Here is a 139,456-nt window from a genome sequence, read left to right as displayed (position 1 = left end):
CCCTAAATATGACAAATGAGCCCGGAAAAATGTCAAATTTGAACACGTTGCATTTGAGGCGGTATGTTGATCGTTGAAAAAAAACTGAATGACAAACTAGGACGGAAATTAGGATTCCCCATCAATCTTGGGGATTTTCCCTCTCGAAAGCATGGAACTTCCTCGGTGATGGTTCGATTTATGAAGAGCGTGCATAACGACATAAGCCAAACCTTCTCAAATTTTTACCAGGGCATGGTGAGGTTATACCATGGCACCATGCCAGGCGTCATGTTTTTAAGCATTTATTTCATTTTTCTATAGTTGAAAACCCAACAAACAAACATTTGTGGTTGACTATTGCCACACATTTCATCGAAATATCTGTCCATTCCTTGTAAAAGGCATGATAATTTACTAAATGGCACGAGCATGGTTTTCGAGGCCATTCTTGTGGACCTTTTCATGCATCGATTGTTTGAACTTGAATTATGTGCATTAATGCCTAGGAAATGCACATAATCCCCTAAATATGGCAAATGAACCGGGAAAAGTGCCAAAGTTGAACACGGTGATTTGCAGGTTGTATGCTCATCATAGAAAAAAAACTCGTGGACAAAGGACAAAGGACAAAGGAAATTTGGATCCCCCTTCAATCTTGGTGATTTCCCCCTCGAAACCATGAAACTTCCTCGGATGATGGTTCGTTTTATGAAAGGCGCGCATGACGACATTTTTACCAGGGCACGGTGAGGTCATACCTGAAGGAAATATGCCCTAGAGGCAATAATAAAGTTATTATTTATTTCCTTATATCATGATAAATGTTTATTATTCATGCTAGAATTGTATTAACTGGAAACTTGATACATGTGTGAATACATAGACAAACAGAGTGTCACTAGTATGCCTCTACTTGACTAGCTCGTTGATCAAAGATGGTTATGTTTCCTAGCCATAGACATGAGTTGTCATTTGATTAACGGGATCACATCATTAGGAGAATGATGTGATTGACTTGACCCATTCCGATTAGCTTAGCACTCGATCGTTTAGTATGTTACTATTGCTTTCTTCATGACTTATACATGTTCCTATGACTATGAGATTATGCAACTCCCGTTTACCGGAGGAACACTTTGTGTGCTACCAAACGTCACAACGTAACTGGGTGATTATAAAGGTGCTCTACAGGTGTCTCCAAAGGTACTTGTTGGGTTGGCGTATTTCAAGATTAGGATTTTTCACTCCGATTGTCGGAGAGGTATCTCTGGGCCCATCAGTAATACACATCACTATAAGCCTTGCAAGCATTGTAACTAATGAGTTAGTTGCGGGATGATGTATTACAGAACGAGTAAGGAGACTTGCCGGTAACGAGATTGAACTAGGTATCGAGATACCAACGATCGAATCTCGGGCAAGTAACATACCGATGACAAAGGAAACAACGTATGTTGTTATGTGGTCTGACCTATAAAGATCTTCGTAGAATATGTGGGAGCCCATATGAGCATCCAAGTTCCGCTATTGGTTATTGACCGGAGAGGTGTCTCGGTCATGTCTACATAGTTCTCGAACCCGAAGGGTCCGCACGCTTAACGTTACGATGACGATTATATTATGAGTTTATGTGTTTTGATGTACCGAAGGATTTCGGAGTCCCGGATGAGATCGGGGACATGACGAGGAGTCTCGAAATGGCCGAGACGTAAAGATCGATATATTGGACGACTATATTCGGAATTCGGAAAGGTTCCGATTGATTCGGGTATTTTTCGGAGTACCGGAGAGTTACGGAATTCGTATTGGGCCTTAATGGGCCATACGGGAAAGGAGAGAAAGGCCCCAAAGGGTGGCCGCACCCCTCCCCATGGACTAGTCCGAATTGGACTAGGGAGGGGGGGCGCCCCCTTCCTTCTTTCTCCTTCTCCCTTCCCTTTTCCTACTCCAACAAGGAAAAGAGGAGTCCTACTCCCGGTGGGAGTAGGACTCCCCCCTTGGCGCGCCCTCCTCCTAGGCCGGCCGCCTTCCCCCTTGCTCCTTTATATACGGGGGCCAGGGGGCACCCCATGGACACACAATTGATCATTGATCTCTTAGCCGTGTGCGGTGCCCCCCTCCATCATATTACACCTCGATAATATCGTAGCGGTGCTTAGGCGAAGCCCTGCGTCGGTAGAACATCAACATTGTCACCACGCCGTCGTGCTGACGAAACTCTCCCTCAACACTCGGCTGGATCGGAGTTCGAGGGACGTCATCGAGCTGAACGTGTGCTGAACTCGGAGGTGCCGTACGTTCGGTACTTGATCGGTCGGATCGTGAAGACGTACGACTACATCAACCGCGTTGTGTTAACGCTTCCGCTTTCGGTCTACGAGGGTACGTGGACAACACTCTCCCCTCTCGTTGCTATGCATCACCATGATCTTGCGTGTGCGTAGGAATTTTTTTGAAATTACTACGTTCCCCAACAGTGGTATCAGAGCCTGGTTTTATGCGTTGATGTTATACACGAGTAGAACACAAGTGAGTTGTGGGCGATATAAGTCATACTGCTTACCAGCATGTCATACTTTGGTTCAGCGGTATTGTGAGATGAAGCGGCCCGGACCAACATTACGCGTACGCTTACGCGAGACCGGTTTCACCGTTGCGAGCACTCGTTGCTTAAAGGTGACTGGCGGGTGTCTGTCTCTCTCACTTTAGTTGAATCGAGTGTGGCTACGCCCGGTCCTTGCGAAGGTTAAAACAACACCAACTTGACAAACTATCGTTGTGGTTTTGATGCGTAGGTAAGAACGGTTCTTGCTAAGCCCGTAGCAGCCACGTAAAACTTGCAACAACAAAGTAGAGGACGTCTAACTTGTTTTTGCAGGGCATGTTGTGATGTGATATGGTCAAGACATGATGCTATATTTTATTGTATGAGATGATCATGTTTTGTAACCGAGTTATTGGCAACTGGCAGGAGCCATATGGTTGTCGCTTTATTGTATGAAATGCAATCGCCATGTAATTGTTTTACTTTATCACTAAGCGGTAGAGATAGTCGTAAAAGCAATAGTTGGCGAGACGACAACGATGCTACGATGGAGATCAAGGTGTCGCGCCGGTGACGATGGTTATCATGACGGTGCTTCGGAGATGGAGATCACAAGCACAAGATGATGATGGCCATATCATATCACTTATATTGATTGCATGTGATGTTTATCTTTTATGCATCTTATCTTGCTTTGATTGACGGTAGCATTATAAGATGATCTCTCACTAAAATTTCAAGATAAAAGTGTTCTCCCTGAGTATGCACCGTTGCGAAAGTTCTTCATGCTGAGACACCACGTGATGATCGGGTGTGATAGGCTCTACATTCAAATACAACGGGTGCAAAATAGTTGCACACGCGGAATACTCAGGTTAAACTTGACGAGCCTAGCATATGCAGATATGGCCTCGGAACACGGAGACCGAAAGGTCGAGCGTGAATCATATAGTAGATATGATCAACATAGTGATGTTCACCATTGAAACTACTCCATCTCACGTGATGATCGGACATGGTTTAGTTGATATGGATCACGTAATCACTTAGAGGATTAGAGGGATGTCTATCTAAGTGGGAGTTCTTAAGTAATATGATTAATTGAGCTTAAATATATCATGAACTTAGTCCTGATAGTATTCTGCAAATTATGTTGTAGATCAATAGCTCGCGTTGTTGCTTCCCTATGTTTATTTTGATATGTTCCTAGAGAAAAATTATGTTGAACGATGTTAGTAGCAATGATGTGGATTGGATCCGTAATCTGAGGATTATCCTCATTGCTGCATAGAAGAATTATGTCCTTGATGCACCGCTAGGTGACAGACCTATTGCAGGAGCAGATGCAGACGTTATGAACGTTTGGCTAGCTCAATATGATGACTACTTGATAGTTTAGTGCACCATGCTTAACGGCTTAGAATCGGGACTTCAAAGACGTTTTGAACGTCATGGACCATATGAGATGTTCCAGGAGTTGAAGTTAATATTTCAAGCAAATACCCGAGTTGAGAGATATGAAGTCTCCAACAAGTTCTATAGCTAAAAGATGGAGGAGAATAGCTCAAGCAGTGAGCATGTGCTCAGATTGTCTGGGTACTACAATCGCTTGAATCAAGTGGGAGTTAATCTTCCAGATAAAATAGTGATTGACAGAATTCTCTAGTCACCATCACCAAGTTAGTAGAACTTCGTGATGAACTATAGTATGTAAGGGATGACGAAAGTAATTCCCGAGCTCTTCGCGATGCTGAAATCGACGAAGGTAGAAATCAAGAAAAAGCATCAAGTGTTGATGGTTAACAAGACCACTAGTTTCAAGAAAAGGGCAAAGGGATAGAAGGGGAACTTCAAAAAGAACGGCAAGCAAGTTGCTACTCAAGTGAAGAAGCCCAAGTCTGTACCTAAGCCTGAGACTAAGTGCTTCTACTGCAAAGGGACTGGTCACTGGAAGCGGAACTGCCCCAAGTATTTGGTGGATAAGAAGGATGGCAAAGTGAACAAAGGTATATTGGATATACATGTTATTGATGTGTACTTACTAGTGTTTATAGCAACCCCTCAGTATTTGATACTGGTTCAGTTGCTAAAGAGTAGTAACTCGAAACGGGAGTTGCGTGAACATAAACTAGTTAAGGATGAAGTGACGATGTGTATTGGAAGTGGTTCCAAGATTGATATGATCATCATCGCACACTCCCTATACTTTCGGGGTTAGTGTTGAACCTAAATAAGTGTTATTTGGTGTTTGCGTTGAGCATGAATATGATTTGATCATGTTTGTTGCAATACGGTTATTCATTTAAGTTAGAGAATAATTGTTGTTCTGTTTACATGAATAAAACCTTATACGGTTACACACCCAACGAAAATGGTTTGTTGGATCTCGATCATAGTGATACACATATTCATAATATTGAAGCCAAAAGATGCAAAGTTAATAATAATAGTGCAACTTATGTATGGCACTGCCGTTTAGGTCATATTGGTGTAAAGCGCATGAAGAAACTCCATATTGATGGGATTTTGGAATCACTTGATTATGAATCACTTGATGCTTGCGAACCGTGCCTCATGGGCAAGATGACTAAAACGCCGTTCTCCGGAACTATGGAGAGAGCAACAGATTTGTTGGAAATCATACATACAGATGTATGTGGTCTGATGAATACTGAGGCTCGTAGCAGGCATCATTATTTTCTAACCTTCACAGATGATTTGAGCAGATATGGGTATATCTACTTAATGAAACAGAAGTCTGAAACATTTGAAAAGTTCATATAATTTCAGAGTGAAGCGGAAAATCATCGTAACAAGAAAATAAAGTTTCTACGATCTGATCGTGGAGAAGAGTATTTGAGTTACGAGTTTGGCCTTCAGTTAAAACAATGTGAAATAGTTTCACTACTCACGCCACCTGGAACACCACGGTGTAATGGTGTGTCCGAACATCGTAACCGTACTTTATTAGATATGGTGCGATATATGATGTCTCTTACCGATCTACCACTATCGTTTTGGGGTTATGCATTAGAGACAACTGCATTCACATTAAATAGGGTACCATCTAAATCTGTTGAGACGACATCTTATGAACTGTGGTTTGGCAAGAAACCAAAGTTGTCGTTTCTTAAAGTTTGGGGTTGCGATGCTTATGTGAAAAAGTTTCATCCTGATAAGCTCAAACCCAAATCGGAGAAATGTGTCTTCATAGGATACCCAAAGGAGACAGTTGGGTACACCTTCTATCACAGATCCGAAGGCAAGACATTCGTTGCTAAGTATGGATCCTTTCTAGAGCAGGAGTTTCTCTCGAAAGAAGTGAGTGGGAGGAAAGTAGAACTTGATGAGGTAACTGTACCTCATCGCTTATTGGAAAGTAGTTCATCACAGAAACCGGTTCCTGTGACACCTACACCAATTAGTGAGGAAGTTAATGATGATGATCATGAAACTTCAGATCAAGTTGTTACTGAACCTCGTAGGTCAACCAGAGTAAGATCCGCACCAGAGTGGTACGGTAATCCTGTTCTGGAGGTTATGTTACTAGACCATGACGAACCTACGAACTATGAAGAAGCGATGGTGAGCCCAGATTCCGCAAAATGGCTTGAGGCCATGAAATCTGAGATGAGATCCATGTATGAGAACAAAGTATGGAATTTGATTGACTTGCCCAATGATCGGCGAGCCATTGAGATTAAATGGATTTTCAAGAGGAAGACGGACGCTGATAGTAGTGTTACTATCTACAAAGCTAGAATTGTCGCAAAAAGGTTTTCGACAAGTTCAAAGTGTTGAATACGATGAGATTTTCTCACTCGCAGCGATGCTTAAGTCTGTCCGAATCATGTTAGCAATTGCCACATTTTATGAAATCTGGCAAATGGATAAACAAAACTGCATTCCTTAATGGATTCATTAAAGAAGAGTTGTATATGATGCAACCAGAAGGTTTTGTCAATCCTAAAGGTGCTAACAAAATATGCACAGTCCAGCGATCCATCTATGGACTGGTGCAAGCATCTCGGAGTTGGAATATACGCTTTGATAAGTTGATCAAAGCATATAGTTTTATACAGACTTGCGGTGAAGCCTGTATTTACAAGAAAGTGAGTGGGAGCACTACATCATTTCTAATAAGTATATGCGAATGACATATTGTTGATCGGAAATAATGTAGAATTATTCTGCAAAGCATAAAGGAGTGTTTGAAATGAGTTTTTCAAAGAAAGACCTCGGTGAAGCTGCTTACATATTGAGCATCAAGATCTATAGAGATAGATCAAGACGCTTGATAAGTTTTTTCAATGAGTACATACCTTAACAAGATTTTGAAGTGGTTTAAAATGGAACAGTCAAAGAAAGAGTTTCTTGCCTGTGTTACAAGGTGTGAAATTGAGTAAGACTCAAAAGCCGACCACGGCAGAAGATAGAAAGAGAATGAAAGTCATTCCCTATGCCTCCGCCATAGGTTCTATAAAGTACGCCATGCTGTGTACCAGATCTATTGTATACCCTACACTGATTTTGGCAAGGGAGTACAATAGTGATCTAGGAGTAGATCACTGGACAGCGGTCAAAATTATCCTTAGTGGAATAAGGATATGTTTGTCGATTATGGAAGTGACAAAAGGTTCGTCGTAAAGGGTTACGTCGATGCAAGTTTTGACACTAATCTAGATGACTCTAAGTCTCGGTCTAGATACATATTGAAAGTGGGAGCAATTAGCTAGAGTAGCGCTGTGTAGAGCATTGTAGACATAGAAATTTGCAAAATTCTTACGGATCTGAATGTGACAGACCCGTTGACTAAAATTATCTCACAAGCAAAACATGATCACACCTTAGTACTCTTTGGGTGTTAATCACATAGCGATGTGAACTAGATTACTGACTCTAGTAAACCCTTTGGGTGTTGGTCACATGACGATGTGAACTATGGGTGTTAATCACATGGTGATGTGAACTATTGATGTTAAATCACATGGCGATGTGAACTAGATTATTGACTCTAGTGCAAGTGGGAGACTGAAGGAAATATGCCCTAGAGGCAATAATAAAGTTATTATTTATTTCCTTATATCATGATAAATGTTTATTATTCAAGCTAGAATTGTATTAACTGGAAACTTGATACATGTGTGAATACATAGACAAACAGAGTGTCACTAGTATGCCTCTACTTGACTAGCTCGTTGATCAAAGATGGTTATGTTTCCTAGCCATAGACATGAGTTGTCATTTGATTAACGGGATCACATCATTAGGAGAATGATGTGATTGACTTGACCCATTCCGATTAGCTTAGCACTCGATCGTTTAGTATGTTGCTATTGCTTTCTTCATGACTTATACATGTTCCTATGACTATGAGATTATGCAACTCCCGTTTACCGGAGGAACACTTTGTGTGCTACCAAACGTCACAATGTAACTGGGTGATTATAAAAGTGCTCTACAGGTGTCTCCAAAGGTACTTGTTGGGTTGGCGTATTTCAAGATTAGGATTTGTCACTCCGATTGTCGGAGAGGTATCTCTGGCCCACTCAGTAATACACATCACTATAAGCCTTGCAAGCATTGTAACTAATGAGTTAGTTGCGGGATGATGTATTACGGAACGAGTAAGGAGACTTGCCGGTAACGAGATTGAACTAGGTATCGAGATACCAACGATCGAATCTCGGGCAAGTAACATACCGATGACAAAGGGAACAACGTATGTTGTTATGCGGTCTGACCGATAAAGATCTTCGTAGAATATGTGGGAGCCAATATGAGCATCCAGGTTTCGCTATTGGTTATTGACCGGAGAGGTGTCTCGGTCATGTCTACATAGTTCTCGAACCCGTAGGGTCCGCACGCTTAACGTTACGATGACGATTATATTATGAGTTTATGTGTTTTGATGTACCGAAGGAGTTCGGAGTCCCGGATGAGATCGGGGACATGACGAGGAGTCTCGAAATGGCCGAGACATAAAGATCGATATATTGGACGACTATATTCGGACTTCGGAAAGGTTCCGAGTGATTCGGGTATTTTTCGGAGTACCGGAGAGTTACGGGAATTCGTATTGGGCCTTAATGGGCCATACGGGAAAGGAGAGAAAGGCCCCAAAGGGTGGCCGCACTCCTCCCCATGGACTAGTCCGAATTGGACTAGGGAGGGGGTGCCCCCTTCCTTCTTTCTCCTTCTCCCTTCCCTTTTCCTACTCCAACAAGGAAAGGAGGAGTCCTACTCCCGGTGGGAGTAGGACTCCCCCCTTGGCGCGCCCTCCTCCTAGGCCGGCCGCCTTCCCCCTTGCTCCTTTATATACGGGGGCAGGGGGCACCCCATGGACACACAATTGATCATTAATCTCTTAGCCGTGTGCGGTGCCCTCCTCCACCATATTACACCTCGATAATATTGTAGCGGTGCTTAGGCGAAGCCCTGCGTCGGTAGAACATCAACATTGTCACCACACCGTCGTGCTAACGTAACTCTCCCTCAATACTCGGCTGGATTGGAGTTCGAGGGACGTCATCGAGCTGAACGTGTGCTGAACTCGGAGGTGCCGTATGTTCGGTACTTGATCGGTCGGATCATGAAGACGTACGACTACATCAACCGCGTTGTGTTACTGCTTCCGCTTTCGGTCTACGAGGGTACGTGGACAACACTCTCCCCTCTCGTTGCTATGCATCACCATGATCTTGCGTGTGCGTAGGAATTTTTTTGAAATTACTACGTTCCCCAACAATACCATGGCACCACAGCAGGCATCATGTTTTTCCAAGCATGTATTTCATTTTTGTATAGTTGTTAACCCAGTAAACGACACGTTTATGGTTGACTATTGCTACACATTTCCTTGAAATATCTGCCCATTCCTTGGAAAAGGCATGAGAATGAACTAAATAGCACGAGCATGGATTTCCAGACCGTTCTTGTGCACCTTTTCATGCACCGATTGTTCGAATTTGAATTATGTGCATAATTAATGCCTAGAAAATGCACACAATCCCCTAAATATGGTAAATGAGTTTGGAAAAATTGTCAAATTTGAACACTTTTCATTTGAGGCGGTATGTTGATCGTTGGAAAAAAACTGAATGACAAACTATGACGGAAATTTGGATTCCCCTTCAATCTTGGTGATTTCCCTCTCGAAAGCATTGAACTTCCTCGGTGATGGTTCGATTTATGAAGGGCGTGCATGACGACATCAATCAAACCTTCTCAGCTTTTAACCAGGGCATGGTGAGTCCATACCATGGCACCATGCCAGGCGTCATGTTTTTCAAGCACATATTTCATTGTTCTATAGTTGATAACCCAGTAAATGACGCGTTTGTGGTTGACCATCGCCACGCATTCCATTGAAATCTCTGCCCATTCCTTGTAAAAGGTTTGAGAAATTACTAAATACCACGAGTATGGTTTTTCTAGACCGTTCTTGTGCACCCTTTCATGCACCAATTGTTTGAATTTGAATTACGTGCATTAATGCCTACAAAATGCACATAATCCCCTAAATATTGTAAATGAACCCGGAAAAGTGTCAAATTTGAACACGGTGATTAGCAGGGTTTATGTTCATCGTAGAAAAAAACTCATGGATGAAGGGCAAAGGAAATTTGGATTCCCATTCAATCTCGGTGATTTACTATTGCACATGATTCATCTCCGTCGCCTCTGCGAACCGTGTGTGTTCACTCACACATGCAAAAGGAAAAGAAAACCCTCGCCCACTTCGTCCCCACTCACTCGCCGCAGACTCCTCCACAACTCTGCACCCTAAGCTCGACAGCTGTTGGCGGCGGGCGTAGGTCGCGCTCCAAACGACACCGGATTTCGCCTCCACCGCTTTCCGCCGCCTATCTGCACCGACATTCTCGACTCTGGTCAACCGGGCTTTTCTGCGGGATTGGGCCGGGGATTTTTCTCATGGAGAAGGTAATCAACTTAATTGGTGAAATATTCACTCATCTATTATCGCAGTCCGTCCGTCGTTGTTAATCAACCGGCGGAAATTGCCGTGGAATCATTTTTGTTCTAGCTGATTCGTGGGTGTTCATTCATGTGTGCATAATGCGAGCACAAATCGGACAACTGTGGTCGTGGCCAGTCGGAAACGAAGTTCTATCTCACCATTCCGGATGACTTCAAGGAGCGCTCGGTATGTTCAATCTCAACCTACCACGGTCGGCATGGCCTAAATTTGTGAACATATACCGTCTGTTGCTACATTATCTATATATTTGCATCAAATCTTTGTTACATTATCTATTTTTAATTCTATATGTTTGTACTTTGCTTGCATCTATATATGGATATGTTCTATCAGTTACTCCCATATTTGCATCTTGATCGGTTATTTCAATATATCTAATTTACGATCTTAATTTTCATTTCAAGCAGACATCCCTTGCTTTGCAAGAACAGGAGTAGAAGGAAATCTTGGGCTTTACTTTGCTGATGACTCCCAGGATGTTGTATTGACAATGCAACATGGATTTACAATGATGGTTAGCGTAAAACTTGATAAAGATGGTCACTCCTATTTTAATGCGGACCTTTGGAGAAAAATGTCTAAGTGTTATGAACTGAAAGCTGGCAATAAAATTCTAGTGCGTGCACCACAGCCTGGTCTAATTAACATGGATGTTTACTTCCCCAACGTTATCAGCCGATCAAAGTCTGATCGAGGTTAGTGTCCTTTGAACTTTCTCCATGCTGTCATATTACTATTTAAGCAACCAAATGATCACTATTTAAGCAACCAATTGTGATATCATATTCTGACTCCGTTCCTAGGCAGTAACAAATTTTGTTTACCAATTTATGCGCACTATATATTCTTCTGCCATGTTCTGAATAAATAATACCTTTCCACCTTTTAAGCAGGATATGTTGGATGCATGGTGAACGATCTATATGTTACTAAGCGTACCAAATTTCACTGGAAGGACTTGAAGCATGTCATAAACTTTGTTGATAATCTGACAGAGATAGCACAGCGTATGAACGGTGGATTTTGGATGGGATTAATTAGACCTATGGTGCACACACTGAATAAGACCAATTGTGTGCACAAAGCGCTGGTAAAAAGTCTTATTTTAATGTTGATGCTCATAAACTATATATATCTTCAACGATATGTTACAATTGTTTTTTATTCTACATGTCAACAGAAATTGCCCCCTGTAGCAGTTGCTGGATTGATTTCCCGGCGTGGTCGAATTACACTTGTGCCTGCTAATAACGCTAAAGTGATTGTAAGGTACTGCATTTCCCGCAAAAAATGGAACCATTCAAATTAACAAGTTCTCGCTTCTCGTGGCAATGCATCCATATTGGAAAATTGGAGACACTGTTCTACTCCTGCTCTACCAAGGCATAGGAGGGCTCTTCCTTTTCATTGGCGAGATGTCGAGTCGCCGTGATCAAGCTGCTTCCAGTGGATAGTTGTGGTTGTTGGCCCTCAGCCTCTTAAAATGTGCTAGCTGTTACTATATATGTTAAGTATGTAGATATGGACCATATGGTTGTTGGCCCTTAGCCTCTTAAAATGTGATAGTTGTCACTATGTTAAGTATGTAGATATGGACCATATGGTTGTCAAAACCGTGTTACGAAGATGCTCCTTTTGTCGAATAGTGTAACCACTATATATATGTTACTCAAATGCTGTTACCCAAGTTCATAAATTTTCATGGAAAGTATTAGTATCATACACAGTTCATTGAGCTTAAGCGTGTGCCATATTGCATATTAACTGTCCAAATTGCAAATTCACACACATGTTCACATAAGGAAACGTATGTGTAACATACTAATCATCGCACACGAGTACTTGCAGACGCATCGTGTGCGATACTCCTAGCCACCGCAAGCAACTAGTTTGCATTTTCAAAGTTTTTTGTACACACAGAATCACACATGAAGTAACTGTATTGACCGTCTGTGTTGTAATTTCTCATCGCAAACAGTTCATCCGAGTCGATTGTTTGCCACGTATCACACATATCTTTTTTACACGACTCATATGTGTTCTTTTGGCTCATCGCAAACACTTCATCCATGTGAAATGTATGCTGCATATCACACACATCTTATTAAGTTGAACCGTTTCTGTTGTGTTCCCTAATCGAAAACAGTTCGTCCGAGTTAACCGTATGCCGTATATCGCACATACATTGGTATGGCTGCCCGTTTTTGTTGTTCTACCTCATCGCAAACAGTTCGAATGGATTAACTATGTGTCCTGCATCGCACACACATTGTTATGGCTGCCCGCTTCTGTTGTTCTGCCTCATCGCACATAGTTTGAATGGATTAACCGTATGCCCTGCATCGCACACGCAACTAAAATCTTAACCGTGTTTGATGCATCCATCATGGCAAACGTTTTGCACCTTTTTTGACGGATTTTTTACACCACCATTTGCGATTATTGCATCGCACACAGTTTCGGCAAAGGGTCTCTGATCGTAATGTCGCGTTAGCAGTATCCTGCAGTAGTGTCCCCCAAGCTAGAGCGATACTTTCTCCTTCACGAGGCCAAAAATTATATATATAATTCCGATCACGATGAACTAGATGCATAGGATAATTTTTTGGTGGAACTCCAATTTCAAACGATTCCAATTCCATGATCCAATATCATCGCATAGCCTATACCATGCCAATGCTTTTCCCTTCAAAGATAAAGGGAAAAACTTTTTCATAACTTCATCCCCGGGTAAACCTGCAAGCTTAAACAATCCACAAATTTGTTCTACATATATCAGGTGCATATCAGGATGTTCGGTTCCATCTCCTGCATAAGGATTAGCTAGCAGTTGTTCTATCATACCCGAAGGAATTTCATATTCAATATTTTCAGTAGGTGTAGTAGGTTGAGGGGTAGCTAATTGTGGTTTCGGATGAGGTGAAGATACCCCGAACAAACCCCTCAAAGGATTGTTTTCCATAGTAACAAGTGACAGTAAATTTCAGCATACTATATAAACGTTTCCTTACCAAATTCCACTTACCAAAGGCGCTTCACTCCCCGGCAACACCGCCAAAAAATAGCTTTGATGACCCACAAGTATAGGGGATCAGTTGTAGCTCTTTTCGATAAGTAAGAGTGTCGAACCCAACGAGGAGCAGAAGGAAATGACAAGTAGTTTTCAGTAAGGTAATGTCTGCAAGTGCTGAAATTGTAAGTAGCGTAGTAGTTTGATAGCAAGATAATTTGTAACGAGCAAGTAACGATAGTAGTAACAAAAGTGCAGCAAGGTAGCCCAATCCTTTTGAGGCAAAGGACAGGCCAAAACGGTCTCTTATGATAAGCAAAGCTTTCTTGAGGGTACATGGGAATTTCATCTAGTCACTTTCATCATGTTGGTTTGATTCGTGTTTACTACTTTGATAATTTGATATGTGGGTGGACTGGTGCTTAGGTGCTGTTCTTACTTGAACAAACCTCCTACTTATGATTAACCCTCCCGCAAGCATCCGCAACTACGAGAAAAGTATTAAGAATAAATTCTAACCATAGCATTAAACTTTTGGATCCAATCGGTCCCTTACGGAATAGCGCATAAACTGGGGTTTAAGCTTCTGTCACTCTCGCAACCCATCATCTAATTGCTACTCCACAATGCATTCCCTTAGGCCCAAATATGGTGAAGTTTCATGTAGTCGACTTTCACATGACACCACTAAGGGAATCACAACATATATACTATCAAAATATCGAACACATATCAAGTTCACATGAGTACTTGCAACATGATTTCTCCCGTGACCTCAAGAACAAAAGTAACTACTCACAAATGATAAACATGCTCATGATCAGAGGAGTATTAAATAGCATATTGGATCTGAACATATAATCTTCCATCGAATAAACCATATAGTAATCAACTACAAGATGTAATCAACACTACTAGTCACCCACAAGCACCAATCTGTAGTTCCAGTAACAAGATTGAACACAAGAGATGAACTAGGGTTTGAGATGAGATGGTGCTGTTGAAGATGTTGATGGAGATTGCCCTCCCCAACATGCGAGAGTTGTTGGTGAAGATGAGGACGATGATTTTGAAGGAAATATGCCCTAGAGGCAATAATAAAGTTGTTATTTATATTTCCTTATATCATGATAAATGTTTATTATTCATGCTAGAATTGTATTAACCGGAAACTTAGTACATGTGTGAATACATAGACAAACAAAGTGTCCCTAGTATGCCTCTACTTGACTAGCTCATTAATCAAAGATGGTTAAGTTTCCTAGCCATAGACATGAGTTGTCATTTGATGAACGGGATCACATCATTAGAGAATGATGTGATGGACAAGACCCATCCGTTAGCTTAGCACTATGATCGTTTAGTTTATTGCTATTGCTTTCTTCATGACTTATACATGTTCCTATGACTATGAGATTATGAAACTCCCAAATACCGGAGGAACACTTAGTGTGCTATCAAACGTCACAATGTAACTGGGTGATTATAAAGATGCTCTACAAGTGTCTCCGATGGTGTTTGTTGGGTTGGCATAGATCGAGATTAGGATTTGTCACTCCGATTGTCGGAGAGGTATCTCTGGGCCCTCTCGGTAATGCACATCACTATAAGCCTTGCAATACATGTGACTAATGAGTTAGTTGTGGGATGATTCATTATGGAACGAGTAAAGAGACTTGCCGGTAACGAGATTGAACTAGGTATGGTGATACCGACGATCGAATCTCGGGCAAGTAACATACCGATGACAAAGGGAATAACATATGTTGTTATGCGTTTTGATCGATAAAGATCTTCGTAGAATATGTAGGAGCCAATATGAGAATCCATGTTCCGCTATTGGTTATTGATCGAAGATGTGTCTCGGTCATGTCTACATAGTTCTTGAACCCGTAGGGTCCGCACGCTTAACGTTCGATGACGATTTGTATTATGAGTTATGTGATTTGATGTACCGAAGGTTGTTCGGAGTCTCGGATGAGATCACGGACATGACGAGGAGTCTCGAAATGGTCGAGACATAAAAATTGATATATTGGACCATGTTATTCGGACACCGCAAGTGTTCCAGATAGTTTCGGGTAAAACCGAAGTGCCGGAGGGGTTACCGGAACCCCCCGGGGGAACTAATGGGCCACCATGGGCCCTATTGGATAGAGAGGAGGGCAGCCAGGGCAGGCCGCGCGCCCCCCTTTCCTACTCCCTCTCCCTCTCCTTCCTTCCCCATCTCTCCCTCTTGGTGGAATCCTACTAGGACTTGGAGCCCTAGTAGGACTCCCCTCCTTGGGCGCGCCCCCTAGGGCCGGCCGGCCTCCCCCTCCCTCCTTTATATACGTGGGGAGGGGGGCACCCTAGAACACACAAGTTGATCTTTTATCCGTGTGCGGTGCCCCCTCCACAGTTACACACCTCGGTCATATCGTCATAGTGCTTAGGCGAAGCCCTGCGTCGGTAACTTCATCATCACCGTCGCCATGTCGTCGTGCTGACAAAACTCTCTCTCGGCCTCAACTGGATCAAGAGTACGAGGGACGTCATCGAGATGAACGTGTGCTGAACACGGAGGTGCCGTACATTCGGTGCTACGATTGGTCGGATCGTGAAGACGTACGACTACATCAACCGCGTTGATAAAACGCTTCCGCTTTTGGTCTACGAGGGTACATGGACACACTCTCCCCGCTCGTTGCTATGCTTCTCCTAGATAGATCTTGCGTGATCGTAGGATTTTTTTTTGAAATTACTGCGCTCCCCAACAGTGGCATCCGGGCGAGGTCTATGCGTAGATGTTATATGCACGAGTAGAACACAAAGAGTTGTGGGCGATAATAGTCATACTGCTTACCAGCATGTCATACTTTGATTGAGCAATATTGTTGGATGAAGCGGCTCAGACCGACATTACATGACCGCGTTCATGAGACTGGTTCTATCGACGTGCTTCGCACACAGGTGGCTAGTGGGTGTCTGTTTCTCCAACTTTAGTTGAATCGAGTTTGACTACGCCCGGTCCTTGTTGAAGGTTAAAACAACACACTTGATGAAAACTCATTGTGGTTTTGATGCGTAGGGAAGAACGGTTCTTGCTAAAGCCCGTAGCAGCTACGTAAAACTTGCAACAACAAAGTAGAGGACGTCTAACTTTTTTTGCAGGGCTTGCTGTGATGTGATATGGTCAAGACGTGATGATATATAAATTGTTGTATGAGATGATCATGTTTTGTAAAAGTTATCGGCAACTGGCAGGAGCCTTATGGTTGTCACTTTATTGTATGAAATGCAATCGCCATGTAATTGCTTTACTTTATCACTAAGCGGTAGCGATAGTCGTAGAAGCAATAGTTGGCGAGATGACAACGATGCTACGATGGAGATCAAGGTGTCAAGCCGGTGACGATGGTGATCATGATGGTGCTTTGGAGATGGAGATCAAAGGCACAAGATGATGATGGCCATATCATATCACTTATATTGATTGCATGTGATGTTTATCCTTTATGCATCTTATTTTGCTTAGTTCGACGGTAGCATTATAAGATGGTCTGTCACTAAATTTAAATGTATAAGTGTTCTCCCTGAGTATGCACCGTTGCTACAGCTCGTCGTGCCGAGACACCACGTGATGATCGGCTGTGATAAGCTCTACATTCACAAACAACGGGTGCAAGCCAGTTTTGCACAAGCAGAATACTCGGGTTAAACTAGACGAGCCTGGCATATGCAGATATGGCCTCGGAACACTCACCGAAAGGTCGAGCGTGAATCATATAGTAGATATGATCAACATAGTGATGTTCACCATTGAAAACTACTCCATCTCACGTGATGATCGGACATGGTTTAGTTGATTTAGATCACGTGATCACTTAGATGATTAGAGGGATGTCTATCTAAGTGGGAGTTCTTAAGTAATATGATTAATTCAACTTTAATTTATCATGAACTTAGTACCTGATAGTATTTTGCATGTCTATGTTGTTGTAGATCAATGGCCCATGCTACTGTTCCTTTGAATTTTAACGCATTCCTAGAGAAAGCTAAGTTGAAAGATGATGGTAGCAACTAAACGAACTGGGTCCGTAACTTGAGGATTATCCTCATTGCTGCACAGAAGAATTACGTCCTGGAAGCACCGCTAGGTGCAAGACCCGCTGCAGGAGCAACACTGGACGTAGTGAACGTCTGGCAGAGCAAAGCTGATGACTACTCGATAGTTTAGTGTGCCATGCTTTACGGCTTAGAACCGGGACTTCAACGACGTTTTGAACGTCATGGAGCATATGAGATGTTCCAGAAGTTGAAGTTAATATTTCAAGCAAATGCCCGGATTGAGAGATATGAAGTCTCCAATAAGTTCTACAACTGCAAAATGGAGGAGAATAGTTCTGTCAGTGAACATATACTCAGAATGTCTGGGTACCACAACCACTTGACTCGACTGGGAGTTAATCTTCCTGATGATAGTGTCATTGACAGAGTTCTTCAATCACTGCCACCAAGCTACAAAAGCTTCGTGATGAGCTATAATATGCAAGGGATGAACAAGACAATTCTCGAGCTCTTCGCAATGCTAAAGGCTGCGGAGGTAGAAATCAAGAAGGAGCATCAAGTGTTGATGGTCAACAAGACCACTAGTTTCAAGAAAAAGGGTAAAGGGAAGAAAGGGAACTTCAAGAAGAACGGCAAGCAAGTTGCTTCTCAAGTGAAGAAGCCCAAGTCTGGACCTAAGCCTGAGACTGAGTGCTTCTACTGCAAAGGGACTGGTCACTGGAAGCGGAACTGCCCCAAGTATTTGGCGGATAAGAAGGATGGCAAAGTGAAAGGTATATTTGATATACATGTTATTGATGTGTACCTTACTAATGCTCGTAGTAACGCCTGGGTATTCGATACTGGTTCTGTTGCTCATATTTGCACCTCGAAACATGGGCCACGGATTAAGCGAAGATTGGCTAAGGACGAGGTGACGATGCGCATGGGAAATGGTTCCAAAGTCGATGTGATCGCCGTCGGTACTTGTTCTTGATGGTCACTTCATTCAGTCCTCGATAATCAACAACCATCCTTAACGATCTATCCTTCTTCTCCACTAGAAGCACTGGCGATCCCCAAGGTGAAGAACTTGGGCGAATATAGCCTTTATCCAGTAACTCCTTAATCTGCTTCTTAATCTCCTCCAAATCTTTTGCGGGCATTCTGTACGGTCTCTTAGATATTGGCCCTGTGCCTGGCAAAAGCTCAATCAAAAACTCAATGTCTCTATCCGGTGGCATGCCTGGCAACTCTTCTGGAAATACGTCAGGAAAATCCTTCACCACTGGTACTTCCTCCTGTACAACTCCTGATAAGGAATTCACCTGAGTCCTCTTCGGCATATGCCGGGATACATACTTAATCCTTCTTCCTTCTGGGGTGGTAAGCAAAATCGACTTACTGGCGCACTCAATGTTCCCTCCATACTTCGATAACCAATCCATGCCTAATATCACATCCAATCCTTGCGATTCCAGTACTATTAGGTCCGAGGGAAACACGTAGTTACCAATCCTTAATGGTAACCGATCACACCATAAACTAGCCATATACTCTGCTCCTGGCGAGGTTACTAACATGGGTGACCTAAGGGCTTGGGTTGGCAGTTTATACTAATCCACAAATCCCCTTGATATGTATGAATGTGATGCACCAGTATCAAAAAGAACGAGTGCAGTAAATGACTTAACCAAAAACTTACCTATTACTGCATCTGGCTGAGCTTCAACCTCCTCCACGCTAACATGGTTCACATGTCCTTTGTTGAAAGGGTTCGGCTTCTTCCCAGAGCTTCCATTGCCATTTCCATTCTGGGCTTCAGGACAGTCATTGGCATAATGTCCAGTCTTCTGACACTTAAAGCAAGTGACTTGGCTCAGGTCTCTCTTAGCTGGGGTTGAAGGGTTGGTACGGTTCTGGCCGTTGCTTCCTCCATTCCCATTACCATTCTTGGGGCCATTATGGTTGTGCGAACCTCCTCCATGGGTATGCTGAAATGGTCCTCCCGATTTCGGGGTAAAACGTGGCTTCTGCTGAGCTCCGGAATTGTACTTCCCTTGTCCATACTTCCTCTTACGGTTTTCAATCTGCTGCTGCTTCCCTTCAATCATGAGAGCTCTATCTACCAACTCCTGGTAGTTGTTGAAGGTTGCTACCATCAACTGCATGCTCAGCTCATCATTCATTCCTTCCAGAAACTTCTCCTGCTTGGCTGCATCTGTAGCAACGTCATCTGGGGCATAACGTGCTAGTTTACTAAAGTCCTCCACATACTGGCCTACAATGCGTCCTCCCTGGCGTAAGTTGCTAAACTCACGCTTTTTCATGGCCATAGCTCCTGCTGAAACATGGGCGGTACGAAAAGCTTGCTGAAACTGGTCCCATGTGACAGTGTCAATAGGGTGTGTGGCTGTGTAATTCTCCCACCATGATGCTGCGGGTCCATCAAGCTGATGTGCGGCAAAACGCACTCTTTCCGCATATGTGCATCCTGCAGTGGTCAACTCCCTTCCAACTTTGCGGAGCCAATCATCTGAAACAATCGGCTCGGTGCTACTGGAATACACCGGCGGATTCAGTCTAAGGAAACGGGTTAAGTGATCAACAGGTGGTGGAGGTGGTGGGTTGTTATTGTTGTTCCCCTGATTCTGATTCTGTACTAGGAACTGCATCAACGCATTCTGCTGCTGGATCAACTGGGTGAGCTCCGGCGGGAAAGCAAATCTGGTGTCACGTCTCGGAGGCATCTGAGGGTTTTAGAAAAGATGACAAGTCAGAATAGAATGAGGTCTAGAGAGAAAACACTACCCATATGCACATGAGACAAAAGCAAACAATATCACTCAATCAATACAAACAAGGGCATACAATCGATCTAACTATCGTTACAAAGTGCTCGGACTATACTATATACATGGGGTATACTACTACTGATATGGTGGTCTACTAGAAATTTTGATCGGTCGAAGACTCCATGATATCTGCTCCAGCTTCATCAACAAAGTCATCTTCACTGGGGTCTGAGTCGGTGTTGTCGATGATGATGTAGTTATCCGGGCAAGTGCAATCATCGTCTTCTCCTCCTGGTGCTGGGTCTCCCATGAATACTCCGATCTTCTTCACCAGGTCGTCATTCTTCTCCAATAACGTGGCTATCTCCTCCTCATATCCATCACGTGTAGACTTGAGTTCTTCCTCCAGCTCCGTGATCTTGGTCAATGCCTTCTTCAGACCCGTCATGCCTGCACACATCTGGTTCTCCTGGCGACGAATGTGCTGGTTTAACTCCTGGATGAAAGCTGCAATTGATCTATCCTTCTTGGTGCTGATCATCTCCCATTGCTCATCTCGGCGCCCACAAATCTGGTAGATAGTATCCTTAAGCTCCTTGTGGTAAACTTCTCCAATGCGTCCCATGGTAATGTGGGCTGCCATGCTCCTTCCTAGACTCCAGGTTGGTGCATCAAAGGAAAACTCTATGGGCTCAGTGACGGGCATGAACGTCCTTCCTGGTACTTGAACTTGAATCAACCAACACTCCTCTTCTGGTAGTGTGGCGTTGTAGGTTCTGGTGAAGCTTGGAATTCCGATGTTCAGGTATCTAGTGACTTCCTTCAAGTGGCGTCCAAAGGGTGTATCCTCATCTGGTTGCATGAACTTGTTCCTTGCATCCGCCATCCTAAAAGAGTAGAAAATGGAGAGGAGTCAGAAATGAGAAGAGAGTAGTGATCTATGGTTTAAGCTTAGTGGTCGTGTCCTATAGTCAGCGTGTGCTCTGATACCATCTTGTAGCGACCAGACCTCAGACGGTCAAGTCTCTGTGCATCAGTGTCATCCCTGGATCAGTAATGCTGACACGCACAGTACTCGAAGGATTTATAACAGAGTAGCAATCACACACTTATTACATCGAATGTCTCCAAAAGAGAACTTATTACAATAAATATGGCTTAAGGCCATCTAATAACAATAACAGCGGAAGGCTTGGAAGATAAGTGAGTCCATCAACTCCAACGGCATCACTGAGTATAGAACCACGACCTAAGGCACCTTACTCATCGTCTGAAAAGTCTGCAACATGAAACGTTGCAGCCCGAAAACGGGTCAGCACATGGAATATGTTGGCAATGTAACACATAGAGAGTAATGAACAGAATAATGCTATACTACATGCATATATGGCTGGTAGAAGGCTCTATGGTTACAGTTTTGTGAAAAGCCAATTTTTCCCTACTGCAAAGGAATAAATTTTATTTAACTATCATGGTGGTTGTTAAACATTGAGAATGGTTGACAGCATTCTCAATCCCAATTAAGTATCATCATCAAAACCCAACAAAATTAATTAAAGTAACATGATGAGATTCACATGAAAATCCAGATACTAGATACTCAAGTTGTCCATAACCGGGGACACGGCTAACCATGATTAGATTGTACACTCTGCAGAGGTTTGCGCACTTTTCCCCACAAGACTCGATCTCCTCCGTTGGGATTCTCGCACTTCATGGTGTTTGAGAAACGGATGACCGAGACACAGTCTTTCAGAAGCGTTAACTCTCTACTCCGGGTAGACAGTACCACCTACATCCCCTACATCTGCTAGTCTACCTCTTCAAGAGCTCACACAACCTACTCAACTATGCTAGAGCCCATAATAGCTTGTGGCTGCACACGGAAGTTTCTAGCATGAATAATCTCATGATCCCTTTGAGCCTGGGTGGCGGTCCAAAAGAAAAACAGGCAATCCTGGAATACCTAGGTACCTCAATCCACCCAGATGTGTGCTTTAGTTGCCACCTTAAGTTTAACCATTAATTAACAATCTCACATCTGTCATGGTAACACTCAAACCCAATCCACGTCTACTAGCATAGCATAACAATATAAGCAAACGTAGAAGTAACTCTCAAGGGTTTGATAATAAACAGGGCAATAGGTACTACCTCATCTACTTCCCAGAACCCACAATTTAATTAGATCCTAATCATGCAATGTTTGAGGGTTGATCTAATGCAATAAAACTGGGTAGTAAAAGAGGTATGATCAAAGTGTTACTTGCCTTGCTGATGATCCGGGAAACCTAGCGATTCGAAGTAGCAAGCGGCACACTCCGGGTACTCTATCGCAAACAAACAAGCATACAATAAGTACTCATCTAATGCACAGGTAAAACTCAAATAAGAGATTTAACCAGAAAGTTCAACTTAAGAACTCCGGCAAAAAGAATCAAATCAAACAAAGCAACAAAAATCAAACGGCGAAAGAAACAAGCTTCGTTTACTAATCTGGACCTAAGTCAAATTTTACCGAAGCAAAAACTTGTTTGAGTTGGTTAAACGGAAAGAGGGCTTCGAGACGAAACTCTAGGCGCTTGAATCGCCTGATTCCGATAAACGAGCGAAAAGAAAAACGAAAACGAAAAACAGATCGGAAATCGCGATCTGGAATAATCGCGAAAAATCCGAGAAAAAGAAAACTGACGAACAGTTTAACAAACGGACGTTCGTTAACTGTAACTAAACGAAGCACGCGTTCGTTAAAACAAACGAACGAGCGAACGCTCGCTAAATAAGAAAACCGAAACAAAACGAATCTGATTTAAAAAAACCTAGGGTTTACAAAAAAACCAAACCGGTTTTTAAAAAAAACGGACCGGGCGGCGGGCGGCGGTGTACCTCCGGCGAGGCGCTCCGGCGGGGTGGCGAGGGGCGGCGGGGCTCCGGCGGCGGCGGCGGGGCTGCGGGGGAGGCGGGGCGAGTCGAGGTGGCGGGTTGAGGGGGGAGGGGCGGCGGCGCTATTTAAGAGGGGGGGTGGCGGCTTGGAGGAGGGGGCAAGGCGGCGGGGAGGAGTCACGGCCGGACTCGGCGTGCGGCGGCGGGGCGGCTGCGGTCTCCGCGCGGGAGACGGCGGCGCGGGAGCTGGGCCGGCTCGGCTGGGCTTCGGCCTAGTCGGGCGCGCGGGTTTTTTTTAAACAATTCCGCCGAAACTAAAAAAATTCTAGAAAATAGAATAGAATTCTAAAAATGCCAAAATAAATTTTCACCGTCTAAATAAACTATTTAGAACGAGATGAACATTTTCTTGGTCCTAAATGCAATTTTGAAAAACGTGCAATTTTTCTAAATTCAAATAAAAAAGCCAAAACACCAAATAAAATAAAATATGTTTTTTTATTAAATCCTCAACATTTCTTATTTTTGGGAAAGTCATTTTATTCCCTCTCTCTTATTTTTATAAATGAAATAATTGAAGATAAAATAAATAAAATCAAATGATCCTATTTTCAAAATTCAAGAAAACTCAAATATGAAAATAACGAAATCCCCAACTCTCTCCGTGGGTCCTTGAGTTGCGTAGAATTTCTAGGATCAACCAAAATGCAAATAAAATATGATATGCAATGATGCTCTAATGTATAACATTCCAAATTGAAAATTTGGGATGTTACAGAGACGGCTGCATTCATGTTAAATAGGGCACCATCTAAATCCGTTGAGACGACACCATATGAACTGTGGTTTGGCAAGAAACCAAAGTTGTCGTTTCATAAAAGTTTGGGGCTGCGATGCTTATGTGAAAAAGCTTCAACCTGATAAGCTCGAACCCAAATCGGAGAAATGTGTCTTTATAGGATACCCAAAGGAGACTGTTGGGTACACCTTCTATCACAGATCCGAAGGCAAGATATTCGTTGCTAAGAATGGATCCTTTCTAGAGAAGGAGTTTCTCTCGAAAGAAGTGAGTGGGAGGAAAGTAGAACTTGATGAGGTAATTGTACCTGCTCCCTTATTGGAAAGTAGTTCATCACAGAAATCAGTTGCAGTGATTCCTACATCAATTAGTGAGGAAGCTAATGATGATGATCATGAAACTTCAGATCAAGTTACTACTGAACCTCGTAGGTCAACCAGAGTGAGATCCGCACCAGAGTGGTACGATAATACCGTTCTGGAGTTCATGTTACTTGACCATGACGAACCTACGAACCATGAGGAAGCGATGATGAGCCCAGATTCCGCGAAATGGCTTGAAGCCATGAAATCTAAGATGGGATCCATGTATGAGAACAAAGTATGGACTTTGGTTGACTTGCCCGATGATCAGCAAGCCATAGAGAATAAATAGATCTTCAAGAAGAAGACTGACGCTGACAGTAATGTTACTGTCTTCAAAGCTCGACTTGTGGCGAAAGGTTTTCGACAAGTTCAAGGAGTTGACTACGATGAGACTTTCTCACCCGTAGCAATGCTTAAGTCTGTCCGAATCATGTTAGCAATTGCCGCATTTTATGATTATGAAATTTGGCAAATGGATGTCAAAACTGCATTCCTGGATGGATTTCTGGAAGAAGAGTTGTATATGATGCAACCAAAAGGTTTTATCGATCCAAAGGATGCTAACAAAGTGTGCAAGCTCCAGCGATCCATTTATGGACTGGTGCAAGCCTCTCGGAGTTGGAATAAACGTTTTGATAGTGTGATCAAAGCATATGGTTTTATACAGACTTTTGGAGAAGCCTGTATTTACAAGAAAGTGAGTGGGAGCTCTGTAGCATTTCTAATCTTATATGTGGATGACATATTGTTGATTGGAAGTGATATAGAATTTCTGGATAGCATAAAGGGATACTTGAATAAGAGTTTTTCTACGAAAGACCTCGGTGAAGCTGCTTACATATTGGGCATCAAGATCTATAGAGATAGATCAAGACGCTTAATTGGACTTTCACAAAGCTCATACCTTGACAAAGTTTTGAAGAAGTTCAAAATGGATCAAGCAAAGAAAGAGTTCTTGCCTGTGTTACAAGGTGTGAAGTTGAGTCAGACTCAATGCCCGACCACTGCAGAAGATAGAGAGAAAATGGAAGTCATTCGCTATGCTTCAGCCATAGGTTCTATCATGTATGCAATGCTGTGTATCAGACCTGATGTGTGCCTTGCTATTAGTCTAGCAGGGAGGTACCAAAGTAATCCAGGAGTGGGTCACTGCACAGCGGTCAAGAACATCCTGAAATACCTGAAAAGGACTAAGGATATGTTTCTCGTTTATGGAGGTGACAAAGAGCTCGTCGTCAATGGTTACGTCGATACAAGCTTTGACACTGATCCGGATGACTCTAAGTCACAAACCGGATACATGTTTATATTGAATGGTGGAGCTGTCAGTTGGTGCAGTTCTAAGCAAAGCGTCGTGGCGGGATCTACGTGTGAAGCGGAGTACATGGCTGCTTCAGAAGCAGCAAATGAAGGAGTCTGGATGAAGGAGTTCATATCCGATCTAGGTCTCATACCTAGTGCATCGGGTCCAATGAAAATCTTTTGTGACAATACTAGGGCAATAGCCTTGGCGAAGGAATCCAGATTTCACAAGAGAACCAAGCACATCAAGAGATGCTTCAATTCCATCCGTCATCAAGTGTCGGAAGGGGACATAGAGATTTGCAACATACATACGGATCTGAATATTGCAGACCCGTTGACTAAGCCTCTCTCACGAGCAAAACATGATCAACACCAAGACTCCATGGGTGTTAGAATCATTACTACGTAATCCAGATTATTGACTCTAGTGCAAGTGGGAGACAGAAGGAAATATGCCCTAGAGGAAATAATAAAGTTGTTATTTATGTTTCCTTATATCATGATAAATGTTTATTATTCATGCTAGAATTGTATTAACCGGAAACTTAGTACATGTGTGAATACATAGACAAACAGAGTGTCCCTAGTATGCTTCTACTTGACTAGCTTGTTAATCAAAGATGGTTAAGTTTCCTAGCCATAGACATGAGTTGTCATTTGATGAACGGGATCACATCATTAGAGAATGATGTGATGGATAAGACCCATCCATTAGCTTAGCACTATGATCGTTTAGTTTATTGCTATTACTTTCTTCATGACTCATACATGTTCCTATGTCTATGAGATTATGCAACTCCCGAATACCGGAGGAACAATTAGTGTGCTATCAAATGTCACAACGTAACTGGGTGATTATAAAGATGCTCTACAGGTGTCTCCGATGGTGTTTGTTGGGTTGGCATAGATCGAGATTAGGATTTGTCACTCCTATTGTCGGAGAGGTATCTCTGGGCCCTCTCGGTAATGCACATCACTATAAGCCTTGCAAGCAATGTGACTAATGAGTTAGTTGCGGGATGATGCATTACGGAACGAGTAAAGAGACTTGCCGATAACAAGATTGAACTAGGTATGGTGATACCGACGATCGAATCTCGGGCAAGTAACATACCGATGACAAAGGGAACAACGTATGTTGTTATGCGGTTTGACCGATAAAGATCTTCGTAGAATATGTAGGAGCCAATATGAGCATACAGGTTCCACTATTGGTTATTGACCGGAGATGTGTCTCGGTCATGTCTACATAGTTCTCGAACCCGTAGGGTCCGCACGCTTAACGTTCGATGACGATTTGTATTATGAGTTATGTGATTTGATGTACCGAAGGTTGTTCGGAGTCCCGGATGAGATCACAGACATGACGAGGAGTCTCGAAATGGTCGAGACATAAAGATTGATATATTGGACCATGTTATCCGGACACCAGAAGTGTTCCGGATAGTTTCGGGAAAAACCAGAGTGCCGGAGGGGTTACCGGAACCCCCCTGGGGAACTAATGGGCCACCATGGGCCCTATTGGAGAGAGAGGAGGGCAGCCAGGGCAGGCCGCGCCCCCCCTTGGAGTCCGAATAGGACAAGGGAAGGGGGGCGCCCCCCCCCTTTCCTACTCCCTCTCCCTCTCCTTCCTTCCCCCTCTCTCCCTCTTGGTGGAATCCTACTAGGGCCGCCCCTCCTTGGGCGCGCCCCCTAGGGCCGGCCGCCCTCCCCTCCCTCCTTTATATACGTGGGTAGGGGGGCACCCTAGAACACACAAGTTGATCTTTTAGCCGTGTGCGGTGCCCCCCTCCACAGTTACACACCTCGGTCATATCGTCGTTGTGCTTAGGGGAAGCCCTGCGCCGGTAACTTCAGCATCACCGTCGCCACGCCATCGTGCTGACGAAACTCTCCCTCAGCCTCAACTGGATCAAGAGTACGAGGGACGTCATCGAGCTGAACGTGTGCTGAACACGGAGGTGCCGTACGTTCGGTGCTAGGATCGGTCGGATCGTGAAGACGTATGACTACATCAACCGCGTTGATAAAACGCTTCCACTTTCGGTCTACGAGGGTATGTGGACACACTCTCCCCGCTCGTTGTTATGCTTCTCCTAGATAGATCTTTCGTGATCGTAGGATTTTTTTTGAAATTACTGCGTTCCCCAACAGATTTCCCCCTCCGGGAGGGAAGTTCCCCCGGCGGAATCGCTCCGCCGGAGGGCAAAAGTGCTCCTGACCAAGTTCCGCCTCGAGACGGCGGCGCTCCATCCCGAAAGTCCTCCCCTTATTTTTCTAGGTCTAAATGACCTATATACCAGAAGGTGGGTACCGGAGGTGGGCCTGGGTGAGCACAACCCACCTGGGCGCGCTAGGGCTCCCTAGCGCGCCCAGGTGGGTTGTGCCCACCTGGTGGGCCCCCTCTGGTAGTTATTTGCTCCAATATTCCTCAAATATCCCATAAAAAATCTCCGTGAAGTTTCAGCTTGTTTGGAGTTGTGCAGAATAGGTAGCGTGACGTAGCTTTTTCAGGTCGAGATTTCCAGCTACCGGAATTCTCCCTCTTGGTGTGTACCTTGCAAATTATGAGAGAAAAGGCATTAGAATTACTCCAAGAAGCATTATTATGGATAAAAACATCATAAATAACAGTAAGAAAACATGATGCAAAATGGACGTATCAGCAGCCTAGGAAAGAAGACTTCTATACCCTGATTGTAAAATCCATTCAATCCTCGCCAGTTGGAAAGCTGACATGCTCGCTCATTGGTGGTTCGTTAGTTTCGGTCATGTTAGTCCTCCCATCGTTCTCCTTTACCAGATTATGGGGTGGGTGGGTTGCGACCGTCACGTCGGACCCGACAGTCTGACCCCACCACAAATTGCACCAAACCCATCGCCCTCCTCCCGCATCACTCCACCAATTCCCGTGTCCGAGCCCTCGCCGCCGACTCCCATCTGCTGCCCTAGATGTCGCCCAGTCCGTCCCCCACCGCTGTGACTGAGGCTGCGTTGCCGTCGTCCATTGGTGTCCCGTCCTCGACTACATCGTGCAAGTCGAAGAACATCTCCCGGAGGGACCGGCGACAGAGGTAGTGGGTGAAGGAAATATGCCCTAGAGGCAATAATAAAGTTGTTATTTTATATTTCCTTATATCATGATAAATGTTTATTATCCATTCTAGAATTGTATTAACCGGAAACTTGATACATGCGTGGATACATAGACAAAGTACCGTGTCCCTAGTAAGCCTCTACTAGACTAGCTTGTTAATCAAAGATGGTTAAGTTTCCTAACCATAGACATGTCTTGTCATTTGATGAACGGGGTCACATCATTAGGAGAATGATGTGATGGACATGACCAATTCGTTAGCTTAGCATAATGATTGTCAAGTTTTATTGCTATTGCTTTCTTCATGTCATATACATATTCCTTCGACTATGAGATTATGCAACTCCCGGATACCAGAGGAATACCTTGTGTGCAATCAAACGTCACAACGTAACTGGGTGATTATAAAGATGCTCTACATGTATCTCCGAAGGTGTTTGTTGGGTTTGCATAGATCGAGATTAGGATTTGTCACTCCGAGTATCGGGGAGGTATATCTGGGCCCTCTCGGTAATACACATCATAAGAAGCCTTGCAAGCAATGTGACTAATGAGTTAGTTGCGGGATGATGTATTACGGAATGAGTAAAGAGACTTGCCGGCAACGAGATTAAAGTAGGTATGAAGATACCGACGATCGAATCTCGGGCAAGTAACATACCGATGACAAAGGGAATACCGTATGTTGTCATTACGGTACGACCGATAAAGATCTTCGTAGAATATGTAGGAGCCAATATGAGCATCCAGGTTCCACTATTGGTTATTGACCGGAGAGGTGTCTCGGTCATGTCTACATAGTTCTCGAACCCGTAGGGTCCGCACGCTTAACGTTCGATGACGATTTCTTATTATATGAGTTATGTGATTTGGTGACTGAATGTTGTTTGGAGCCCCGGATGAGATCACGGACATGACGAGGAGTCTCGAAATGGTCGAGAGGTAAAGATTGATATATAGGACGATGGTATTTGGACACCGGAAGTGTTCCAGGAAGCACCGGGTACTTATCGGGTCACCGGAAGGGGTTCCGGGCACCCCCGGCAAAAGATATGGGCCTTATGGGCCAAGAGGGGAAACACACCAGCCACAAAGGGGCTGGTGCGCCCCCCATATGGGCTGGCCAAATTGGAGAAGGAAAGGGGAAGGAGGAAAGGAAAAAGGGAATAGGATTCCCCCTTCCCCCTCTTCCCTTCCTACTCCGAATAGGAATAGGAAAGGGGGGAGGCCGAATTGGGAGGTGCCCAAGTAGGATTCCTCCTACTTGGGGCGCCCCCTTGGCTGCCTCTCCTCCCCTCCAACCTATATATATGAGGGGGGGGCACCGCTGGAACACACATCAACAGTTGTTAGCCGTGTGCGGCGCCCCCTCCACAGTTTACGCCTCCGGTCATATTCACGTAGTGCTTAGGCGAAGCCCTGCGCGGATCACTTCACCATCACTGTCACCATGCCGTCATGCTGACGAAACTCTGCCTCGACACTTTGCTGGATCAAGAGTTCGAGGGACATCATCGAGCTGAACGTGTGCAGAACTCGGAGGTGCCGTACGTTCGATGCTTGATCGGTCGGAACGAGAAGAAGTTCGACTACATCAACCGCGTTGTCAAACGCTTCTGCTTTTGGTCTACGAGGGTGCGTGGACACACTCTCCCCCTCTCGTTGCTATGCATCTCCTAGATAGATCTTGCGTGAGCGTAGGAAATTTTTGAAATTGCATGCTACGTTCCCAAACAATGGCATCAGAGCCAGGTCTATGCGTAGATGATATGCACGAGTAGAACACAAGGAGTTGTTGGCGGTGATAGTCATACTGCTTACCACCAATGTCTTATTTTGATTCGGCGGTATTGTTGGATGAAGCGGCCCGGACCAACCTCACATGACCACGTTCATGATACCGGTTCCACCGACAGACATGCAACTAGTTTTGCATAAAGGTGGCTGGCGGGTGTCTGTTTCTCCAACTTGACTGCGACCGGTCCTTGTTGAAGATTAAAATAGCAAACTTGATAAATTACCGTTGTGGTTTTGATGCGTAGGTAAGAACGGTTCTTGCTAGAAGCCCATAGCAGCCACGTAAAACTTGCAACAACAAAGTAGAGGACGTCTAACTTGTTTTTGCAGGGCATGTTGTGATGTGATATGGTCAAGACATGATGTGATATACGTTATTGTATGTGATGATCATGTTTTGTAAAAGTTATACGCAACTGGCAGGAGCCTTATGGTTGTCGCTTTATTGTATGAAATGCAAACGCCATGTAATTGCTTTACTTTATCACTATGCGTTAGCGATAGTTGTAGAAGCAATAGTTGGCGAGACGACCACGATGCTACGATGAAGATCAAGGTGTCAAGCCGGTGACGATGGAGATCATGACCGTGCTTTGGAGATGGAGATCAAAGGCACAAGATGATGATGGCCATATCATGTCACATATTTTGATTACATGTGATGTTTATCTTTTATGCATCTTATTTTTCTTAGTACGACGGTAGCATATAAGATGACCCCTTACTAAAAATTTCAAGGTATAAGTGTTCTCCCTGAGTATGCACCGTTGCGACAGTTCGTCGTGCTGAGACACCACATGATGATCGGGTGTGATAAGCTCTACGTTCACATACAACGGGTGCAAGACAATTTTGCACATGCGGAATACTCGGGTTAAACTTGACGAGCCTAGCATGTACAGACATGGCCTCGGAACACTGAAGACCGAAAGGTCGAACATGAATCATATAGTAGATATGATCAACATAGAGATGTTCACCATTGATGACTACTCCATCTCACGTGATGATCGGACATGGTTTAGTTGATTTGGATCACGTAATCATTTAGATGATTCGAGGGATGTCTATCTAAGTGGTAGTTCTTAAGTAATATGATTAATTGAACTTAATTTATCATGAACTTAGTCCTATTAGTATTTGCATATCTATGTTGTAGATCAATAGCTCGCATATAGCTCCCCTATTTTATTTTTGATATGTTCCTAGAGAAAACTAAGTTGAAATATGATAGTAGCAATGATGTGGACTGGGTCCGTGATCTGAGGATTATCCTCATTGCTGCACAGAAGAATTATGTCCTTGATGCACCGCTAGGTGACAGACCTGTTGCAGGAGCTGATGCAGACGTTATGAACGTTTGACAAGCTCGGTATGATGACTACTTGATAGTTTAGTGCGCCATGCTTTACAGCTTAGAACCGGGACTAAAACGTTTTGAACGCCACAGAGCATGCATATGAGATGTTCCAAGAGTTGAAATTGGTATTTCAGACTCATGCCCGTGTTGAGAGGTATGAGACCTCTGACAAGTACTTTGCCTACAAGATGGAGGAGAATAGCTCAGCCAGTGAGCATGTGCTCAGAATGCCTGGGTACTACAGTCGCTTGAATCAAGTGGGAGTTAATCTTCCAGATAAAATAGTGATTGACAGATCTAGTCACTATCACCAAGCTACTAGAACTTCGTGATGAACTATAATATGCAAGGGATAACGAAAATGATTCCCGAGCTCTTCGCGATGAAATCGATGAAGGTAGAAATCAAGAAAGAACAGTGTTGATGGTTAACAAGACCACTAGTTTCAAGAAAAAGGGCAAAGGGAAAGAAAGGAAACTTCAAGAAGAATGGCAAGCAAGTTGTCACTCCCAGGAAGAAGCCCAAAGCTGGACCAAAGCCTGAAACTGAGTGCTTCTACTGCAAAGGGACTGGTCACTGGAAGCGGAACTGCCCCAAGTATTTGGCGGATAAGAAGGATGGTAAAGTGAACAAAGTATATTTGATATACATGTTATTAATATGTACTTTACTAGTGTTCATAGTAGCCACAGGGTATTTGATACCGGTTCAGTTGCTAAGATTAGTAACTCGAAACAGGAGTTACAAAAATGAACAGAGACTAGTTGAGGGCAAGGTAACGATGTGTGTTGGAAGTGATTCCAAGGTTGATAAGATCATCATCGCATACTCCCTCTACCTTCGGGATTAGTGTTGAACCTAAATAAATGTTATTTGGTGTTTGCGTTGAGCATGAATATGATTGGATCATGTTTATTGCAATACGGTTATTCATTTAAGTCAGAGAATAATTATTGTTCTGTTTACATGAATAAAACCTTCAATGGTCATACACCCAATGCGAATGGTTTGTTGAATCTAGATCGTGGTTATACACATATTCATAATATTGATGCCAAAAGATGCAAAGTTGATAATGATAGTGCAACATATTTGTGGCACTGCCGTTTAGGTCATATTGGTGTAAAGCGCATGAAGAAACTCCATGTAGATGGGCTTTTGGAATCACTTGATTATGAATCATTTGATACTTGCGAACCATGCCTCATGATGACTAAAACTCCATTCTCCGGAACAATGGAGCGAGCTAAAGCCCCGGTGGGTATCGTTATTTTCTGACCTTCACAGATGATTTGAGCAGATATGGGTATATCTACTTAATGAAACACAAGTATGAAACATTTGAAAAGTTCAAAGAATTTCAGAGTGAAGTGGAGAATCATCGTAACAAGAAAATAAAGTTTCTACGATCTGATCGCGGAGGCAAATATTTGAGTTACGAGTTTGGCCTTCATTTAAAACAATGTGGAATAGTTTCACAACTCACGCCACCTGGAACACGATAGTGTAATGATGTGTCCGAACGTCGTAACCGTACTCTATTGGATATGGTGCGTTATATGATGTCTCTTACCGATTTGCCTTTATCATTTTGGGGTTATGCATTAGAGACAACTGCATTCACGTCAAATAGGGCACCATCTAAATCCGTTGACACGACACCGTATGAACTGTGGTTTGGCAAGAAACCTAAGCTGTCGTTTCTTAAAGTTTGGGGTTGCGATGCTTATGTAAAAAAACTTCAGCCTGATAAGCTCGAACCCAAATCGGAGAAGTGCGTCTTCATAGGATACCCAAAAGAAACTATTGGGTACACCTTCTATCACAGATCCAAAGGCAAGATATTTGTTGCTAAGAATGGATCCTTTCTAGAGAAGGAGTTTCTCTCGAAAGAAGTGAGTGGGAGGAAAGTAGAACTTGATAAGGTAATTGTACCTTCTCTTGAATTGAATAGTAGCTCATCACAGAAAACCGTTCCCATGATGCCTACACCAACTAGAGAGGAAGCTAATGATAATGATCACGAAACTTCAGATCAAGTTACTACCGAACCTCGTAGGTCAACTAGAGCACGTTCCGCACCAGAGTGGTACGGTAATCCTGTTCTGGAAGTCATGTTACTAGACCATGACGAACCAACGAACTATGAGGAAGCGACGATGAGCCCAGATTCCGATAAATGGCTTGAGGCCATGAAATCTGAGATAGGATCCATGTATGAGAACAAAGTGTGGACTTGCCCGATGATTGGCAAGCCATTGAGAATAAATGGATCTTCAAGAGGAAGACGGGCGCTGATGGTAGTGTTACTATCTACAAAGCTCGACTTGTCGCAAAAGTTTTTCGACAAGTTCAAGGTGTTGACTACGATGAGATTTTCTCACTCGTAGCGATGCTTAAGTCTGTCTGAATCATGTTACCAATTGCGACATTTTAGAAATCTGGCAAATAGATGTCAAAACTGCATTCCTCAATGGATTTCTTAAAGAAAAGTTGTATATGATGCAACTAGAAGGTTTTGTCGATCCTAAAGGTGCTAACAAAGTATGCAAACTCTAGCGATCCATCTATGGACTGGTGCAAGCATCTCGGAGTTGGAATATACGCTTTGATAAGGTGATCAAAGCATATGGTTTTATACAGAGTTATGGTGAAGCCTGTATTTACAAGAAAGTGACTGGGAGCTCTATAGCATTTCTGTTATTATATGTGGATGGCATATTGCTGATTAGAAATGATATATAATTTCTGGATAGCATAAAAGGATACTTGAATAAGAATTTTTCAATGAAAGACCACGGTGAAGCTACTTATATGTTGGGAATCAAGATCTATAGGGATAGATCAAGACGCTTAATAGGACTTTCACAAAGCACATACCCTGACAAAGATCTTGAAGAAGTTCAAAATGGATCGGTCAAAGAAAGGGTTCTTGCCTGTGTTGCAAGGTGTGAAGTTGAGTAAGACTCAAAGCCCGACCACGCCAGAAGATAGAGAGAGAATGAAAGTCATTCCCTATGCCTTAGCCATAGGTTCTGTAAAGTATGCCATGCTGTGTACCAGACCTATTGTATACCTTACCATGAGTTTGGCAAGGGGGTACAATAGTGATCCCGGATTAGATCACTGGACAGCTGTCAAAATTATCCTTACCATGAGGACTAATGAAATATTTCTCGGTTATGGAGGTGATAAAGAGTTCGTCGTAAAGAGTTACGTCGATGCAAGCTTTGACACTGATCTAGATGACTCTAAGTCTCAATCTAGATACGTATTGAACGTGGGAGCAATTAGCTAGAGTAGCTCCATACAGAGCATTGTAGACATAGAAATTTGCAAAATACATACGGATCTAAATGTGGCAGACCCGTTGACTAAACTTCTCTCACAAGCAAAACATGATCACACCTTAGTACTGTTTGGGTGTTAATCACATGGCGATGTGAACTAGATTATTGACTCTAGTAAACCCTTTGGGTATTGGTCACATGGCAATGTGAACTATAGGGTGCTAATCACATGACGATGTGAACTATTGGTGTTAAATCACATGGCGATGTAAACTGCATTATTGACTCTAGTGCAAGTGGGAGACTGAAAGAAATATGCCCTAGAGGCGATAATGAAGTTGTTATTTTATATTTCCTTATATCATGATAAATGTTTATTATCCATGCTAGAATTGTATTAACCGAAAAATTGATACATGTGTGGATACATAGACAAAACACCGTGTCCCTAGTAGGCCTCTACTAGACTAGCTCGTTAATCAAAGATGGTTAAGTTTCCTAACCATAGACATGTGTTGTCATTTGATGAATGGGGTCACATCATTAGGAGAATGATGTGATGGACATGACCCATTCGTTAGCTTAGCATAATGATCGTTAAGTTTTATTGCTATTGCTTTCTTCATGTCATATACATATTCCTTCGACTATGAGATTATGCAACTGCCGGATACCGGAGGAATACCTTGTGTGCTATCAAACGCCACAACGTAACTGGGTGATTATAAAGATGCTCTATAGGTATCTCCGAAGGTGTTTGTTGGGTTGGCATAGATCGAGATTAGGATTTGTCACTCCGAGTATCGGGGAGGTATCTCTGGGCCCTCTCGGTAATACACATCATAAGAAGCCTTGCAAGCAATGTGACTAATGATTTAGTTGCGGGATGATGTATTACGGAACGAGTAAAGAGACTTGCCGGTAATGAGATTAAAATAGGTATGAAGATACCGACGACCGAATCTCGGGCAAGTAACATACCGATGACAAAGGGAATAACGTATATTGTCTTTACGATACGACCGATAAAGATCTTCGTAGAATATGTAGGAGACAATATGAGCATCCAGGTTCCGCTATTGCTATCGACCGGAGAGGTGCCTCGGTCATGTCTACATTGTTCTCGAACCCGTAGGGTCCGCATGTTTAACGTTCGATGACGATTTCTTATTATATGAGTTATGTGATTTGGTGACCGAATATTGTTCGGAGTCCTGGATGAGATCACGGACATGATGAGGAGTCTCTAAATGGTCGAGAGGTAAAGATTGATATATAGGACGATGGTATGCCATGATTAATGTTTTGCATAAACCGTTACTTCATTTTGGACACGATCAATGCTTTGAAACCATGATAATTTTAGTAGTTTATCATGTCGGGGCATGATCAATGATAAGAATTGACTCAAATGGACTACGAGTTGGGGGATCCAACTTGCCCTTCATTTGAAGTTGGGGCAACATCAAATCACAATCCGAGCAAGAGAAAGAAGCCAAAGACGTCAAAGGCAAGAGGTCTGGCGTTCTCAAGTTTTGAGGATATTTTATTAGTTAAATCTTGGTTGGCCACAACAATGGATCCCATGCGGCACATAGAAAAAGGGGAATAAGTATTGGGAGAAGATTTGGAAGCACTATCATGAACAAAAGTAATATGTGGAGCCACATCCTATCGTCACCAGCCACAATGTGTCATCTCTCCAACATCAAAGGGGAATCATTCAAGGGAAGTGAACAAGTATGTCGGCTACTATTCATAAGTGCTTGGCTGCCCTCAAAGTGGGATGGGAGTGGCAACTCACGTAAGCTAAATTACTTCAACTTGTCATCATTTTGCATATGCTTGTTTTTTGTTGCATTCTCATTGTCATACAAATTTTGTTTGCTAGATAGTGGTGGCGACCACTATGTATCAAGAAACGGAGAAGAAGTCATTTGGTTTTAGCCATTGTTGGGTGATATTTAATGGCAAACCAAAGTGGGCACAACTTGTGGCCGATCCCAAGGCAGGCAAGACGAGGAATGATGGCTCAAGCTCCCACCAGTTAATTGGGTTAGACGAAGAAGAGGAAGATGTTATAGGGGAGAATGGAAGAGCAACCGTGCCAAAGGATAACCAACAAGTGATGGGAAACAAGTGGGAGAAGGCGAGGGCCTCCCGTGATGCCGTGGCTACAAAAGTGTCCTCCATATGGATGGGCATTTTTTACTGTTAGGGAGAACAAGAAAGAGGAGAGGTACAAGCTCATATTGGATGTGCAAAAGGAGAGGATGGATCGGGACCAGGAGAGGGCGAACAAAATGCTGCAAATTGAGAGGGAGAATATCGAGTTAGAGAAGAAAGAAGCGACGATCAAATGGGAGCTCAAGAAGACCAATACATTTGGAGAGATTGAGCTTGAGAAGGAGGGATTACAAAGACGCGGAGGATGCCAAGATAATGTCGACAGACGAAAGCCTCTTGAACGAGCATGCAAAGAATTGTCTTGTGAGGATAAAGAAGAAGATCAACGAACATAGAGAGTACGAGGCAGCGAGGGCGGCTATGGCAACAGCAGAAGAGGAGGCAAGGATGGTCGCGGAGCAAACAACATGGATGGCCTCCGGCGAATGATCCAGCCAGCGAGTGATCCGTCACGCTCGGACTTTGATTTCATTTTGGCATGTCCATGTTGAGCTATGATTTGTTTTGCTTTCTCGTATTTTTTCGGACCGTTGAATCATGATGAATTTGTGTTGTAGGACCGACGTGCATGACTCGCATGAATTTGAGAATCCACATATGAGATGTATGACTATACTACAGACGAGGGGCCATCAGACGCTGTCTGTAGACGCGCCCGGACGTGTGGATTTACCGAGTCCGGGTGTAGATGCGCATTGCTTTCCGCCACGTGCAAATCGTTAGGGTGTCGGCGTACTCTCGTGCTCGTAGCCGTCAGAAGGTAAAGAAAGACACGACAGCACCACGTTTGGCGTGTCTGTGTCCTCCAGCCCCACTGGCACGTGCAAGTGCACGGTCGCTGCCGCATCGACATCACTGCCTCACCGGTAACAGCGAGGCAAACTTCATTGCCGGCCCGCAGTGCCTATACAAGTTGGCCCGTGTGAGTGTGATCGAGCACTCGGTCGCCTTCTCTCGTCTCCGCGCAGCTTCCACTCGATTACCACTTGCAAGTGCAAACATAGCGCACGCTAGCTAGGTACGAGCGGTAAGGCATGGCCAGCCACTTCGTCCTCAGCACCGGCGCCAAGATCCCGTCGGTCGGGCTCGGCACCTGGCAGTCCGAGCCCGGCGTCGTCGGCGACGCCGTCTACGCCGCCGTCAAGGTGCGTGCGTACGTCGTCGCTGCAAACCAATTGACAACGAACTCGAATCATGTCGAAAATGCGTGTGGATTTGGCATCCGCTGGTGCCTCGCGATGTCTGAATCTTTAGTGTGTGCGTGATTATGCAGGCTGGGTATCGGCACATCGACTGTGCTCAAGTCTACGGCAACGAGAAAGAGGTAATCAGATCGTCCCTCTCTCATATTAACGATGGTTGCATCAAAAGGCAGGACACTACACAACCTCTACGCCTCTGCAGATCGGATTCGCCCTCAAGAAGGTGTTCGACGAGGGCATAACCAGCCGGCAAGATCTGTTCATCACCTCCAAGCTATGGTGAGCCTTGCAGTGTTTGTTTTCCCATTCTTCCATCTGAACATTGTCCACTCACACACTGCAAGTGCATATTTTGAGAAGTTTACGAGAAAATTCCAATCTGAACTTCCTATAGGTGCACTAACCACGCGCCGGAGGACGTCCCGGTGGCGCTGGACGGCACGCTCCAGGACCTGCAGACGGACTACGTGGATCTCTACCTCGTGAGCCCGCGCGCCATCTGACCGACTGCATTGCTGCCGTTTCTTCCACCCGGTATCTTTGATTCTTGAGATGCATTCTTCGTTCGTCAGGTACACTGGCCGATCCGGATGAAGAAGGGCGCCGGCTTCAGCCCGGAGAACGTCATCCCGGCCGACATACCGGCGACGTGGGCAGCGATGGAGGGCCTCTACGACTCCGGCAAGGCCCGCGCCATCGGCGTCAGCAACTTCTCGTGCAAGAAGCTGGAGGAGCTGCTCGCCGCCGCGCGCGTGCCGCCTGCGGCCAACCAGGTGGAGTGCCACCCCGTCTGGCAGCAGGCCAAGCTCCGGGACCTCTGCGCGTCCAAAGGGATACACTTCTCCGTACGTTCATGTCTCTCTTATAGAAGGATGCCATTGTTACTGTAGCTTTCCCAGTGTGTTCAACAGTTTATGCGTATGCAGGCCTACTCGCCGCTGGGCTCGCCGGGGACGTTCAAAGCGTTCAGCGTGCTGGAGCACCCGGTGGTGGTGTCGGCGGCGGAGAAGCTGGGGAAGACGCCGGCGCAGGTGGCGCTGCGGTGGGGGATCCAGGCGGGGCACAGCGTGCTCCCCAAGAGCACCCACGAGGAGAGGATCAGGGCCAACTTCGACGTCTTCGACTGGTCCATTCCGAGCGACCTGTTCGCCAGCTTCTCTGAAATCGAACAAACGAGGCTGATCCGCGGGAAATTCTGGACTCACCCGGAAGGCGTGTTCAAGTCCGAAGAAGAGATCTGGGATGGTGAAATATAGTCTGAAGTCTGAACAGTTGCTGCTCCTAACGCGGAGGCTGCCATGGCATGATGGCAACGGAATAACGTGGTAGTGATAATCAGCAGTCGAATGAGCTCGAGCTTGGCTGCTGTTGGTGTGTAATTTGCATGAGTGATTTGAGTCCAGAATCGTCCCTGGAAGTTGCAAAGAAAAATAGATTTGTCGTCCTCCGTCATTTATGTTTTGATCCATTAGTCAATCCAAGGTCATTGTGAAAAAAAAGCAGATATGACAGTCCAGTGATGACATGTTGACACAACGCGTTGCAAGTTCTGTGTAACGTTTGCAGATAGGGGGAAATCCAAATTTAAGTCAGAACTCTGTTACAGAGACAGAAACCGGATTAAACCAGCACTCAGGGTCAGTTTGGTTGGAACCCTGGCTATCTTGTGCCTGGCCAAAACCTTGCCTGGAACCTGCCTGGCATGCGTTTGGTTTGTGTCCTGAACGATTGAACAAGTGTCTAGCCGGTGCAAGCCTGGATTCATAATTAGCCTGGGCAAATTGTGGCATCGTCGTTAGCCTGGGCCAGGCTATCTGTTCGGGACGCCTGGGGCATAACTGGTTGTAAATTACTAGTAAAATATCTGGCTGGGCTGATGGGCTCCACACCGGTACATACTTTTGGCATTAAAAAACTCTCTCTAATACTTTTCCAGGCCAGGCTGCGAAACAAACGGCCCTCTCCCAGGCGAGCCTGCCCAGGCATAAAACACAAAATTTCCAGGCCCAACTCAGGCACTGATTTTCTCCAGGCACGGTGACGAGGACAGAAACCAAACACGCCCTCAGTGACAGCCCGCAAAGACCATCTCGGCAGCTGCAGTTCATTGCAGTGTCACCGCCAACAAAGCCTTCCAATTTACTGCAATGCCTCCTCACTGTGCTAGCTACTGCCTGCAAAGGCCACCGCAGCACTTGCCGAGATGCTGCTCCTCTCGCCGCTTCCGGCACCAGCGCCACCAACATATTAGAAATAGAAAACCAGGCCGCCGACGAATGCTAGCTACTACCTATAGTCGCCATGCCTTGTCATTGAGTTAACCACGTCATCATCTTTTAACTACACCAAGGCCAACCAAGGTCACCTTTATGATGTTGAGTACAATGACAACTGAAGCAAGAAATGGAGCATAGACATCTCCACTGCGATGGGGATTGGGTAAGAATTGTTAGAAAGGTAGTACACACACTTTATGCCAAATGAAGAACTTCGTTGGTGGTCTGGTTTACCTGAACAAAGGCCCCATAAGGCTTTGTTTGGCACAGGTGGTTTTCAAGCCCGTAAGGGGCTGGGGATTTTTGGGGATTTGGTGATTCCCTGCCCTCCACCAATCCCCTCAAATCCCCTTCCATTCATCAAAGCCCCTTCTAGCCCAAGCCCCTTCCTCTGAAATCATGTGTTTGGTACACAGATAGTCCCAGATCAAAACCCCAGGGAGGAGAGGGGAGGGAACGGGAACGGGAGGTGGTGTGGGGACGTACCTCCGGCGAGAGCAGCTTGCCGGAGAAGAAGAGGAAGCCGACGGCGATGGCGGCGGCGGCGGCGGTGGTGTTGACGGCGACGGCGGCGGCGGTGCGCTAATGGCGACGGCGACGGCGGCGGCTGCGGCGCTATGGCAACATCGGCGGCAGCTTCTATTGCGGTTGTTCTTGCGGCTGCTTTCTTCCGTCTCGTCACGTTCCAGGAAAGCCGCGAGCTCCCCCTCGATGCGCAGAAGCCCCGTGGATTGAGGGGGATTTTAGGGGATCTAGGGGGGCCGGCCCGGTCAAGCCCTGTACGCCAAACAAGAACTTAGGGAATTTTGGGGCTTTTAAGCCCAATAGGGATAAGCCCCCCAAAGCCCCTCAAAGCCCTGTCTACCAAACAAGGCCTAAGGAAATATACCAGCCCGGCGCTTATGTGCACCAGCTTCCTGCAAAGTTCCTGAAAATGCAGAGCAACAGACAGGCAGATTGCCAGATACCAACCAACTTCTCATTAATAATTTGCATGGAAACCTTCAGAATTTGTCCGCGCAAATCAAAACAATCATCAATCCGGAAGAGAAGAAAAACAAAAACAAAAACAAAAAAAAAGGTATTATTTAGATGGTGAGCAGAGCTTACTCGGTCCAAGAGGCCGCGGTGGCCGACCTCCTCCCAGAAGCCGAGCACCGCCATGCCGGCACCTACGGTGAGCACGGCAGCGCCGACGTCCCGGAGAAGCGGGCTCTCCGGCCACATGGATCCAGCAACGCTAGTTAACATCAAAGAGGCCAACTGGCCAACCAAGTTAAGAGGGGAGCTCTAAGCCAGCTCTTCTCTTTTTCCAGGAGAGCCCTCTATCCATCTAGCAAAAGAAAGCACGACGTGCTAGAAGATGAACCATTTCTTGCAGCCTGAATAGGTCGAGACACTGTGCAAGTGATGCCTACGTTGTGCAAAATAATCCTCTGCTACAGATTTGAAAGTTCACAGCAGGAACAGAGGACCCATCTTCCAGAAATGCGCAGCTGCCATGATCCCATTCACTAACAGTAAGTACGTGTCGTTCATTATGTATAAATTATTTCCCAAACCCTACCCCCAACCCCGCTGAACCTTCCACCCACCATCCTTACGTGTTTGAATTGGTAGTCTCTCTCTGTTATACTTATATATCATCCAGTCCTAGCTGGGTTTTCTTGACCAAAGAAGCAAAGATGGCTGGATCATTCGCCCTCAACACAGGCGCAAGCATCCCATCAGTTGGTCTCGGCACATGGCAGATAAAACCTGAGGTCGTCGGCGACACCATCTACGCCGCTGTCAAGGTCTTTTCTTGTTGCTCTAGCTCTGCCTCGATTCCTTCTCGATGGTTTTTCTGAATCTTGGACATGTATATCTGTATGGGCTGTTGCTTTAGCGTGTTCAGTTCAGATATACTATCAGACTACATCCCTCTTATGAGTTTCACGTTTCCCCGGCAGGCTGGATATCGCCATATTGATTGTGCTCCAGCATACAGCAATGAGACAGAGGTATGCTTTTCCTCACATGTTTGTCCCGAAAATGTGGCTTGCTTCTGCCTCTCTGATCAATACTCTTATGACAAAATGGTCAGCGTATGCTGTAGCACATGTTTGGTTCATATACTAAGTTTGCCACCATTTACCACACTTTTCTGTCACAAAATTGGCACCACACTTTTCTGACATGTTGCAGAGGCCGGGGGTAATCCTTCTTTTCGAGAAAAACACTTTTCTGACATGTGGGGTCTAGTTTGCATGAAAGGAATCTTGCCACAAATGTGGCTCCAAACCAAACTGGGGGCTAACTCAGTCAAACTTGCCTAACATGGGGGTGGTAAAGTGTGGAGACTTAGGGGCTGTTTGGTTCCCAGCCACACCTTGCCACACTTTGCCACACCTAACCTTAGGCAAGTTTGACCAAGTTAGGTAGGTGTTTGGTTCTAGCAATACCTGAGGCAAGGATTTTTTTTTATGAGTAGTGGACCCCACATGTCATAGACACAAAAAGTGTGGCAAGATTCCCTTAGGAAGCCAAAGTGTGGCTAACAATTTAAGCAACTCAAGTAGTATACCAACCAGACACACCCTAACTCCATAAGTGTCGTGTCGATGAATGTGTGATCCCACATGAATATTGTATTAGTCTAGATGTTTGGGTTTTTATCATATGGAAAGCATACCCTTTTAATTTCGACACGTTATAGGCATATCAGATAGGTCTGTAGTTTTTGTGCTGAAATTTAGTGCACATCTTTCTCAAAGTAATTTTGAAGGAAATATACCTTCATATGAGAAGGAAATACTTTAGTTCTGAAACATAGAATCAGGCACCAACTATAAGATGGCAAAAAGGGGTGTCCGTGTCCTGTGTGTGCTGACACAGTACATCAATGAAACTGGAAAACAAGAAAACACTTGAGAAAGTTTTCTAGTGTTGAGATATTATCATTTTGTAGGTTAGCAACTAAAGCGAATGCCCTTTCGCAGGTCGGCTTGGCTTTGAAGAAATTATTTGAAGATGGTGTGGCTAAGCGTGAAGAATTGTTTATCACCTCTAAGCTATGGTTAGGCTTCATTCCCAACCTCAGTTAAAGCAACGTGTGAAACGATTTCTGTCTTGTCAGGAATGTTTTTAATTTTGCAGGTCCGGTAATCATGCACCGGAAGATGTGCCAGAGGCAATTGACACTACTCTGAAAGACTTGCAGCTTGACTACTTAGATTTGTTCCTTGTAAATTCCCATGCTTCATAGCACATTCAGTTATTTGTTCCTTTGTATATTTGACCGTTTTGTACTGACATGTGTCTATTTGGTTGTTGAAATAAACTCACTTTACAGATCCATGGTCCAATCCGTACCAGGAAAGGAACCACGCACATCCCTGAAAATTTGATCCCAACTGACATCCCTGCTACATGGGGGGCCATGGAAAAGCTATACGACTCCGGCAAAGCTCGAGCAATTGGCGTGAGTAACTTTACTTGCAAGAAGATGGAGGACTTGCTCGCCGTTGCACGCGTGCCTCCAGCAGTCAACCAGGTTGAGTGCCACCTGATCTGGCAGCAAGCCAAGCTCCGTGAACTATGCCAGTCAAGGGGTGTTCATCTTTCTGTAAGCTCATTACAAACATTATACTCCCTCCGAATATTAGTTATCGCTCATATGGATGTATCTAGCAATGAAATATGTCTAGACACATCCATTTAAGCGACAAGTAATATGGGTCATAGGGAGTAGCATTCTTTCAGTTTCGGTAAGCTACTACCTTAGCTTGCTAATAAGAAGCAATGCACTGCTGCCATATGTTTCTTGCCATAAACTGCCACTTGTGTTGTTGCAGGCACATTCACCATTAGGTGAGGCTAGTGTCCTTCGCAACCCTATTGTCGCAGCTGTAGCCGAGAAGCTGCAGAAAACGCCTGCGCAGGTCGCGTTACGCTGGGATCTTCAGATGGGTCAGAGTGTGCTACCAAGAAGCGGCAACGAAGGAAGGATCAAGGAGAACTTTGACATATTGATTGTGCCCCAGTGTACCGCAATGAGAAACAGGTATTAGTAATCACTTGCAACCTTTTTCTTTTCTTTCGTGTAACGCGTTAAATACTTAAGTTGGACTGCTTTAGTACTCTCAGCAAAACAATATTAGTGTATGTTAACTAGTCCATGATTGGTTGAGCCCACATGAATATTACATTGGTTTAAATGTGAATTTTATGGTATGAAAAGCATTTAATTTTGATAGTTTCTGTGCCGAAATTCAATGCATATTTTCTCTCAAAATAATACTGGGAACATGTATTGATGATAACTGATAAGTGAGAAGGGAACACTTCAGTGCAGTTCTGAAATTTAGAATCAGACACAAACATGAGATGGCAAAAAGGGTGTGCAAAGTAGTAGATCAATGAAACTTGAAATAAAAGTACACATTTCAAGAAGCCTTCTAGAGTTGCAATAGTATTATTTTGATTTGGGAATATTTCTACTAGTATGAAATATTACTTGTGTAGGTTGGCTTGGCTTTGAAGAAATTATTTGAGGATGGTGTGGTTAAGCGTGAAGATTTGTTTATCACATCTAAGCTATGGTTAGGATTCATTCCCAACTTCAGTTAAGGGAACATGTGAAATAATTTCCATCTTGTCAGTATATTCTTAATTTTGCAGGTCTGGTGATCATGCACCTGAAGATGTGCCATAGGCAATTGGCACTACTCTTAAAGATTTGCAGCTTGACTTCTTAGATTTATTCCTCGTAAATTTCTATGCTTGGTAGTATATTCAGTTATTCGTTTGTTTACAGTTATGTACTGAGATATACCTATAACTAACTGAATAGCAAAAGGTAAGGAGCAAAAACCTCTTCTTGATACTATTTCTGCATGGCTTGGCAATATTCTTGTCCAGAGTTAATTATGTTTGCGTATGGTCCTTAGGTACTCCTTCCGATCCATATTAATTGTCGCAGCTTTAGTACAACTTTAGTAGTGATTTAAACGCTCTTATATTTCTTTACAGATGTACTCCCTCCGTCCCATAATGTAAGACGTTTCTAGTGTCAAAAAACGTCTTACATATGGGACGGAGGGAGTACTAAAGCTGCGACAATTAATTTAGATCGGAGGGAGTAATTTTTAGGGATGGTAGATTAGTTGCACACCAATAATGGAAAACACACTAGGATTCCATATAGAATTTCTTTGTCATAGCCCTTGCAAAGATTAGTGATAATTATAATTTCATGATAATAACTGGCACTAAACATATTTTCAAGGTTGTTCTGTATTTGAGGATATATGAAAGAAAATTGCAAATACAACTCTGGTGAACTGAGTAAATGAACAACAAAGCACCGATAAAACTGCTTTAATTGCACGCACTTATTACCTCGTTTGGTTGTTGAAATGACCTTATTTTACAGATTCACGGTCCAATCCGCATCAAGAAAGGAACAACGCCGAGCCTTGAAACCTTTCTCCCACCTGATATTCCTGCTACATGGGGAGCGATGGAGAAGCTATATGACTCTGGCAAGGCTCGAGCAATTGGTGTGAGTAACTTTTCTAGCAAGAAGATGGAGGATTTGCTTGCCGTCGCACGCGTGCCTCCAGCAGTCAACCAGGTTGAGTGCCATCTGATTTGGCAGCAAGACAAGCTCCGTAAACTATGCCATTCGAGGGGTGTTCATCTTTCTGTAAGTTCGATATGTCATCTCCAATGCTTTACCATTTTCTTTCAGTTTTGTAAGCTGCTGCTTGCCTCAGTTTGCTGATAATCGGTATTGCACCACTCCCATATGTTGTCATAAACTGCCACTTGTGTTGTTGCAGGCATATTCGCCATTAGGTTCACCTGGAACACCTCTACCTGGGATCATGGGGGCTAGTGTCCTTAGCAACCCTGTTGTCATCTCTGTTGCCGAGAAGTTGCAGAAAACGCCTGAGCAGGTCGCCTTGCGCTGGAGTCTTCAAATGGGTCAGAGTGTACTTCCAAAAAGCACCAATGAAGCAAGGATTAAGGAGAACTTTGACATATTTGATTGGTCCATTCCCAAAGATTTGATGGCGGAGCTCTCCGGTATCAAGCAGGCATGTCTCAAGTCTCAACACATGTGTTTCTTCTGGTATCGCATATCATTGACTTCTAGTCCATTTTTGTTGCTGGCGCTACATGGAAATCGGCAATCCTTGAGAGACCATCACCATTCTTTTCTCGGCAATATATCATTCGATAGCTCAAAGTGCTTACCCTTGCATTCTTCATATCTGATCTCTGGTTTGATCTGCAAAAAATGCAGGAAAGGTTGCTGAAAGCAGAATTCGCAGTTCACCCGCTAAGCATTTACAAAACCTTGGAGGACCTTTGGGATGGCGAAATTTAAAGCACATAAACTTCTCTGGAGTGAACAACGCACTGCATATCCGCAGTATACCTTGTGTGTTAAATAAAGTTAATTCTTTGCCTTGGCACGCTCAACAAGGATTGCAAGAATATCCGCCACAGTATTATGCAAAATGTCTACCTGTCGGAGGCCCTTCTTTGTCTAGAAGTAGTAATCAATGTCATCATTGACCTTGATGGCTACACTACCCCTTACCTTTAGGAGAGAAACCCCTCACTATGAGCGCTTGTTAAACAAAAAGGCCACTTAGCTCTGTCATATACCTTTTCAAAATTGACCTTGAATATGAAGTAAAATGTACTGGTGATCACTGTATTTGTCTCAGCAGGTTTTACTTTGGTAACTGTACTAAAGAATGCTGTCAATGAATACGATATTTGGTGATTATATGGCCACTGGCTCCCCGTATAGCTCGTATTTTATTTACATTGACCGGTCAAACGTGGCAAGTCAACTCACATTCTCTCTCCCTGCCTACGTGTCAGTGAATGGAAAAAACAAATAGAGGAAAAAGAAACATGCGTCGGTCGGTCAGTCACTCTTCACAATCTTATAGTATCATTGATAATGGAGTGTGCGCCGGTCACCGGGTCGCATACATTATATATGTAGTTGCTGCAGAACGAATAGATATACCCCCACAACCAACCCCAAGCCCACCGTACCCATCTTCTTCCATAGTCTTCCTCTTCTACCTTTGCTCCAAAGATGGCCGGGTCCTTCGTCCTGAACACCGGCGCAAGGATCCCATCGATCGGCCTCGGCACATGGCAGATAGAACCTGATGTTGTTGGCGACGCCATCTACGCTGCTGTCAAGGTCATTTGCTGTCGCTTTAATTCATCCTTGATGGTTTTGTGAATCATTGGATATTACCTGCTCACTTCAACAAACACGTGCTTGTGTTCTGAAGTTCTGAGATAAATATCAAACTATTTCCCTTGTTTTCCTTTCTGAAAGCTTCATGCTTTTCTGGCAGGCTGGATATCGGCATATTGATTGTGCTCCAGCATACCACAATCAGAAACAGGTATAGTAATTAGTTCTCTGAACAACAACAAAAACAGGTATTAGTAATTATACTTGCATGACAGTGATTCGTCGCATGTATGTATGTCCCTTCGATCGCTCAATGTGCATGCTGCAAGCAACCCGTTTCTTCTCTTTTTCGTGTTAAATACTTCAATTGGACCAATTAGTCAGCTGGACAATATTACGTTGGTCTAAATGTTTGGATTCTACGACATGAAGAGCATGCTTTAAAAAGGGACAAGTGAGAAGAAAATACTTCAGCTCTGAAATTTAGAATCAGGGACAAACAATGAGATGAAAAATAGGGTGCACAAAGTAGTAGGTCAATCAAAGCAGAACTGACGAGTACACGTTTCAAGAAGCCTTCTAGAGTTGCAATGTTATTATTTTAATTCGGAAATATTTCTAACTAAATCGAAGTATTACCCGTGTAGGTTGGTTTGGCTTTAAAGACATTGTTTGAGGATGGTGTGGTTAAGCGTGAAGATTTGTTTGTCACCTCTAAACTATGGTTAGGCTTCATTTCCCAGCCTCGGTTAAAGGAACATGTGAAATAATTCCTGTCTTGCCTCTGAATTTTCCAGGTTTGGTGATCATGCACCTGAAGATGTGCCGGAGGCAATTGACACTACTCTTAAAGATTTGCAGCTTGACTTCTTAGATTTGTTCCTCGTAAATTCCTATCCTTGGTATTAAACTCAATTATCCGTTTATTTAACTGGTATATATGTAGATGTGCCTATAATTAACTGAACACTGAAATGTAAGGAGCAAATAACATCATCAGTTCCCAATTATTTTCCATATGGCTTGAACTATTCTTATACCGTGCTTGTCTATAGTCAGTACATATTAGTTGCAATCCAAAAGAAGAAATCAAACTAGAATTGCCAGATTGGATATCTATGCCATAGTTCTTGCATAAATTGGCAACAGTTCTCATTCTATACTAATAGCCGATTTTTGTAACAGTGAGCACAACATAACTGTCCCTTGAGTGTACGCTACCTATTATCTGATTTGGTTGTTGAAATTACCTTACTTTACAGGTTCATGGTCCAGTCCGGATCAAGAAAGGAACTACGCTGAGCCCTGAAAATTTGCTTCCACCGGATATCACTGCTACATGGGGAGCGATGGAGAAACTATACGCCTCCGGCAAGGCCCGAGCAATCGGTGTCAGTAACTTTGCTTGCAAGAAGATGGATGACTTGCTTGCCGTCGCACGCGTGCCTCCAGCAGTCAACCAGGTTGAGTGTCATCCGATTTGGCAGCAAGACAAGCTCCGCAAACTATGCCAGTCGAGGGGTGTTCATCTTTCTGTAAGCTTGATATGTCATCTCTAACACTGTAGCATTTCTTTCAGTCTTGTAAAGCTGCCGCTACCTCGGTTTTTTGATAATCTGTACTGCTACTCCCATATGTTGACATAATCTGCCACTTGTGTTGTTGCAGGCATATTCACCATTAGGTTCACCTGGATCACCTCTATCTGTGGTCAGTGGTGCTAGTGTCCTTAACAATCCTATTGTCACCTCTGTTGCCGAGAAGTTGCAGAAAACGCCTGCACAGGTCGCCCTACGCTGGGGTCTTCAAATGGGCCAGAGTGTACTTCCAAAAAGCACCGATGAAGCAATGATTAAGGAGAACTTTGACATATTTGATTGGTCCATTCCCGAAGATTTGATGGCCAAGTTCTCCGAAATCAAACAGGCATGTTTGAAGCCTCAACACATGTTTCTTCCCATGTCTCATGGCATCGACTTCCTGTCCATTTTTGTTACTTCTGCTATCTAACTTGATATGGACATGGAGCCTTCAGAGATCATGACCATTATTTTCTCGGCAGTATAGCATTCGATAGCTCAGAGTGCTTACCCTTTCATTCTTCACATCTGACATCTGGTTTGATCTGAAAAATGCAGGAAAGGTTGCTGAAAGCGGAATTCGCAGTCCACCCTCTAAGCGTTTACAAAACCTTGGAGGATCTTTGGGATGGAGAAATTCAAAGCACATCAACTTCTCTAGAATGAACAGACTGAATGAGCAAGTGAAAGGCACTGCATATACGCAGTATGCCATGTGTGTTGTTGAATGAAGTTAATTAGTTACTTTACAGATATTTTTCATTTCTTTCTTGAACATCTGATAACCTAATAATCTGTGCCACTGATCCAAGAAGTTTCCGAAGGGAATCGATCTGCTGTTCATTTGAAGTCTTGTGCTGTTTGTCAAAGAAATCTGATTCCAGTTATGTCATGCTTCTATGGTGTGTGCCTTTAGTTATTCTTTCTCGAAAAGTATGGTGTGCTTTTTTATCACAAAGTTGAATAGCGCTAACCGTCTGTCCGTCCTAAGCACAACCGAAAGAGGCGTGTCCATTTCAGATAATGCTGTTAAATCACTCCGTGGATTTTTTGCACAACGTTTCCGTTCCTTCACAAGGAGTTGATGCTGCTCCCCGTGTTGTGCCGTGCTACATCCATCAAGTTCCTGTGATGTACGCAGTTGTGCTTATATGCTGCAGTCCCTAATTTGGCTAACGACCGTTTGTTCCGCGCCGATCCACTTTTGGTCAAATTCTTGTCCACAACAGCGAAGAGGTCCATAGGCTCTTTGCAATCTTGTCACTGATGACATACATTATGTGTGTGTCCTCTTTGCAATCTTGTCACTGATGACATACATTATGTGTGTGTCGCTCACTCTGTTACATTGATATGTCTAGTTTATTGCAGAGCGAATAGATAACCCCAGCAGCAACCCCAAGCCCACCGTGCCCATCTTCTTTGACAGTCTCTCTCTCTCGTCTATCTTGCCCCAAAGAGCAAAGATGGCCGGGTCCTTCGTCCTGAACACCGGCGCAAGGATGCCATCGGTCGGCCTCGGCACATGGCAGATAGATCCTGATGTAGTCGGCGACGCCATCTACGCTGCTGTCAAGGTCTTTTCCTGTCGCTTTAATTCCTTCTTGATGGTCTTGTGGCTCTTGGATATTAAGTGCTCACTTCATCAAGCTAGGTTCAGCTTTGTGTTACCTGGGGCCTGTAGAATCCGCCAGGATGAGTTTTAATTGTCGATCAAATTGGCGTCCTGTGTAGAAATCTCTGTTCATTCAGTTGACTTTTGACTCTGTGATATATCAAACTCTACCGCTTATTTTTGCCTTCTAAAAGTTCCATGCTTTTCCGGCAGGCTGGATATCGGCATATTGATTGTGCTCCAGTGTACCGCAATGAGAAACAGGTATTAGTAATTACATGCATGTTTTGTCCCTTCAATAGCTCAATCTGCATGCTGCAACCTTTTTTCTTTTCTTTTTTGTGTAATAACAGGTTAAATACTTAAATTGGAGTGCTCCGCAAAACAACGTTGGTGTATGTTTTACTAGTCCGTGATCGTTTGATCCCACATGAATATTGTGCTTGTCTAAATGTGTATGTTACGACATGAAAAGCTTTTAATTTTGATATATTATGTGCATACAGTTTTTATGCCAAAATTCAATGCATATTTTTTTTTCAAAACAACATTGCGGAAATGTATTGATGATAATTGATAAGTGAGAAGGAAATACTTCAGCTCTGAAAGTTAGAATCATGCACAACAATGCGATTACAAAAAGGGTGCGCAAGGTAGTATTTTTTTAGGGGTGTGTGCAAGTAGATCAATGAAACTGGCTGTAACAAGTACACATTCCAAGAATGAAATATTATTTTATTTGTGTAGGTTGGTTTCGCCTTGAAGAAACTATTTGAGGACGGTGTGGTTAAGCGTGAAGATTTGTTTATCACCTCTAAGCTGTGGTTAGGGTTCATTTCCCAACCTCAATTAAGGGAACATGTGAAATAATTTCCATTTTGTCAGGAATATTCTTAATTTTGCAGGTCTGGTGATCATGCACCTGAAGATGTTCCAGAGGCAATTGGCACAACTCTTAAAGATTTGCAGCTTGACTTCTTAGATCTGTTCCTCGTAAATTCCTATGCTTGATAGTACATTCAGTTATTCTTTTTCACACTTATGTACTAAGATATACCAATAGCTAATTGAATACCAGAAGGTAAGGAGCAAAAACCTCTTCTTGATGCAAATTCTTATTACCTCTGCATGGCTTGGCAATATTCTTGTCCAGGGCTAATTATGTTTGTGTACGGTCCTTCGGTATTTTTTTAGGGATGGTCGTTAGGTGTTAGTTGCACACCAAAAATGGAAAACGCACTAGGATTATCATATTGGGGTTCCAATTTGTGCAGTCATAGCTCTTGCATAGACAGTTCTAATTGCAAAATAAAAAAAATGTGAGAAGACAGTTCTATTTTCACGAGAATAACTGACACTAAATTATATAGTCAAGACTGATCTGTTTTTGAGAATATATGAAAGAAAATTGTAAATACAAATGTGTTAAACTGAGTACATTAATAACTGTGCACAACATAACTGCTTTAACTGCACACCACTTATTACCTCGTTTGGTTGTTGAAATGGCCTTATTTTGCAGATTCATGCTCCAATCCGTATAAAGAAAGGGACTACGCCGAGCCATGAAAACATTCTCCCACCTGATATTCCTGCTACATGGGAAGCGATGGAGAAGCTATACGACTCTGGCAAAGCTCGAGCAGTTGGTGTGAGTAGCTTCTCTTGCAAGAAGATTGAGGATTTGCTTGCCATTGCACGTGTGCCTCCAGCAGTCAACCAGGTTGAATGTCATCTGATTTGGCAGCAAGACAAGCTCCAAAAACTATGCCATTCGAGGGGTGTTCATATTTCTGTAAGCTTGATATGTCTAATGCTGTAGCATTTCTTTCAGTTTTGTAAGCTGCTATCTTGGTTTGTTGATAATCGGTACTGCGCCGCTTCCATGCGTTGTCATAAACTGTCACTTGCAGGCATTTTCGCCATTAGGTTCGCCTGGATCATCTCTACCTGGGGTCAGCGGGGCTATCGTCCTTAGCAATCCTATTGTCATCTCTGTTGCTGAGAAGTTGCAGAAGACGCCTGCTCAAGTTGCCTTACGCTGGTGTCTTCAAATGGGTCAGAGTGTACTTCCAAAAAGCACCAATGAAGCAAGGATTAAGGAGAACTTTGACATATTTGAGTGGTCCATTCCTGAAGATTTAATGGCAAAGTTCTCCGAAATCAAACAGGCATGTCTGAAGTCTTAACGCTTGTTTCTTCTGTTATCTAACGTAACTTAAAAATCGACAATACTTCAAAGATCAAAGACCATTCTTTTCTCGGCAATATATCATTGGATTGCTCCAGTCCTTACCCTTTCATTATTCACATCTGATATCTGGTTTGACTTGAAAAATGCAGGCAAGGTTGCTGAAAGGGGAATTTGCGGTTCACCCTCTAAGCGTTTACAAAACCTTGGAGGACCTTTGGGATGGCGAAATTTAAAGCAGATGAACTTCTTTAGAGTGAACAAACTGAATGAGCTAGTGAAGGCACTGCATATCCGCAGTATGCCTTGTGTGTTAAACAAAGTTAATTGTTTTGATGATATTTTTCATTTCTCTCTTGAACTTCTGGTAATGTAATAATATTTGCCATTGACCAGAGAAAAATCCGGAAGGAATCACTCTGCTGTTTATTTGAAGTATTGTATTGTTTCTCAAAGGAGTCTGCCTCAGGATGCATCATGCATGCTACTATAATGTCTGCCTTTAGTTTTTCTTTCTAGAAAAATATGGTGTGTCTTTATAGTTTTATTAAAAGGAATTTGTGCTTTTTACCACAAAGTTGAATAGTGCTACATATATGGATATAATGAAGTCAAGAAAGTCAAATCATATAGTGGGACATCGCTAACCGTCTGTCTGTCCTCTAACCGTATCATCCTCATGTCTTCCCTGTCCACGACCCTGCGCAGCAACTCTATGACTACGAGTAGGACGGCGATGTCTCTTGCGGGTATGGGATTGCGCTGGAGGTGGCATGACCAGAATGGCCTGTGTGGCCGGCGGTGGTGGAGTATCTGGTGAACCTGCAAAGAGCATGCGTATGAGCCATGCATGTTTCATAGGAAAATCATAGTTATAACATCACCATCACTAAAACATCAATTAGTGTACTAGCACCGACATATACCTGTTGTCATCATCACTGGGAGCTGTGCAGGGGGAGGGAGAGGCTGGTGCTACCAGGAGGAGCCACCGGACTGCGGAAGGTGGAGGCAGCAGCCGGACAGTTGGCTGCCGCCACGCCATCGGAGTCGGCTGGAACGCCGGCCTAGCACGGTGTGAGGGGCATGGGGGAGTGTGTGCTTCGCAACTAGGCAGGTTGTCTGATGGTATGCCTCAAAGTCTCCAAGATCCTCCGCGGCTTGCTCTCAATACACTGCCATGCTGCTAGATTCTCGGACGGAGTCATTTCGTTCCCCATGGTCAGTCGGTTAACTATCGCGGCAGTCTCTTCTTGAGCCTCCAGCGTCAACTGGGCCTGCAAATTCCCTAACAGTTAGAAATCGGTCACCACTTATGGTTCCGAAATATGAACTGAATAAATGATATAACCATATTGCTTACCGAGTGATCTATGACGCTAGTCACGGAAGAACTGTAGTGCGTCTCCGAAGCTGAAGTCTGAGCCGTCTCCATGTCCTCAGGGTCAGCTCTTGGTATGTAGCAGAATCTCATTTGTGACCACACCATAGGTAAGCCTCGTGTGCAGCTAGGTCAAAGAGCGCCTCCTCGTGCCAGTGAACCGAGCTTGCTGTTCTCCACTGCTCAACGAATGGTCTCAATTTTGTTTCCCAATCATGTGCCATCTTATTTCCACCCTTGCGGCTGTACCTACAATTGACGAGTTTTTTTAACATAAGTGAGAAAATATATGACAATAAGCTTAGCTTCCAACAAAAATATATACACGTAGTTCTGGATGTGAGGTTGAATAGGATCTGCTGGCAGGGCAAAATATATGATACTAGTAAATTTAGTTGCCAAAACAGATATGCACTTACTTGTGGACGTGAGGTTGAATTCTAAGTCTCCTAAGTACATCTTCCTGTTCCATTACCCTCTATGGACTCCATTTCCTCAGCTTAACCCACCGGACCCATACGAACTACTTTTATTCCCCACCCCTCATTGTCATCTTCCCCAGCTGATGATCATGTTAAGTTTGGCATCCAGAAGCAACCAACCCTTCTCCTTATGACACAAATTCCTTCTCAGTGGGTTGCACTAATGCAGCCTGAAGATTTTACCGAGCATTGCATGGTCGGGTCAAAACATCTGGTCTCTAGTGCTTCTGATGGCAACCAGCAGTTCCATTTGATATCGATTACTGCTTTATATTGACAACATATTTGTGAAGGATCATGTCGGCCAATCATTTGCTCACCAGATGTTCGGCCTCTCCCAATCGGTTAGAGGCAAGGCGACATGGCTGAATTCAGTGATATCGACCCCATTAAAATTTTAGGATTGAACAAACAAGCTAGGGCAACATGAAGGATCTGGTGATATGTTTCAATGTTTGGCCTCTCCGAACCAGATAGATGCAATGGAAAAATTCAGCACCCTTAGTGGTTAGATGCAAGGCAACATGGCTTAATTCAGCGAGGTCAACCCCATTAATTTTTTACAATATTAGCTCAGGTGCCGTGCATTAAGTTATAATAATACTTCAGTATTGCAATCGAATAAATAACTAAGCAAAAAATTAAACAGGTAACAGTACATTTTTCAGACACTACAAACTCCAACACAGCTAAAGAATCTCTAATAATAAGCATAATTTTTAGACAAATATCTACACAGGCTAGTGCGTATTGCTACTTAGATCTACACAAACTACTGACCAGAAATAAAACCATACATACCATGCGAGGAAGCGTTCCCCTCTTCTTCGAGCTCTTCTCGTCCGCTTGAGCGGTTCCCCTCGTCGTCGACCTCTTCTCCTGCGCTTGAGCGGTTCCTCTCCCCGTCTCCTCCCTCACCGAGCTCTCGCTCATGAGCAGCCCATCCCCCTCACTTCTCTCTGGATCTGTTTCGGCGCAGCAGCGACATAGGAGGAGACAGGTATAGTTTTTTTGTTTTTTGTTTTACCAAAAGAGACAGGCTAGCAAAACTGCAAAAGGCTGGGCGTCGGCTGGCTGGGTTTCCAGGCTTGGACGATAGCCTCGAAAGCCCGAAGACCCGACCCATGCGCCCACCATCGTTGTGGCCCGGCGACCCACGATGCTCGTTTGTCTTCTGGGTCAAAAAAAAATATTGTTTCATCGTACCCAAAAAGCAAGGCACATTTTACTGTGTTTGGACCGTAAAATGAATTTGACTATGATTTTTTTAAATACATCTATAAATTAGCCTAAATACTTAAAAGTGCAGCTGCACTTTTTCGGGCTCCCGAGCGCATGCTCATAGGGATCCGGCTTGCCTGCTCCCTCTCCATGCTCCCATCCGTGCTCCCACTTCATCCTACGGTTGTTCTTTTCCCTTTTTCTTTTCTAATCTAATCATCTCCCCCCTGATTTTCAGGGGGTGGGCCCGGGCCTTCTTTTCTTCCAATCAAATCAAGCCACGTATGCGGGAGCACGGATGGGAGCATGGGAAGGGAGCAGGCAAGTCTCGTCCTGCTCATAGACCGAACAATGCAAGAGACTGATTCTAGATTTGGTAAACTACCCACCCACTTATTCTATATATGGAAAGATTCTTCAACTACAGTGCGTTGATTTTTCTTCACCTCGTCCGACCAACCGTGTCAACCCAACGATGACGTAACGTGCATTAATTCTCGTACAAGAAAATTCAAAAAACTATAACTTTCACACCGCGTGTCGGAATGATGATCCGTTTTCATCGCTGGATTCCTTTTGACGAGCTCTTCAAAACTAGATCCCATGTGAATATGTTTTGATGATTTTTTTAAAAGCAACTTTGATGCTAGATGAGGCAATTTTAGTGCTAAACATGAGCAACTTCGATGCTAGAAGAATTGCACCATGTGTATAAGTGAATTCGCCTAGTAGTCTCCTACTTAGTTGTGTGCAATAGGTAATAGGTGGCTACATAGTTCATTGCCTACCATACTGTAAAGTTGCTCACCGTAAAGTGGGAAGTTGTCTAACATGGTTTCTTAGTTGTCTGCCTCAGAAATCAAGTTGCCTACATCGCTACGAAGCTTCCCACGGGTGATCCGCAATTGCGTAAAATACTATGAAAGTTGTCCATCAGGGGACCTAAGTCGCCAACGCTACTGAGCGCACAGTTGTTGGCTAGTCAGGTCGCGGTGTTAGATGAGAAGTTGCATAGGGGGTTATCAGAAGTTTCATAGCAGGGCGGATCATACAATTGCCTACAAAAATTCTTAATTTTTAGTCGAGTTGCCTACAAAAATCATTGAAATCTTCAGATATAATGACGGAAAACACACATGAGTTGGCTAGTAAGGTCGCGACGAGCTTTTCAAAACTAAACTCCACATGAATATGTTTCTTTAATATTTTTAAAAGCAACTTTGATGCTAGATAAGGCAATATTAGTGCTAAACAGAAGCAACCTCACTCCATTAAAAATAACTAATTAACAACAATAAGCATCTAACTAATGATACAAAACAACTTCGAAATAGAGGTAGATAACATCACAACTTTCCTTCTACAAGAGGCAACTTTAGTGCTAAAAGCAGGCAACTTCACTACATTATGTGTCCTAGTTAATTTTGTCTAATTTTCTCCTAACTTCCTCGCCAGTACCTCTAAGTTGCCTATTGTTCACGCTAGTATGTCGTTGTTTCTAAATTGCCTATAATACTATGAAGTCATCTACCGGTAATGCTCTTGTGTCTACTATTGCTAGTTATGGTAGGCAAGATGATGGTGAATCTTGGCTGCTTCAAAGTGTTTGTAGGCAACTTAGAAAACAATGATAAATAACTTCATAGTATTGTAAGCAACTATTTTGGAAAGTTAGGCAATTATGCAGCAATTGTAGGCAACTAATTACCAATAGCAAGCAACTATATATCAATCGTAGGCAATCTAGAGCATGTATAGGCAATTGAACATCAAGTATAGGAACTGACCATCAACAATAGGCAATTGAGCAGTCATGATACGCAAGTTGGGATAATGTTAGCAAAATTCACAGATACACACAGTGCAATGAATTGCTTTTGTATGTAGCACTAAAGTTGCCTTATGTTTTGTATGATTTTTCTCATTTTTTACGCAAACCAACCTAATAGTCAGTCCTACTAGGCCAAAAAGAAAAGTTGCTTCCCTATAGCACTAAAGTTGCCTCTATAGCACACAAAGTTGCTCGGAAAAAAAGTTCATCGAAACCTACTCATATAGGATCTAGTTTTGAAGAACTCGTCGCGAGAAACCTGACGGTGAAAACAGATTTGAATTTTGATATTCTAATCAAAAGTTACAGGTTTTAAATTTTTTGATCCCCTAATAAATGCAGGTGGGATAGTTATGCGCGCGCATTCGGCTTCCTTTTTTGGTTGTCCTGGCTGGCGCGCGGAGTGATCCTTCCTTATATAGGAGAGCGCTCGCTCCCGCGTACGAGCGCACGAGCGCCAGCGAGCCAGGTCCATAAATTACTATCAAAGCATGTGAATATTTTTCCCGAAAGGCCGAGGGCAAGATTCACGGGACCCAATTACAATCAAAGCCTTGGGTTCCGAAACCTTCTTCTACCGGCAGCATGTTGTGAGCATAGCTCGATGGTGCCTCTGGGCCTCCGCTTTAGCGGAGTAAACTTTTTAAAACCTAAGAACTTCTAATCCGAACTCAATTATATCCTCATGAATCGTAAAATCAAAAAAATATAGTTAAAAATGAATTTTATTTGCCCAAACATCATTGAATGTACATGCGTGTGATTTTGCATGAAGAAAAAACATTCCTAATGCTCTAGGCAAAAAATAGTCAATGGTCCAAAAAAGACTATTTTTGGAAGCAATTTGACGCACTGATTTGTTTTTTTTCAGAGAATTAGGAATGTTTTTCCTTCACGAGCATTTGCAAATATATAGAACATCCAACAATGTTTTTGCCAAAAAAACTGAATATTTTGATTTTTTTTTTTACTTTTTTACTACCTCCGTCCCAAAATAAGTGACTCAACTTTGTGAGTATTTTACTATTCCTGGCTGGTACATTCCTAATGCTGCACTGATTTGTTTTTTATTCAGAGAATTAGGAATGTTTTTCCTTCACGAACATTTGCAAATATATAGAACATCCAACAATGTTTTTTGCCAAAAAAATCTGAATATTTTTGATTTTTTTCTACTTTTTTACTCCCTCCTTCCCAAAATAAGTGACTCAACTTTGTGAGTATTTTACTATTACCGAAAAAGGCTTTCGCCCCGCTTTATATATAAAGCAAAGATCCACAGTGCCCGGTACAACCGCACTCGCCCACCACCAACACACACACACACATCCAAGGCAGGATACATAGGCGCTAAGCACAGCAACACACACCCTAGCACTACAAGAGCCGCCGGGGACTTCATCCGAAGAAGTGACGCCACATATGACGAACCGTGGGCTCCAAGCCGGTGCCTTCAGGAAGGATACGGCACCGGAGCGTCGCCACCGCCCGATCCGAGGATCAGAGTTTCCCCTGGAGCACCACGACAGGCAGTGCTAGCCGCGACGACACCTTCAAGAAGGGAGCGATCTGACCTCTCGGCGGCGCGGGCCGCGAAGGCTAGGGCTGCGGGCGGCGGCCTCCTGGCTGGTACATTCCTAATGCTCTAGGCAAAAAATAGTCAATGGTCCAAAAAAGACTATTTTTGGAAGCAATTTGACGCACTGATTTGTTTTTTCAGAGAATTAGGAATGTTTTTCCTTAACGAACATTTGCAAATATATAGAACATCCAACAATGTTTTTTGCCAAAAAAATCTGAATATTTTGATTTTTTTTTTCTACTTTTTTACTCCCTCCGTCCCAAAATAAGTGACTCAACTTTGTGAGTATTTTACTATTCCTGGCTGGTGCATTTGAGCTCGGGGGTAGAAGATTACTTTCGGGACAAAAAGTGTTTTGCAAGACAAATATAACTATACAATTTGTATATGTTGAATCCATGTGTTTTGTACATATTAGTGGTCAATGTCATATATCGAAGACAATAACATTTCATATATTAGACCATAAAAATTCAAATGCGCCTTGTGTTTTGGAACTAAGGAGCATTTACAAAACAAATTCTAGTTAACCCAGAGTCTACTCTCTGAAGCATTTCATCAAACAAGTTTTATAACTGGGTTATTGCCTCGTTGGCACAACCTGCTGAGTTATGAACTCTTCATGGGATACGGATGATGGCCGGTGTTGATGTCGGGATATGCTAAGAGGACTGGTAAGTGGTCGTGGCTCATTGGCGGCGCGATAAAAATGACGCCATCATCGCTCGCATTACACATGGCAATAATGCAATATAACTTGCACCAAAGAAGAAGAAAAGAACCCGACTATGGATACATTTCAAGACTCATAATGCTAGAAGTTTGAAATATAATCTTAGTTCTCCTCCACCTCATCCCTGGACAGAGAGATAGCTCTTGTTCGCCAAATACACAATCTCTCTGACAACTCTGGTGTTTCATGTACAATCATATCATCCCACTTATGGCCTTTGTGTAAGTTCCTATGGTCCAAGTAAAGTTTTAAATACTTGAAATTTAGTGCCTCATTTAACATGCAATATGTATCAACGCTAGATTTTACATGCACCAGTCCAGACTCCATCAGTCCATCGCACACATTATTACCAAGCACATATTTTGTATGACTTAATTTTGAGATAAAATACTCAATCCAAAGCAAAAGATCATGTATTGCTCTCACAACATGGCGGATATCGATTGTAGACTCGTCATCCAAAGTACATACATTGCAAAGATTAAACAATACCACAAACATTACACGTCAGATTAACACCAAAAGTGGAAATGCAAATTTGAACTTTGTTTCGAACATGACCAAATCCTGGCGAGAAATCTCTTACATCTAAATATGTGCATGTTGGCGGTTGCTATGTTTGTAACTTATCTAAGTTTCACCTAAATGTAGGTTTCATAGATGAATGTGAACTTATATACTATGGACTACATGTTGAGTTTGGATAAAATATAAGGTAAATTTTGTAATTATGATGACAATGTTCCACAAACGACAGACCATAGTTGGAAGTTCCACCACTAGCTGGAACTTCGATATGTTTGATTGCGGGTTGATTTTGACAAATATAGAGTTATGTTTGCAAAAGGAAATAGTGTGTGAAAAGTTGAATCTCAATGGTCTAGATTTTAGCATCATATGGGCCAGGTTTCAAAATTCCCTTTTATGGATGTCATTCTCTATTGCTAGATTCAGACCCTAGCTCTGCCACTAAAACATGCAAACAACTACAAAACTAATTAACCAAGGCAAAATCAACTGCAAAATCCAACAACATGGTTCATCATGACATGCAGTAATGATCATCTAAAAACCCTCTACGCCCTACATAATGAATGGAAACGACTAACCATAGTCCAAAAGGACGGTACCCAGTTCACATCCACGCCGCCTAGTCATGTGCTCTCGCAGGTGGTGAGCAGTTGCCATAGATGACCTCACGCCAGATTTGTCGAAGGAAGCGGGTAGATGCGGCACAAAAGAGCGACCAAGTTAGGAGAAAGACATGGCAATCATCTTTTCATCTCCCTTATGCCATAACTTGAGCGGGCACATTGCTTTACAGGTGTATTCGGCGCTAAAATCACACCGAAAGGTCATGTTTGGAATGCAGCCATGGGGCACCCTTACGCCCTACCAAAAATTTCCCCGTTGACTGCTATTATGGCCACCCATTTGGATTGGCACCAACATTTCGAATCGACGACAATTTTTCGATCACTCGGTTCGGCTTTCACACCCACGCGTTAGCGAGATTGCGGCGGCAAAATCTTTCGCCATTTTTTGGTGGGGACGGCTGAAGCATGATCCAAACGGACACAAATATACCGAAGAGAGACATGTCATTTGCCACGTGTGTGCATGTCCGACGTGCCATGTTGGGACGCCTACTTAATTTGGACTAAATTGTTCTGCAAGACACTCCTCCTGCTTGCAACCAGGTCTGCAGGTAGAGGGCCGGACGGATTACTACAAGGGCAACACAACCGAAACATCTTCCCGTCTCGGTCCATCCATATCCGTAGAGCAGATTCAAACGGAAACAACGTGAAGTTGAAAGTTGAAACAACCTCGGACCTCGGGTGATCGACCATGCCGACGAAATACTTGATCGCCGCCCTCCCCGTACAATCCGCCGGCGGGGACGCCGCCGCCGCCGAAAACTCCCTCTGGCGCAGCCTCGAGGACTCCCTCTCCCAGCACGCCATCGACACCCCCCTCTACCGCGTAAGCATATAAGAGCAAGCCTCTCCTCCGCGATCCTCCCTTCTAGCTACTTCAATTCAATCTCCCCGAGCTTGATCACTCCCTCCTGCAGTTCACGGTCCCCGCCCTCAAAGGCGGCACGCTCGACTCCCTCCTCGCCCTCAGCGACGACCTCATCAGGGTGCGCCCCCTCCTCCCCTACAAGCTATATATAATCTCGTTCGCTAGTGTTAGGGTGTATTCTGATCGTTGTCGGTCTCTGTGCTTCCGGCCGTGCAGTCGAACCTGTTCATCGAGGGGGCCTCGCATAGGATCAGGAGGCAGATCGAGGACCTGGAGCGCGCCGGAGGCGCCGGCGAGGGCGGATCCCTGATCACCGTCGACGGCGTCCCGGTCGACTCCTACCTCTCCAGGTCTGTGCATTCAGCTGTTGGCTTTCACGGCCGCGTCTGCTTAGCTTAACTGAAGCTTTGCCTTCGATTTCGTGCAGGTTTGTGTGGGATGAGCGGAAGTACCCAACAAAGTCGCCACTCAAGGACATCATCGCCAGCATCCTGTCGCGGATCACCAAGATTGAGGATGAGATCAAGGTGATAAGTAACTCTACTTCTTGTTTATCCGAATTCTGCTAAGATAGTGGAGCATTAACACTGGTTAGCCGTGTAGCTACATGCATTGTGGGAACTGTATATGTTGGATAGAGTCTACCAAGTAATTGTACTCTTCAGCTACACCAAGTTATTATTATACTAACGTTAATACAAAGTTGAGTCATTTATTTTGGGACGGATGGTGTCAATTAGTAGTGGTTTGGGGCTCGATCTTGAGTTTATGGATCTTCACCTCGTAAAAATGAAATCCCCCCCCCCCCCCCCCCCCCCCCCTCTGAAGTATTGGGTAGAATTTCGAATTTGAAGAAACTCAAGATTACCTTTTGCAGGTTCAAGCAGCAAAGTATAATTCTTGTAAGAACCACCTTAGAACAGTCTACAGAAAGCAAAGTGTAAGGTAAAATACCTAGATGTTGCTAGAATGTTGGCAACTACTCAGCCTCTAGAATGTTGCTGAGTTCTTGACCTCAAGTTTCCTTGCAAAATAAGAAAAACATGTTTCTCCTTCCATTCATTGTTTTTCCTACTCTAATTGGTCCGCCTTTCTTGTGTGACAGTTTAGTCGTGCGTGATCTGTCGAACCTGGTAAAACCAGAGGATATAATCACTTCGGAACATCTAGCAACACTTCTTGCTATTGTTCCAAAATGCTCCCAGAAGGACTGGTTGTCATGCTATGAGTCACTTGACACCTTTGTGGTAAGTTTGAAATTCTGGGTATGCACTTGAGTAGTGATAATATTGGTGGCAAACTGTCATCTCAACTATTTTAGCACTGTCATTCATTTCAATAACTGCCTATTCTACTTGAGTTTTTTTTCCTTTAGTGTCAATAATCATGAACTTGACATCATATATATCTTCCAAATTACAAGTACATTTGACTTGCAACTCTTTCACTCAAATGCTGTTTTATTTTCCCTTATGAAGAGCTTATCCTTAATTCTTGCCCCAAAAGTTGGAGTAAATCGCAAAAAACCACCACAATTGTGCAAAAGTCATCAAACACCCACCAAAATGCATGCTTTCTGGTTGGTTTTTTCTGAAGCATTGAAAACTTCGACCAAATTTTGGTGGTTTTTTGCAATTTACTCCGAAAATTTGTTCTATTTGCCATTATATTCAGTTGAGCTAGTTGTTGAATTATAGGTACCGAGATCATCTAAAAGGCTTTATGAGGATGATGAATATGCACTCTACACCGTCACATTATTTGCGAAGGTTGTTGGCAACTTTAAAGCACATGCTCAAGAGAAAGGTTTTCTGGTAAGTTTGTTGCCCATGCCTTCTTTGGAACCTTGTTTACACTTACCGTAGTTTCACAAGCTAACTTTAATCCAAGGATCATTCGGTATAACACTAAATGATCTTGATTGTTGCCCATGTCATTTTGTTAACTTCTTTAGTCAACCATTAATTTCTATTTCTTATTGGATTCCAGATCCGTGATTTTGTGTATAGTCCTGAAGCACAGGAAAGTAAGGACGACCTGGAAAAGCTGCTGCAAGATGAAGAAGCTATGAGAACGTCTCTTCTACAATTGTTATATGCCAGATATAGTGAGGTATATGCCTTTTGCAGCTTATTTACATGTTCCTGTCCAAAATGGCGCCATTTTTTTTAAAACAAAAGAGGGTTTTGACTCCACTGACTACGGTTTTCTGTGAGAACCATTATGTCATGGTGTCTGACATCTTAATTTTCTTCAGTTCTTGTTACGATTGATAGTATTATAGTTTCGACAACGAAGCCATTAGGTGACACCCATATTGACTGTCTGGACATGATGATCCTAGCATGTCCAAATCAGGTTGATTCTGACTTACTAATCTGATATAGTGGTTGTTCTGATTGTGAACAATACACGGTTATCACTTGGTGGGTTCCTCATGAGTCGCGAATCACGACAATCTATGTTCATGCATGGTTCCTCAATTATAACTGCTTTTACTGACTATGGTGCAGGTATTCAGTTCCTGGATGCACATATGTGCTGTATTTGTCTTTGCAGAGAGCATTCTTAGATATGGTTTGTCACCATCAATCCTGGTAATTCTTGATTTCCTCCACTGTTCTATCATAGTCGCTCTTATAATTTCGTTATCTGATCATTAAACCTGTTGTTGCTTTTGCTTCAATCAGTGTGTTATTCTAGCACCGTCTATGGAGAGTGAGAAAAAAGTAAGGGACATCTTAGAAGAGCATTGTGGCAATGCCAATAGGTAACTCATTGCTTGGGTTGCAGTCAGTTGCGTTGTTAGTTAGTTACAAGTCACTCGCATTGTTTTGCTAATTGAACGTTTGAATTGCAGCAATGATTTCTGGAAATCTGACGATGATGGTCTCGGAGGTGAAATCCACCCTTATGTATCCTCCACCATGAATGTCGTGTGAGTATGAGCATATAGTGCTAGTGTGCTCCTGATATCTCCATGGAGGCAATGTTCTGGAGCAACTATGCTTTCAGTAATCAACAGATTTTTCAATACACTGTTATTGACTCATAACGTCGCATTAAGGAGATACAAGCGTAACGGATTCACACCCGGCCTCTGCAATATGAACCAACAAATTGTCACAGCGCAAGTTTGGTCATATTTTTGGCTTATAGGTAGCTTATGTCCTAGAAATGAACTGACCCATTTGTAGCTTTGGGAATCTATATTTTTTGACACAAGACGGAATTCCCGTGTTGGTTTTACAAATGTAAATATATATTTCTGGCACGATACAGCTACTCGTCACAACGAGAGTTTGAATTGTGTTGTTGCAACTAGTTTGTCTTGGTAGCTGATACAACGTTGCATGCCATTTTTGCAAAAGTGATTAAGGGGACTAAAGATATTCACTAGGTATGTCAACATGCTTTAATCGCATGGAAATGAAGAAAAGGTTCTTAGAAACCCTAAGCAAAGAGGAGGAAGCAAGGCGACATTTATTTATGCATTTGTTCTCTATGTTTGAGTAATAGGGAAGATGTACTATTTAGGAGGTGTTCGATTAGAGTGGGATGAAAGCCTAGCCTCCAAACGCATTTATTCCAAGACATACGCCAATTAATATTTTAATAAACAAACTAAGTACATCGAGATGTGACAATTTTATTATCAATGAAGTGGTAACTTGGTCGATTACTTGGTGATAGCCTTTGATGAAAAAAGTTATAAAGATCCTACTAAGACAAAGTCGATTGAAAGAGTGTAAACTGAAGCTCACCATATGAGAGCCAAGACATTTCATTTTCAAATTCATAAAGAATTTTGATGATATCATATGCTTTGTCTCCTAGTATATGTTTTCTTGCAAGGTACCATTGATCATCTCTAGTCGAACCGTCAAAATCTATCCCCTCAAAAGACTCCTCAAATCTTAACTCCTCAAATATGTGGAGTTATCAAAAAAGTCGTCCCCGTTGAAGTGTAGATGTTGATTGCCTAACCCATTTTCATAAGTTTGGACTTTTGGTTGCGTTGGCTAGTGCATGAAACTTAACATAATACCAGTGCCTAAGGTCTTGAGTTCAAGTCCCGGCTTTCCCAATTTCCTTTGCCATATCTCTGAATCTAGGCCTTTCCATCAGTTATGACTTTTGCTTGCATTGGCTAGTGCATGAAACTTAACAGTCCCTAGCCGAACTTCTAAAACTTAGCTCACTAAAAAAACATTGACACAATTTCATTTCAAACACAAATTTAAACAACTTGATTACATAATTAAACAAAGGTAGCACATCATACATAACATAATTAGACGATTTATCACTACATATCATACTTAGACAACTGTAAACTACTACTCATCGTCGCTCGTCAGAGACCTCTCCCCAATTCACGTCGAAGAAAGGGATCACCACCCTCTCCCCCACCGGAGGGTCCGGCCTCATTGTCGTTGTTGCTACGACGAGTCGACGGCTTCACATCATCCTTTTTGGACTCAAACCACGCTTGTTCCTCGACGACGAGCTCCAGATTCTTTGAGGTGAGCTCGGCCATATAGGCATTGTCGATGCGCTCGACCTCGAGTTGGTTCATGGCCTCACGATTCTCCCTATCCTCGTGGTGAGAGACCATTTGTGGATCGACGAAGTTAGGGATGCGGCTGCCGAGGAGGAAGTTTACCTACATGTTGCGGTCGTAGTAGTGGACCATTGCCACTTTGTACGTGCGCGTCGCCTGCTCCGCGGACTGTGGAATGTGCCAAGCCACCGCTTCTCTCGCGTGTCCGAATTGCTCATCCCCGCCGCCAAGTGCCCCCACAATGGGGGGGTATGGATCTCGAGTAGGCGGCGGTGGGCGCTCGATGGCCGCACGGACCCATTCCAAACGAAACGTGGATATGGGGTGGCCCTCCTTGTCGACAAGCTCGCAGCGGTGGTTGTTAGATTCGTCGATTCAGGCGGCGGGCGGAGGTCAAATAGAAGTGGGGCGGTGAAGGTGGGGGCTATGCGGTGGCCGACGGGAGAAAGGAAAGTAACGGAGGCAAGGAGGGCAACATCGGTGTGGAGGCAGACGAGCAGAGGAGAGGGGCGGCCAAGCGGGGGAGGGGATCTTTTTCTTTTCTTTTCTTTTGCTAAGAACTCGCTTCGGCTGCTCAAATTTTAGAGGCAGCCGAGCACCGCCTAATCTTATTTAGTTAAACCGGTTGAGGGTTCTGAGGGTTCAGCTAGATATTTTGTAGGGCCAAGGCCGGGTTGTCGCTCCCTATTATTTTTACTCTTTTTCTTGACAAAAACATTGTTTTGAAGAATAATTAAATCTTGGGCAATGTTTAGGAATTAAGTTACTCTCACAATAAGTTCAAGGAGAAAAGATACTCTGCCAATTAATTTGGAGGACAGGAATTCATCGAGCAGGCTCATATTAGAGCGGCTTCTAGCATGGTATTTGGCGCAGCCTACCTCTTTGCGATGCTTCGTGGGTCGGGTTTTATGCTGAGTGACGATGAAACACTAGCCATGGCGATGGTGGCACCTCCTCTTGGCTATGTGGGTAGCGAGGGAAGGGGTGGCGGATGGCCCTGGCGTTATCGTGGCTTTGGTGGTGGCGGCTCCCTGGTATGGATCTGGAGGCCTCGAGCTGGCAGTGGCGGCCCTCTTCTCAGGGTGTGTCGGCAACCTTGGTACTACGGGTGGCACGGTAAGTCTCCGAGTGAAAGCTCAGTGCTTCGGCGTCGTGACGACGATGCTTGTGGATTTGGCTCCCTCTTGGGGGCGTCGATGTGGGTCCTCTCCCTATGTCCGGGCTTGAAAACCCTAGGCCGTCTTTTCAGGCTCGGCCGAGGCGACGCGTTGCCTCGTCACTCTCTTTGGGGCGTCGTCGTGGAGCTCTTGTCCCGTCCGATTAGTGTCTTCGGGCATGGTTTGATCCTGGCATTGGCATGTAGCTGCCTCAGTAAAGGGTGGTCTCAGGTGTCTCCTATCTTTTATAGGTGTCTTTGTTGTCACCGTTCTCGGTCCTCGTGATCTCCCGGCAAGATCAGTACTCCACAGCCCACGAGAGGGTAGGCCCGGGCCTATTCCGGGCCGATGGTTTTGATAGCTCGTTGTTAGGTGTTTTGTCTCCTCTTTTAGGGGTGTTTGGATAGCAAGTATTAGTAATGGATTTGTAGAAAACAAGTTTTTAGCCGGTTTTTTGCAAAATCTGTTTTACTTACTTTTTTACGAAGAATCAGTTTGTAGAAAAAGTTGTTTGGATTTGGAAAGTGTAAAACAGCTCTATGCAGTTCCTTGTTTGGAGGATTCCATTCTCCCCTCACGGACGAAGTCGTCTTTTTCCCCATATCTACGCGTTCAAAGCTGTATCTCCGATTGATCCTCTGGCCGCCTCCTAGATGCCGCTGCTCGTCTCCCAATGGGCTTCGACGACATTACGCGCGGACGCTGGCGGCGCATGCGAGGGCGGGGACGCCATGCTGCTCGTACGACCCCGTCCGGTACCAGCTGGCCGAGGGCACATGGACTCGCTGCCATTGATGGCAAGCTGGCTAGTTTTGTGCCGCCCATGACGAACTCCTCCAATGGTTGGGCGTTCGATTCGCGCAGCGGGTGTAGGTTCGCCGGAACGACGATGGTGTTTTGGCGCTCAGCAGGCACAACGACGATGTCGTCGGGGCGGACTGGCTGGCCGCTTGCCGTTCGTGGCCTGCCCCTCCGGTGTTGTGCCGTCCGTGACGGTGTTTCAGCGCTCGGTGCGCACAACGACGGTGTCTTCGTCGGGAACAACGACGGAGTTACCAGCGGCATGTCGACGGTCGATTCGGTGTGAATCGGCTGGTTGCGAAACATCCGTGGTGAGCTCCTCCGGTGTTTGTGCGTTCGCTGACGCGACGCGCGTGGCTTCGCCGGAAACGACGGCAGTGTCTTTCGGCGGGCATGTGACGATGAGTTCGGCCGGCGTATAAGCTAAACTCGTTTTTCCAAAAGCTCGCTTTTCTGGTTTTACGGGAACCAAGTTTTACTTATCCGGGAATTTGTTACGCTAACCAAACGTAGTTTTTGGTGGTTATTCCTCAAAACACGCTTTAGGAAAATGGGTTTAGTAAAAACCACGTATCCAAACAACCCCTTATTGTTCGGTTTTGAGTTTTGGCGTTGTTGCTTCCCTCTCATATGTTGTTTTCTTTTGATCTGCTTGCATATGTAGCTTTCACTGCCACATTATATCAGTTCGGCCGTAATGAAGGAAAGCCTGCTTTGAGAGTTGGAGGACATGAATTCGTTGAACAATCTCAAATTAAATCGGCTTCCAGCTGGGTTTTTGGCACAGCCAACCTCTTCCCGGAATCGCGGTGCTTCGTGGGCCGGGATATGCTAGGTGACGACGATCAGCAGGGCGACGGCAACGATGGGACAGCGTCATTTGTCCGGAGCACTCGGAGCACTCAGACGTGACGATAACGGGGCTCGCACCGGACAAACAACGGCCATGGCGGCAGTACTACCGTCCAAGCAATTTCCGCTAGTTAAATACTCCACGCCAGTCCACGGTCCACTTTGCGCACTGTACTCTGACTCTGAGCGGCGAGTCCCTCGCCCCCTTGGTCGCGTCGCCCCTCGTCCCTCTACTGCCAGTCCGTTCGCCCACCTCGATTTCGCCTCCTCCGGCGGCCGTCGAACGGCGCAAGGTTCGATCCCCCAAATCAAATCCGTCTCGGTGCGATTTCCTTGTTCTCACGACTACCTTTGTCTGCTTCGCTCTTCGATCTCTCGCAGGCTGTTGGGACTTGGGACCAGCCACATAATCTCAGATGGCTGAATCCTTTGTGCTCAACACCGGCGCAAGGATCCCATCAGTTGGCCTCGGCACGGCGACGGGGAAAGCCGAACCCGGCGTCGTACGGGAGGCCGTCTACGCCGCCGTCAAGGTCACCTTTAAGCAGTATCTCTACAGCTTTTCTGCTGATAGGTTTACCTTAGCTAAACTGCCGAATCACATCTACGGAGTAACTAAGATGAACGATCTGTTGAATTCAAAATTAGGTTTCTTCCGAAGTGCCCATGCGCTGCTCATTTTGTGTGGCTTAAAGTGCTACCGAAGCCTGTCGTGTCGTGGTTTCGATTTTGAAATACCGAAATGCGCTCCTCTGTTCAACACTGAAATTTTGATGTTTCGGCAACACTACAGGCTGGATATCGGCATATCGACTGTGCTCCAGCGTACCGCAATGAGAAGGAGGTAATTAGTAATTACTTGAGCAGTAGTATTCAATCAGATTTGATGGATGCCCCTATGATGTGCTTGTTGTGGAGATTGATTTTTTTACCAATTCAAATTAGCTGGTCTGTACTCACTGAAAACATGTGTCATGCTAAATTTTCTGTAACAAAAATTGTTTGTTTGCACAGTAATGTACATAATTCTGTGCACTATCTGTACTGCTGTGTTTTGTCCCTGACAAGGAACATGTTTCTTCTCTTTGTTTAAAAAATATGGATAATTACCAAATCAAATGAAGTGCCAAAATTTCTGAAAACATTCTCGCCTGTACATGTGGGAAGGAATTATGAACCTGTAAAATTGATGGAAAAATATTTAGATATGTGGTCTGCTTAAAGAGAAGCCCACACTGTGACTCTTGATATCGTTCCTGCATTCATATGTTGTCTGAACTCATGTAGTACTACAAAAGATATCCCTCCTCTACTGTTGTTGATTTTTCTCGAAATATATGGTATGTTATGTAGCTAACTGGATTGAAATATATGCCTTGTCGCCTTTTATAGATTGGTCTCGCTCTCAAGAAATTATTTGATGAAGGCGTGGTTAAGCGTGAAGATCTATTTATCACTTCTAAGTTGTGGTTAGTCTTCATGTTTTCAACCTCAGCTGCATCATTCGTAAAGAAGCAGCTTATGTAATTTGCAGTGCTGTGTTTTCAAAAGATATTTTAAATTTTGCAGGTCTGGTAATCAAGCCCCAGAAGATGTGCCAGAGGGCATTGACACCACTCTTCAAGATTTGCAGCTGGACTACTTAGACCTTTTCCTTGTAAATTTCTATGCATAATTATCCATCTATTTAATACTCCCTCTGGAAAGAAATATAAGAGCGTTTAGATTGCTAAAGTAGTGATTTAAACGCTCTTATATTTCTTTAGGGACGGAGTAGTGTATATATTGAAATTCCCTTCGCTCACATAATACTAAAAGTAGATATATTATGCTTATTATCAATCTGAGCAACATTTTCAGCATGAATGTTTTTTGTATTTGGTAGTGATAAATAAAACTATAAAAAATTTAAAAATCAAAACGGAGGTTGAAACCCCCAGCCTAGCTTTCACTGAACTAGGAAGTGTATTCTCAAGCTCATCGTTGGAGAAAATTGATTTTAACCGTGTGTGTATACATGCCCAAGTTGTTTTGTTGGTGATGTCCTATATTTTGCAGATCCATGCTCCACTTCGTTCGAAAAAAGGTGCCATCCCAACCCCTGAAAACTTTCTTCCTGTTGACATTCCTGCTACTTGGGGAGCAATGGAGAAGGTATATGCCTCTGGCAAGGCCCGTGCGATCGGTGTGAGTAACTTTTCTTGTAAGAGGATGGAGGATTTGCTTGCCATTGCAAGTGTACCTCCAGCAGTCAACCAGGTTGAGTGCCATCCAGGTTGGCAGCAAATGAAACTCAGGGAACTTTGCCAGTCAAAGGGTGTTCATCTTTCTGTAAGTTTTAAACATCGCCAGTATAGCGGCGATTTCCCCTCTTTTTTCAGTAACCATGGTAGCTACTTTCTTGAAAATTACTCCACTTCTCATGTTTGTTGTTCACAATTTTTTACTTCTGCTTTTGCAGGCATATTCACCCTTAGGAAAACATGGATCACCTGGATCCACGGGTCCAAGCTTTCTTAGCAATCCCATTGTCATCTCCGTTGCGGAGAAGTTAAACAAAACTCCTGCGCAGGTTGCCCTACGCTGGGGTCTTCAAATGGGCCAGAGTGTACTCCCGAAAAGCACGAATGAAACAAGAATAAAGGAGAACTTAAGCATATTTGACTGGTCTATCCCTGAAAATTTGATGGCGAATTTCTCTGAAATTCAGCAGGCATCTCTCAATTCCATCCTTGTTATTTTGCTCTGTTGAAACAGATTTTTATCCGCATTATGATGTCTAATAATTTGCACATTCTTCCATCAGGAAATGCAGTGCATGACAGCTTTACCTTCCTATATGTGTTATCTGATTATTATTATTTTTTGTCTTGCTAAATGCAGGTTAAGGTGCTAAGAGCTGAATTTGTGGTTCACCCCCAAGGTATTTTCAAAACCGTGGAGGATTTTTGGGATGGTGAAATCTGAAGCGTATGAAGTGCTGCACTGAAGGCATTGCATTCCAGCATGAAACCGTAGTCGTCGTCTGATTTTGTATTTGTATGTAGAGAAAAAACTGAAAGCATATTGGCTAGATCATCATCTGTCTTCCTCTGTATTTTTACTGGTGTTACTATGATTATCGGATCTCTTTATCCGGGAATATCTCATTTTCAAGTGTGAAAAATATGATTCATCTTATAGTCAATGCAGGCCACTTCGTGATACCTAAGCTCATAGAATCTATAGTTGAAGCCATGATGTCCCCTGTTTTACTCCATTTTCCTCGTTCTACAATACTAGTAAACAGATATAATATGAAAAATATATTTTATTGTATATTTAATAATACTAATTTGGTACTTTAGTTCCTGATGAAATATTCTACAAAGTTGGGTTAAACTTTACATTGATTGGCTTCAAGCAAAATTTATACCTTATTTCCAAAAACCGAGGGAGTAGAAAATAGTTCTGGTCTGATCGCTTTTTTTTTTGTTAGTGCTGTTAAGAATTGAGAACAATTGATATTCTGGCCGCCACAAGAAAATGGTCGTACATCTCTAAGGGCATCTCCAACGTGAATCCTCAAATCGGCCCCAAATATCCGGACTGGACGGTCACGAGACTTTTAGCACCCCAACATGGATCACCAAATCGGGCCAGACCAGTCCGGGCGTTCGAAATCCCACAGACGCAGCTGAAGTCCAGACGTCCGCCACGTCAGACCATGGTAAATTTAGGGAAAATATGTAGTGTTGAAATGAAATTAGGAAAAAATGTTTTCTCTCTAAGTCATGGGAGAAATTTTTGTGGTGTTCACATGGCAAAAGTAGGAATGCTGGTATAAAAAAAGCAATGGCAGTTATGGAGAGAAATGTAAAATGTTACATGGCAAAATTTAGAATTTTTTTGTGTTCTGAAGCATGGCAACAATTAAAGAATGTTGTAATGGTCAGATGGCAAATGTAGGGCTTTTTGTACTGCTCACATGGCATATTTTGGGAAATGTTTGTATTGCTCACATGGAAATTTATTGGGTATTGTTTATTCTGCACATACAAAGAAATTCATAATAATAACAAGTATGACAACTTACATAAAAAGGTAATCAATCCAGGAAAAAAAAAGGAACAACTCTCTCTCTCTCATGAGAAGATTTATAGTCATGCAAAAATAATAATAATATGAGTACACAAGCTGATCAACTCACATCAGACTGCACGTCAAATGTCGAATATGGGTTCTAGGCATGTTGCAAGCAACGTGTTATCCTTTTATAAACATATAAAAATCATCATAATCTGTTTCGCAAAAAACACATCATAATTTGGCCATGCTATCGGCAGTATTGCACTGTAGAATAGAGCGTGCGTGCGTGCGTGCGTATGGACGTCTGCGTCTATAGTGCGTTCAAAACAAAAAAAAAGACAGTATTGCACCCTAGAACTCATCAGACCCTACCATTTTTCTATTTTATCTTTTTGACGGGAATTCACCAGACCCTACTATGTGCTGTGTATATAATTCATGATCCGCTATTATCCTCGTTTCTTATTTCTCACGTGGGGCCGTATGACCATTACAGCTTCGCGCTAATAAAAAGTTGGCGCGGGGATATAAAAAAGCTAGGCCGGCAAGTCCGGCACAAAGAACTCCACCGGCCGCTTGTCGCCGTTCTCCGCCTTGTGGCATGCCCGCATTGCCTTCCGGCTTCCGGTCTTCCCCCCTTGGCCGCGTCTCTCCTCTTCTGGCGGCCGTCGTCGGCTTCCCTCCACTTCGCCTTCCCCGGAGACTCTCGACGGGCGACGCCGTAAACAGCTCAAGGATCGATCAGCTTCTATTCCAACCCAATCGCAAGTAACCACCCCATCATTCCTCTGCTTTTCCATCAGGATTAATTTCACTATGCAGTAGCGCAGTAGCATAATTCTTCTCAGCTTGAACTCTGAAGGACCGTCGTAATCCCTCATAAATCCAACAGACTGTTGTTATCTGATGTGCCAATGAATGGAGCAGCATCTTTATATACCTGCTTGTTCTTTGATCTCTGGCAGGCTTTTGGGGGCCATATAACCAGCAGAGATGGCCGAATCCTTTGTCCTCAACACCGGCGCAAGAATACCGTCGGTTGGCCTCGGCATGGCGAAAACAGAGCCCGGGACCGTCGGGGAGGCCGTCTACGCCGCCGTCAAGGTCCTTTCATGGAATCTGTAGAGATAAGCTTTGTAGATTGTAAGATTTGTTCAATTCAGATTGGACTTTCCTGCTGTTTGGCTAAAAAATCGCAAAAATGAAAATGATTTCCGACCTACCGGATTCGAACCAGTGACCTAAGGATTTATCTGCAACGACTACAGTCCTCCGCTCTACCAACTGAGCTAAGGTCGGTTTGTGCTAATCTGCGTGCACCTCACTTGATAAGCAAGCGCTTCACCGTCTGAACAACGTACATCCCATTCTTAAATTCGAGTCTTAGTTGCACTTGAAGTGCTCACACACTACAATGTGTGTGATTTAATCTGCAACAAGCAACAGAATTAGTTATAAGGTTATCTCTGTGATTCCAAAATTCCTCCAGTTTAGCCTACACTCACTTAGTTTTTGGCACTTTTTGCTTCTATTCTCGCTAAATTCTACTTGCATTCTCTTTGGCCCCCTCTTTTTCCGCTGAAGCTCCTCCACTGAATTTAAGCACTGGAAAATGCTACTGAAGCTTTTCGTAGTCTTAACTCTTAAGCTTGAATATGAAACTATACTATCTCATCCAAGTCTAAGAGTTTGATGCATTTATAATACAGGCTGGATATCGGCATATTGATTGTGCTCCAGCGTACCGCAATGAGAAGGAGGTAATACTTGAGCCATAGCATCCTATCAGATCAGGAAAATTATAGGTTCATGAAATGTTGGTGGTTAGTCATGAGAGTATGAGACTCATGTCATCATTATTATTTTTATCTGAAGTCATTTCTGCTACACAAAACTGTCCATCTGTAACCCTGTGCGTTTTGTCATATAACCAAGCAAGTTGAATCTGCACCCTTTTATAGATTGGTCTGGCTCTGAAGAAACTGTTTGAGGACTCTGTGGTTAAGCGTGAAGATTTGTTTATCTCTTCTAAGTTGTGGTTAGGATTCATGCCTTTTTACCCTAGTTTCATCATTTGTATGTAATTTGCAGGGCTGTGTTGTCAAAAGATGTTTTGGATTTTGCAGGTCTGGTAATCATGCCCCAGAAGATGTGCCAGAGGGCATTGACACTACTCTTGAAGATTTGCAACTGGAGTACTTAGACCTGTTCCTTGTAAATTTCTATGCTTGATTGTCTATCCATTTTAACAGTGAATGTACTGTGATATGCCTGTTCCCCCACGTAGTACTGAAAGTACAAATATGACTCGCCTCTAAGCAACTTCTATGGCGTAAAAGATTGAGAGGGTCAAACAAAACCTAATAGTATTATTACATTTACTGAACGATGAAGTGGTTTTTTTAACTGAATGAAGTGCATTCCTGAGCTTAGTGTGAAGTAAAAGTTGCTTTAACTGTATGAATGCCTTTTCGGAAAAATATATGAATGTACCTTAGTTGGTTTACTGATAATGTACTATATTGTGCAGATCCACGCTCCGGTCCGAACTAATAAAGGAGCTATCCGAACCGCTGAAAACTATATTCCTCTTGATGTCCCTGCTACATGGGGGGCGATGGAGAAGTTATACGACTCCGGCAAGGCTCGTGCAATCGGCGTGAGCAACTTTTCTTGCAAGAGGATGGAGGATTTGCTTGCCATTGCTAGAGTAACTCCTGCTGTTAACCAGGTTGAGTCCCATCCAGGTTGGCAGCAAATGAAACTCCGCGAACTTTGCCGGTCAAAGGGTGTTCATCTTTCTGTAAGTTTCGAATATCACTAATGTACCGGCAGTTTTCCCTTTTCTTCTTCTTTTTCAATAAGATACTGCCCAAGTTTCTTATTTTTTTTTTAGAAAAGGAGGATGACCCCCGGCCTCTGCATCTGGGAGATGCATACGGCCACTTTATTAATTATTCTCGAGGACCTTACAAAGTATTACAAACAATATACCTGAAACTACCATCTTAGCAACATATGCCGCTCCTCTTATCCATATGATGTAGGGATGCTAGCTGGGCCACTACCCAAACCACTCACCTAACCTAACATCAAAAGCCGGAAGCCCCAGCCGAGCCACATACCGGGTCTGTGGCACAATCCGGTCAGACGCACTCTTGTGTCGTCGCCGCCATCTTCCACAGGTCCGTCTTCAGATTATATTGAATCTTCTACCTTGTGAAGGCCACTACTGCCATCGACGTCACCATGACGCCAGACAACTACCTCCTCCTGCGCGAGTCCATCTCCGCACATCGGACGCCGAGCCTCCACGGCGCCATGCCGCCGATCTCCGCCGCCATCAATGAGTAAGATGAAGTACCGCTCCACCACGGCAAGTACAAGGTGAGAAAGGGCGAGGTCGCCATCGGAGACACGGCCAGACATGGGCCGCCACCAGGAACCAGACAGACTCGCCATGCACACCCAAGATCCCCATGCCCAAGTCGGCGCCTTCAAGAAGGTAACGACGCTGTGGCGCCGCCGCCGCTTAGCCACCGGGGCTAGGATTTTCACCCGGGCGCAGGGGGAGGGGGGGAGGCAGGGGAGGTTTAGCCTCGGCGCCGCCACCAAGGAGGGAATGGCGTCCGGGACGCCATCGACGCCGTGACCGTCACCGGCGGCCAAGGGTTTCCCCCGGCCAAGCACCCTGCCGCCACCTCCGAACCAGCCACAACATCAGCAGGCGCGTGCACGCCGGAGATCCAGACCGGCCGGAGGTCATGCATGACGAGCGGACCAGCTCGCCTCCGATCCGACGAGGGGAGACCGGGACCTCCCCGCGCCATGACCAGCGCCCACCGGGACCTCGCTGCCCACGCAGCCGAGGGGATCCGGCCTACCTCACCGACGAGCACTCCCTGCCGCCAGAGGAGCGCCGTCCGTACCAGCGAGGCCGCCGCCTCAGATCCGACACACCGGTCGCCGCGCTCCGCCGCCGCGCCCGAGGAAGCCGGACCCCATGGCGCCGTCCAGTCCTCGCCGCCCGTAGCCCGCGTCACGACACGGCTAGATCTGGCGGAGTTGCGTTGCCGCACCATCCGCCGCCACCGGCCGCCCCGCACGCTCCGCCACCACGACGCCCGTCGCGCAGCCAGAGAGGCCGTCGCCGCACAGCTCCGGCTCCCCGCCACGCCGCAGCGCCCGCCGCCAGCGCCGCACCCCAGCCCGGCCGCCCCGTCCCGCATCAGGGCCCCGCGCGAGAGGACGAGATCTCCCCGCCGCCGCCGGCGCCAGCCGCCGCCGGCGCCAGCCGCGCTTCGCCCGGCTGCGCCCCTGGCGGCGGCGAGGGAGGGAGGAGAGCAGGAGGGAGCGCCCCGGCGGCGGCGGCTAGGGTTCCCTCCTGGCCGCCCGCGGGGTGGGGGGCGCAGGAGGGTCGTGGGTCACAAAAATCTAGTGCAAAAGCCTTAAAAATGGGAGAGATTTTCAATTCCCGGCCTCTGCACCAACCAGGGATGCATACGGCCATTTTAGTATGAGTACCGATTTTTTTTAAATGAGTATCAAGATATTTCTTGATGAGAGGTTCCACCACACACCAAGTTTGATCCGCAATAAACGGGAAAAAACCCCTGTACATCACCTGTCAATTCTAGGAATTGAACTCGGGTCGCTAGGCTACACAACCACATGCCCAACCACTGAGCCAAGGCTCTCTTTGCACACTGCCCAAGTTTCTTGAAAAACACTTCCCTTGGTTACTTTACTTTAGGTTCTTTTCTTGAAAATCACTTCTCCCTTGGTTAGTTTACTTTAGGTTGTTCAATAAATTTTTAATTTCATTTTGGCAGGCATATTCACCCTTAGGTAGACCTGGATCACCTGCGTTCACGGGTCCAAGCTTTCTTAGCAACCCTATTGTCGTCTCTATTGCCGAGAAGTTGCAACGAAGTCCTGCACAGGTTGCTCTACGCTGGGGTCTTCAAGTGGGTCAGAGTGTCCTTCCAAAAAGCATCAATGAAACAAGGATAAAGGAGAACTTTAACATATTTGACTGGTCTATTCCTGAAGATTTGATGTCAAAGTTCTCTGAAATCCCGCAGGCATGCCTAACTTCCTCTATTTTCCTCCATGCAAAATTGAAAATGGTCCTTCCTATCTTTATTATGTTGGCTATATTGGCATAGCGCACCTTGATGGTAATATCCTTTCAAAAAAAATCTTAAAACATTATGGTTTTGTATCATTATTTTTAGAAACATGGTGCATGTCAATCCATAGAGTTATCCTACCTACAAAAATTTTTATAGAATTACTCTACCTACAAAAAATATCATAGAATTACCCACTGATTTGGCTAATGAGGTTGTTTTGGTCCTTTGTATGCAGATTAAGACTCTAAGAGCTGAATTTGTAGTTCACCCCCAAGGTATTTACAAAACCGTGGAGGATTTTTGGGATGGTGAAATCTGAAGTGTATGAAGTTCTGATGAAGGATGGCATTATATCATGCTAGCGTACTTCTTGTCATTGGTTGTAGGGCACCGCTAGGCATCAGACTACGGATGTTTGGCTCCCTGTCAGACCAGTCCTTGTCCGTTCGATCCAAAGCACGGTAGACGTCCGATGTAAGTACTAGTCAGGCCCTTGGGTTTAGCTAATTTGTTTCGTTAATTGAGTGCTTCGTCATAACTGTCCCCGCATCCATCACACTTCCTGCTTTTACGCAAGTAATACGTGCGCTTGAGGTAACGTGGGCCGGTAGTTAGCTTACATGCATGATGCATGGATCTCGGCTTTCGTCAATCACGTGTGATCTACCGTATTCTCCATCCTCTATCCATGCCCATGTTTCCTACTCCCTTCGTAAACTAATATAAGAGCGTTTAGAATACTAAAGTAGTGATCTAAATGCTCTTATATTAGTTTACAGAGGAAGTACTTCATTATTTTGCTTCTAGCACAACACAGTATGTTCCCGTGCATCCCTGAAAAAAACTATGCTTCCATAGATAGATTAATTTGCTTGCTTTGCAAAACTATGTTTTGTGGGCACATTTTATTTGGTTTACTATAATTTTATTTGCTTCATACACAATTTTATATGCTTCATGCACTTGCTTATATTCAACTTTGTTTTTTCTAGATACTGGAAATTTTGCTGCTAGTGCATAACGAGTTTCGTCGATCAAGGAAGCATAATGTATGACATTGAGCATCTTCCGCACACCAATATTTGCTTCCATCTTCGTTTGTAATATTTGCTCCATATAAAACTATCTCCTAGTATCAAATATTTTCTGTCAGAAGCATTGTTCCACGGACTAGAGATTTCATGAACCAAACAGTGATTTGCTTCCATCAAAAAGAAAAATTATTTAGACCAGTTTCAAAAGCATCAATCTCTTGTTTCCATCAACTATAAAATTGCTTCCAACCAAAGTAGTAACAAAATTGCAAACGAAACGATCTTTTCGTATACAGATTTTTTCTACTTCACAAACCATGTGGCAGCAGGACATGTATGATGATGCATTGAAACAGACTAATACTTTGTGAACACAAATTTACAAATTCATTTACAACAATAGTAAAATACTATTACAACAATAATTTCATTTTGTTGTAGTCGTCATAGCGGAGGGCGACAATCCGATCATGACAATGTCAGCGTTTGCCATGAGCTCTGCATCGCTCGTCGTAGAACCGACAACTTAGAGCCCGGTTGGTCTAGTAATCAACACACATTGCATCATTATTGGGAATCTGTACAACTGAAGCATTCAGTGAGAAAGAAGGAAGCACAAAATTTAGTAGCTTGTACAAAAATCCACTAAATAAAGCAATATGGTTGTATAATGAAATTCATGAACAAAAGCAAATGGTTGAAGCAGAGAGTAGTAGTGGTTGAAGAGACACTAGTATCGGATAATGGTTGAAGCAAAAAAATTGTACAGTCAAAGTAGCACACACTTACAATGGTGGAAGCAAAAATTCATCACCATAGAATCATATGCAATAATCTATGAAGCATGGTTGCTAGGATGCAATATCTTCATTTTCTCACAACATATATATAAAGGCCGGTGATAGGCGCCGGCGCACCGGCCGAAAATTTCGGCCGGTCCCATCCTGTGCGTCCGCTCCGCTGATTGCCAACCGTCAGATTAGGAGCGTTTGGTCCCCCACTCTCGCATTCGCGCATGAGAGAAAAAAGAAAAAAAAAAGGAGAGGATGCGGCCCAGATCGCCGAAATCCATTGCATCGCTGCCCCCACCCGCGCAGCTGCCGGAATCCCGCCTCTCCGGCAGCCCCTCCATGGCCGTTGCACCTAGCTCGTCCCACCCCACCACGGCCACCGCCATCATCGTGACTCGCAGCTCCCCGCTTCTCTCCGCTGCTTGAAAGTAGCAGTCGTCGTGCACCCTCCCCATCTCGTCGTTGTTCCAAGTCTTGCCAGATGCAGCTCTGAACAAAAGTCAACCCATCAAATCCCCAGTCATCATAGCAGCCTAAAAATACAGTTGAAGCAAAATCATAGAACGGTTCCAGCAAAAAATAACTCCGGTTCCAGCAAAACAACCCAAGCGCTGGAAATTCAGGGAAATTGTTTGAAGCAAAATTTTACCACGGTTCCAGCAAAACAACCAAAGCGCTGGAAATTCGGGGAAATTGTTTGAAGCAAAATTTTACCACGGTTCCAGCAAAAACAAACTCTGATTCCAGCAAAACCAAAACTGAGCATGTAGGAATCTCGCGTAAAAACATGTTTGAAGCAAAAATTTACCTGGTTCCAGCAAAAAATACCTCTAGTTCCAGCAAATAATCACACCTCAACATCCAACCTTGTAGCTCCCCCAAACGCCGGTTGCAGCTCCGACGTGCACGATTGCAACTCCGCTGTCGAGGGGTGCAGCTGATTGGAGTCCTCCTCGCCGTTGTATGCAGCTCCTGGGTTGCAGTCGCCGCCGCCCGGCGTCGTTGGATGCAGCTCGACCAGATAGACGATTGCAGCTCCGCCAAACGCCGGTTGCAGCCCGTGTGGCCCCTGATTTGTTGTTAGGTGTGGCACCTTGAGCTGGAAGTAAAGCATGGCAGCTCGGCCATGGCCATGGCGTTGGATGCTTTCAGGTGAGATGCATTTTTGGGAGGAGGAAGAAAGCACTGGAAGCGGACGGGATAAAGGAAAGAGGATAAAAAAATGAAGCGGTGCAGCAGGGCTCGACAAGTCAAGGACGTGTGGCCTGCGTGGCCCCGCCTGCTCGCGTTGCTAGCGAGGCGACCGGCCCAAGTTTCGGCCGGCGCCCCGGCTCTAAACACAGACACACTAGAGTAAAAACATGTTATGGGAACTCGGTTATGGCAAAAATTCATCACCATATAATTATATGCATGAAAATATGGGAACTCAACGTTAGGGAACTTGATATGGAGAAGTTGGTCGTGCTTCGTTGCGATTGTAATCGTGCTTCTATTTGATGTCGGACGTGCGTCCTGTCAATGCTGAAAGTGCATGGTAGGCGCGCTTCCTTTATCGCCATGGTTAGCGGCACTAAGAAGGATTGGCATGCATGGAGCGGCGCTGCAACAACGATGAACCATTAGCCGAGACCTCCTTTACTGCAAAGTAGGACAGCTGAATATCAAATTAAAATGAGGTCAACCGAGGACGTGAAGCCGATGTGCAACCGGCCGGGCGTGCTCTGGTCGCTGTCGAGAAGGGATGGCACTCCAGTAGAAGGGAGCATTATCCTGTCACTTGGGGATTGCCCGATGCCTATCCATCTTCCCTGCTGGGATGGGCATCACGGCCACCTGCTAATCAAGCACATATGAATCAAGCATAGGAGAATTAAATCAATGTGACGCAACCCGCAAAATCAGTGAGGAACACACATTGGAATCAACTCTTTGTGACGCTCACCATGCCAAAGGGAACGGCCATCAAACTTCTTGCCCACGATTGTTGGTGCCCGCTCACATCGGCCTTGGCGGATCACGGTCATGGTGTCGTGGAGAATTAGCACCTCGGCAGATCACGGCCACGATTGTCATTCAGAATTAGCAGCTCGGTAGATCAATGAACAGACGATGTGGTTGGGAGGAGTAGGGGAAGAGGACTGACCGATGAGGTGTCCACGATACACAACGACGATGGGCGATGGAGGCGGGTGGAAGGGATCTGGGCGAGGCGAGCTTGGGCCTGTGCGTGCTGTTGGCGGCGAATGGAATCGAGAAGCATGTGGGGCGAGAAATTAGGAAGAGGTTAGATGCAGGGGTTGCGGGAAGTTAATGCCCGGATGTTGGGATTTTCTTCTTCTTTTTTAACATATATGAAGAGCACGTTGTGACCGTCGGATTTAAATTGAATCGGCGGCCGTCGACTAGTCTGGCGCTCGTTTCCTATCAGACAATAGATAGGAAGGGTTTCCCTTGGTTGTATGCAGATGGAGATAGTTACTTTAAAACTGCTGAGAATAAATGCCTTTTTTTTTATGGATGTGTGCATCCATTGATGGGAAGGTTGAAAAAATGCCTTCTTTTATTGAAGAACTAAAATAATTGCTCGATCGTATATTTTCTCATGTGCTACCATTTTGATTGTTGTATCCCTCTATTCGTAAATATTGTATTCAAACTGTGAAAAATGTGTATCTTATTGTAGTTCTTAACCTAAGAGTATTACATCGATTTTTCAAGAAAAAGCAAACACTTTCCACCTTGGCATTGATAGAAAAATAATATTTTGCAACCTGGCTCACCAAATCTCTCCTAGATGTTCTACATGTTCGGACCTGACAGTCGAGGCATTTTTATACCTCCAATGTTTTATCCCTTATTTGTGCTCCAACTTTATCCCTTATTTATGCGTGAACTGATGTGGACGTCTGAAATCCCGTCCCTCCCAAGCAACCACTCCAACCACACCGCAAATTCACTTTTTTCTCTATTTTCCTTCTCTCTCCTCTTTTCATTGGACAAACAGGCGGATAATTGAGGGGTAGCGTTGGATGCCCGTAATTCGGCCGGCTGTCCGCTGACATTTGAGGATATCCGTCTCATAATTGTTGGTGGAGATGCCCTAAATCTCCCGCAACCATCCGAACCATGGAAGCCACCCAACACCGTTTTCAATCGGTCCGCGGGGCAGTCCGGACGCGATTTCTCCTGCAAAACGGAGACAAAAGTGGGGCAGGTTTGCGGGAGTCCGGACACGCGAAATGTACGAATCTGACACCACAGGCCCACCCAAAATCCTTCCCGACCCCGCGACTCCATCCTCCCCATTTTCTCTCCTAACTTCTTTCTCTCTTGCCGGCACCGCGCTCCACCACCCCGGCCACCACGCCACACCTGCGTCTCCTTCACCTCCGACGATCCAGCAGGGCTCCCCTATCCTCCGACCGCCCCGCCAGGTACCATGCCTGGCAACTGTTCGATGAATCGCCAGAGCTGAAAACAGTTGTCCCTTCCTGTTTGTAGCAATGGATTTCATTTGGAGTACATATACGAGCAGTATGTTGAGTCCTCCGACGGCTCCTCGGACGAGGAGGAGTACTCCGATGAGACGGCAATGATGCAGGCGGCTCTTGAAGACGCGAAGCGTGCGAAGGAGCATGTTCTCAATTTCAAGGGCTCGATCAAGGGTCATCGAGTGCTCAACCACAACAGGGCGTGCGGGCTACTTTCCCCCGGATGCACTATTCGCTGACCATTTTCACAGGTGTTTTCGGATACGCAAGACTGTCTTCGATCGTTTGTACCATGGCGTCCGGTCCTATGATGATTACTTCATCCTGAAGAAGAACGTTGTGAGAACGATTGTCTTCTCTGGTTACCAAAAATGCACGGCCACACTCCGGATGTTTGCATATGACACGGCCGCTGATTCGTGGGACAAGTACCTATGGATGTCGAAAGGGCATTTGGAGTTCTTCAGGCCTGTTTTTTAGTTGTTTGTGGGCCTGAAAAACAATGGGATCCGAGACCTTGTGGGAGGTGAGGACATGTTGTGTGATCATGCACAACACGATCGTCGACGATGAGGGTGATGATGTTGTCGCAGCTCTGGAATTTGAGAACATGGGTGATCCTATCCAACTTCCGGATCAGAATCCGGCCACATTTGAGGAGTTTATTCAAATGCGTCAACAAATTTGGCATCGACCAACTCACGAGCAGCTCAAGGAAGATCTAATTGAGCATCAGTTGGCGATGAAAGGGGACAATAATGTTGGCTGTAAATATTTGAACTTTTTTAAATTTGAACTAGTGTTGCATGCGGCTATTTGAACTTTTGTGTCCTTTGCATGTGGCTATTTGATCGTGCGGACTAGGAAAAAAACCGAAAGGCCGGATGTGTGCGGCTACGATTGGATAGTGTCCTCCCGCATCCGTGTCGCGGACTGGTCCCCCCCCCTCCCTCAGACGGATGCGGAAGGTTTTTTGCGGGTTGCTGTTGGAGATGTTGTTATATAATGCAAGGATGCTTAGGGTGGTGCTTAGAGAAATACATTATTTATTTTTCTTTATAATGCTTATTTGTACAAGGTAAATGCTTAATTATGCATCCCTCTCATATAGATAAGTTGGGTGCTTAAGGAAAAATCAATTTATTTTACTAAGCATCTCTCCGCTGACCTTGCATTGTATATACAAGGCCTAACAGCAACTCCAATGGGGCGATCCATTTCGTCCGCCCGCATCCGTTTGGGTCGGCGCGGACAAAAGTGAAGGCCCAACGCGCCGACCCAAACTCAAATCGTGTCCGCCTGGCGTCCGCGCCGACCCATTTCCGGCCCAAAATTGCGCCTGGAATGCGTCGGCGCGGACGCAAAGCAGACGCGCCGTGCGTCTCCTCGTCGTCCGCCGCGTCCCCACCTATAGGCCACCCAACCGCCACCGGTCATCTTATTTATGACGACCACCGACAGCGGGCCCACGCGTCAGCCAGTGGAAGCGTCCTTTTTTAACCACGCGTGCGGCGGGGTCGGCCTCATCCACTTCTCCGGTCCACATCTGGCCCCCCACCACTCTCTTTGCTTCCTCGCCGGCGACCGCAAACCCTAGCGCGCCCATGGGCCTCTTCGGCAGCAGCAATGGCAAGGGCAAGGGCAAGGGCACCCCCGGCGCCTCGTCCTCCCGTGCTCCCTTTCCCTCTCCTTCTCCGGCGGCGCCGCGTTTCTGCCCTGGTCGCCGGCGCCTGCACATCCCGGTGCACCAAGCGCGGTGGCACTGGGAGTACAGGCAGCCACTGTCGTACCCCGATGTCACGCTGCCGCACCATTGGCATCTGGATCCGCAGCGGATCCCGGTGTCGGCGGTTCTGCGGAGCCAGCGAGCGCACGACGACGAGGTGCGCAGGCGCCGCGCGCAGCTCACGCCGGAGCGGCGTCGGCTACCAGAGTACGCCGCCGACTCCCCCAACTGGGAGGCGTGGTTCGCCCTCGAACACGAGGAGCAACGACGCTCGGGTGTCGACGTCGTCCCGCTGCCGTTCCCACCGCCGCCCCCGCAGGTAGAGCCGGAGGACATGGAGGCGGAGGCGGAGTACCAAGCCGTCCTCGAGGAGGCCCTGCAGCACGCGCTGGAGGCTAGCCGCCTCGAGGAGGACGCGCACTGGGATGGGCTGGAGCAAGCCCTTGCCCTGTCGGCGGTGGGGGACTCCGTCCACACCCCGCTCTTTGTGCCGCCACCGCCACCGTCGCTGCCCGTCCAGCCCAAGCCGGAGCCGGAGCCGGCGTGGAAGCGCTCCCCGCCTCCACCCACTTGGCCGGAGGAGGCCTACTCGTGGACGGGCCAGTACCGCGAGTGGGTGAGCGCGCCTCCCATCCACTTCGCCGCGACATCGGAGCAGGAGGAGGCCCACCTCGAGCGCTGGAAGGAGCACTGGCTCCGCCAGGAGCAGGCCGACGGCGAGGAGCAAATGCACTACGAGGCCATGCTCCAACGTGACGCGGAGGCGCTCCGGCTCGAGGAGGAGGAGGAGGAGCGTGCGCGGCTGGCCGCAATGCCGCCGCCCCAGCAGACGCCGAAGGAGGCTGCCCTGGCAGCGTACCAGGCGGCGTTCGGGTGGGCTGGCCCTGCTCCGGTCTTCATCGACCTCACCGACGACGGCGGCGTCGACGGCAAGGGCAAGGGCAAGGGCAAGGCCGACGATGTCTAGGGCAGCGTGCGGGGCGGCAGCAGGCGGGCGCAAACTTTTTTAATGCTTTATTTAATGTTTATTAGATTTAGGTGGACTTTGGCCGGCCATTTTATGTTTAATTATGTTTTTTCGTGCAACTTGTTTTTTTCACGCCGGCACATTTGGTCGGCCTCCCCGTTGAGCGGTCAAGCCGACCCATTTTAAAATGCGGACGCGCACGTCCGCCTGACCGACCCAAACGGACAAAAAACGGACAAAGCATGAGTTCGTTTGGGTCGCTGCGTTGGAGTTGCTCTAAAAGGGCCAACCTCTAAAATTTTAATGGAACTTGTGGTTGGTTGGTTGAGAAAACAGCAGTATCCCCAAACCACCAGAGTTCAAGTTCTAAACATAACATTGATGATCGCATTTTTTTGAATTTATTTCAGGCCTTTGCGTTAAAGAGAGGAGACGTTGTCGTGTTAAAAAAATTAAACGAAGTGATAGGGCGTCATGAGAGGCGTCTCGAGGCCAAGGGGAGAAAAGAAAAGAAAACCGAACCCCCTAGAACCTTTCTGCAATGGCCATCGCATCCGCCCTACGCCGCGCCCCCAGGGCGGCGGCGGCCGCGCGCGCCCTCTTCGTCGCCCTGGGCAGCCCGCGCAGCGGACGCGTCGGCCCTCCCCACCCTCGCGCGGCGCCCGTCGCCCCACTCTCATCCCTCTCCGCCCCGCAGCCGAGCGCCGTCGCCGACGCCCAACTCCTCCGGGTCATAACCTACGAGATCTCCCGCGCCCAGCTCGACTGCAGGAACCGCAACTGGGTAACAGCCACGCCTCCTGCACAAGGCTCGCCATTTCTCTCCCCTTCACTGCAGATGATTCGGGGAATAACACTGGCTGATCTGAAGATGTAACAATGGATCATGGTCCTGCCAGGCGAAGGAACTAGGGGAAGGCTTCCCCTTCGAGATCAGAGACAAGGAGGGCACCAACAGGATAACGCTCACGAGGACCCATCAGGACGAGCAGATCGAGGTGGAGGTGCTCCTGCCCAGCCCCGTCGACGGAGCTGCGCAAGACGACGGCGAGCGGGAAGAGGATGACCAAGCTGAAGACGGCAAGAAACAGGGCCACGCCGGTGGCGATGTCCCAAATAGGTACTGCATCCCGCTCACTGTGAGGATTCGCAAAGGGGCGGCGGCTTCATGCTTGGAGATCAGCTGCCGCTCCTACCCCACGGGGTTCGTCGTCGAGAGGTTGGAGTTTGAATCTGCTGGTGGAACTGCTTTCAGGTTAGTGTAATGCCATTTGCTTTGTTGGCACTTGATTGTGTGATGGTTTGTCATGGCTGTTCTAGGTTTGCTTACACTGGGTTCACATCACATTGTTTGCAGTGACATTCCTGGGGAGCTTCCGAAGGCTTTGCATCTCTACTTGGGAAGTAGGGGCATCTCGACACATTTTACCGACTTCATGCATGCGTACATGATAACCAAGGAGTGCCATGAGTACTTGTCCTGGTTGAGAAAACTCAAAGGTCTGGTGAAGGGTTGAATGGAGTGGAAGTTCAGGTTTCTTTCTTTCAGTCTGGGTGGTAGTTTGGGCAAATGATACTAGGGATGCATTCCTATGGAACATGAATCCTACAAAAATGAGGGCTCCACGGGCCGCACCGGGGCGCCCCAGATCCGGCCACCTAAGGCACGCCCTCCTCCTCCTCTCCCCTCACCGCCGCCGGAGGGCGTCGCCGGGGCAAAGCCCGGGCGGCGTCGGCGGCGGTGGGGCCATTTCGCGGCGCAGTGGGGGCGGATCTGCCGCTCTTGGCGTCCGGCGGCGCTGGTGGTCCAGGGGCTGTGCGCGCCGGCGAGTTCAGGGCTGGCGGCCACGACGTGGCGGCCTTGGTGGGGTGCTGCGTGCGCCCGCCGGTTGCACGGCCATGGCGCAGGGGCTCGGCGGGCTGGGCGCGGATCTGCGCGTCGGGGCGTGGGCGTCTAGTGCGTGCAGAGGGTCCTGCGGCGACAGGGAGGCCGCGGCAGGGAAGCTCGGCAGGCGGGCGTGAGGGGCTGCGGCTCAGGCGAGGCCGGGCAGGGAGGCTCGGCGAATGTGCGCAGGAGGTCCGGGCAGCACGGATTTGCGGCTGGGTGGCCACATGCTCCGGTGTGGTGGAGGCCCGTCATGGTGCTGCTGCTCTGGCGGGGCGCGTGGTGGAGGGGCTCGGGCTGCCTGTTTGGCGCTCGGGCGGCGGCTTCGGCTGCGAGGATGATTGGTGGGCTTGTCAGTGCCGGTGCGGGATGATGTGCAACCGAGGTGGTGTGGGAGCTCGGGTGAAGACCCTGTCTCGGCCCTGTGCCGTGACCAGCGATGGCGGTGGTTGTGGCCGTCGTGACCTTCCTGGAGGCATCGCTGATTTGCTGCCGCACTCCTCTCGCACGGATCCGGCCATCTCGGCCTCTTCAGGGGAAACCCTAGATCTTATGATCGGACGATGACGGCTCCTTGGTGTCGTTTTCCCTCTTGGGGGCTTCGTCTTGGAGCTCGGCATCGGCAAGCGGGACCGGTGGTTGGTGGCGTCCAGGCTTCTGTGGCAACGATGATGGTGGGAGCCATGTCGGCGACGCGGCAATGGTTGCGGTAGTCGGCTCTTCTTCGGCGTGTCCATGGTATTGCCTCGGTTTGCTTGTTGCTATGGAGTCGAAGCTGCGGCGGCGAGGCCCTGTGGTATACGATGACTGGCTGCAGGTTGCCCGTTCGGCGATCTCCCGTGGCGCCAATCGTGCCTGGTTTTGTCCTACTGAGTTCTCCGTCAGAGTTGGAATTGCGCTGTCTGGCCGCAGGAGGCTGAGGTTTTGGCATCGATCTTCATGCAGATTCACGTGTCCGCTACAGTGTGGGTTGAGTCGACGATCGCCTACGGCGAAGTGGGAGTCGTTTCCTCAGAGTGTAGGGATGGCGATGACGCCTCTAGGGGAGGAGTGATGACGATGACGCCTGCGTGCGGCCTCGTCGAGGCCCTCTTTGGAGTGGTGTGCGTGGGGCTTTCTATGTGTGCTGCTCAGCGGTTGTGAGGGTTTTAGCCCGGTTCTCCATAATTAACTGGGCAATCTGGTTTTCGCTTGGTTTTCCCTAATTAACCAAGCAACTCTCTTCTGCTTAATTAATCGATGAGGTAAAACTTTTGCCTCCGTTTCAAAAAAAAAAAATCCTACAAAAATGATGTGAGATGGGGCCTGGCATTGTGTAACCTTTGTCGTGTGTCATGTTACCATGGAGGCAAATGCTACTACAGAACTTTGTTTTAGCTACTATAGTTGTACTGGGCCTTGGTCATGGATTGCATTTGGTTGTCAAGATTAAGGAGGAACTGACCACTGCAACCATCTCTTCCTATAATATTCCGCACTTTCACTGGTGCTACATTTGTGAGTACAAATCCTGGTGAAAAATGCTTACCACTCTGGGGGAAATACACTTGTGTTCCTGGTTGTATATACACCCTATATGGAGATTTCTTTTAAATATTTTAATAAAAAGTCAAAATAGGTAAGAACTATTTTGACAAAACACTTGACTTACTTTTGCACTAGTATATAAATTTTCACGAAAAAAAAACAAAAGTTGACCTTGCAGCAAAAAAGACAAAATTTATTTGCTATTATAGGTCACTATTCACGCTATTTTAGCCAAAAATTTGTCTTTTTTGAAAAGAAGTCAAAGGGAGATTTTCTTTTTGTGGTTTTTTTTCTCACGAGTACAATAGAAGGTCAAGTTTATTTCAAAAATATTTTCAGGAATTTTTGACTTTTTGTTGAATTACTAAAAAGAAATCCCATATAGGATGTAGATGTCCCCATAGACCACAAATCCGCCTCCACCACTCTAGCTGCTTGTTTGGTTTGAAGCTAAGTTGCTGCGAGTATGCGCAAGAATAAGCCTACAAAGTTTGTTACTCCCTCCGATCTGTACGAAAGTTGTACAAAAGCAGCGTCAATTAATATGGATCGAAGGGAGTACTATTAAACTTCTGGCAACCTTAGGTGTGACAAGCTTTGATTGAGATCCAAACGGCCCAATGATTTGAACCGAAGGTCATCTCAGTCCAGATTCCAGAATCATATGACTAACTGACTATATCTACCCTTTCGAGCTTCGCCCATGAAATATTGAAGTCATTCATGATTTGTTCAGTTCGGTGGTTAAACCCAAGGGATACATGTGTACGCAAACATACCTCACATCAATTAGCTTACTACTCCCTCCATTCCTAAATATAAGTCTTTAAAGATTTCAATACAAACTACATACGGATGTATATAGACATACTTTAGAGTGCAGATTCACTCATTTTGCTCCGTATGTAGTCTTTTATTGGAATCTCCAAAGACTTATATTTAGGAACGGAGGGAGTATATGCTGGATAGAAACATGAGAAAACCATGCATTCACAGCAATGGATTGTACAAACAAAAAAGAGCTTCACATTCTTGCTAACCACCGTTGTTGTACAGCACGGTGGCAGAAAGTTCACCAGGTGCAAATTTAGATGGCAAACTTAGTAACTTCGCACTGGAACGCACACAGTGAAATTCCCTTAACTACACAGAGTCAAAAATCTTGAAAACAGACACTCCCAAGGTCTATCAAATCTAGGGTCAATATGTATGTAGGGTGAAACTAGTCCACTGCCTGGTCCTCAGAAAGATGAATGGCAGAACAGAACGACGGGGACACAAAGAAAACATCCAGCTCACCTGCTAAAAGGAAAACAAAAGTGTGTTAAACAGCTTGTCCCACTTACTATAGAGTACTCAATAACATTAAAGCGTGGAGTTGTTCAGAAGGGTGTAATGGAATATTTGGAAGGGGAATTGAGGATATGCAGTTCAACGAGAGTAACCGACCTGAAGCAACACAGAATAGATCTCAGGCAAAAAAGAAAACTTTGATGAACAGTGCCAGAGCAAACTGCAGCACTGATGCACTTGCGATCAAAGCCATCATATCAGCTCCTTCGGTGCATTCCTTCAAGTTTAAAAAGATGAACCAAGATGATGCACCACCGGCACCAGCTATGATGACCCAGCGAAGAAATTCCACGGGAATAAGTAGCAGTATCTGAGGCAAAGAAAAATAGCAGAGCAATCTGTGTTAGACAAGCAAGTCACCCTTTGCATGAAAGAATAGAGGTGCTAGCCAAAACACGGACAACCATAACATTATCATGGATTATTACTTTGATAGAGTCAATTCTCTGACTAGATATTCTTTACATTATATATAGTTGCATCAATGAATGAAAATTCCCACGGAAGTTCAATAAAAGGTACGTACGCAATGTGCTACATGTTCTTGCTTGTAAAAAAAAATATAAATGTATTGGGATAGAACTTAAATACTTACAGATGCTGGTACGAAGATAAACAGAGAATAGCCCCACATACACCAAAACCGGATAAGGCTTGGGCGTGATCCAAAGTACTGAAACAGGAAAAAGAATGCAGCAGGTACCACGATAGCATAACCGTACATGACTGATGCCGCCAAACTGAAATAGCTAACATCAAAGTTCCATATATTCAGATCACTTTTCCTTTGCATTAGATAAGTGGCAAAGTTTCCGAATGCAGCCAGCATAAATATCAGTGTAGTGGTGATCCATAAGGGCCCATACCTGCAGAATAAAGAAAATGATTTATCACAGATCGAAAAGTAGGCTCGGAGATAAAATGTAGTCATAACAATGCAATAAGAAACTCAAGTGCAAAAGCGGGTGAGAAGTTACTTAAAATTATGACTTGTCATGTTCCCTTAAAAATTATGTTGCTAGCATAACAAACCCCATCTGCTATACAAATTACAAGTTACAACATATATCTGTTACACCATATTTGGTATTTCTCTAGAATGTCTATTAAACTATCGCACTTCCCCAATAAAAAAATTCATCTGATGCTAGTGCTAGTATTGCTTCACTACACAATTCTGGCATGTTCCAACAGTGCTCTCAATAATACTGCAGCATGTGCATGTGCTGCAACTTATGATATCACTTGAGTGTAGTGATCTTTGTGAATTGCTCTTGTTATGAGCTATATACTTGACCATTTGCCTCAAATCATTTACTACAGACTATGTGGTACTTAGAACTCAAAATTTTCAAACTTGGAAGCAGGTAGAAGATTGGCAATACACTTACATGTCAGGATTAACATCTATCTTCCTGAAAAATCCCTCCATTGGATAAACTGAACTGATAAGTCTGTCAACAACGACATCAGTATCAACATTGAAATATGGAGTATAAGAGGCAACATTGAAGTATCCTTTCCAGTTTGTCTGTGTTTCTACATCTCCACCTGCAAAGAGGATAAAAGAATATTTCAACATGGAACAACAGATGCAAAAGAAACATCATGCAATTTTAAATGAAATATTGAGAAAAATCCTGTCATCTATGCATTGTCTGGGATAAAGGCCAAAGTAACAAACAAAGAACAAATGCACGACAGTGCTTTCTTTGGACTGGAGACTTCTAGAAAATCATAATTACATTATTTTTCTGAAATCTAAAAATGGTGCGCCGTAGGCAAACAATAGCAGTCACGAAATGCACAATATTATCATCATGTGCTCCATACGACAGCTACAGTACGCAATCTCTATGACTCATGCAAACAGAAGATGCTATAAGCTCTATGTTCGTATTTTACACACGCAGCTTTAACAAAGCATTACCAGGATATATACACACTAATATCACATCGGGATGTAAACCATGGGGAGGCCATGTGCTTTGTTCAAGATTTCTCACACAAGAGACATCACAGGCTCACAGCTACACTCAGGCCCTTTCGAACTGAAATCTATAAACCCTACACTTGGGCCATTGGAATGTAATAAATACAAATCTCATAAGCAAGTAAGATATTCACATCGCATCCCACTAAACCAAAATATATCCACACCCATTAACCTGACAAATTGTGTATGCGGAGCTGGATTCATTCGAATATTGCAGACAAACTATTACTGTGGGTGGAACACGCTGATAATTAATTTAACAGGTCAATCTGTTACCTAGAGGGCTCCCTGGAGGCTGGTACCCTCCTCCGTTCGCAGCAGGAGCAGGCGGAAACTGCTGCAGGCGCGAGGTGGCAGCGGCATTTCCAACTGAAATGTAATTAATGAAAATTAATGTAACCTCGAGCCAGCAGCGGCAGCAGCAGCACTAATCTGAAACGCACGCGCGCGCGCACGTACCTTCGGCGGGAGCACCGGGCTTCCTCTCATCGGGAGCCACAGCCACAGCCTGCAGATGCAACAGAATCAATCACCCCAGCTCAACAACAACGCCAACCCTAGCGAGACGAGATGCAGGAAACGGTTAGGGGGGGAGGGCGTGATCGGTACGGGGACGGAGCCGAGGAGGTGGCTGGTGGGGAGGCTGGCGTAGCCCTCGTCCATGGCCGCTCACGCGTGGTCGCTGCAGTCGTCGCCTATCGGCAGCTGCGCATGGCCGCGTCGCGTCGCCGGAGTGGGGATTTGGATCGAGGATTTTTGGCGAGTGGGGAGGGGGGAAAGGGGAAAACTCTGCCGTGGGGAAGTCGTTGTCGCACGGTCCTCGTGCTTTGCTTCGGAAAGAAGGAGGTCGCACCTCGTGTGGCTGTTTTTTTTTTCTTTGAGAAACCCTCATGTGGCTGGGTTTTTTTAGGATAATAGCTAGATTTTATTGATCAAAAAACACATGAAGTGAGATAGAAAAAAGATCCTGGGGTTGAAACCAAACATGGCGCCTCTCGTGTGGCTTTTTTTAAGAAAAAGGGTTTCCCCCGCTTTGTATTACAAAGCAACCACCGATACATCCAACAATAGGTGCTGGGGCCGCAGCACAAACAAGCCCAAAGAAAAAAGGAAGAGAAACAAATGCCAGCAACGGCAGATCGACGAAACGAAGATGACCGGCGACCGCTGCACCCTCCGAAGAAGTACCACCACGTTCCCAGCACCCGAAGCGCCGCGTACCAAGCAACACCTTCAAGAAGGAGGCGACGACGACGCCGCTGCTGCCCGGACTAATCCTAGGGTTTCCCCCGGTACGCGGGGGGCAGTGAGGGGAGGGGTGTACCCGACGCCCTTCAGGAAGGTCCGGCGGCACCCACAGGCGTCGCCGCGTCGGGGTCGGACGAGCCGCCAGAGATTTCTCCCAGCCCAAACCCCCACCACCACCCCAGACGAATCATAGTGCACCGCCCATCGCGCCGCCCACCAACATGTGCCACCACGGTCATCAAATCAACTTCGCCGTCTTCCTAAGGTCACCGACACGAAACCTGGAGGATGGGAGAAGGGAGAGTGGCCTTGGGGGCATCCGCAACATCGCCGACGTGAGGGGACAACCACCACCGCCACCGCGGAGCCGACCGGACGCGCGGACAAGGGGCCTGCCAGGCACCGAGGCCCGGCCGGACCCAAAGGGTCCGGACAGCCCCTCCCGTCACGCTGCAGCTCGCCGGCCGACGAAGCCGCCACCGCCCGCAGACCACCGCAACTTCATCACCAACCAGGGAACGGCGTCGCCACGCACCGAGTCTCCGGCCCGCCCTAGCCCAGATGGAGCCCGAAAGGGCCCAGATCTGGGCCGCACGGGCGCCGCCGGCCACCAGCACCGCCACGCCGCCCCGCGGCCAACGACCGCGCCGCCGCACCGAGTACCCCGGGGCTCGCCGGAATCCCGCCGTTGAACCCCACCGCAATGGCCGAGCTGCACCGCCGCCATCGGGAGGCCCCCGCGCCCCCCATGAGCGTGCGGGGAAGGGACGGCCTGCCGCCGCCAGCGCCTCGCGGGCAAGGCCCGGCGGACCCGGCCGGCGGCGGGGGGGAGGGAGATGGACGGGGAGGAGGCCGAAGGAGCGGAGGTAGGGGGCCGCCCGTCGCCCGCGGGGGGGCGAGCGGGCGGACGGGAGCGCGGGGGGGGGGAGGGGGAGAGGGAGGCGGGGAGCGCGCTGCCGGCGGCGGCGGCGGTGGGGGGAGCGGGGGGAACCCTAGTCACGCCTACATATAGGCTTTCTGTCCTGGCTTTTTTTAGGGCTAACATGCTTTACTTTATTGATCAATGGTACAGGGATAATAGCAGTATCAAAAGGGTTTAAAAACCACACATGACGAGCTTCATCTAGATGTAAAGCATGTCTAGCTAAACTATGGGCCTCCTTATTGGAGAGACGTCCTTCATGAATAAAGGAGCAGGAGAGGAAATCTGTAGCTATATTGTTAATCTCCTTCACAATTGGTGCAATAATCCCAAGAGTTCCAGTATGAATATCGTTGAAAACAGAGAGGCAATCCGAGGCCACACAAATTTTAGTGATCATCAAGTCCTTGGCCAGAGCAGTGGCTTCCCGACAAGCACGAGCTTCTAATGTTGTCGTGTGGCTGGTGCGTGGTGCAGTGGTCTCACTCCTGATAAACCCCGTTCAGGAATTGGCCCAACACTATCGACCATCCCATTTAAACATACATAATGTGTTCTTTCGGAACAAAAAGTGTGCATGTTCTTTTTTCTGGAAGAAGTGTGTATGTTTTTGTCAGCTCCAAAATGAAATGAATGAGGGGAACTTCTAAAAAGAAAGGTACATGTGTTCTTATGAAGAAAATTAGAGACATTTCAAGTGTGCCTCTAAAAATACTCCATAAAAGTGTGTATTCAACATAGTAAAAAAATCTTCTTAAACCTAGCACCAACAACCGCACTCTAGGAGATTGGCCTCCATCATCTCTCCCAAGAATGTGGTGATCAAATGTTATAATGTGGCATGTTGGATCAATCGCTTGCTATTTGCGGATGATTGCTTAATCTTCATTGGCGCAAAGATCCAAAGTACTCATAGACTTAATGATATTCTTTGAATCGATGTCGATTACTCAGGGCAGGCCGTGAATCATGCAAAGGGTTTGATCTTTCTCATTCCAAATGCAGTGGAGGCGCTGAGAGTTTCCCTCAAAGGAACTCCGAGTATTAGCGTGGAAGCATTCTCTGAGCGCTATTTGGGACCCCCTACGGCAGTTGGAAAGATCACAAGTGGAACTTTTGTTTATATTCTTGAGAGGATTCATGGCAATACTCAAGGTAGTCCGAGAGGAACCTAGCTTGTGCTGGTAGGGAGGTTTGATTGAAAACAGTGATTCAGGCGATCCCCATTTTCAGCATGAGTTGCTTCAAGTTAACTAAAAAGGTATGCAAGAGTTTCACATCTTGTATGGCCAAATATTGGTGGGGTAGTTCTTTGGACAAGAGATCTCTCCATTTGGCGATGCAAGAGTTCTCTTGGAAGAAATTGGCTACACCAAAATAGGTTGGCGGCATGGGCTTCCGAGACTTTGAACATTCAATTTGATGATGCTAGGAAAATAAGGTTGGCGTCTATCTCCATATTTGTAGTGGGGCGTGTTGCTTTGGATGTGGGGGCCCACCAAACATGTTGGTGATGGCTCATCTATCTCCATATGGACGGATAAATGGATCCCAAATACTTCAGGCTTATGCCAATGGGCAAGTTGAGTAACGACCTGGTGAAGAGAGTCTCGGACTTGACTGATCCATATACAGGAGGTTGGAACAATGATATAGTCCCTAAAAAACTCTTCTCTCTTGATGTGGATGTGATTCTGAACGTCACATCTGATACGCCTCCATCGTATCTATAATTTTTGATTGTTTCATGCCAATATTATACAAGTTTTACATACTTTTGGCAACTTTTTATATGATTTATTGGACTAACCTATTGATCCAATGGCCAGTGCCGGTTCCTGTTTTCTGCATGTTTTTTGTATCGCAGAGTATCCATATCAAACGAAGTCCAAATGCAATAAAATTTCACGGAGAATTATTTTGGAATATATGTGATTTTTAGGAGTTGGAATCACCGCAAACGGAGGCCCACACGCACCACAAGACACCAGGGCGCGCCCCAGGCCCCTGGCACGAGGTGGTGGGTTGTACCCTCCTCGAACGTCAGTTGGAGCTCTACTTCGGGCGCAAGGAAGCTTATATCCGGAAAAAAATCGTGTTAAAATCTCAGCGCAATCAGACTTACGGATCTCCGGGAATATAAGAAACGGTTTTCGGCCAGATCTGGAGGACGCGAAACAGAAGAGAACAGAGAGGGAGATCCAATCTCGGAGGGGCTCCCGCCCCTCCGCCGCCATGGAGACCATGGACCAGAGGGGGAACTCTCCTCCCATCTAGGGGGGAGGCCAAGGAAGAAGAAGAAGGAGGGGGGCTCTCTCCCCCTCTCTCCCGGTGGCGCTCGAGTGCCGCCGGGGTGTTGGGGATCGTAGCAGAATTTTAAAATTTTCCTACGCTCACCAAGATCCATCTATGGAGTATACTAGCAACGAGGGGAAAGGAGTGCATCTACATACCCTTGTAGATCGCGAGCGGAAGCGTTCCAATGAACGAGGTTGATGGAGTCGTACTCGCCGTGATCCAAATCACCGATGACCGAGTGCCGAACGGACGGCACCTCCGCGTTCAACACACGTACAGTGCAGCGACGTCTCCTCCTTCTTGATCCAGCAAGGGGGAAGGAGAGGTTGATGGAGATCCAGCAGCACGACGGCGTGGTGGTGGATGTAGCGGGATCTCGGCAGGGCTTCGCCGAGCTTCTGCGAGAGGGAGAGGTGTAGCAAGGGAGGAGGGAGGAGCCCAAGGCTGTAATGCTACTGCCCTCCCTCCCCCCCTTTATATAGGCCCCCTGGGAAGGGGGGCGCCGGCCAGGAACCCATCTACATGGGGGGCGGCGGCCAGGGGGGAGACTTGCCCCCCAAGGCAAGTGGGGCGCCCCCACCCTAGGGTTTCCAACCCTAGGCGCAGGGGGAAGGCCCATGGGGGGCGCCCCAGCCCACTAAGGGCTGGTTCCCTTCCTACTTCAGCCCATGGGGCCCTCCAGGATAGGTGGCCCCACCCGGTGGACCCCCGGGACCCTTCCGGTGGTCCCGGTACAATACCGGTGACCCCCGAAACTTTCCCGGTGGCCGAAACTTGACTTCCTATATATAATTCTTCACCTCCGGACCATTCCGGAACTCCTCGTGACGTCCGGGATCTCATCCGGGACTCCGAAAAACTTTCGGGTTTCCTCATACTCATATCTCTACAACCCTAGCGTCACCGAACCTTAAGTGTGTAGACCCTACGGGTTCGGGAGACATGCAGACATGACCGAGACGCCTCTCCGGTCAATAACCAACAGCGGGATCTGGATACCCATGTTGGCTCCCACATGTTCCACGATGATCTCATCGGATGAACCACGATGTCGAGGATTCAATCAATCCCGTATACAATTCCCTTCGTCAATCGGTATGTTACTTGCCCGAGATTCGATCGTCGGTATCCCAATACCTTGTTCAATCTCGTTACCGGCAAGTCTCTTTACTCGTACCGCAATGCATGATCCCGTGACTAACTCCTTAGTCACATTGAGCTCATTATGATGATGCATTACCGAGTGGGCCCAGAGATACCTCTCCATCATACGGAGTGACAAATCCCAGTCTCGATCCGTGCCAACCCAACAGACACTTTCGGAGATACCCGTAGTGTACCTTTATAGTCACCCAGTTACGTTGTGACGTTTGGCACACCCAAAGAACTCCTACGGTATCCGGGAGTTGCACGATCTCATTGTCTAAGGAGAAGATACTTGACATTGGAAAAGCTCTAGCAAACGAACCTACACGATCTTTTATGCTATGCTTAGGATTGGGTCTTGTCCATCACATCATTCTCCTAATGATGTGATCCCGTTATCAATGACATCCAATGTCCATAGTCAGGAAACCATGACTATCTGTTGATCAATGAGCTAGTCAACTAGAGGCTTACTAGGGACACGTTGTGGTCTATGTATTCACACATGTATTACGATTTCCGGATAACACAATTATAGCATGAACAATAGACAATTATCATGAACAAAGAAATATAATAATAACCATTTATTATTGCCTCTAGGGCATATTTCCAACACGGGGCTAGGATCGTGACGGCGATCTACATCAATAATCTTGCTACCGTGAACACCAACTTTCTCCCCCTCTATGCAGCGGTGTAACACCTTTTCCCCCCGTTGTAATCTCTACTTAAACATGGTGCTCAACTCCATATATTGTTTCCCAGTGATCTATGGTTATCCTATGATGTTTGAGTAGATCCGTTTTGTCCTGTGGGTTAATTGTGATCTTGGTTGGTATGATTGTATATTTTATTTATCGTGCTGTCCTATGGTGCCCTCCGTTCTCGCGCAAACGTGAGGGGCCCCCGTTGTAGGGTGTTGCAATATGTTCATGGTTCGCTTATGGTGGGTTGCGAGAGTGACAAAAACTTAAACCCGAGTAGGTGGGCTATGTCGTATGGGAGTAAAGAGGACTTGGTATTTAATGCTACGGTTGGGTTTCACGACCTTAATGATCTTTAGTAGTTGCGGATTCTTGCTAGAGTTCCAATCATAAGTGCATATGATCCAAGTAGAGAAAGTATGTTAGCTCATGCCTCTCCCTCATATAAAATTACAAGAATGATTACCGGTACTTGTTACCGATTGCCTAGGGACAAATAACTTTCTTGTTGACACAAACCCTTTTACTAAACACCTAACTTTTATTATCTTGCAAAGTACTTCTAGTTTTATTCTTGCAAAGTAGTTCTAGCATCACACCTACAACATAGTTTCATACTTGTTTTCGGTAAAGCAAATGTCAAGTGTGCGTAGAGTTGTATCGGTGGTCAATAGAACTTGAGGGAATATTTGTTCTACCTTTAGCTCCTCGTTGGGTTCGACACGCTTACTTATCGAAAGAGGCTACAATGATCCCCTATACTTGTGGGTTATCAAGACCTTTTTCTGGCACCGTTGCCGGGGAGCAATAGCGTGGGGTGAATATTCTCGTGTGTGCTTGTTTGCTTTATCACTAAGTAGATTTTATTTCCTGTTCTAAGTTGTTCTCTATCTTCAAGTATGGATATGGAACATGAAATACCAAAAATATTAGTGGTACTTGCTACTCATGGAGATGGGGAACCTCCTAAAACCCTCGATGCTCGTTATGTGAAAAACATTATGCACTACTTTGATAATCCTGAGAAAACCCCATTCAACTTGATAATGGGAGTAACGTTGGATCAACGTGAATACTTTAGGGATTATCGCTTGACGCAAAAAGGGAAACTTTTATGGGATCAAATTTATATGTTGCATTGGTATGCTCAGGATTTATGCTTGAGATATGATTATACTTGTTGCTCTAAGATTGAGGTTCCACACCTTCCCTTTTCATGTGAATTTAATGATAATGAAACCTTGGCTTCTTATGCTAGAGGTATATATGATTACTATGATGTGGAACGAATAGAAGAATTTGTTGCCTTTAAGGGTGCTTATGATTGAATCTTTGTTTGAAAAATATGAAGGTTTTGATGATGATGTTTACAGACCTGAAAATTTTGCCATCCTTAAATATTGCTATGATAATTATAAATACAATTCCGATATTGATGAATTTATTGAGAAAGTCTCCGCTGTCCAAGAAGAGACTAATATTTTGCAGGAGTCTATGGAAGAAGAAATTGATGAAACTGTGAGCTCATTGGATGAAAACTTGTGTTCATGCTCATGGAAACAATGTAGAATTTTTCATGAAGATTCTCACAAAAATAATTATCCCCTTGTACAATTCCATTGTATTATAAAAATAATGTGCCAAGATTTGCCTTTAGGATGTTTACATTGCTTGTTGGTTTGTGCGGTGCAAAACAGAAACTTTGGCTGTAGTGCGCGATTTTACATTTTTTACTGGAACATCAAACGGTTCTGAAACTTTTTGCACTTTCTATACAAATTGTTTATTTTTCCTAATTTTTTCATAATTTTTGAAGTACCAGAAGTATGGTGAATGTTCAGATTACTACAGACTATCCTGTTTAAGACAGATTCTGTTTTTGATGCATTGTTTGCTTGTTTTGATGAAACTATCGATTTCTATCAGTGGATTAAGCCATGGAAAAGTTATATTACAGTAGCTATAATGCAAAAACAAAATATGAATCGGTTTGCAACAGTACTTAGAGTAGTGATTTTCTTTATTATACTAACGGATCTTACCGAGCTTTCTGTTGAGTTTTGTGTGGATGAAGTGTTCGAAGATCGAGGAGGTCTCGATGTGAGGAGAAGGAGGAGAGGCAAGAGCTCAAGCTTGGGGATGCCCAAGGCACCCCAATTAAATATTCAAGGAGACTCAAGCATCTAAGCTTGGGGATGCCCCGGAAGGCATCCCATCTTTCTTCAACAAGTATCGGTATGTTTTCGGTTTCGTTTCGTTCATGTGATATCTGCAAATCTTGGAGCGTCTTTTGCTTTTAGTTTTCATTTTTATTTCATGCACCATGCTGGTATGAGATAGTCCATGGTTGATTTATAGAATGCTCATTGCACTTCACTTATATCTTTTGAGTGTGGCTTTATAGAATGCTTCATGTGCTTCACTTATATCATTTGAAGTTTGGATTGCATGTTTCTCTTCACATATAAAACCGTTATTTGTATAATGCTCTTTTGCTTCACTTATACTTGTTAGAGCATGGTCTTTTGTAGAAAAAATTAAACTCTCATGCCTCACTTATATCTATTTAGAGAGTCAACTGGAATTGGTCAATTGCATGGTTAGTCATAAAATCCTACATAAAACTTATGAATCACTGAATATGATATGTTTGATTCCTTGCAATAGTAAAAATATTGGTGTTAAGGTTTGTGATTCCTTGCGATATAGAGATAGAAATATGTGGGAGGTACTAGTAAATGGTTGTGTTTAGTAAAAATATTGGTGTTAAGGTTTGTGATTCCCGAAGCATGCACGTATAGTCTCTCGTTATGCTATGATGTTGGAGCATGATTTATTATTGATTGTCCTCCTTATGAGTGGCGGTCGGGAACGAGCGATGGTCTTTTCCTACCAATCTATCCCCCTAGGGGCATGCATAGTAGTACTTTGCTTCGAGGGCTAATAAACTTTTGCAATAATTATATGAGTTCTTTATGACTAAATGTGAGTCCATGGATTATATGCACTCTTACCTTTCCGCAATTTGCTAGCCTCTACGGTACCGTGCATTGCCCTTTCTCACATCGAGACGTGGTGCAAACTTCACAGGTGCATCCAAACCCCGTGATATAATACGCTCTATCACACATAAGCCTTATTATATCTTCCTCAAAACAGCCACCATACCTACCTATTATGGCTTTTTCATGGCCATTCCGAGATATATTGCCATGCAACTTCCACCGCTTCCGTTTGATGACTTGAGCATTCATTGTCATATTGCTTTGCATGATCATATAGCTGACATAGTAGTTGTGGCTCAGTCGCCGTTCATTATTTTTCATACATGTTACGCTATACCATTACACATCCTGGCACATGCCAGAGGCATTCATATAGAGTCATATTTTATCATAGGTATCGAGTTGTAATTTTTATTCCTTTTGAGTTATAAGTAAATAGAAGTGCGATGATCATCATTATTCATTTTTAGAGCAGTGCCCCAGTGAGGAAAGGATGATGGAGACTATGATTCCCCCACAAGTCGGGATGAGACTCCGGACAATGAGAGATAAAAAATAGGAAAAGAAAAAAAAAGAAAAAAATAAACAAAGAGAGAAGGGGCATTGTTAGTATCCTTTACCACACTTGTGCTTCAAAGTAGTACCATGTTTTTTATATGGAGAGTCTCCTATGTTTTCACTTTCATATACTAGTGGGAATTTTTCATTATAGGATTAGATGCACACCCACTTAGTTTCATATTGAGCTCTCATACACTTATAGCTCTTAGTGCATTCGTTGCATGGCAATCCCTACTCCTCACGTTGATATCAATTGATGGGCATCTCCATAGCCCGTTGGTTAGCCGCGTCGGTGTGAGACTTTCTTACTTTTTTGTCTTCTTTATATTTACCCCTATCATCATACTCTATTCCACCCGTAGTGCTATTGAAAGATCGTGGATGTCGCCTAGAAGGGGGGGTGAATAGGCGCTTTAAAATAATTACGGTTTAGGCTTGAACAAATGCGGAATAAACCTAGCGGTTAATTTGTCAAGCACAAAACCTACAACAACTAGGCTCACCTATGTGCACCAACAACTTATGCTAAGCAAGAAAACCTACTTAGGTGATAGCAAGATATATGACAAGAAACAATATGGCTATCACAAAGTAAAGTGCATAAGTAAAGAGCTCGGGTAAGAGATAACCGAGGCACGCGGAGACGACGATGTATCCCGAAGTTCACACCCTTGCGGATGCTAATCTCCGTTTGGAGCGGTGTGGAGGCACAATGCTCCCCAAGAGCCACTAGGGACACCGTAATCTCCTCACGCCCTCGCACAATGCAAGATGCCGTGATTCCACTAAGGGACCCTTGAGGGCGGTCACCGAACCCGTACAAATGGCAACCCTTGGGGGCGGACCCGAACCCGTACACTTTGGCAACCCTTGGGGGCGGTCACCGGAACCCGTCAAATTGCTCGGGGCGATCTCCACAACCTAATTGGAGACCCCGATGCTTGCCCAGAGCTTTACACCACAATGATTGAGCTCCGAACACCACCAATCGTCTAGGGCGCCAAAGCACCCAAGAGGAACAAGCTCAAGGGGACCAAGCACCCAAGAGTAATAAGCTTCTCAACTTGTAACTTCCACGTATCACCGTGGAGAACTCAAACCGATGCACCAAATGCAATGGCAAGGGCACACGGAGTGCCCAAGTCCTTCTCTCTCAAATCGCACCGAAGCAACTAATGCTAGGGAGGAAAAAGAGAGGAAGAACAAGAAGGAGAACACCAAGAACTCCAAGATCTAGATCCAAGGGGTTCCCCTCACAAAGAGGAGAAAGTGATTGGTGGAAATGTGGATCTAGATATCCTCTCTCTTTTCCCTCAAAAACTAGCAAGAATCCATGGAGGGATTGAGAGTTAGCAAGCTCGAAGAAGGTCAACAATGGGGGAAGAACACGAGCTCAACGGATAAGGTTCATTGGGGAAGAAGACCCCCTTTTATAGGAGGGGGAAAATCCAACCGTTATGTGCTCAGCCCGCACACGAGCGGTACTACCGCTCGGGCGGAAGAAGCAGGGAAACGGATCAACAAAACATGAACCTTGGGGCGGTAGTACCGCTTATAAGCGGTACTACCGCTCACCCCAGCGGTACTACCGCTCGACCGGAGCGGTACTACCGCTTATATGCGGAACTACCGTGCCTTACTGCCGCGCGACTACCGCTGAACCCGACACGAAAAGAGCAGACCCAAAATCGAGGCGGTAGTAGAGCGGTACTGGAGCGGTACTACCGCTTGACGCTACAAGCGGTACTACCGCTGCCACCGCGAAGAGGCAGGGGAGGTATGCCAACAAATAGAGGAGTGAAACCTCCAACCGAGAAGAACCGGCATAACCTCCAACATCGAAAACATCATAGAAGATGAGAGTGAACTCCGTTTTCGATGAACTCGAGCTTGTCATCAAGATGACCATAAGCTCCAAAACTCACAAAGAGAAGAACCAAACAAGAACCAATAAAGATGATGCAAGGATGCAATGGTTTGAGCTCTCTATGAATGATACGATCAAGCTACTCATCGAGAGCCCCCCTTGATAGTACGGCAATCGATCCTATAACCCGGTCTCCCAACTACCATCATGAGACCGGTAAAATAGAAAACCTATCAAGAGCAAACCTTTGCCTTGCACATGGTCCACTTGAGCTAGATGATGACGATCTTGACTCCCTAAAGATGGACCACCTTTCTTGATTGCGTTGGCTCGATGAAGACTAGTTGATTGCTCCCCCATACTCCACTATGAGCCACCCTTCCGCACATCTTCACAAGCCCATTGTCACCACAATGGCTTCAAGCATTTGATCTCTTCGTGATGCTTTACTTGAACTTGCCCGCTTCACTTGAACTTGCACACCGCAACCTAACCCCACAAAGAACTCTCACAAAGACCATGGGTTAGTACACAAAGCGTAATTGACAATGCTTACCATACCATGGGATCGCTTGATCCCTCGGTACATCTTGTGCGCTTTGTGTGTTGATCAACTTGATTCACTCTTGACTTAGTCTTGATCAACCTTGACTCTTTCCAACTCTCTTCATTTGGATGATGTCTTGAAGGTAAACATGAATGATCACACAATCTTCTTCTTCAAGACATGCTTGCAATAAGCTCAACTCTCACATGACCAATCTTTGGATAATTCCTTAATAACACCTTGGTCACCACATAAACTCCTTGAAACCAACACATGGACTTCAAGAAATGCCTATGGACAAATCCTTCAAATATAACTCAAGGCAACCATTAGTCCATAGAGATTGTCATCAATTACCAAAACCAAACATGGGGGCACCGCATGTTCTTTCAGCTATATTCATGGCTTGCGGTCATGTATTGCGTGAGGGTTGAAAAAGCTGAAGCACGTTAAAAAGTATGAACCAATTGCTCGGCTTGTCATCGGGATTATGCATGATAAATACTTTGTGTTAAGAAGACAGAGCATGACAAGACTATATGATTTTGTAGGGATAGCTTACTTTAGCGTTGATATTCTGAAAGACATGATTATTTGTTGGGATGCCTGAGTATTGATGTCTTTATGTCAAATTATAGACTATTGCTTTGAATCACTTATGTCTTAATATTCATGCCATGATTAGATATATGATCAAGTTTATGCTAGGTAGCATTCCACATCAAAAATTATCTTTTTTATCATTTACCTGCTCGAGGACGAGCAGGAATTAAGCTTGGGGATGCTGATACGTCTCCGTCGTATCTATAATATTTGATTGTTTCATGCCAATATTATACAAGTTTTACATACTTTTGGCAACTTTTTATATGTTTTATTGGACTAACCTATTGATCCAGTGCCCAGTGCCAGTTCCTATTTTCTGCATGTTTTTTGTATCGCAGAGTATCCATATCAAACGAAATCCAAATGCAATAAAATTTCACGGAGAATTATTTTGGAATATATGTGATTTTTAGGAGTTGGAATCACCGCAAATGGAGGCCCACACGCACCACAAGACACCAGGGCGCGCCCCAGGCCCCTGGCACGCGGTCGTGGGTTGTACCCTCCCCGAACGTCGGTTGGAGCTCTACTCCGGGCGCAAGGAAGCTTATATCCGGAAAAAAATCGTGTTAAAATCTCAGCGCAATCGGAGTTACGGATCTCCGGGAATATAAGAAACGGTTTTCGGCCAGATCTGGAGAACACGAAACAGAAGAGAACAGAGAGGGAGATCCAATCTCGGAGGGGCTCCCGCCCCTCCGCCGCCATGGAGACCATGAACCAGAGGGGGAACTCTCCTCCCATCTAGGGGGAGGCCAAGGAAGAATAATAAGGAGGGGGCTCTCTCACCCTCTCTCCCGGTGGCGCGATAGTGCCGCCGGGGCTAGGATCGTGACGACGATCTACATCAACAATCTTGCTACCGTCAACACCAACTTTGTCCCCTCTATGCAGCGGTGTAACACCTCTTCCCCCCGCTGTAATCTCTACTTAAACATGGTGCTCAACTCCATATATTATTTCCCAATGATCTATGGTTATCCTATGATGTTTGAGTAGATCCGTTTTGTCCTGTGGGTTAATTGTGATCTTGGTTGGTATGATTGCATATTTTATTTATGGTGCTGTTCTACGGTGCCCTCCGTTCTCGCGCAAACGTGAGGGGCCCCCGCTGTAGGGTGTTGCAATATGTTCATGGTTCGCTTATGGTGGGTTGCGAGAGTGACAGAAACTTAAACCCGAGTATGTGGGATATGGCGTATGGGAGTAAAGAGGACTTGATACTTAATGCTATGGTTGGGTTTCACGACCTTAATGATCTTTAGTAGTTGCGGATGCTTGCTAGAGTTCCAATCATAAGTGCATATGATCCAAGTAGAGAAAGTATGTTAGCTCATGCCTCTCCCTCATATAAAATTACAAGAATGATTACCGGTACTTGTTACCGATTGCCTAGGGACAAATAACTTTCTTGTTGACACAAACCCTTTTACTAAACACCTAACTTTTATTATCTTGCAAAGTACTTCTAGTTTTATTCTTGCAAAGTAGTTCTAGCATCACACCTACAAAATAGTTTCATACTTGTTTTCGGTAAAGCAAATGTCAAGTGTGCGTAGAGTTGTATCGGTGGTCGATAGAACTTGAGGGAATATTTGTTCTACCTTTAGCTCCTCGTTGGGTTCGACACTCTTACTTACCGAAAGAGGCTACAATTGATCCCTTATACTTGTGGGTTATCAACATCCCTTAGAGAGTTGCAGGAGGGGAAGATACTTTGACATGGGCCTTGGAAAATTTGGGAATCTACACTGTAAAATCATCATACCATGCTCTCGTGACTTGCAACGAGCTTCATGCTCCAGAGGAAGGGACGGTAGTGGGAGCTCCATCTTCTCAAGAACAGTTGTGGAAAGCCTTATGGAAACTAAAAACCGTACCCAAAGTACGGGTCTTCTGGTGGCGTGTTTTGAGAGGCATTCTTCCAGATTCAGTAACCTTGAAATTCTAGAGGGTAGTTAGGGATCGGTTTTCTTTGAATCTCCCAAACCTGCATCCAGACACGTGGTCAAGAGATATTCTCTTGGACAAGAGTTTTGATGATTGAGATAGATGCAAAATCATCAGTATTATGCATGCGATATGGACCTCCAGGAATTGTTGGACTCATGATAGAGACGGATACAATCCCATGCATGCAAGTTGTGCGTTGGGTGCAAGAGACCCTTTCTTTGCTGGAGATGCCACCGTGCATGAGGAAGCTATCAGCGGGTTAGCGTTGGCAACCTTCATATCCGGGTTGGATTAAGATATACATCAATGGTGCCTTGGAGCTTGATGATCGACAAGGGGGAGGGGCTGGATGTGCGGCTCGTTCTCACCTAGCTTTCCTTGGATCATGGAGTAAGCCGCTTGAGGGGATTAATGATCTGATGATTGTCGAGTTATTAGCACTTCCTGAAGGCGGCATTTTTGCTCGACTCCTAGGCTACTCACATGTGATGATGGAAATGGATAATTTAGAGATTGTGAATCTCTGGCCTTCGCGTGACAATTCTCTCTCAATTGCCATGTCTATCCTTCGGGAAATAGGGGAGATAGCTCTTAGTTTTTCTTCTTTTTTTCCAATTCAGCATGTCAGCGGAACAACTAATGAATCAGCTCATTTGCGTGTCAGGGGCAATCAACCACTAGATATTACGGAAAGTTGGCTCGATTCGAGTCCTGATTTTCTTCTAAGGAGCCCGTTGGCTGATTGTAACCGTTTGCTACTATTGTAGTAAAGCTCTTCATATTGGACGAAAAAAATGCTCTAAAGTGTCTTCTATAGCCATAGATTTTTCTTTTCTTTCTTCTGAGTTTTTTTACTTGTTTTCCTTTCAGTTTTTCAATCATAAAACACCTTATAGTCCTGATACATCATCTTTTGGGTTGCAATATCACTGTCCAGGGTCATTGCTAGCCCATTTACTTCGTGATCCTCTAGGAGCCTGTTCAGATCTCCTCGGGCTTCTCAAAACTCCACATATCCAGCTTCTCCTCCTCGCTTCTACTTCACGTAGCGACGGCAGGAACGTTCGGCAGCGTCTGACTCCCCGATCATGGTGCTCGCTTGGGGCTGCCAGCCCAAGCGTGGAAGTGGCCCGCTCAGGAGGCAAATCAGAGAGGCCTGGGCTAGGCCCAGTCGGAAAGGGTGCGCTGGAGGAGAGGATGTTTAGGAGCGAGGAGAGATAATGCAAAGAGCGAACCGGTACGCTGCCTCGAAGTCACTTGGCGATGGCATCCTCGGGTAATATTGCTCAACTCCAGCTTCCCCGCTTTTTCGAATCTGGGAAATCCCAACTCTCTCAACTCCTCATTTTTTGCACTAGATGCCTCGCCAGCTTCTGAATCGCAGCTCCTGGAGTTAAAACCGTTCGGTCCAGCTACAGCCACGGAGTTGGAGGAGCCAGGAACTGGAGCACTCCCGAACAGGCCCTAGGTGCCTCGCAAACGGACACCACATCACAAGAATGTGGCGAGTGACGTTGTGTCTCTACTCATGCTTGTCATCACCGCAACTAGTCTTCAGGCTGGGTCCTTCTGATCTACGCGTCTCTTCATCGACGGCGGTTGATGTTTTGGTGTGCTGATCCTATGTGGCTTTTGCACGAGGACGTTGCTACAATAAGTTTTACTCAACTTCGGCGAGGGAGGGACAATGAAGGCGGCGCGCCTTCGCCTCGCTTCAGTGCTTGTAATCGTCGCTAGATGGTTTACGGATCTGATGTAATTTCTATTATTTCTGGTGTTTGTTGCACTATCATGATTGAAGATGAATAAATCGGAAGTTTTCTCTCAAAAAAAGTTTGACATTATCAAAAGTTTGTGACTCCCCGCAAAAAAGTTTGTAATTATTTTCTCTACTGAAATAAGTAGATTTACAGAAGATTCAAAAACACCAGTACGGAGTACAACAAGTGGATTTACAGGTAGTTAAAAGATACTCGAGATGCGCCAAAAAGACACGCGACCCCACCGTATCCCACCGTCGCACCCATCACTGCGCTCACTTTCGCCCGCATCCATCCGCACTCCGCACCGCCCTCGCGATGCCGTCGCCCGCCACGGCCACGGCCGCGGCCGCGGGAGCGCCTCTCCATCGCCGACCGTGCGCGCCGCGACGCCTCGTGCAAGCCTCCTCTTGCTCCCTCGCCTCCCGCGCGCTCGTCGAACCGGCGCGCCACGCCGCCCCGGCCCCGCTGCTCGTCCGCAGGCCCCGGCCGTCTCTGGCCGTGGCGAGGGCGGCGAGCCCCGACGCCGCCACCGGTTCATCGCGGTCTCCCGCCTCCGGCGGCCAGATGCTGGTGCGGATCTGGCTCCTCTCGACGGCGATGCCTCCGCCTGGCTTGGTTTATTCGTTTGCACGTGCGTGCGCGCGCGCTTAGTGGCGCTTGGTGTGTTTGTTTCGCAGGTGTTCGTCCCGCCGCACCCACTGATAAAGCACTGGGTCTCCGTCCTGCGCAACGAGCAGACGCCCTGCGCCGTCTTCCGTGAGTGCCTCTGAAATGGCTTCCATGTTGCAATCGAACCCAACCTGCTGGCGGCAATTTGTTGTTGATTGACTTCCGTATAAGAAGCGTTTCGCTAAAGTTGCACAGTTATAAATCGAGATGGTTGTTGTAACTTGTTGTAGGGAGTGCTATGGCAGAGCTTGGTCGTCTCCTCATATATGAAGCCTGCAGGGATTGGCTGGTGAGTGGAAATCTTGCATGGCTGGGAATTATCCGTTGATCACTCTCTTACATTTGTAAAGCATGAAAATGAAAAATATTCCGTGAGAGTGACACCAGTGTCAGGCAGTTTTGAAATGGCATTGAATGTTGTTACCTGCTTGAATGATGAATGCCAGTGATACCTGAATTTATATATCATAGCTCATAATATTTCCGCCCCCACTTCTTATCCAACCTATTCTGCGTGTACTTTTAAACATTTAACTGTAGGGAGAATTAATGACATGGTGGTGAACTGTTTGAAACACTTGCAGCCTACAATCACAGGAGAAATCCAAACACCCGTAGCTGTTTCAAGTGTTGAATTCATTGATCCAAGGGAGCCTGTTATGGTAAGTCTATTTCTTAGCACTAGATATTGTATTTGGTTTGTAGTGTATATGAGTATATTTACTCTTTTCATTAGCGTGTATAACAGGTTGTTCCAATTCTGAGAGCTGGTCTTGCTCTAGCTGAAAACGCCTCATCGATTTTGCCAGCCACCAAGACTTATCACCTTGGTAAGTTGTTTACATAATGGTTAGTCTTATTGCAGTCAAACATTTTTTTATTGAAAAGTCAATTAGCTTTATGTTAACATATTGCTTACATTGGCTGCATGGCCCAGTTCCAGCAATCTAAGCTGATTTGTTTTGTTTCTCTAAATACTGGTGCTGGATATTCTGGATTTAATGTGCGCAAGGTTTTGGTCAGATGCATAATGTTTGAAATTTGCAGAATGTTTGTTTCCAACCAAAATAAGAAACATATTTCCTTAGAACGTGTGGTATTATAGTAAAGCTAAACTTCGTAAATCCAATGCTTTCGTATTTTCTTTGTCAATTACGCCATGTGCCTTGAGAGTTATGCACCATTCTTATCCGCCCGTTTCATTGAACATGAAGGACTTCGTAGGGATGAAGAAACACTTCAACCTTCAGTATATCTCAACAAGTATGTGCTAAGTTCTTTTTCATCTTGCAAGCCCTTATTTAACTATCTACGTAGTACTCCCTCCGATTCATAGTAAGTCCGTAAGTGTCATGAGGGAGTACTTTTTAATTAGGCATCAGGCAGACGCATGATTATGTTTGACACTAAAGTATTGGAGTCCCTACTGAACTACTTAAGTTAGTATTTTGTCCTGGAACTCAATATGAATGTACTTACCTATGCAAGTCTTTACAATACACAGTAAGGCATGCAAATATTACAAAACAGGGATTCCATTGCTACTTAGAGTGTTATGGTTAACTTGTGAAAGCAACGTTACCTTGATAATACCTACTAGTTGTTTACTTTCATTTCAGTTAGTAACTATTTCCCTATTAAGCTCTTCTATTTCTTCAATCCTTGGAGAAAAAGCTAAAGACCTATGCGAATTCGAGTAGTCTCATAACTTCCTTTCTTTTTCTTTATCTTATTTAATGCAGCTTGCCAGAAAAGATTCCAGAGGGGACTCGTGTGCTAGTTATTGATCCAATGCTGGCCACCGGTAACAGTCAGCTCTACCTAAACAATACAGTTTCTGTCTAACGCTCTTCACGTGTGATCCTCTTCGCTAATAAATGAAAAGTACATTTTGAATACCGTGCAATTTCAGTATATTTCTAGTTCTCCTTGATATACATGCTAATTATCATGTCAAGTAACAGAATATTAGTCTCCTCAAAGAAAGAAAGAAAGAAAGAAAGAGATCATAAATACAATGATTATATATTCAACTTGTATACCTTTAGGTGGGACAATCGTTGCTGCTATTGACTTGTTGGTTGACCGTGGAGTTACAAGCAAACAAATTAAAGTTGTAAGTTCATGGATTTTTTCTGTATTTATTTCTCAATTATTCGTTCAAATCAACTAACACCTATTGTCCTTATGATGCAGGTATCAGCTGTTGCAGCACCTCCTGCGCTACAAAAGCTCAGCAACAAGTTCCCTGGGTAAGAATAGATCATAAGCCATGCTCATGTGTGTGTATCAAGCTCCTGTTGTTTACTCTGTTTCTGGTCGTCTCCAGGCTCCATGTGTACGCCGGGATGATCGATTCTGAAGTAGATGAGAGAGGGTACTGTTTTAAACTTCTAGCCATTCAATGCTCATTCTGTAAAATGTGTACATCGCATCTCCGTTATTCAGTATAACGCATTACCAATCAAGCGGAGCAATGACTAAGGTTGTTGATTTGTACCCACAGGTACATAGTTCCTGGGTTGGGAGATGCTGGTGATAGAAGCTTTAATACATAATCCGACCATTCAGTTTTGACGCGGACTCTGTTCTACCATTGGGAATCGTATATGCTAATTTTTGAGGATTGCCATATTGGGAGTACTTAAGATTGTGCTGCCATATTCTGGACTTTTGTCCTCTGTAATATACTTTCTATTCTTATCATTTTGTAATTATCCATTTTTGTATGGTTGTATTGAAACATATGAACTCTTCACATCTCATGAATAACACTTTATTTTTTTAAGGGATATTATTTGTTTTTTTTTCTCTGTATAAATGATGATATCTGTTCCCAAAATGTCTTTCAGAATATATTTTTGTGTGTATTTGTCAGTTAACGCTCAGCAAAAAAGAATGAGCTACTGTGGCCATTTCAATCAGACTAAAACAACGCTTGAAGCAATGCGCAAACTTAACAGGTCATGAATGGCTGTTTGGAGGTGCGAAAATTACTGTGGCCATTGGCATCTACTAGCTTGTTAAACGGGGCCCAGTGACTGAAATGAATAGCTGCAGGAGTATATGGTATATTGCAAACTAGGGCATGTACGCGTACATCGTATGACATGTCACTAGGATACTCTTTTTTTTTTTGAACTGCACTAGGATACTCTTAGCGTCCTTTGAGATACACAGTGACGGCTAACAGAACCGATTATAACGAATTACAGATCCACTGGATCCATCTAACATTCTAAAATATCAACATATTCGAGTCACGAGGAAGGCTAAATCGAAGCTTAGCGGAAAATATATCCACAACGGTTTTTTGAAGTATAGACAGAGCATGAAGCAGGCGTATCAACAAACAACATATGCTTTTTGTCTAGATCTGAATACTTTGTTTACATCCTTTACATGCTGTTCTTCCTCCAAAGCGTTGGTTATAGGGAGAAGTCCAAAGGAAAAAACTACTGTGATTAGGAGGACCGCGGACCGAGGCGTAGCATCACCCAGAGAGTCAGTCTAGGTCCACCTCCAAATGAGCCAGTAATCACAACTGCATATCACCTTTGTTCATCTCCCACAGACACAATGCACAGACAGCAGGGAAGCTTCAGCACTAAGCACATCTTATCACCTGAACATACACATAGGAAAATGAGTGTCACCTGGTGCATGCAAATGGTTTTGGTATAAAACAGCCCTATGTGTGTTTTAAACAGGCATGAAGGAACCTACCTTGAAACCGAGGGAGCTCTAGAGCTCACTATAATTCCGCCAAACTGCTCGGAATTCCTCTCTGAACGTATTCAGACGTGCTTTCAAATTAGGTGTTCTGAAGCTGGCATGAAGTACCGTTGCTGCCAACAGAAAGACAAACTAATAAGGACATTCCAAGATAAATACAGATCTCCAAAAAATAAATAAACAACTCTACACCGTCCTTACTAAGCAGAGCAATGAGAAGAGCCCATAGAACTGTGAGGAGGCTGCATGAGGTCAACCAGAGCATGCAGCTAACTGCAAACGTGAAAAATGCTTAGTTCAAGTTTTTCGAAACTATGTGGTATGTTACATAGGGTTATACGATGGAAGGTTAGTTCTGCTCACCTGCCGAAAATAAAAGGACAAACAACCAGCGAGGCCGCCCACAAATATGAATTGATCTCTTTGAGCTTGGTCGACCACGAATAACAGGGCTGCCAGTGTTGACAAAAGGTATTAACAACACTGTAATAGTAACCCACGATAAAATAAACAAAGAAATATTAGAAACTAGAGTAGTGCTCCTTACGTTATCGGTGGTCTCATCTTTGCAGCTAAATGTGGTGAGAACTGCCTGACAGTTCTTGTGACTTTCTCATTAAAAGTGACAGCAAAACTGCATCATCGCACATGATAGTTAGTTAATTAATCACCATTCAAACACTTGCTAAATCTATCATTATCATTTTACATGTGGAGAAACTTTTAATGATTTAAGAACCATGAACCATGAATGGATACAAGGAAAAATAACCCTAAAAGGCTACAACTATTTTATTTAATAACCCTTCATACTTGTGACAATTATATGCATTATTCCAATACAACTATGGCCCAATGCTGTAGAACCCAAGTTGCTCTTCAACTGTATATATCAGATATATTTTTATCTTACTCTGCTGCTGCATGTAACGGTTGTATATCATAAGGTAGATGAGACTAGGCTCGAGAGACAAGAGGGATGTGATGGGAGTAGGGAAGGCAGCAAGAAATTAGAACAAGACTTCTTCACTAACTGTTCGGACGTCATAGATGAGTACACACCCTCTCACATAGAGGGACCCCTGAGGATCTAATCCTAACTTTCTTAAGAGGATCATATATTTGAACAATAACTAGGATGGATGGTCCCTAACTAGTGCGTGCAACACTGTGATCTAAGATGCTTGGCAGTTGGCAGGCATATCATATGATGGTATGAAGTAACATGGGGTTTATAACACAAGGAGATAACTTGATAAAGCATGCACCTGATTTGCTAAATTAACTCCTAACACTTCCACTGTGTCAAAGGACTGCAGTATTGCAGTACTGGTATAACATCGAGATGGAATAACTTGCGCTATATTCTGTGAAATTTATACGAATATTGCATTTAGCTTATGTTTCAAAAGGTAACATTTAGATCTAGTACAGCGACTGGTCAATTACCCAAGTCCAGGAATCTAATGATGTGCTCTCTGGCTCATTGGCCAAAATGGAGCGCCCATACAATGTTAGCATAATAACAAGCATGTAGCTAGCGTACAATTTGTTCCAACGTCCTACATAAAGAATGGTGTATGATGGAATTAGGAAGCTGTTAAGGTTCCAATGTTAGCGGCATGTACATAAAATGTACCCTTGATTGATTTACCCTTAAAATAAATTATAATGCTAGCCGCCAAGTTTATTATAGCCTATATGATTGTCAGAAACTACATATTCACTTCTTCATAAGAGAAAAATAGCTTAATAACCTTGCAAACTGCAAATATATTTATATATTGGATAGGCTGACAAGTGAAGCATTGGCCGACTTGCCAGGCACATAATAATGATGCTATTTTCCAACTTGCATTATATTTTAGTGATAATGATTAATGAGCAAATTGTCCCTTTGGCTACCGAACCTAAGTTATGATGGCTACACATTTTTTGTGCACGTTTACGCAATCCTATATATAAAAAAGGGAGCATCTGTGATCATGATATGATGACTAATCTGTTGTGACTGAAGTCCATAGTGTAATGCCGTAATGTAATTTACAAAGAATGTTCCACTACTTATGTATTATCTTTGTTAATCATGGTAAAGAGCGCATTTAACATAATAAACTAAAAACGATCTGAACAAAACTGAGTTACAAGCACAATGCAAGGAAAGCTATTAGTTAAGTACTCATATACCTGTCATTAAGAAAAGCAATGCTGAATCCAGTCATAAAAGCTGCAAGAATAGCAACTGGCTTCCAAAGGAAACCCAACCCTTCATATATAAAATGGAAACATGTCAAAACCAACCAAAAAGCAGGAAGATAAATAATCTTCAAATCATTCATTGCTTACCAAGAATGAACATGATCAAGATGAAATAGTTTGTCCTGTAGCTGCAGATCAAACAGAAGTTGAAAAAAGAACTTCAGCAAATGACAAAAACGAAGCCATATAAACCATGTCTTCAAAATAAACTTCCACAATGCTAACTTCATGAATTAATACTACTTTGGCAAGCATACTACTCCCTCCGTCCCAAAATAAGTGTCTCAACTTTGCACTAGCTCTAGTACAAAGTTGTAATAAGCTTGAGACAATTATTTTAGGACGGAGGGAGTAGTTAATATTTATCAGAATAATTATCCTTTTTTTTCATCTCACCAGCTCACCTAAGTTGAATCGAGCCCATATTTATACCGCTTTGCATCTAGAATCTGAATTCCACATGTTTTAAGTGAAAAAAATTAAAGTCTTGCTCTCATCTCACAGATCCAAGGATTCCAGCAAGAAATATCCAACATGATGCCTTCAACGTAAGTAGTGAAACTACATGGGAACCAAGCTACCTGCTACTCCTATGCACACTCTTAGCGACTAACATCGCAGTATACAATTGACATGCACATCTGTGCTCATCGAATTCTCTATTCAAACCTCTTAGCGCTGTTGATAAATATATTCTGAAGATCTTGAGAGATTTATCTACACTAACAGAAGGGCTATCAGAAGGAGTCTGAAGCACACGCATATGTCCTACCCTATTCCATTGCTGGGAAACACTGATGACCCTATCCATTCACCAATCAACTCAAAACACGCACAGATCCCGTGGAGCCACTCAAAACCTCGCCACGCCAGCACAAATCCCTGGCGAATTCGCCCAAACTTGTATCGGCCAGCCGGGTTGGCAGACAAATCGCGGATGCGCCGCCGGAGACGGTAAGACGAGTTAGAGGGGGGGAGGAGGCGGGTCGTACTAGTAGAGGTTGCACTTGAGGCGGCTGGTCCACTTGGAGTAGGAGCGGGGGACGGTGAAGCGGGAGAAGAACTCCGGGACGGGGCGCGGCGGCGTGGACCAGTCCACCTCCCGCAGCGCGGCCACCAGGTCCTCCACCGTCACCGCGCTCCAGTCCATCGCCGGCGATCCAATCCGCCCCGATGCCTCGGCTAGCGGGCGAACCGAAACCTGGCGGTCGGTCGGGCGGGCGGGCGGGTGAGACGGGCGGCGGGTCTCGGCGGGGACGGGGGCTGTTGGGTCGTGCGGGAGAGAGTTTCCTCGGCTTCGCTTCGATTTGGGGATTTTGGGAAGGAAGCTTTGCCGTGTCCGGAGAGGAGGAGGAGAGGAGAGGTCAGAGGACAGCAGAGATGCGTTTGCCCTCTGGGAGCGCTTTTGGGTGCTTTCCTTGGTCCGGCCTGGGAAAGCCGTTAAGGGACTGTTGGGCTATGCTACTGGGCCACCATCCGTCGGCCCGACAGAGTGAGGTCTCGTTTCTTTTCCCCTAATAAAAAGCGTATAAAAAAAAGAGCATATTTCTCAACTGTAAAGACAGCAGCATATTTATCTCCTCCTTAAAAAAAGAGAGGCAAATACAGAGTGCGGCGGTGCAGAGGCCGGGCTCCATTGAGCCCGTTTTGCCAAAATAAAATGAAAATATACTTAAAAGTTTCAAAAAATATCAATTTTTTATACAAATACATATGCATGTTCGTCAAGTAGGTAAAAAGTTTCATCATGTAATTCAATTATTTGCATGCTACACAAAAAAGAGAAATATCTGGCCTAAAAACAACAAAGATAAAGCCTATTTAATCTGTGTATTTATCTTTTTCGTATACACTACATGAGAACATATATGTTCATAAAATTTTATACACGTATAATACTAATACATATGTATGTATATACTTTTTCAGATTTTTTCAATATGTGGAAATAGTATTTTCGCTGAAAAAAAAGAGCTATGTGGAGCTCGGTCTCTGCGTTGCTTTTTTGGGCAAATACACCGATAATACATCAGGCTGAACATGATGGTCACTCTGGTGCTTAAAATTGAAAAATACATGAAACTGACGGTTAAAATTGTTTCCCGATGCAAATACGATGCAACTCCAGTTTATAGACGCAGGAAGCGTCTATGTGGTGGCGTGCCAACGTGGTACCTGGCCCACTGTTAGTGACTGAAGCATCACATGTGTGCAAAAGAAAAACTGAATTAGTACTAAATTTGGTATAAAAAAAAGGTGAAACACCACTACATCTCTATGACTGTGCGATCCCACGCGTAGGAAAATGATACGAAGGATAATTCGTGTGAAAAATACACACCACAGTGAATCAAACCCATGACCTCGAGCAGTCCCACCTATGGCGCAAGCCACAAGATAGTGAGCGTCACAATCAAGAATCATTTATCATTGATTGCAATTTTTTTATTGATGGCTTGCCAAGCTAACCATGTAGATAACGCTTCATGTGCATTTAGGATAGAAATACGGTCAGTGCTGCCCATTTTTGTGCAACAAGGATAAACACGGCTAATCCCGACCATTTTTTATACGTTAGATCTTTTTTCCTTTTTACTAGTTTTCAAAAAATTGTGTAAATTATAATGACAATAGTAAAAAATAAGTTAGAATATTCATGTGCTATACTAATATTGTACTATAATAATAATAACAATACCGGTGTTTCTAGGTTTTTGACTTTTTTACTGCCTACTATTGAAAAATTGCGTGGGTATCACAACATCTGTAGGTTGGTTTACTCCAGAAATTTTTTGATACATGTCCCACCACTTGCCGCATATCTCACTCACATGCCACTCTTCGCAAGACATCATCGACCATTTTCTCCTAAAGAAAAAATAGTTCTTCTCGACGCCCCCCTCTCCTGATCCCCTTTCCTTCCCTCTTCCTCCACTCCACCCTATAATTTAGATCGAACTCCACCTATAGGAGGCCTCGAGCTGGGGCCGAAGTTGGGCTATGTGCTGCCGAGGAGCATCACCGAGTTCCGCGCCAAGGGTGACGGTGCATGATTCCTTCAGTACCCTTGGTAGGGTACCTAGTATGGTTGGAAGTCCCAGATCAGAGGTCACACAAGGGTTTTACTCAGGTTTGGGCCTGCAGTGAGGAGTAATACCCTACATCCCGCTTGCTATTGGTATTCATGCTGGGTATACCTCGTGCGAGGGATTACAATGATGTGTTGAGTGCTACCGAGAGTCTAATATATGAGATTATATGGAATGAGAGTCCCCTGCCTCCACTTATATACACGGTGGGGTTAGAGTTTTACAAAGAGGGAGATGTGATCTAGGCCGCCGTCAACGTAGTCTTGGGGGTCAAGACGATCTACGTTGCTTATATTCTCCTTCGGGCTCCTTCATGTTATCTCGTACGCGATGGGCCTCCTGGGCCCTTGGGCAGGCTTGCCACTGGGCTCCATGTGGATGAGCCACCCCCCAGTGTATTACACCGTCAATAGCCCCTGAGCATGTCGGAGGTCGAAGTAGTTAGTCTTCAAGATCTTTGGCAGGCTCCTCGTCACTTTGCCAGCCTTCGGGGCACATATTTGGGAGCTTCATTCTTCGAAAATTTTGTTCCAGACTGACCTCCATGACGGTGTCCTGGACTAGGGGGTGCTAACCACGTCGAACCCCCCCCCCCCCCAATAGTGGGCAGGGTTGAGGACCCCCTGATACGTCTCCGTCGTATCTATATTTTTTATTGTTTCATCCCAATATTCTACAACTTTCACATACTTTTGGCAACAATTTATATGATTTACTTGGACTAGCATATTGATCCAGTGCCCAGTGCCAGTTCATGTTTGTTGCATGTTTTTTGTTTCGCAGAATATCCATATCAAACGAAGTCCAAACGCATTTTTTACAGAGATTTATTTTGGAATATGTGTGACTTTTAGGAAAAAGAATCAATGCGAGACGATGTTCGATGGGGCCACAAGCTCAGACGGCGCGCGCCCCCTACCCTGGGCGCGCCGGGCAGGCTTGTGGGGCCCCTATAAGGCGGTTGGTTCAATTCTTTCGTCGCAAGAAAGATAATATCCGGATAAAAATCCCCTCAAAATTTCAGCCTAATCGGAGTTATGGATCTCCAGGAACTTAAGGAACGGTGAAGAGCCAGAAAACGGGAACGTGAAACAGAAGAGAAACCGAGAGAGAGAGAGAGAGAGAGAGAGAGAGAGAGAGAGAGAGAGAGAGAGAGAGAGAGAGAGAGAGAGATCCAATCTCGGAGGGCTCTTGGCCTCCGGGAGCCATGGAGACCATGGACCAGAGGGGAAACTCTCCTCCCATCTAGGGGGAGACCAAGGAAGAAAAAGAAGGAGGGGGCTCTCTCCCCCTCTCACCCGGTGGCGCCAGAACATCGTCGGGGCAACCATCATGACGGCGATCTACACCAACAACTTCGCCGCCGTCATCACCAACTCTCCCCCCTCTATGCAGCGGTGTAACACCTCTTCTCCCCGTTGTAATATCTACTTAAACATGGTGCTTTATGCCACGTATTAGTATCCAATGATGTGTTGCCATCCTATGATGTTTGAGTGGATTCGTTTTGTCCTATGGGTTGATTGATGATCATGATTGGTTTGAGTTGTATGTTTTTTGGTGCTGTCCTATGGTGCCCTTCATGTCACGCAAGCGTGTGGGATTACCGTTGTAGGGTGTTGCAATACGTTCATAATTCGTTTATAGTGGGTTGCGTGAGTGACAAAAACACAAACCCGAGTAAGGGGGTTGTTGTGCATGGGAGTAAAGAGGACTTGTTACTTAATGCTATGGTTGGGTTTTACCTTAATGATCGTTAGTAGTTGTGGCTGCTTGCTAGAGTTCCAATCATAAGTGCATATGATCCTGATACCTCTCCAACGTATCTATAATTTTTGATTGTTCCATGCTGTTATATTATCATTCTTGGATGTTTTACAATCATTTTATAACAACTTTATATCATTTTTGGGACTAACCTATTGACATAGTGCCCAGTGCCACTTGTTGTTTTCTGCTTGTTTTTTACATTGCAGGAAATCAATACCAAACGGAGTCCAAACGCAGCGAAACTTTTTATGGATTTTTTCTAGACCAGAAGACACCATATGGGCCAAGAATGTACCTGAGGGGTGCTCCGAGGGGAGCACAACCCACCAGGGCGCGCCTGGGGGCCCAGGCGTGCCCAGGTGGGTTGTGCCCACCTCGGTGGCCTCCCGCACCGCCTCTTCGCTCTATAAATACCCCAATATTCCAGAAACCCTAGGGGAGTCGACGAAAATCAATTCTAGCCACCGCAAGTTCCAGAACCACCAGATCCAATCTAGACACCATCAGCATCCTCATTGGTGCCTCTCCGATGATGCGTGAGTAGTTCATTGTAGACCTACGGGTCCGTAGTTAGTAGCTAGATGGCTTCCTCTCTCCCTTTTGATTCTCAATACAATGGTCTCTTGGAGATCTATTTGATGTAACTCTTTTTGCGGTGTGTTTGTTGGGATTCGATGAACTTTGAGTTTATGATCGGATCTATGTTTTTATCCATGAAAGTTATTTGAGTCTTTTGATCTCTTATATGCATGATTACTTATAGCCTCGTATTTCTTCTTCGAATCTTTGGTTTAGTTAGGCCAACTAGATCGATTTTTCTTTCCATGGGAAGAGGTGCTTTGTGATGGGTTCGATCTTACGGTGCTTGATCCCAGTGACAGAAGGGGAACCGACACGTATGTATCATTGCTATTAAGGACAATAAGATGGGGTCTATTTCTACATAAATAATCTTGTCTATATCATGTCATCGTTCTTATTGCATCACTCTGTTTCTCCATGAACTTAATACACTAGATGCATGTGTTGGGAAACGTAGCATGCAATTTCAAAAAAATTCCTACGCTCACGCAAGATCTATCTAGGAGATGCATAGCAACGAGAGGGGGAGAGTGTGTCCACGTACCCTCACAGACTGAAAGCGGAAGCGTTTGACAATGCGGTTGATGTAGTCAAACTTTTTCTCATTCCGACCGATCAAGCACTGAACGTACGGCACCTCCGAGTTCTGCACACGTTCAGCTCGATGACGTCCCTCGAACTCTTGATCCAGCAAAGTGTCAAGGGAGAGTTCCATCAGCACGACGGTGATGGTGAAGTGATCCGCGCAGGGCTTCGCCTAAGCACTACGAAGATATGACCGGAGGTGTAATCTGTGGAGGGAGGCGCCGCACATGGCTAACAGATGTTGTTGTGTGTTCTAGGTGCCTCCCCCCTCATATATATAGGTGGGAGGGAGAGGGAGCAGCCAAGGGGGCGCCCAAGTAAGAGGAATCCTACTTGGGGCCCTAGTCCTATTCGCCCCCCCCCTTACCATAATTTCCGAAGGGGGAAGGAAGGAAGAGGGAGGAGGGAGGAGGGAAGGAAGGGGGAGGCCGAATCCCTCCCCTTTATTTCTCTCTTCCCCTCTTTCCTTCCCCGCCAGGTTCAGCCTATATGGGGGGCGCAGCAGCCCATGCTAGCTGTTGCGTTTCCCCTCTTGGCCCATTAGACCCATATCTTTGCCAGGGGTGCCCGGAACCCCTTTCCGGTGACCCGATACGTACCCGGTACCCCCGGAACACTTTCGGTGTCTGAATACTATCATCCTATACATCAATATTTACCTCTCGACCATTCCGAGACTCCTAGTCATGTCCGTGATCTCATCCGGGACTCCGAACAACATTCGGTCACCAAATCAGATAACTCATATAATACAAAATCGTCATCGAACGTTAAGCCTGCGGACCCTACGGGTTCGATAACTATGTAGACATGACCGAGACACCTATCCGGTCAATAACCAAAAGTGGAACCTGGATGCTCATGTTGGTTCCCACATATTCTACGAAGGTCTTTATCGGTCGTACCGTAATGACAACATACGTTATTCCCTTTGTCATCGGTATGTTACTTGCCCGAGATTCGATCGTCGTTATCTTCATACCTAGTTCAATCTCGTCACTGGAAAGTCTCTTTACTCGTTCTGTAATATATCATCTCGCAACTAACTCATTAGTCACATTGCTTTCAAGGCTTCTTATGATGTGTATTACCGAGAGGGCCCAGAGATACCTCTCCGATACTCGGAGTGACAAATCCTAATCTCGATCTATGCCAACCCAACAAACACCTTCGGAGATACATGTAGAGCATCTTTATAATAACCCAGTTACGTTTGTGACATTTGATAGCACACAAGGTATTCCTCCGGTATCCAGGAGTTGCATAATCTCATAGTCGAAGGAATATGTATTTGACATGAAGAAAGCAATAGCAATAAAACTGAACGATCCATATGCTAAGCTTATGGATGGGTCATGTCCATCACATCATTCTTCTAATGATGTGATCCCGTTGATCAAATGACAATACATGTCTATGGTTAGGAAACTTAACCATCTTTGATTAACGAGCTAGTCTAGTAGAGGCTTACTAGGGACACTGTGTTTTGTCTATGTATCCACACATGTATCAAGTTTCCGGTTAATACAATTCTAGCATGAATAATAAACATTTATCATGATATAAGGAAATATAAAATAACAACTTTATTATTGCTTCTAGGGCATATTTCCTTCAGTCTCCCACTTGCACTAGAGTCAATAATCTAGTTCACATTGCCATGTGATTTAACACCAATAGCTCACATTGTCATGTGATTAACACCCATAGTTCACATCGCCATGTGACCAACACCCGAAGGGTTTACTAGAGTCAATAATCTAGTTCACATCGCTATGTGATTAACACCCAAAGAGTACTAAGGTGTGATCATGTTTTGCTTGTGAGAGAGGTTTAGTCAACGGGTCTGCCACATTCAGATCCGTATGTATTTTGCAAATTTTTGTGTCTAAAATGCTTTGCACGAAGCTACTCTAGCTAATTGCTCCCACTTTCAATATGTATCCAAATTGAGACTCAGAGTCATCCGGATCAGTGTCAAAGCTTGCATCGACGTAACCCTTTACGATGAACTCTTTGTTACCTCCATAACCGAGAAACATTTCCTTAGTCCTCTTTAGGTACCCATGGATAATTTTGACCGCTGTCCAGTGATCTACTCCTGGATCACTATTGTACCCCCTTGCCAAACTCATGGCAAGGTACACAATAGGTCTGGTATACAGCATGGCATACTTTATAAAACCTATCGCTGAGGCATAGGGAATGACTTCCATTCTCTCTCTATCTTCTACCGTGGTCGGGTTTTGAGTCTTACTGAACTTCATACCTTACAACTCAGGCACGAACTCCTTCTTTGACTGATCCATTTTGAACTCCTTCAAAATCTTATCAAGGTATGTACTCATTGAAAGTCTTATCAAGCGTCTTGATCTATCTCTATAGATCTTGATGCCCAATATGTAACCAGCTTCACCGAGGTCTTTCTTTGAAAAACTCCTTTAAAACACTCCTTTATGCTTTCCAGAAAATTCTACGCCATTTCCGATCAATAATATGTCATTCACATATACTTATCAGGAAGGTTGTAGTGCTCCCACTCACTTTCTTGTAAATACAGGCTTCACCGCAAGTCTGTATAAAACTATATGCTTTGATCAACTCATCAAAGCGTATATTCCAACTCCAAGATGCTTGCACCGGTCCATAGATGGATAGCTGGAGCTTGCACATTTTGTTAGCACCTTTAGGATTGACAAAACCTTCTGGTTGCATCATATACAACTATTCTTTAATAAATCCACTAAGAAATGCAGTTTTGATATCCATTTGCCAGATTTCATAAAATGCGGCAATTGCCAACATGATTCAGACAGACTTAAGCATCGACGCGAGTGAGAAAATCTCATCGTAGTCAACACCTTGAACTTGTCGAAAACATTTTTGCGACAATTCGAGCTTTGTAGATGATACTGTCCATTTTGCATCATGTTTTCCTACTGTTATTTATGATGTTTTTATGCATAATAATGCTTTTTGGAGTAATTCTAATGCCTTTTCTCTCATAATATGCTAGGTACACACAAAGAGGGAGAATTCCGGCAGCTGGAAATCTGGACCTGGAAAAGCTACGCCAGGCCACCTATTCTGCACAACTCCAAACAAGCTGAAACTTTACGGAGAATTTTTATGGAATATATGATGAATATTAGAGCAAATAAGTACCAGAGGGGCCACCCTGGTGAGCACAAGACACTAGGGCGCGCCTGGGCCCCCAGGCGTGCCCTGGTGGGTTGTGCTCATCCAGGCCCACCTCCGGTGCCCATCTTCTGGTATATAAGTCATTTTGACCTAGAAAAAATAAATAGAAGACTATCGGATGGAACACCGCCGTCTCGAGGTGGAACTTGGGCAGGAGCGCTTTTGCCCTCCGGCGGAGCGATTCCGCCGGGGGAACTTCCCTCCCGGAGGGGGAAATCATCGTCATCATCATCACCAACAACTCTCCCATCTTGGGGAGGGCAATCTCCATCACCATCTTCAACAACACCATCTCATCTCAAACCCTAGTTCTTCTCTTGTGTTCAATCTTTGTTCTTTTGGGCGATTCTCCCAGAATCGCCCCCCTCCCCAGCTTCTCCCAGAATCGCCACTCCAATTTTTTTACAATCCTATCTAGTTAAAGTCTAATTAGCTAGGATTGTAAAAAATATATAAAGTGATGATTCTGAAAAAAGCTGGGGAGGGGGGCGATTCTGGGAGAATCGCCCAAAAGCTTAAACCCTAGTTTATGTGCTATTCCGTAAGGGACTGATTGGATCCAAAAGTTTAATGCTATGGTTAGAATTTATTCTTAATACTTTCCTCGTAGTTGAAGATGCTTGTGAGGGGGTTAATCATAAGTAGGAGGTTTGTTTAAGTAAGAACAGCACCGGTCCACCCACATATCAAATTATCAAAGTAGCGAACACGAATCGAATCAACATGATGAAAGTGACTAGATGAAATTCCCGTGTACCCTCAAGAACGCTTTGCTTATTATAAGAGACCGTTTTGGCATGTCCTTTGCCTCAAAAGGATTGGGCTACCCTTCTTGAAAGGACATGCGGTGCCCCATGTGTGGTTTTGGTAATTAATGACATTCTCTATGGACTAATGGCTGCATTGAGTTATATTTGAAGGATTTGTCCATAGGCATTTCTTGAAGTCCATGTGTTGGTTTCAAGGAGTTTATGTGTTGACCAAGGTGCTATTAATGAATTATCCAACGATTGGTCATGTGAGAGTTGAGCTTATTGCAAGCATGTCTTGAAGAAGAAGATTGTGTGATCATTCATGCTTACCTTCAAGGCATCATTTGGTTTCAAGGAGTTTATGTGTTGACCAAGGTGCTATTAAGGAATTATCCAAAGAAGAGAATCTGATAAAGCTTTTCTTGCCTAGAGTCATTGAGTCATTATAAACCTTAATTCTATCCAGTCTATAAACAAATACTAATGAGAAAATGAAAACTATACTAAACTAATAGCGAGTTTTATTTTATTTATTTTAATTGAATCAACGAATATTTTTTGAATAGAAAGTCGGTCATGTGAGAGTTGAGATTATTGCAAGCATGTCTTGAAGAAGAAGATTGTGTGATCATTCATGCTTACCTTCAAGGCATCATCCAAATGAAGAGAGTTGGAAAGGTTCAAGGTTGATCAAGACTAAGTCAAGAGTGAATCAAGTTGATCAACTCACGAAGCATAGAAGATGTACCGAGTGGGACCAAGTGCTCCCATGGTATGGTAAGCATTGTCCATTACGCTTTGTGTACTAACCCATGGTGTTTTGTGTGGGGTTAGGTATGTTTCCATGGTCTTGCGTCAAGAGGAAGATCTCATACAAACCATGGAGGCTGACATCAAGTGGTGATCGTCATCAAGTTTGTAGTGTGGAAGTTCAAGTGGAGCAACACGAAGAGTGGCTCACCCATAATGGAGTATGGGGGAGCAATCAAGCTTGAAGCTTGCCATCCATTGTGATGTCAATGGAATTGTGAAGATATGTCGAAGAGTGGCTCAGCCATAGTGGAGTATGGGGGAGCAATCAACTAGTCTTCATCGAGCCAACACAATCAAGAAAGGTGGTCCAACTTGAGGAAGTCAAGATCGTCATCATCTAGCTCAAGTGGACTATGTGCAAGGCAAAGGTTTGCCCTTGATAGGTTTTCTATTTTACCGGTCTCATAGTGGTTGTTAGCAGACCGGGTTGTAGGATCGATTGCGTAGTATCAAGGGGGGCTCTCTAGTGAGTAGCTTGATCGTATCATCCGTCGAGAGCTCAAACCATTGCATCCTTGCATCATCTCTCTTGGTTCTTATTTGGTTCTTCTCCTTGTGAGATTTGGAGCTATGGTCCTCTTCATGACAAGCTCGAGTTTATCGAAAACCGATTTCATATGCATCTTCTTTTGTGTTTTCGGTGTTGGAGTTTTTACCGGTCTTAATTGAGAAAGGGTTCTCACCATTTTATTTTGGGTATTTTCTCAATTTCTATTTCTTGATATTTCTATCAAGATTGTGTTTTCTCTTGTCCTTAGCTTTCCAACAAACTTGATTTCGTCGAATTCGGAGCTCGTATGCGAAAGTTGTGGCTGTTTTGATCTTACTTGTTTTACATAGAGAGGTTGTACCGCCCCATAGAGAGAAGGGTTGTACCGCTCCAGAATTGGTCTGGAGGTTGTACTGGCCATGTACCGCTCTACCACCGGACTAGTTTGTGTTTTGGAGCGGTTGTTGGGCGGTTGTTAACTGGTTGTACCGGTTAGTTCAGTTTAACAGGTACTACCAGTTCCCCGGGCTGTTGTATCGCTTAGGGCTTTCTCCTACAGGTTGGTTTTTCCACTGCTTTGACTGGTTGTACCAGTTCGTGCACTGGTTGTACCGGTCCTACAGTTTTCTGCACATAACGGGCAGATTCGTGGGGACCTATAAAACGGGGTCTTCTTCCCCTTTGGACCCCAACTCTTGAGCTCGTGTTCTTCCCCCATTGTTGACCTTCTTCGAGCTTGCTAACTCTCAATCCCTCCATGGATTCTTGCTAGTTTTTGGGGGGAAAGAGAGAGGAGATCTAGATCCACATTTCCACTAATCACTTTCTCCTCTATGTGACGAGAACCCCTTGGATCTAGATCTTGGAGTTCTTGGTGTTCTCCTTCTTGTTCTTCCTCTCATTTTGCTCCCTAGCATTAGTTGCTTTGGTGGGATTTGGGAGAGAAGGACTTGGGCACTATGTGTGCCCTTGCCATTGCATTTGTTGCATCGGTTTGAGTTCTCCACGGTGATACGTGGAAGTTACAAGTTGAGAAGCTTATTACTCTTGGGTGCTTGGCACCCTTGAGCTTGTTCCTCTTGGGTGCTTGGGCGCCCTAGACGGTTGGTGGTGTTCGAAGCTCAATCATTGTGGTGTAAAGCTCTGGGCAAGCATCGGGGTCTCCAATTAGGTTGTGGAGATTGCCCCGAGCAATTTGACGGGTTCTGGTGACCGCCCCCAAGGGTTGCCAAAGTGTACGGGTTCGGTGACCGCCCCCAAGGGTTGCCATTTGTACGGGTTCGGTGACCGCCCTCAAGTGTCCCTTAGTCGAATCACGACATCTTGCATTGTGCAAGGGCGTGAGGAGATTACGTTGGCCCTAGTGGCTTCTTGGGGAGCATTGTGCCTCCACACCGCTTCAAACGGGGATTAGCATCCGCAAGGGTGTGAACTTCGGGATACATCATCGTCTCCGCGTGCCTCGGTTATCTCTTACCCGAGCCCTTTACTTATGCACTTTACTTTGTGATAGCCATATTGTTTCTTGTCATATATCTTGCTATCACTTAGTTGTTTATCTTGCTTAGCATAAGTTGTTGGTGCACATAGGTGAGCCTAGTTGTTGTAGGTTTTGTGCTTGACAAATTAACCGCTAGGTTTATTCCGCATTTGTTCAAGCCTAAACCGTAATTATTTTAAAGCGCCTATATTCACCCCCTCTAGGCGACATCCTCGATCTTTCAATTGGTATCAGCGCCAGGTTTCTCTTTGTTAGGCTTAACCGCCTAAAGAGTAATGATGTCGACTAGGGGATTAGGATTCTCTGACACTCTTAGTTTTGATGGCATAAATTTTGATGTTTGGGTTATTCACATGCTTAATCTCTTTAGGGTCATGGACCCAAATTTAGATAGAACTGTAGATATGGGTTTTTCTCCTCCAAAGGATCCCCAAAGATTATCTTTAGAGGATGAGAAAAACTTTTATCTCAATGCTCAAGCTTCTAATGTGCTTTTCGATGCTTTGATCAATGTAGTTATATTTCAACTCATGCCGTTCCGGGATGCTCATGAGTTGTGGACAAAGCTTCAAAATAAATATGGTGTGTCCAAGATTTGTGGGGATGATTGTTCTCCCTCCACCTTCGGCCGTGTTGCCTTCTCAACTTCTTGTACTTCACCTACATGTGGATTGCCACAAGGTAATGATATGGTGAGTAGTGTTGGTCATTGCAATGATGATAGTGTGCTTGTTCTTGATGATCCTTCATCACTATCTTATTGCAATGGTCCTTCTTTGGACCTTAACACTTCGAGCACTCTAGATTGTTCATATTCTAGTGTTGATAGTCCTTGCATATCATGTAGAAATTGCTTGACTATATCGCATGATGATATGCTGGCTATGTCTTGTTGCCATGTTAATAATGCTTCTATTTCCTCGAGTTTTTGTGCTAACAATGTAGAGGAAACTCAACACTGCATGGAACAAGATGTGGTCTTGTATGATGCTTCAAGGGATCCTACATTATCATCTATTGCTTTTTGTTGGGGAACGTAGTAATTTCAAAAAATTTCCTACACACACGCAAGATCATGGTGATGCATAGCAACGAGAGGGGAGAGTGTTGTCCACGTACCCTCGTAGACCGAAAGCGGAAGCATTATCACAACGCGGTTGATGTAGTCGTACGTCTTCACGATCCGACCGATCAAGTACCGAACGTACGGCACCTCCGAGTTCTACACACGTTCAGCTCGATGACGTCCCTCGAACTCCGATCCAGCCGAGTGTTGAGGGAGAGTTTCGTCAGCACAACGGCGTGGTGACGATGATGATGTTCCACCGACGCAGGGCTTCGCCTAAGCTCCGCAACGGTATTATCGAGGTGTAATATGGTGGAGGGGGGCACCGCACACGGCTAAGAGATCTCAAGGATCAATTGTTGTGTCCATGGGGTGCCCCCTGCCCCCGTATATAAAGGAGCAAGGGAGGAGGAGGCCGGCCCTAGGAGGGGGCGCACCAAGTGTGGAGTCCTACTAGGACTCCCTAGTCCTAGTAGGATTCCACCTCCCATATGGAATAGGAAAAGAGGAAGGGAAAAAGAGAAGGAAGGAAGGGGGCGCCCCCCTTCCCTAGTCCAATTCGGACGAGACCAAGGGGAGGGGTGCGGCCACCCTTGAGGCCCTTTTCCTTCTTTCCCGTATGGCCCAATAAGGCCCAATACGTATTCCCGTAACTCTCCGGTACTCCGAAAAATACCCGAATCACTCGGAACCTTTCCGAAGTCCGAATATAGTCGTCCAATATATCGATCTTTACGTCTCGACCATTTCGAGACTCCTCGTCATGTCCTCGATCTCATCCGGGACTCCGAACTCCTTCGGTACATCAACATACATAAACTCATAATAAAACTGTCATCGTAACTTTAAGCGTGCGGACCCTACGGGTTCGAGAACTATGTAGAAATGACCGAGACACGTCTCCGGTCAATAACCAATAGCGGGACCTGGATGCCCATATTGGCTCCCACATATTCTACGAAGATCTTTATCGGTCAGACCGCATAACAACATACGTTGTTCCCTTTGTCACCGATATGTTACTTGCCCGAGATTTGATCGTCGGTATCTCGATACCTAGTTCAATCTCGTTACCGACAAGTCTCTTTACTCGTTCCGTAACACATCATCCCGCAACTAACTCATTTAGTCACAATGCTTGCAAGGCTTATAGTGATGTGCATTACCGAGTGGGCCCAGAGATACCTCTCCGACAATCGGAGTGACAAATCCTAATCTCGAAATACGCCAACCCAACAAGTACCTTTGGAGACACCTGTAGAGCACCTTTATAATCACCCATTTACGTTGTGACGTTTGGTAGCACACAAAGTGTTCCTTCGGTAAACGGGAGTTGCATAATCTCATAGTCATAGGAACATGTATAAGTCATGAAGAAAGCAATAGCAACATACTAAACAATCGGGTGCTAAGCTAACGGAATGGGTCAAGTCAATCACGTCATTCTCCTAATGAGGTGATCCCGTTAATCAAATGACAACTCATGTCTATGGCTAGGAAACATAACCATCTTTGATTAACGAGCTAGTCAAGTAGAGGCGTACTAGTGACACTCTGTTTGTCTATGTATTCACACATGTATTATGTTTCCGGTTAATACAATTCTAGCATGAATAATAAACATTTATCATGATATAAGGAAATATATAATACTTTATTGTTGCCTCTAGGGCATATTTCCTTCAGTCTCCCACTTGCACTAGAGTCAATAATCTAGTTCACATCGCCATGTGATTTAACATCAATAATTCACATTACCATGTGATTAACACCCATAGTTCACATCGTCATGTGACCATCACCCAAAGGGTTTACTAGAGTCAGTAATCTAGTTCACATCGCTATGTGATTAACACCCAAAGAGTACTAAGGTGTGATCATGTTTTGCTTGTGAGATAATTTTAGTCAACGGGTCTGTCACATTCAGATCCGTAAGTATTTTGCAAATTTCTATGTCTACAATGCTCTGCATGGAGCTACTCTAGCTAATTGCTCCCACTTTCAATATGTATCTAGACCGAGACTTAGAGTCATCTAGATTAGTGTAAAAACTTGCATCGACGTAACCCTTTACGACAAGCCTTTTGTCACTTCCATAATCGAGAAACATATCTTTATTCCAGTAAGGATAATTTTGACCGCTGTCCAGTGATCTACTCCTAGATCACTATTGTACTCCCTTGCCAAAATCAGTGTAGGGTATACAATAGATCTGGTACACAGCATGGTATACTTTATAGAACCTATGGCCGAGGCATAGGGAATGACTTTCATTCTTTTTCTATATTCTGCCGTGGTCGGGTTTTGAGTCTTACTCAATTTCACACATTGTAACACAGGCAAGAAACTCTTTCTTTGACTGTTTCATTTTGAACCACTTCAAAATCTTGTTAAGGTATGTACTCATTAAAAAACTTATCAAGCGTCTTGATCTATCTCTATAGATATTGATGCTCAATATGTAAGTAGCTTCACCGAGGTCTTTCTTTGAAAAACTCCTTTCAAACACTCCTTTATGCATTGCAGAATAATTCTACATTATTTCCGATCAACAATATGTCATTCACATATACTTATCAGAAATGTTGTAGTGCTCCCACTCACTTTCTTGTAAATACAGGCTTCACCGCAAGTCTGTATAAAACTATATCCTTTGATCAACTTATCAAAGCGTATATTCCAACTCCGAGATACTTGCACCAGTCCATAGATGGATCGCTGGAGCTTGCATATTTTTTTAGCACCTTTAAGATTGACAAAACCTTCTGGTTGCATCATATACAACTCTTCTTTAATAAATCCATTAAGGAATGCAGTTTTGTTTATCCATTTGCCAGATTTCATAAAATGCGGCAATTGCTAACATGATTCGGACAGACTTAAGCATCGCTGCGAGTGAGAAAATCTCATCGTAGTCAACACCTTGAACTTTGTCAAAAACCTTTTTCCGACAAGTCTAGCTTTGTAGATAGTAACACTACTATCAGCGTCCGTCTTCCTCTTGAAGATCCATTTATTTTCTATGGCTTGCCGATCATTGGGCAAGTCAATCAAAGTCCATACTTTGTTCTCATACATGGATCTCATCTCAGATTTCATGCCTTCAAGCCATTTTGCGGAATCTGGGCTCACCATCGCTTCTTCATAGTTCGTAGGTTCGTCATGGTCAAGTAACATAACATCCAGAACAGGATTACCGTACCACTCTGGTGCGGATCTTACTCTGGTTTACCTACGAGGCTTGGTAGTAACTTGATCTGAAGTTACATGATCATCATCATTAACTTCCTTACTAATTGGTGCAGGAGTCACAGGAACAGATTTCTGTGATGAACTACTTTCCAATAAGGGAGCAGGTACAGTTACCTCATCAAGTTCTACTTTCCTCCCACTCACTTCTTTCGAGAGAAACTCCTTCTCTAGAAAGGATCCATTTTTAGCAACGAATGTCTTGCCTTCGGATCGGTGATAGAAGGTGTACCCAACTGTCTCCTTTGGGTATCCTATGAAGACACATTTCTCCGATTTGGGTTTGAGCTTATCAGGATGAAACTTTTTCATATAAGCATCGCAACCCCAAAATTTTAAGAAACGACAACTTTGGTTTCTTGCTAAACCTCAGTTCATAAGGCGTCGTCTCAACGGATTTTGATGGTGCCCTATTAACGTGAATGCAGCTGTCTCTAATGCATAACCCCAAAACGATAGTGGTAGATCGGTAAGATACATCATATATCGCACCATATCTAATAAATTACGATTACGACGTTCGGACACACCATTACACTGTGGTGTTCCAGGTGGCGTGAGTAGTGAAACTATTTCACATTGTTTTAACTGAAGGCCAAACTCGTAACTAAAATACTCTTCTCCACGATCAAATCGTAGAAACTTTATTTTCTTGTTACGATGATTTTCTACTTCACTCTGAAATTATATGAACTTTTCAAATGTTTCAGACTTCTGTTTCATTAAGTAGATATACCCATATCTGCTCAAATCATCTATGAAGGTCAGAAAATAATGATATCCGCCACGAGCCTCAATATTCATTGGACCACATACATCTGTATGTATGACTTCCAACAAATCTGTTGCTCTCTCCATAGTTCCGGAGAACGGCGTTTTAGTCATCTTGCCCATGAGCCACGGTTCGCAAGTATCAAGTGATTCCAAAATCCCATCAGGATGGAGTTTCTTCATGCGCTTTACGCCAATATGACCTAAACGGCAGTGCCACAAATAAGTTGCACTATCATTATTAACTTTGCATCTTTTGGCTTCAATATTATGAATATGTGTATCACTACGATCGAGATCCAACAAACCATTTTCGTTGGTGTGTATGACCATAGAAGGTTTTATTCATGTAAACAGAACAATAATTGTTCTCTAACTTAAATGAATAACCGTATTGCAATAAACATGATCAAATCATATTCATGCTCAACGCAAACAACAAATAACACTTATTTAGTTTCAACACTAATCCCGAAAGTATAGGGAGTGTGCGATGATGATCATATCAATCTTGGAACTACTTCCAACACACATCGTCACCTCTCCTTTTACTAGTCTCTGTTTATTCTGCAACTCCCGTTTCGAGTTACTACTCTTAGCAACTGAACCAGTATCAAATACCGAGGGGTTTCTATAAACACTAGTAAAGTACACATCAAGAACATGTATATCCAATATACCTTTGTTCACTTTGCCATCCTTCTTATCCACCTAATAGTTGGGGTAGTTCCGCTTCCAGTGACCAGTCCCTTTGCAGTAGAAGTACTTAGTCTCAGGCTTAGGACCAGACTTAGGCTTCTTCACTTGAGCAGCAACTTGCTTGCCGTTCTTCTTGAAGTTCCCCTTCTTCCCTTTGCCCTTTTCTTGAAACTAGTGGTTTCGTCAACCATCAACACTTGATGTTTTTCTTGATGTCTACCTTCGTCGATTTTAGCATCACGAAGAGCTCGGGAATTACTTTCGTCATCCCTTGCATACTATAGTTCATCACGAAGTTCTACTAACTTGGTGATGGTGACTAGAGAATTCTGTCAATCACTATTTTATCTGGAAGATTAACTCCCACTTGATTCAAGCGATTGTAGTACCCAGACAATCTGAGCACATGCTCACTAGTTGAGCGATTCTCCTCCATCTTTTAGCTATAGAACTTGTTGGAGACTTCATATCTCACAACTCGGGTATTTGCTTGAAATATTAACTTCAACTCCTGGAACATCTCATATGGTCCATGACGTTCAAAACGTCTTTGAAGTCCCGATTCTAAGCTGTTAAGCATGGTGCACTAAACTATCAAGTAGTCATCATATTGAGCTAGCCAAACGTTCATAACGTCTGCATCTGCTCCTGCAATAGGTCTGTCACCTAGCGGTGCATCAAGGACATAATTTTTCTGTGCAGCAATGAGGATAATCCTCAGATCACGGATCCAATCCGCATCTTTGCTACTAACAACTTTCAACATAATTTTCTCTAGGAACATATCAAAAATAAAACAGGGAAGTAACAACGCGAGCTATTGATCTACAACATAATTTGCAAAATACTATCAGGACTAAGTTCATGATAAATTTAAGTTCATTAATCATATTACTTAAGAACTCCCGCTTAGATAGACATCCCTCTAATCCTCTAAGTGATCACGTGATCCATATCAACTAAACCATGTCCGATCATCACGTGAGATGGAGTAGTTTCAACGGTGAACATCACTATGTTGATCATATCTACTATATGATTCACGCTCGACCTTTCGGTCTCCGTGTTCCGAGGCCATATCTGTTATATGCTAGGCTCGTCAAGTTTAACCTGAGTATTCCGCGTGTGCAACTGTTTTGCACCCGTTGTATTTGAACGTAGAGCCTATCACACCCGATCATCACGTGGTGTCTCAGCACGAAGAACTTTCGCAACGGTGCATACTCAGGGAGAACACTTATACTTTGATAATTTAGTGAAGGATCATCTTATAATGCTACCGTCAAACAAAGCAAGATAAGATGCATAAAGGATTAACATCACATGCAATCAATATAAGTGATATGATATGGCCATCATCATCTTGTGCTTGTGATCTCCATCTCCGAAGCACCGTCATGATCACCATCGTCACCGGCGCGACACCTTGATCTCCATCATAGCATCATTGTCGTCTCGTCAATCTTATGCTTCTACGACTATCGCTACCGCTTAGTGATAAAGTAAAGCATTACATGGCGATTGCATTGCATACAATAAAACGACAACCATATGGCTCCTGCCAGTTGCCGATAACTCGGTTACAAAACATGATCATCTCATACAACAAATTATATCACATCATGTCTTGACCATATCACATCACAACATGCCCTGCAAAAACAAGTTAGACGTCCTCTACTTTGTTGTTGCAAGTTTTACGTGGCTGCTACAGGCTTAGCAAGAACCGTTCTTACCTACGCATCAAAACCACAACGATAGTTTGTCAAGTTGGTGCTGTTTTAACCTTCGCAAGGACCGGGCGTAGCCACACTCGGTTCAACTAAAGTGAGAGAGACAGACACCCGCCAGTCACCTTTAAGCAACGAGTGCTCCGAACGGTGAAACCAGTCTCGCGTAAGCGTACGCGTAATGTCGGTCCGGGACGCTTCATCTCACAATACCGCTGAACCAAAGTATGACATGCTGGTAAGCAGTATGACTTATATCGCCCACAACTCACTTGTGTTCTACTCGTGCATAGCATCAACGCATAAAACCAGGCTCGGATGCCACTGTTGGGGAACGTAGTAATTTCAAAAAATTTCCTACACACACGCAAGATCATGGTGATGCATAGCAACGAGAGGGGAGAGTGTTGTCCACGTACCCTCATAGACCGAAAGCGGAAGCGTTATCACAACGCGGTTGATGTAGTCGTACGTCTTCACGATCCGACCGATCAAGTACCGAACGTACGGCACCCTCCGAGTTCTACACACGTTCAGCTCGATGACGTCCCTCGAACTCCGATCCAGCCGAGTGTTGAGGGAGAGTTTTGTCAGCACGACAGCGTGGTGACGATGATGATGTTCCACCGACGCAGGGCTTCGCCTAAGCTCCGCAACGGTATTATCGAGGTGTAATATGGTGGAGGGGGGCACCGCACACGGCTAAGAGATCTCAAGGATCAATTGTTGTGTCCATGGGGTGCCCCCGCCCCCGTATATAAAGGAGCAAGGGAGGAGGAGGAGGCCGGCCCTAGGAGGGGGCGCACCAAGTGTGGAGTCCTACTAGGACTCCCTAGTCCTAGTAGGATTCCACCTCCCATATGGAATAGGAAAAGAGGAAGGGAAAAAGAGAAGGAAGGAAGGGGACGCCCCCCTTCCCTAGTCCAATTCGGACGAGACCAAGGGGAGGGGTGCGGCCACCCTTGAGGCCCTTTTCCTTCTTTCCCGTATGGCCCAATAAGGCCCAATACGTATACCCGTAACTCTCCGGTACTCCGAAAAATACCCGAATCACTCGGAACCTTTCCGAAGTCCGAATATAGTCGTCCAATATATCGATCTTTACGTCTCGACCATTTCGAGACTCCTCGTCATGTCCCCGATCTCACCCGGGACTCCGAACTCCTTCGGTACATCAACATACATAAACTCATAATAAAACTGTCATCGTAACTTTAAGCGTGCGGACCCTACGGGTTCGAGAACTATGTAGACATGACCGAGACACGTCTCCGGTCAATAACCAATAGCGGGACCTGGATGCCTATATTGGCTCCCACATATTCTACGAAGATCTTTATCGGTCAGACCGCATAACAACATACGTTGTTCCCTTTGTCACCGGTATGTTACTTGCCCGAGATTTGATCGTCGGTATCTCGATACCTAGTTCAATCTCGTTACCGGCAAGTCTCTTTACTCGTTCCGTAACACATCATCCCGCAACTAACTCATTTAGTCACAATGCTTGCAAGGCTTATAGTGATGTGCATTACCGAGTGGGCCCAGAGATACCTCTCCGACAATCGGAGTGACAAATCCTAATCTCGAAATACGCCAACCCAACAAGTACCTTTGGAGACACCTGTAGAGCACCTTTATAGTCACCCATTTACGTTGTGACGTTTGGTAGCACACAAAGTGTTCCTCCGGTAAACGGGAGTTGCATAATCTCATAGTCATAGGAACATGT

The 139,456-nt window shown here is 44.8% G+C and overlaps 12 protein-coding genes, 3 long non-coding RNA genes and 1 other non-coding gene across 23 annotated transcripts; 10 read left to right on the top strand and 6 right to left on the bottom strand.

The window, feature by feature from the left end:
- The first annotated feature begins 38,324 nt into the window (after positions 1–38,324).
- On the top strand, positions 38,325–40,243 carry LOC109751157 (aldo-keto reductase family 4 member C10). Its single transcript, XM_020310052.4, has 6 exons — positions 38,325–38,591; positions 38,720–38,770; positions 38,851–38,927; positions 39,043–39,130; positions 39,221–39,493; positions 39,575–40,243. Exons 1-6 carry the CDS (start codon positions 38,481–38,483, stop codon positions 39,902–39,904), a joined length of 930 nt encoding a protein of 309 aa, XP_020165641.1. The 5' UTR covers positions 38,325–38,480; the 3' UTR covers positions 39,905–40,243.
- Positions 40,244–40,469: 226 nt separating this feature from the next.
- On the bottom strand, positions 40,470–42,273 carry LOC109751160 (uncharacterized). 2 transcript variants are annotated; one of them, XR_006662952.2, is made up of 3 exons: positions 41,411–42,255; positions 41,159–41,315; positions 40,470–41,071 (listed from the first exon to the last, which is right to left on the bottom strand). It is a non-coding gene; the product is annotated as an uncharacterized lncRNA (long non-coding RNA). The 2 variants fall into 2 exon arrangements; XR_005755236.3 differs by having other exon boundaries at positions 40,470–41,315; positions 41,411–42,273.
- Positions 42,274–42,549: 276 nt separating this feature from the next.
- Positions 42,550–45,507, top strand: LOC109751158 (NADPH-dependent aldo-keto reductase, chloroplastic). 2 transcript variants are annotated; one of them, XM_020310053.4, is made up of 7 exons: positions 42,550–42,720; positions 42,877–42,927; positions 43,906–43,982; positions 44,063–44,150; positions 44,259–44,531; positions 44,761–44,969; positions 45,431–45,507. In XM_020310053.4, the coding sequence occupies exons 1-7, from the start codon at positions 42,610–42,612 to the stop codon at positions 45,444–45,446; spliced, it is 825 nt and encodes a 274-aa protein (XP_020165642.2). In that variant the 5' UTR covers positions 42,550–42,609; the 3' UTR covers positions 45,447–45,507. The 2 variants fall into 2 exon arrangements, with proteins under 2 accessions (XP_020165642.2, XP_040243620.1); XM_040387686.3 differs by lacking the exon at positions 45,431–45,507 and having other exon boundaries at positions 42,552–42,720; positions 44,259–44,673; positions 44,761–44,931.
- On the top strand, positions 45,437–47,652 carry LOC109751159 (aldo-keto reductase family 4 member C10). Its single transcript, XM_020310054.4, has 5 exons — positions 45,437–45,507; positions 45,587–45,674; positions 46,341–46,613; positions 46,750–47,007; positions 47,217–47,652. The coding sequence occupies exons 3-5, from the start codon at positions 46,428–46,430 to the stop codon at positions 47,298–47,300; spliced, it is 528 nt and encodes a 175-aa protein (XP_020165643.2). The 5' UTR covers positions 45,437–45,507; positions 45,587–45,674; positions 46,341–46,427; the 3' UTR covers positions 47,301–47,652.
- Positions 47,653–48,029: 377 nt separating this feature from the next.
- On the top strand, positions 48,030–50,612 carry LOC109751161 (NADPH-dependent aldo-keto reductase, chloroplastic). Its single transcript, XM_020310055.4, has 7 exons — positions 48,030–48,140; positions 48,301–48,351; positions 48,788–48,864; positions 48,938–49,025; positions 49,403–49,675; positions 49,809–50,066; positions 50,279–50,612. The coding sequence occupies exons 1-7, from the start codon at positions 48,030–48,032 to the stop codon at positions 50,384–50,386; spliced, it is 966 nt and encodes a 321-aa protein (XP_020165644.1). The 3' UTR covers positions 50,387–50,612.
- On the bottom strand, positions 48,232–56,445 carry LOC109751163 (uncharacterized). 5 transcript variants are annotated; one of them, XR_005755230.2, is made up of 5 exons: positions 56,191–56,445; positions 54,890–55,156; positions 54,453–54,803; positions 54,175–54,348; positions 48,232–48,368 (listed from the first exon to the last, which is right to left on the bottom strand). It is a non-coding gene; the product is annotated as an uncharacterized lncRNA (long non-coding RNA). The 5 variants fall into 5 exon arrangements; XR_005755233.1 differs by lacking the exon at positions 48,232–48,368 and adding an exon at positions 50,021–50,265; XR_005755223.3 differs by lacking the exon at positions 48,232–48,368 and adding an exon at positions 51,513–53,468.
- Positions 50,817–53,782, top strand: LOC123493344 (NADPH-dependent aldo-keto reductase, chloroplastic). Its single transcript, XM_020310056.4, has 7 exons — positions 50,817–51,297; positions 51,549–51,599; positions 52,083–52,159; positions 52,241–52,328; positions 52,858–53,130; positions 53,249–53,506; positions 53,679–53,782. Exons 1-7 carry the CDS (start codon positions 51,187–51,189, stop codon positions 53,760–53,762), a joined length of 942 nt encoding a protein of 313 aa, XP_020165645.1. The 5' UTR covers positions 50,817–51,186; the 3' UTR covers positions 53,763–53,782.
- A 6,165-nt stretch (positions 56,446–62,610) lies between the features above and the next one.
- On the top strand, positions 62,611–65,729 carry LOC109751171 (V-type proton ATPase subunit C-like). The gene is made up of 11 exons (XM_020310062.1): positions 62,611–62,745; positions 62,837–62,905; positions 63,004–63,137; positions 63,215–63,314; positions 63,665–63,732; positions 63,893–64,034; positions 64,485–64,601; positions 64,777–64,899; positions 65,301–65,384; positions 65,478–65,557; positions 65,648–65,729. Exons 1-11 carry the CDS (start codon positions 62,611–62,613, stop codon positions 65,727–65,729), a joined length of 1,134 nt encoding a protein of 377 aa, XP_020165651.1.
- A 4,533-nt stretch (positions 65,730–70,262) lies between these two features.
- Positions 70,263–73,368, top strand: LOC109751164 (NADPH-dependent aldo-keto reductase, chloroplastic). The gene is made up of 8 exons (XM_020310057.3): positions 70,263–70,457; positions 70,546–70,697; positions 70,958–71,008; positions 71,557–71,633; positions 71,734–71,821; positions 72,223–72,495; positions 72,626–72,877; positions 73,048–73,368. Exons 2-8 carry the CDS (start codon positions 70,581–70,583, stop codon positions 73,129–73,131), a joined length of 942 nt encoding a protein of 313 aa, XP_020165646.1. The 5' UTR covers positions 70,263–70,457; positions 70,546–70,580; the 3' UTR covers positions 73,132–73,368.
- Positions 73,369–74,793: 1,425 nt separating this feature from the next.
- Positions 74,794–81,988, top strand: LOC109751166 (NADPH-dependent aldo-keto reductase, chloroplastic). Its single transcript, XM_040387670.3, has 9 exons — positions 74,794–75,000; positions 75,198–75,336; positions 75,942–75,992; positions 76,194–76,270; positions 76,359–76,446; positions 76,763–77,035; positions 79,065–79,316; positions 79,603–79,841; positions 80,360–81,988. Exons 2-8 carry the CDS (start codon positions 75,226–75,228, stop codon positions 79,684–79,686), a joined length of 936 nt encoding a protein of 311 aa, XP_040243604.1. The 5' UTR covers positions 74,794–75,000; positions 75,198–75,225; the 3' UTR covers positions 79,687–79,841; positions 80,360–81,988.
- On the bottom strand, positions 75,446–75,531 carry TRNAY-GUA (transfer RNA tyrosine (anticodon GUA)). The gene is given in 2 exon segments: positions 75,446–75,481; positions 75,495–75,531. It is a non-coding gene; the product is annotated as a tRNA-Tyr (tRNA).
- Positions 80,748–83,450, bottom strand: LOC120963156 (uncharacterized). Its single transcript, XR_005755215.3, has 4 exons — positions 83,138–83,450; positions 82,878–83,028; positions 82,001–82,795; positions 80,748–81,681 (listed from the first exon to the last, which is right to left on the bottom strand). It is a non-coding gene; the product is annotated as an uncharacterized lncRNA (long non-coding RNA).
- A 4,423-nt stretch (positions 83,451–87,873) lies between these two features.
- On the top strand, positions 87,874–88,918 carry LOC109751178 (uncharacterized protein At2g39795, mitochondrial). The gene is made up of 3 exons (XM_020310069.4): positions 87,874–88,163; positions 88,279–88,634; positions 88,737–88,918. The coding sequence occupies exons 1-3, from the start codon at positions 87,921–87,923 to the stop codon at positions 88,894–88,896; spliced, it is 759 nt and encodes a 252-aa protein (XP_020165658.1). The 5' UTR covers positions 87,874–87,920; the 3' UTR covers positions 88,897–88,918.
- A 2,847-nt stretch (positions 88,919–91,765) lies between these two features.
- LOC109751179 (uncharacterized) lies at positions 91,766–95,038 on the bottom strand. Of its 2 annotated transcripts, none has more exons than XM_020310071.4 (7): positions 94,750–95,038; positions 94,600–94,648; positions 94,417–94,509; positions 93,536–93,695; positions 92,740–93,010; positions 92,241–92,454; positions 91,766–92,093 (listed from the first exon to the last, which is right to left on the bottom strand). In XM_020310071.4, the coding sequence occupies exons 1-6, from the start codon at positions 94,801–94,803 to the stop codon at positions 92,263–92,265; spliced, it is 819 nt and encodes a 272-aa protein (XP_020165660.1). In that variant the 5' UTR covers positions 94,804–95,038; the 3' UTR covers positions 91,766–92,093; positions 92,241–92,262. The 2 variants fall into 2 exon arrangements, with proteins under 2 accessions (XP_020165660.1, XP_020165659.1); XM_020310070.4 differs by having other exon boundaries at positions 91,766–92,090; positions 94,750–95,022.
- A 15,960-nt stretch (positions 95,039–110,998) lies between these two features.
- Positions 110,999–114,224, top strand: LOC109751167 (uracil phosphoribosyltransferase). Its single transcript, XM_020310059.4, has 11 exons — positions 110,999–111,333; positions 111,441–111,519; positions 111,663–111,721; positions 112,017–112,094; positions 112,181–112,262; positions 112,647–112,695; positions 113,175–113,236; positions 113,481–113,548; positions 113,629–113,684; positions 113,762–113,809; positions 113,939–114,224. The coding sequence occupies exons 1-11, from the start codon at positions 111,079–111,081 to the stop codon at positions 113,988–113,990; spliced, it is 888 nt and encodes a 295-aa protein (XP_020165648.1). The 5' UTR covers positions 110,999–111,078; the 3' UTR covers positions 113,991–114,224.
- A 553-nt stretch (positions 114,225–114,777) lies between these two features.
- LOC109751168 (PRA1 family protein A1) lies at positions 114,778–118,831 on the bottom strand. The gene is made up of 8 exons (XM_020310060.4): positions 118,419–118,831; positions 117,514–117,554; positions 117,355–117,433; positions 115,715–115,801; positions 115,531–115,619; positions 115,369–115,440; positions 115,159–115,280; positions 114,778–115,057 (listed from the first exon to the last, which is right to left on the bottom strand). The coding sequence occupies exons 1-7, from the start codon at positions 118,574–118,576 to the stop codon at positions 115,177–115,179; spliced, it is 630 nt and encodes a 209-aa protein (XP_020165649.1). The 5' UTR covers positions 118,577–118,831; the 3' UTR covers positions 114,778–115,057; positions 115,159–115,176.
- Positions 118,832–139,456: the final 20,625 nt, after the last annotated feature.

Source organism: Aegilops tauschii, chromosome 1 (assembly GCF_002575655.3).
Source record: "Aegilops tauschii subsp. strangulata cultivar AL8/78 chromosome 1, Aet v6.0, whole genome shotgun sequence".
NCBI lineage: Eukaryota > Viridiplantae > Streptophyta > Magnoliopsida > Poales > Poaceae > Aegilops > Aegilops tauschii.
Note: the sequence above shows the minus strand (reverse complement) of the source record. Positions and strands in the feature narration are given on the sequence as shown.

What these genes read in the sequence shown, in the direction of transcription:
- LOC109751157 (XM_020310052.4), top strand. Translation starts at nt 38,481, where the DNA reads ATGGCCAGCCACTTCGTCCTCAGCACCGGCGCCAAGATCCCGTCGGTC. An exon ending in TTCATCACCTCCAAGCTATG is followed by an intron (nt 38,928 to 39,042) that starts GTGAGCCTTGCA and finishes AACTTCCTATAG; the next exon opens with GTGCACTAACCACGCGCCGG. An exon ending in ACTACGTGGATCTCTACCTC is followed by an intron (nt 39,131 to 39,220) that starts GTGAGCCCGCGC and finishes TTCGTTCGTCAG; the next exon opens with GTACACTGGCCGATCCGGAT.
- LOC109751158 (XM_020310053.4), top strand. Translation starts at nt 42,610, where the DNA reads ATGGCTGGATCATTCGCCCTCAACACAGGCGCAAGCATCCCATCAGTT. An exon ending in CCATCTACGCCGCTGTCAAG is followed by an intron (nt 42,721 to 42,876) that starts GTCTTTTCTTGT and finishes TTTCCCCGGCAG; the next exon opens with GCTGGATATCGCCATATTGA. An exon ending in ACTACTTAGATTTGTTCCTT is followed by an intron (nt 44,151 to 44,258) that starts GTAAATTCCCAT and finishes CTCACTTTACAG; the next exon opens with ATCCATGGTCCAATCCGTAC.
- LOC109751159 (XM_020310054.4), top strand. Translation starts at nt 46,428, where the DNA reads ATGGAGAAGCTATATGACTCTGGCAAGGCTCGAGCAATTGGTGTGAGT. An exon ending in CGAGGGGTGTTCATCTTTCT is followed by an intron (nt 46,614 to 46,749) that starts GTAAGTTCGATA and finishes GTGTTGTTGCAG; the next exon opens with GCATATTCGCCATTAGGTTC. An exon ending in AGCTCTCCGGTATCAAGCAG is followed by an intron (nt 47,008 to 47,216) that starts GCATGTCTCAAG and finishes CAAAAAATGCAG; the next exon opens with GAAAGGTTGCTGAAAGCAGA.
- LOC109751161 (XM_020310055.4), top strand. Translation starts at nt 48,030, where the DNA reads ATGGCCGGGTCCTTCGTCCTGAACACCGGCGCAAGGATCCCATCGATC. An exon ending in CATACCACAATCAGAAACAG is followed by an intron (nt 48,352 to 48,787) that starts GTATAGTAATTA and finishes TTACCCGTGTAG; the next exon opens with GTTGGTTTGGCTTTAAAGAC. An exon ending in AGTTCTCCGAAATCAAACAG is followed by an intron (nt 50,067 to 50,278) that starts GCATGTTTGAAG and finishes TGAAAAATGCAG; the next exon opens with GAAAGGTTGCTGAAAGCGGA.
- LOC123493344 (XM_020310056.4), top strand. Translation starts at nt 51,187, where the DNA reads ATGGCCGGGTCCTTCGTCCTGAACACCGGCGCAAGGATGCCATCGGTC. An exon ending in TGTACCGCAATGAGAAACAG is followed by an intron (nt 51,600 to 52,082) that starts GTATTAGTAATT and finishes TTATTTGTGTAG; the next exon opens with GTTGGTTTCGCCTTGAAGAA. An exon ending in CGAGGGGTGTTCATATTTCT is followed by an intron (nt 53,131 to 53,248) that starts GTAAGCTTGATA and finishes TGTCACTTGCAG; the next exon opens with GCATTTTCGCCATTAGGTTC.
- LOC109751171 (XM_020310062.1), top strand. Translation starts at nt 62,611, where the DNA reads ATGCCGACGAAATACTTGATCGCCGCCCTCCCCGTACAATCCGCCGGC. An exon ending in TCGACACCCCCCTCTACCGC is followed by an intron (nt 62,746 to 62,836) that starts GTAAGCATATAA and finishes TCCCTCCTGCAG; the next exon opens with TTCACGGTCCCCGCCCTCAA. An exon ending in CTCAAGAGAAAGGTTTTCTG is followed by an intron (nt 64,602 to 64,776) that starts GTAAGTTTGTTG and finishes ATTGGATTCCAG; the next exon opens with ATCCGTGATTTTGTGTATAG.
- LOC109751164 (XM_020310057.3), top strand. Translation starts at nt 70,581, where the DNA reads ATGGCTGAATCCTTTGTGCTCAACACCGGCGCAAGGATCCCATCAGTT. An exon ending in CAAAGGGTGTTCATCTTTCT is followed by an intron (nt 72,496 to 72,625) that starts GTAAGTTTTAAA and finishes CTGCTTTTGCAG; the next exon opens with GCATATTCACCCTTAGGAAA. An exon ending in ATTTCTCTGAAATTCAGCAG is followed by an intron (nt 72,878 to 73,047) that starts GCATCTCTCAAT and finishes TGCTAAATGCAG; the next exon opens with GTTAAGGTGCTAAGAGCTGA.
- LOC109751166 (XM_040387670.3), top strand. Translation starts at nt 75,226, where the DNA reads ATGGCCGAATCCTTTGTCCTCAACACCGGCGCAAGAATACCGTCGGTT. An exon ending in CGTACCGCAATGAGAAGGAG is followed by an intron (nt 75,993 to 76,193) that starts GTAATACTTGAG and finishes ACCCTTTTATAG; the next exon opens with ATTGGTCTGGCTCTGAAGAA. An exon ending in AGTTCTCTGAAATCCCGCAG is followed by an intron (nt 79,317 to 79,602) that starts GCATGCCTAACT and finishes CTTTGTATGCAG; the next exon opens with ATTAAGACTCTAAGAGCTGA.
- LOC109751178 (XM_020310069.4), top strand. Translation starts at nt 87,921, where the DNA reads ATGGCCATCGCATCCGCCCTACGCCGCGCCCCCAGGGCGGCGGCGGCC. An exon ending in ACTGCAGGAACCGCAACTGG is followed by an intron (nt 88,164 to 88,278) that starts GTAACAGCCACG and finishes TGGTCCTGCCAG; the next exon opens with GCGAAGGAACTAGGGGAAGG. An exon ending in GCTGGTGGAACTGCTTTCAG is followed by an intron (nt 88,635 to 88,736) that starts GTTAGTGTAATG and finishes CATTGTTTGCAG; the next exon opens with TGACATTCCTGGGGAGCTTC.
- LOC109751179 (XM_020310071.4), bottom strand. Translation starts at nt 94,803, where the DNA reads ATGGACGAGGGCTACGCCAGCCTCCCCACCAGCCACCTCCTCGGCTCC. An exon ending in GCCCGGTGCTCCCGCCGAAG is followed by an intron (nt 94,510 to 94,599) that starts GTACGTGCGCGC and finishes ATTACATTTCAG; the next exon opens with TTGGAAATGCCGCTGCCACC. An exon ending in ATAGATGTTAATCCTGACAT is followed by an intron (nt 93,011 to 93,535) that starts GTAAGTGTATTG and finishes TTTATTCTGCAG; the next exon opens with GTATGGGCCCTTATGGATCA.
- LOC109751167 (XM_020310059.4), top strand. Translation starts at nt 111,079, where the DNA reads ATGCCGTCGCCCGCCACGGCCACGGCCGCGGCCGCGGGAGCGCCTCTC. An exon ending in AAGCCTGCAGGGATTGGCTG is followed by an intron (nt 111,722 to 112,016) that starts GTGAGTGGAAAT and finishes AAACACTTGCAG; the next exon opens with CCTACAATCACAGGAGAAAT. An exon ending in CTCAGCAACAAGTTCCCTGG is followed by an intron (nt 113,685 to 113,761) that starts GTAAGAATAGAT and finishes GGTCGTCTCCAG; the next exon opens with GCTCCATGTGTACGCCGGGA.
- LOC109751168 (XM_020310060.4), bottom strand. Translation starts at nt 118,576, where the DNA reads ATGGACTGGAGCGCGGTGACGGTGGAGGACCTGGTGGCCGCGCTGCGG. An exon ending in CTTGATCATGTTCATTCTTG is followed by an intron (nt 117,434 to 117,513) that starts GTAAGCAATGAA and finishes TTATATATGAAG; the next exon opens with GGTTGGGTTTCCTTTGGAAG. An exon ending in ATTGCTTTTCTTAATGACAG is followed by an intron (nt 115,802 to 117,354) that starts GTATATGAGTAC and finishes GCGATGATGCAG; the next exon opens with TTTTGCTGTCACTTTTAATG.